Source organism: Balaenoptera physalus (genome assembly GCF_965194825.1).
Source record: "Balaenoptera physalus genome assembly, chromosome: 15".
In the NCBI taxonomy this organism is placed as follows: domain Eukaryota; kingdom Metazoa; phylum Chordata; class Mammalia; order Artiodactyla; family Balaenopteridae; genus Balaenoptera; species Balaenoptera physalus.
In genome coordinates this window covers 17,338,105-17,466,874 of record NC_138894.1, presented here as the reverse complement: position 1 = coordinate 17,466,874, position 128,770 = coordinate 17,338,105, and the positions used below count along the sequence as shown (strand labels likewise).

At 41.2% G+C, this 128,770-nt stretch overlaps 2 protein-coding genes across 3 annotated transcripts; one reads left to right on the top strand and one right to left on the bottom strand.

Annotated features, from left to right (window-relative positions):
- Window positions 1-27,523: 27,523 nt before the first annotated feature.
- Window positions 27,524-35,012, bottom strand: LOC309643297 (uncharacterized protein). Of its 2 annotated transcripts, none has more exons than XM_082425937.1 (2): window positions 34,595-35,012; window positions 27,524-33,225 (listed from the first exon to the last, which is right to left on the bottom strand). In XM_082425937.1, exons 1-2 carry the CDS (start codon window positions 34,955-34,957, stop codon window positions 33,211-33,213), a joined length of 378 nt encoding a protein of 125 aa, XP_082282063.1. In that variant the 5' UTR covers window positions 34,958-35,012; the 3' UTR covers window positions 27,524-33,210. The 2 variants fall into 2 exon arrangements, with proteins under 2 accessions (XP_082282063.1, XP_082282062.1); XM_082425936.1 differs by lacking the exon at window positions 27,524-33,225 and adding an exon at window positions 34,287-34,485.
- On the top strand, window positions 34,956-109,361 carry KCMF1 (potassium channel modulatory factor 1; the record flags this gene model as incomplete). Its single annotated transcript, XM_082426214.1, is given in 12 exon segments — window positions 34,956-35,020; window positions 35,068-36,004; window positions 36,180-36,459; window positions 36,462-36,506; window positions 36,509-36,541; window positions 36,544-36,558; window positions 79,985-80,152; window positions 83,977-84,116; window positions 97,223-97,326; window positions 100,227-100,405; window positions 103,065-103,347; window positions 107,252-109,361. Coding segments are annotated over 12 exon segments (2,511 nt in total). The 3' UTR covers window positions 107,514-109,361.
- Window positions 109,362-128,770: the final 19,409 nt, after the last annotated feature.

Here is a 128,770-nt window from a genome sequence, read left to right as displayed (position 1 = left end):
TGTATAGAAGAAATCCACTTTAAATATGAAGACACAGAGTAAAGGGATGGAGAAAAACATACATACAAAACCCAATCAAAAGAAAGCTAGAATAAGTTATATTAATTTGACCAAGCAGACTTCAGAACAAGGAAAATATCAGAGATAAAGTGGGCATTATGTAATGATAAAGAGGTCAATTCTCCAAGAGGATGTAACAAAACTTGATCTGTATGCACTGAACAGCAGAGTGTTAAAATACATGAGACAAAAACTGACGGAACTGCAATGAGAAATAGACAAATTCACTCTTTTAGTTAGAGACTTCAGCATCTGTCAGTAGTTGACAGAACCATCTGGCAGAAAATCATAAGGATATGGGACTTCCCTGGTGGTCCAGTGGTAAAGAATCCACCTTACAATGCAGGGGACACGGGTTCAATCCCTGGTCAGGGACCTAAGATCCCACATGCCGGGGGGCGGGGGGCAACTAAGCCTGCGTGCCACAACTACTGACCTCGTGCACCTCAACTAGAGAGAGAAAACCTGCACACCACAACTAGAGAGAAGCCCGTGCACCACAATGAAGAGCCCGTGCGGCAATGAAAGATCCCGCTTGCCTCAATGAAGATCCCGCATGCCACAACTAAGACCCTGAAGCAGCCAAAAATAAATTAAATAAATAAATAATAAATAAATAAATCTTTAAAAAAAAGAAAATCATAAGGATATATTTGACCTGAACAGCACCATCAATCAACTGGATCTAATTGACATTTATAGAATAGTTCATCCAACAATAGAACACACTTTCTTTTCAGACTCACATGAAACATTCACCAAGTTAGACCATAGCTGGACCATAAGACACTCCTCAATGGATTTAAAAGAATTTAAATTATACAAAGTATGCTTTCAAACCACAGTGGAATCAAACTAGAAATCAGTAACAGAAAAATTGCTGGAAAATCCCAAAATATTTGGAGATTAAACAGCACACTTCTAAATAACACAAGTCAAAGAAGAAGTCACAAGAGAAATTTTTAAGTATTTTGAACTAAATGAAAATGGAAATACAACTTATCAAAATTTGTGGGATGCAATGAAAGCAGTGCTTAAAGGGAAATTTATAGCATTGAATGCATATAATAGAAAAGGAGAAAGATCTAAGAATAAACAATCTAAGTTTCATATTATGAATCTAGAGAAAGAAGAGCAATATAAGCCTAAAGCAAAGAGAAGAAAAGAAATAATAAAAATTAGAGCAGAAATCAATGAAACTGAAAACAGGAAATCAGTAGAGAAAAATCAATGAGCCAAAAGCTGTTTCTTTGCAAAGACCAATAAATGGATAAACCTCTAGCCAGGCTAAGCAAGAAAAAAAAAGAGAAAAGACACAGATCACTAATAATAGAAATAAAAGAGGGGTCATCACTACTGATCCCAAAGACACTGTAAGGATAATAAAGGAATATAATGAACAACTCTATACCCACAAATTTGATAACCTAGATGAAAATGGACCAGTTCCTTGAAAGACACAAACTACCAAAATCCACACAAGGAGAAATAGATAATCCAAATAGGTTTACACCTATTAAAGAAACTGAATCAATAATTAATAATGTCCCCAAAAAGAAAGTACCAAACTGAGATAGTTTCATTGGTTAAGGCTTCCAAACATTTTTTGAAATAATATCAATTCTCTACAGTCTCTTCCAGAAAATAGAAGCAGAGAGGACACTTCTGATCTATGTTTTCTTAGACTTTGTATTTATCTATTTGTCATCCATTAGTCATAGGCAAAGTTATTTACATCTCCCCTTCAATCCAGAGCCCTTACCCTTTATCTAACTCTCACAAATAAAGACAATATTTCTCCTGCCCTAAATCAATCCAGGGTCAAGTACCAGACAACTAAGAACAGCCCTGATGTCCCAAAGCCCATCAGAAGTATTCAAACTAGCCAGTCTTAAGCTGTTTCCCTTACCTGCCTTGCCTTTTCCGTGGAAAACACAATAAAGGCTCTGCCCCAGACTTCCTTGTTCCCTCTGCCTCCTGACCAACCTTGGTGCTTCCTCACATGCCCCTGCCTGTAGTGGCATGCCCTCCTTCTCTTAGGAAATGTAAGTAATAAATTATTCTTTCAAAAGTGGTTGTCCTTGTGTCTGTCACCTTACTATACCTGATTAAAACAAATCCTGAGAACACATTTTAGAACAACTTCCTAACTCATTGAATGAGGCCAGCCTTACCCTATCACCAAAATCAGATAAAGATATTATAGGAAAGGACAACTACAGATCAATATCTCTCATGAACATAGATGCAATAATCCTCATCAAAACATTAGCAAATCCAATCAAACAATGCTTAAAAAGAATTATACACCATGACTAAGTGGGATTTATTCCAGGTATGCAAGGCTGATTCAACATTCAAAATCAATTAATGTAATCTAACATATCAACAAGATAAAGAAGAAAAATCTTATGATCATATTGATGGATGCAGAAAGTGCATTTGACAAAATCCAACAACGATTCATAATAAATGAACACCCAATCAGCAAACTAGGACTAGAGGGGAACTTCCTCAAGTTGATAAAGAATATCTACAAAAAACCTACAGCTAACATCATACATAATGGTGAAAAACTAGATGCTTTCCCCATAAAGTCAAAAACAAGGAAAAGATATCTGCTCTCATCAATCTTATTGAACATAACACTGGAGGTCCTAGCTTGTGCAATAAAATAAGAAAAAGAGGGGGAAGGGTATATGAATTGGGAAGGAAAAGATAAAACTATCTTTGCTTACAAATGAGGTGAATGTTTAGGTGCCCAAGGAATCAATAACAACAAAAAATTCCTGGAACTAATAAGCATTATAGTAAGGTTGCAGGATAGAAGGTAAATATACAAAATTCTATTACTTTCCTACATACTACCACAAACCATTGGAATTTGGAATTAAAAACACAATACTATTTACATTAGCACCCCCAAACGATAAATATTAATACTTAGGAATATGTCTAACAAAATATGTACAGGATCCATTTGAGGAAAACTATAAAACTCTAATTAAAGAAATCAAAGAAGATCTGAATAAATGGAGAGATACGTTCACAGATAACATTTAATATTGTTAAGGTGTCAATTCTTCCCAAATTGATCTGTAGATTCAAGGCAATCCTAATCGAAATCCTAGCAAGTTGTTTTGTGGATATCTACAAACTGATTCAGAAGTTTATATGGAAAGGCAAAAGACTCAGCATAGTCAACACAATACTAAGGAGGAGGAAGAAAGTCAGAGGACTGACACTATCCGACTTCGAGACTTACTGTAAAGCTTCAATTATCAAGGCAGTGTGTGGTACTGGCAAAAGAACAGACAAATAGATCAATGGAACAGAACTGAGAACCCAGAAATAGACCCTCACAAATATAGTCAACTGACAAAGGAGCAAAGCAGTTCAGTGGAGAAAAGACAGTCTTTTCAACAAATGGTACTAGAATTAATAGACATGCATATATATAAATAATAATAATCTAGACACAGACCTTACACCTTTCACAAAAATTAACTCAAAATGTATAATAGATCTAAAGGTAAAATGCAAAACTATAAAACTTCTAGAAGATAATGTAGGAGAAAACCTAGATGATCTTGGAAACAGTGATGACTTTCTAGATACAACACCAAAAGCACAACTCATGAAAGAAATAAAATGATAAGTTGGACTTCATTGATGTTAAAATATTCTGCTCTGTGAAAGGCACTGTCAAGAGAATGAAAGACAAGCCACAGACTAGAAGAATATATTTGTAAAACACATATCTAATAAAGGACTTGTATTCAAATATACCAAAAATCTTTGAAAATCAACAGTAAGAGAACAAACAACCCATTAGAAATTGGGCAAAAGATCTAAACATACCGCATCAAAGAAGGTATACAGATGGCAAATAAATATATGAAAAGATGTTGAACATCATGTGTTATTAGGGAACTTCAAATTTAAACAACACTGAGAGAGCACCCCACATGTATGAGAATGGCTAAAAAAAATTTTTTAATAAGAAATAAACCTGACAATATCAAATGCTGGTGAGGATATGGAGCAACAGGAACTCTCACTGATTGCTGGTAGGGATGCAAAATGGTACAGCCACATTGGAAAACAGTTTGGCAGTTTCTTATAAAACTAAACATAGTCTTACCAGGGAATTCAGCAATCACAGCCTTAGGTATTCACTCAGTTGAGTTGAAAACTTCTCTGTATGCAAAAAGCTGCACATAAATGTTTATGGCAGTTTTATTTATAATTGCCAAAAACTTGGAAGCAATCAATGGAATATTATTAAGTGATAAAAAGAAATGAGCTATCAAGTCATGGAGGAATCTGAAATGCATATTACTAAATGAAAGAAGCCAATCTGAAAAGGCTGTATGATTCCAACTATCTGACATTCTGGAAAAGGCAAAACTATTAGAGGTGGTAAAAAGATCAGTGGTTGCTGGGGGCTGGGAGGTAGGGGATAAGCACAAGAGTTTTTAGGGTGGTGAAACTATTCTATATGATGCTTTAAGGGTAGGTACAAGACATTATGTATTTATCAAAACCCATAGAACTATAGACACAAAGAGCAAATCTTAATGTAAACTAGAGACTTTAGCTAATAATAATGTATCAAAAATATTGGCTCTTTAATTGTAGCAAATGCATCACACTAATGCAAGATGTTAGTAACAGGAGAAACTGTGTAGGAAGTTGGTCTTGTGGGAACTCTCTTTACTATCTGCTCACTTTTTTCTGTAAATATAAAACTGTTCTAAAAATGATCTATTAATTTTATTTTTTTTAAATATTCATTTATTTATTTGGCTGCACCGGGTCTTAGTTGTGGCACGTGAGATCTTCATTGCCGCTGTTGCGGCATGCAGGATCTTTAGTTGCGGCATGTGAGCCCTTAGTTGTGGCATGCAGGATCTAGTTCCCTGACCAGGAATCAAACCCGGGCCCCCTGCATTGGGAGTGTGGAGTCTTAACCACTGGATCACCAGGGAAGACCCTAATTTAAAAAATATATGGAGCTTTATTGATAGATAGCATTGCAGTATAAGTGAACACAAATGTTTTTGCCGGTGATTTCCTGCTACCCCATGATCCTCCCTATCTGGGCAGCTAGAACAAGAGTCTCCCCCTTCCACTGGTTAATGGCAGGGCTGTTATAGAGGAATGAAGAAAAGAGTCTGAGTCTTGGCTTTAAGGTTTCAAAACTCCAAAGATGATTTAGAAGACTATTCTATCCATTAGGTAAGGTTTTCCTATGAAGGAGGAGGGAAAAAATGTGCTGGAGTGAGAGAGAAGAGCTGAAGGGGAAGCAGGAGTGTGAAAAAGGCCTGAGAATCTCCACATCTCCATCCAGATAGCTTTAACAAAACATCATAGACTGAGTGGCTTAAACAACAAACACTATTTCTCATGCTTCTAGAAGCTGGGAAGTCCAAAATCAAGGTGCTGGCAGATTCCATGTCTGATGAGGGCCCTCTTCCTGGATTGCAGATGGTAGTCTTCTCCTTATGTCCTCACATGGCCTTCTCTTGGTGTGTGCACAAGGTGAGGGAAAGATCTCATGTCTCCTTCTCTTTTATAAGGACACTAATCCCATCATGAGGGCCCCACCCTCATGACCTCATCAAACTCTAATTACCTCCCAACGACCCACCTCCAAATACCATCACATGGGAGTTAGGGATTCAACATGTGAATTTGAGGGGTACACAAGCATTCAGTCTATAGTAGTCCCCCAAGCTACAGGAGAGGCCAAGAAGAGGGAATAGTGAGAGGAACCCAGAAAGGCATGGGTGATGGTCCAGGGGCAAAGAGGCCTACCCTTCCCTTCCTGGGGAGGGGGGGCCTCTGGGGCTCCCTCGTGCCCACAATGACAGGAACACGGAGGGGGAAGAGGCCCAAGACAGCCTCGGGACCCTGACTTCCCAGGCTGGAGCCTGAGGAAGCACGGCCAAATTTCTCCCTCGCAGGAGCTGTGATAGAACCAGAACTGTGGGAACCCTCAGTCAGAAGAAGCAATGACACAGCAGTGACCTTGATGGACCAGAAGGACAGCGTCCACCACAGTGGGCACCAGCCTGACAGACAATAGCAAGGATGGACTCCGTGCTCACCCCAAATCCCCACCTGATGCCGTGATCCCCTCCACGTTCCTCAAAAATCAGACTAACAATTAATCAAGGAAACTCTGACTGAAAAAATAGAAGTTAGGTTGAGTTCTTTAAATACAGAAAATTACATGTCTTACGCAACTGAGTTTGTGGGTTAGGATTCACTCACACAAAGACTAGATAAACCTTCCTTGCTTCAGCCTCCAGGGTAAAGATGCTCTCTCTCATTTACTGCTCTTTTAGCACTCTTTTCTCATCAAAGGCATCCATCATAGCTTTCAAAGAATGCCTTAAAGAAGAAAAAAAATTTTTTTTCAAACACAGCATGCTTTCTCCCTTAAAACAGGGTATGTAGCAATACATTCAGAGGTGTATGTTAAACCAGCATCTGAAATGCCTTCCTGGGTAACACAATCTACCCAGGAGCAGCAGTTCTTCCAAATGACATTTCTGATATGCAAATAGAGTGGAGAAGAAAAATTAGTTAAATATCTTTGCTGCCTTTGGTAACAAGGATGATCTGAACAGATTGCTACCATACACAGAAGCTTCGCAGTGTGGACAGGTCTACCTACCCTCCATCCCACCCGATCCCATGCCCATTCCAAACCTCCCTTTCACACCTGGTACTTGAAATGTGACTTAATTATCTTTTCTTACCCTGTATACAGCCCTGATTGGATGATTATATAATAATTGTATATACTTACGTATCATTATATGTATAGATAATGATTATATATTATCTATATATATGTGTAATAATTATATTTACTGTCTTTTTTAGAGGATGGAAAGACAGAGAAACGTGAGATACAGGGCTAAACCCTTTAATGTAATGGAGAATGGTTAACTTTTATTGGGTGATTACTATGTACTAGGTTTTCCATTTATTAACCCTTTTAGTCTTCACAATCCTATGAGAGAGGTGCCATTATCATCCCAATTTTTTAAGTTAAGGACCATGAGGCACAGAAAGGTTGAGCAATGTGTTAAGCAAGGCCACACACACAGGAATCCAACACCAGAGGCCATGCTGGTAAGGACTGTGGTTTACTGCCTCCCATCATGTGGGTCTCATTTAATGACATTTACATACATTATTTACTCTTACTATAGTACTACGAGTTAGACGTCATCCCCAATTTTCTAATGAGAAAACTGTGACCCAGAAAGGTTAAGTGATTTTCCCCGCAAGACACCCAAATATTAAGTGGTAGAGGTGGAATTCCATTCTCAGAGAATTTTCCATCACACCAGTAGAATGCAAGGTCAGTGAGGGCAGAGAGTTTTCACTTTTGCTCATTGCTGTTTCCCCAGCACTGAGAACATTGACTAGCACATAGCAGGTACTCAATATATATGTGTTAAATAAATGAAGGCTTTCATTGCTATAAATGCGGAGATAAGCAACAATTATTGTCAGGAGATTAGAATCACGTATCCACGCAGACAGCCTTGGTTTCACTGTGCAAGATTCAGGGATCTCCCAGCTGTTTGCAACTCAGACTCTTCAATTTACGTATGAGGGGAAAGTTATATGATATACATCTACTCATCTAACCTTTGTCTTTTTCCAGAAAGGGTTTAAGGCAGTTTACAGGCTTATAACCGAAGAGAGATGAAAACTGAGGCAAAAATATGATGGAGACAAAGTAAAGCCAAGAATGGGGCTCAATAATTCGGAGCTTAAGGAACTCAGTGCTTGCTAGGTGGGCCTTATATTATGCTCTAGGCTTCCTAGCAGCCTGTGCGAAAGGAATATCTGATTAGTTACACAATCCACAATGTCTGTGAGATGAAGGCAAACTCCTGGATCCGAAGAAGTATAACTGTTCTTAGTCCTAAAATCAGAAAAACCTCTATATTGGAACTTCTCATGAAGGTGACTTGTGTGCGTTTTATTAGAAACTCAAAAAGTGAAACCAAAGGAGGAAGGTCCCAGGGTAAGAATTTAACTGAGCCTTTACATAATGTAACAGAGCTTATAGCTCAGTGCACTGGATTACATGCTAAGAAGCAAGTCCCTATGCATTGTCAGAGTGATATGCCATTGTGTGATAGACCTTACAGTTTTCTAGTTTACTTAGCTGAGGACACACCAGTAAGCCTGCATAGAAGGGATGTTCCTAGTAGAACTCCACTGGCCCCTCTCAGATCCATGGGGATGCACTGGTGACTATTCCCTTAGCTGCACTAGGACATGACCAACATTAATTCTCTTCAGTTGTTTAGTTACTCCAATCCTTCAGTTAAGTCTCTTCTAGACATATGGAATTACAAAGTGATCATGGTGGTGATGGTGGGGTTGGTGTTGGTGTTGGTTGTGATATTGGTAATAGTAATGGTGTTGGTGGGGGTAGTGCTGGTGATAATGATGGTGGTGATGCAGGTAATGGCAGGGGTGGTGGTTATGCTAGGGGTGATGGTGGGGATTATGGCGGTGGTGATGGTGGTTTGGAGAATACAGGGAATGGGCAGTAAAGCTAAAGCAAATGTAGCCTGCTGCCACATTTCTACAAAGTTGGAAGAAAACACACACCACTAAGGAGACTAATCCTAGGATTTCCGGGCACTGACCAGCAGCCACAGGAGAAGCACAAAGGTGACCTACCTCTTTTGCAAGGCAGTACCTTCTGGAAGGGCCAGGATTCTCCTCAGAAAATAGTTTTACATTCCTGTAAGTGCACAGGCAAAAGAGACCTCAAAGTTCTACTCTAAATGACCTGGCCAGGGACTTCCCTGCTGGTCCAGTGGTTAAGACTTCGCCTTCCAATGCAGGGGGTGCAGGTTCAATCCCTTGTCAGGGAGCTAAGATCCCACATGCCTCGCAGTCAAAAAACCAAAACATGAAACAGAAGCAATATTGTAACAAGTTCAATGAAGACTTTAAAAATGAAAAAAATTAAATGATAAATAAATGACCTGGCCAAAATGGTTTTCTTCAAAAATGTATAAAGGAAGCTGAAATCTGACACCTGACTTGGCCAAAATAAACACTCATTCAGTCACGCAGAGAACCATTGCCCAGCTTTGAGCAATGCTGCCTCCTAGTGCCCCTCTCTACCCATGAGGTGTTTGCAAAACTGCAAGATGGCATGGAAGGGTGGCTTGACTGTGTAGGTCAGGGGTCAGCAACCTTTTCCCATCAAGGGACAGACAGCAGATAGGCTCTGCAGGCCATATGATCTCTCTCGCAACTACTCACCTCTGCTGCTATAGGGCAAAAGCAGCCACAGACAATACGTAAAGAAACAAGTGTGGCTGTGTTCCCATAAAACGGTATTTACGAACGCTGATATTTAAATTACATATAATTTTCGCAAGTCCTGCAACATTATTCTTCCTTTGATGTTTTTCAACCATTTAAAAATGTAAAAACCATTCTAGCCTTGCAGGTCCTATAAAAACAGGTGACAGACTGGATTTGGCCAGCAAGCCATAGTATGCCAACCCCTGGCTTAGAATGTCAGTTTTTAAACCAGTCAAGAGCTGGGGAACTTCTACCAGAAATCACAGATTGAGTTTTAGATTCATTGAACTGTGGGACCTTCTTTCTGATGACAGTTCTGCCAGCTGGGACCCCTTCTATCTACTTCAGTGTGACAGAGCCATCTCTTCATCTGTGACAGAAAGCTGGTCTTTCTGTCCTCTGCAGCAGAGGCTGAGCTTCCATTCCAAAGCTGGCCCAGATCATTAGGAAGAATGTTATCAAGAAGGGAAAAGAGGGAGGGTAGAAAACAGTTCCCCGGCCACCCCACCCCCCCGGAGGCTCTAACTGCTTTGCTCCTATTGCTGCTGGCTATCCTGGTGGTGCTACTTTGTGGGCAGAGGAAGGAACCAAGTTCTAACTTCTGGGGGGGCAGACCTGGGGAAGGCACTGGTCTACAGGATAGGAATGGAAGCCACAAAAACGCCAGCCCCTAGCCTTGATTTTTCATTCTCTCTCTAACGCCTGTTATCATATTCTTAACAACTGTCATGTCAACGTATAACATTAAAGGGACTTCCCTGGTGGTCCAGTGGCTAAGACTCTGCACTCCCAATGCAGGGGACATGGGTTCAACCCCTGGTCAGGGAACTAGATCCCACATGCCGCAACTAAGAATTCGCATGCCGCAACTAAAAATCCCGCATGCCACCACTAAGACCTGGAGCAGCTAAATAAATAAATAAATACATATTTTTTTAAAAAACATATAACATTAAAAATATAACAAAAAGTCACCACCATTGGTGGGGAGCACCCTGGCTAGAGCCTTAGCTTTGCTTCTGTAGTTCCTGCCGCAGAGTCAAAGGCAGTAGAAATATCAATAAAAGCTTTAAATTGGGTGGTGGTTCCAAGTTCAAGGTCTAGAGTCAGATAGGCCTGCTAGTTACTAGCTCTGAGATCTCAGTCAACTTACTTGAAACTGCAGTCTGTACTCCACTGCCATGGCTACTGAGAATAGTCCCTACTTGTCCACCATCTTTGGGTCAGTCCTTCCAGATTTTTCTACTTGGGGGAAGCTCTGGATTGGCTGAGCCTGTCACATGGCAGCACCCCAGTTGCCGGGGGCAAAGCATCTGGCCACCTTTCAGCTTCTACCTTGCTTCCTATCAAAGTACGTACACTGGGAGATGCTCCCCAAATAGGAAGGAATACAACTAAAAATGACACTTCACTGAATTAATTACATTGTAGAATTATTGTAGAATAATATTTAAGGACATAGAAAAAATGCCATTTATTGGTAAGTCAAATTTTAAAAGATTACAAAGTGAATGTATACAGTATGATTTTATATACATGTATATATATATATATATATATATATATATATATATATGTTAATGGAAAAATTAAGACCAAAGAGTTAAAAGTGGGTACCTCCAGTAGGATGATAGGATTATGGGTGGCTTTTATTTTCTCATTTGTGGTTTTCTATCTATCCCAAATGTTTACAAAAGTAAATAGAATACCCACTAAGCTGGCTATAATCAAAAAAACAGATAATAACAAGTGTTGACAAGGATGTGTAATGGTGCAGTCACTTTAGAAAATAGTCTAGCAGTTCCTCAAAAGGTTAAATATAGAGTGACCATAATACCCAGCAATCCCACCCCCAGGTATATTCCCTAGGGAAAAAGAAATACATGTCCACATATAAACTCATACACAATGAATGGATAAACAAAATGTGGCATACACATACAATGGAATATTATTCAGCCTTAAAAAGGCATGAAATTCTGATACATGCTACAACATGAGCAAAGCTTGAAGACATTATGCTAAATAAAATGTCAGTCACCAAAGAATAAATATTGCATGATTCTACTTATATGAGGTACTAAGAATAGGCAAATTCACAGAGACAGAAAGTAGAATGATGGTTGCCAAGGGCTGGGGGGAGGGAAGAATGGGGAGTTATTGTTTAACGGGTAGAGTTTCAATTGGGGAAGATAAAAAAAGTTCTGGACATAGGTAGTGCTAGTGATTGTACAACAATGTGAAAGTACTTCATGCTCCCGAACTGTACACTTAGAAATTTTATGTTTATGTCTATTTTACCATAATTTTAAAAATAATTACCGAAAGTTTTAAAAAGAAGTGGAAATGAAACAAATATAGTTCTATAAATGTAAGCAAATTATTTTATACACTTAAAAAAGTATTCTACAATAATTTTATAATGGTTAATATGGTAACTTTTTTTTTTTTGGCCAGGCAGCTTATGGGATCTTAGTTCCCCAACGAGGGATTGAACCCGGGCCTTCAGCAGTGAAAGCACGGAGTCCAAACCACTGGACCACCAGGGAATTCCCTGGTAAATTTTATATTATTCATATTTTGCCACAATAAAAAAATGTGTACATGAATATTCACAGCAGTACTATTCACAATAGTCAAAAAGTAGAAACAGGGACTTCCCTGGTAATGCAGTAGTTACGAATCTGCCTGCTAATGCAGGGGACTTGGGTTCAATCCCTGGTCCGGGAAGATCCCACATGCCGCGGAGCAACTAAGCCCATGTGCCACAACTACTGAAGCCTGCGTGCTCTAGGGCCCACGTGCCACAACTACTAAGCCCACATGCTGCAACTACTGAAGCCCACGTGCCTAGAGCCTGTGCTCCGCAACAAGAGAAGCCACCGCAATGAGAAGCCCGCGCACCGCAACAAAGAGTAGCCCCTGCTCGCCGCAACTAGAGAAAGCCCACGCACAGCAACGAAGACCCCACTGCAGCCAAAAATAAATAAAATTATTTTTAAAAAAGTAGAAACAAACCAAATGTCCATCAACTAATGAATAGATAAAATGTAATATATCTGTACAATGAACTGTTATTTAGCAATAAAAAGGAACAGAGTACTGATACATGCTGAAACATTGGTGAACCTTGAAGACATTATGCTAAGTGAAAGGACGGACACAAAGGCTATATATGGCATAATTCCATTTATATGAAATGATAGACTACACAAGTCCATAGAAAATGAAAGCAGTGCCTGGGCCTGGGGAGTAAATGTGTAGTTGCTGCTGGCTGGGTTTCTTTTGGGGATGGTGAAAATGTTCTGATTGTAGTGGTGGTTGCACAACTCTGTGAATGTATTAAAAGCCACGAGTTGTACAATCTAAACGGGTAAATTGGAGCATATGTGAAGTCTGTCTCAACACAACTGTTACCAAAAGCAGTTAATGGGGGGAAAAGCAATCTATAAAGGCATAAGCAATTTTAAATTTGAAATGCTCGATGGTAGAGACACAGATTAAATAGTAAAAACAACCAAAACAAATGTTAAAACTATTCAAATCCAGGGCTGATCTCTCCTTGAGACGCCATATTCATCAAACAGTCTTTGGTTCCACAGGGCCTGGGGGTCTTGTCTGGTACAAGGTTGCTGTGGTCTGAATGTTTGTGTCCCCCCCAAAATTCATATGTTGAAATCCTAACTCCCAAGGTGATGGTATTAGCAGATGGGGGCGTTTGGGAGGTCATTGAGTTATGAGGGTGGCACCTTCATGAATGAGATTAGTGCCTTATAAAAGAAACCCCACAGAGCGCCCTAGTCCCTTCCTGCATGTCAGGACACTGCGAGAATACAGCCGTCTATGAACCAGGAAGCAGGCCCTCAATAGACACTGAATCTGCCGGCTCCGTGAACTTGTACTTCCCAGCCTCCAGAATGGTGAGAGAGAAGTTTCCGTGGTTTATAAGCTACCCAGTCTGTGGTAGTTTGTTCTAGCAGCCTGTAAGGACCAAGCCAAAGATGAAGTATCATGCAACCATCCTAAGGCAGTCCCAGACTAAAGGCTTCCTGCTGAGGGGTGCCTGAGAAAGCCGGCAGAAATACAGCTGCTTTCCTAGGGAAGAGGATGTGCTCAGGAGGCCTACGCTGGATTGGGACACTCGTAATGTTTCAAAGATGCATGAAATTTCATATCAAAGTCTCATGTGCCTCCACCCCTCAAAAAAAAAATCCCATGTACCTATATGGGCTGGACCAGGGTAGCACCTGCCATCCTGTGTAAGGCGTGGATCTCACGGCTTCTACAGCACCCCACTCCTACCTGACTCCCGGTAGGTACTCACACTTGCTTTACCTGCCTGGTCCCTAAGGTACACCCCAACCCCCTGCTTAAGGTGTCTAAGGGCAATGAGGGAGTCAGCTCTTTGGTTTGAGGGGGCAGGGGGATCACCCTGTGGCTGGTTTCTGCCTTTTAAAAACGTTCTGCAATTCTTGGCTAAATTTAAAATGTGAATCAGAAAAGAAAAGGCTTGGTGGCGAGAGAGGCAAGGGACAAAATCCCTCCCTGGGGGGAAAACAAGTCTAGATTTAGAAATTACCAGGAGCTGGGTTCCTTGAGCCACCTTGGCCTTGAACGTCCTACAAAAGGAGGACATCAGCGAGGATTTAAGAGGTACTTGAGACCCCGCCCTTGTGGTGGCCTTTACACTTTGGTTTCAGTTTTAAGCACGTGGCTTTAAAGGGGACTTCCCCCATCAGAGCAGGAAGCGTTGACAACGGGAACAGCCCCAGAGCAAGAAGCAAACTGAGCTGAATTCAAACAGCTACATCTGGTGAGCAATAAGCTTGAGATGCTGGATTGTCACACAGCTGCCAGCAGCTGAAACCAGCCAGCGGCCCGTCCGATCGGAGACTTGGGACCTGACACAGACCAAACCCTGAGGCTTGTGAAAGCACAGAGCCTTTCTTAGGAGGTGGAAAAGGAAATGAAAGCTAACATTAGGTTGAGCAGCTACTGGCAACACTGAAAGTTCAGGCCAAGTCCACGTGAAGAAAGATGCCCCAGGTGGCCTTTCTGCTGCAGGATAAAGGGATCATCTCTATGAACCTCAGCCAGGGACACCCTCCCAGAGACACAAATTGCCATTCCCCTCCCTGTCCTCAGGTAAGGAGAGTAAGGAGAGGGGTGCCTTTAAAAAAAAAAAATAGACAATACATTAAAATTGTAAATGGTGATCTTATTTGCAAAGCAGAAATGGAGACGTGGAGAACAAACGTAAGGATACCAAGGGAGAAGTGGGGGGTGGGATGAATTGGGAGATTGGGATTGACATATATACAATCTTGATACTATGTATAAAATAGATAACTAATGAGAACCTACTGTATAGCACAGGGAACTCTACTCAATGCTCTGTGGTGACCTAAATGGGAAGGAAATCCAAAAAAGAGGGGATATATGTATACGTATAGCTGATTCATTTTGCTGTATAGTAGAAACTAAAACAACATTGTAAAGCAACTATACTCCAATAAAAATTAATTTAAAAAAATTTTAATGGTGAGAAGTACGCACTGAAGTTTCCCTCTCATCGTCTCTTGGACACCCAGTTCCTCTCCCCAGAAGAACTGTAAGTTTCTTTTGTTTCTGTACAGAGCTAGTTTATACATATATGAGATATATATATATGTATAATTTTTATATATATATATAAAATTTTTTCTAAAAATGGCAGCATATTATAACACAGTTCAGACACTTGCTTTTCCACTTCTCAGTATATCGTGGAGAATGTTACAGATCAGCACATACAGAGCTTCCTCTTCGGTTTTACAGTTGCATAGGATTCCTTTGTGTGGCTGCACCATCTTTTTTATTAATGTTGAACATTAAGGTTATTTCCAGCCTTTGTTATTACCAACAGCGCTACAGTGAAAAACCTTGTACGTATGTAATTTCTTACATGTACAAGGAAAGGTACGCTCCTGAAAGAGAAAATGCTGGAAAATTTTTGCTCGTTATTGCCAAATATTTTCCTACATAAAATCCATGCCAAATACAGTGTGTGTGTGTGAAAGAAAAAAAAAAAAAAGTCATGGGATCTCTCTACTACATCTTACATATCAGTCTATAATTATCTCAAAATAAAAGGTTTAAACTGTTTAAATGAGGGAGAAATTCTGACATTCTCAGGTGAACAAAAACAGAGAATTCATCACTAGCAAACTTTCCCAACAAGAAATGCTAATTGGAGTCCTTCAGGCTAAATGAAAACACACTGGGTGGTAACTCAAATCCTCATGAAGAAGTAAAGGGCACTGGTAAAAGTAACTACAGAAATAAATATATATGACAGTGTAAAAAAAAAAAAAAAAAATCCATGCCAAGGGAGGGAGATGCAAGAGGGAAGAGATATGGGAACATATGTACATGTATAACTGATTCATTTTGTTATAAAGCATAAACTAACACACCATTGTAAAGCAATTATACTCCAATAAAGATGTTTTAAAAAAAAAAAAAAATCCATGCCAATTTACCCCCCCATTTGCAATTCAGGGCATGTGCTCCAGGCAGGAACTGAGATGATTCAGTCCCAGGGGGAAAGGGCTGCTCCTTCCTTCCAGAGCTCTTCCTTTCTACCCGTATTATTCGTAGTCATCAAATTCAGGATGATCATTTGGTCAGTCTCCCCAGCTCTGGCCTGTGAACCCCACAAGAGCTACAAATTGGGCCTTATCCACCTTTGTACCTCCAGTGTCTGGTCCAGAGCAGGTGATCAATAAATGTTTATTAGATGAGTGAACAAATTAATAAATTGGGCTCCTAGCTTCCCTCTAGGAAAAAGAATTGGAAACTGTAGAATAAGGACTAAGGCTGTAATAACCGTAAGAGATTTCTTAACTCTCTGCATCTTTCCTGTGTTTGGGGGTTTTGCCTTCTCATCTGTATTTCCCTAGAGAGATTAACAGTTAAATATCAAAACTCTTCTATTTGGCTGTTGCTGAGTCATATCCTTTATAAGAAACTGGTGAATACAAGTAAAGTGTTTCTCTGAGTTCTATGAGCCATTCTAACAAATTACTGAACCTGAAGAGGGGGTTGTAGAAACCCCCGATGTCAGGAGTACAGGTGGGAACCTGGGCCTTGCTATTGGCATCTGAAGAAGAGGCATGCTTGTGGGACTGAGCCCTTAACCTGTGGGATCTGACACTAACTCCAGGTAGGTCGTGTCAGAATTGAATTGAATTGCATCTGAAGTAGAGGCGTGCTTGTGGGACTGAGCCCTTAACCTGTGGGATCTGACACTAACTCCAGATAGGTTGTGCCAGAATTGAATTGAATTGCGTGTGAAGTAGAGGCATGCTTGTGGGACTGAGCCCTTAACCTGTGGGCTCTGACACTAACTCCTGGTCAGTAGTGTCAGAACTGAATTGAATTGTTGGACACCCAGATGGTGTCTGGAGAGTTGGAGAACTGGTTATTGTGAGGAAAACACCCACACATTGGATGTCAGAGTATTGTAAGTCAAAACAGTTCAGGCATCCCCAGCTCCCAAACCGGAAAACCTGGCATCATCTTAGATGCCACCCTCCCACTGCCCACCCTTACCACTAGCCCTGCCCAATACTTTGACAACTTATCCTGATTCAACCTCTCAAATATCTCTCATCTCCCCTCTTCACCTTTTATTCATCGGTTTACTCATTCAGTCCGATTACCTTTTCTGTGCCAAGTTTTATGCCAGGCATTGGAAACCAATGAGACCTGGCCCCTGCCTTAGGAAAATCACACTCTAGTCATGACTTAGAAAGAAAAATACAATCATAAAGCAATGGAATTCACGCAGAGACAGAGAAATGCCCAGAACCTCACGGAGCCCAGAGCAGGGTTCCCTAGCCCAGCTGGGAGAGGTGGGGGATGGGATGGAGATGTCAGTAAACGTTTCTTGGTGGGGTGATGCCTGCGTTTTAAAAGTTTAAAGACTGAAGGAGAACTGGCCATGCCAAGAGGAGGGAAGAGGACATAGTAAGTGGAGTAGGCAGCTTTGAGAATGGCCCAGAGGTAAGGGCAGCATGGACAAGAGATCGTTAACCGCTCTCCCCTCCCATTCTCCTCCACCAGAAAATCTCTCTAAAGCTCAAATTTTTTTTTTTAATAAATTTACTTATTTATTTATTTATATTTAATTTTTTTGGCTGTGTTGAGTCTTCGTTTCTGTGTGAGGGCTTTCTCCAGTTGCGGCGAGCGGGGGCCACTCTTCATCGCGGTGCGCGGGCCTCTCACTATCGCGGCCTCTCTTGTTGCGGAGCACAGGCTCCAGATGCACAGGCTCAGTAGTTGTGGCTCACGGGCTTAGTCGCTCGGCGGCATGTGGGATCTTCCCAGACCGGGGCTCGAACCCGTGTCCCCTGCATTGGCAGGCAGAGTCCCAACCACTGCACCACCAGGGAAGCCCTAAAGCTCACATTTGACTTCCTGTTTCCCCTGCTTGCTGCCCTCTGCTAGTTCCCCTTCCTGGTCTGTGGCTTCTCAGCCTCACCTCTGTTCATAAACTTCTTAAGGTGCCCTGGACAGTATTTCCCGTCTCTGGATCTGCATCTCTGCTCTTCTCTCTGCCTGGAATTTCCTGCCCTGCCTTGGTGGATTTGGCGAACTCCTATTCACACTTCAGAGTGACTCAGCTGTGACTCAGATGTGACCCTTGCACAAAGATCCCCTCCCACTCGCACTCACCTCTGTGGTGCACGTATTCCAGGGCCATGAACTTCACCTATTTACAAGTCTCCCTCCTGCTCCGTCTGTGCGGGTACAGACCTCCTCCACCCACTGGCACCAGGACTAGCCCGCAGCAGATCTTCAGCAAATGAGGAAATGAGGGCTACTGACCAGGTGAAAATGCAGCTGATGACCCGGAAAGCAGAAGCTGCTGGAACATTCCTGAGACCCTTTAGAGCTAGAAGGGACTTGATGTTGGGGGTTGGGGGGTGCTGACTAGAGAAGGCCTGAGCTGAGGCTTGATGCCTCTGTCTTCAGCTCTGCCTCAGACCCTGGCTCCAGACACAGCCTCAAGCCTCCCAACCAAGGCTCTGACCTGGCTTCTCAACCAACCTGCCTCCTCTTTGTCCCTGGATCCGTGTAGACTCCCATTTATAACCATGAGATGCCATGGCTTAGAGGCACTGTGTAATGGTGATTGTGTGGTTATTATGATCGCGAAGTTGTTCTATTTTATGTAGCATATAACTTTATGTACATCATGACTAAGACTAGTAAAATTCTTTGAATTAAAAAAATCCCAATTGAATTTTATTTAATTACAAAAGCAAAGCTCTCTCATTTTGAATGTGCACAACATTCAATAAAGTCAGGAAAAGAGCCCATCTGTCCCAACCTCCCACTTCCCCAATCCTAATCACTAGGTGTGACTACTGTTAACAGTTGGGTGTGTGTCCTTGAAGGTGTATGCAATTTTGCTCCCTCCCCCGAAAAAAATATACATGTATATATTTAAATGACTTGATGGACATCTTTGTCAAAACACCTAATTCTATTTGATTCTCTTTAATAGCCACATAGTAAGAATTCATCATATCAGAGGTGAGCAAACCGTGGCCTCCACACCAAAGATGGCCCAGCACCTAAATAAAGCTTTACTGGCACACAGCCAAGCCCATTCATTTACATATTGTCTGTGGCTGGTTTTGCGCTACAGTCACCGAGATGAACAGTTACATCAGAGACTCTATGGCCCACAAAGCCTAAAACTTTACTATCTGGTCCTTTACAGAAGAAGTGTGCCAGGAAATTCCCTGGCCGTCCAGTGGTTAGGGCTCCGCGCTTCCACCTCAGGGGGCACAGGTTTGATCCCTGGTCGGGGAACTAAGATCCCACAAGCCGCGAGGCTCGGCCAAAAAAAAAAAAGTGTACCAACCCCTGAAATATATGGCTGTCCCATGCTTTATTTAATCTGTCCTCTATTAATCACATTTACATTGTTTTCATTTGTTCACCATTACGAACAATTCCACCAGTGGGATCAGTGAGCGAGAACATGACGGAATGTGAACTCAATGTGTTCACACAGAAAGACTTCCTTTAGGGACTTCCCTGGCAGTCCAGTGGTTAGGACTCCACACTTCCACTGCAGGGGGCACAGGGTCGATCCCTGGTCAGGGAACTAAGATCACACAAGCCGTGAGACGCCCCCCCACCCCCACCAATAAAAAGAGATTTCCTTTAAAGGGGGTCTTCAAGTTAATAGACCGAGTGGCTCATGAGGGGTTTCTGGGGTTCTGAGCAATTGTTAAAGTAATTGAGATCTCGTTTTCATGAAAAAGAACCAGGACACCCACCAAAAAGCATCAAAGCACCCTCCAGGATCCAGGATTAGATGAAAATTCAGGGATGCAAGACAATGAAAAATAGATTCTAGCAACCAATGGCCTACTCTCTATAATGGCGGGACATAAAGGAGCCAAAAAAAAAAGAAGCAAAGAAAAGGAAAGGAAAGGAAGAGTTACCAACTGTATGCCAGGCACGTGTGCTGGACACTCTGTATACAGGCATGGTGTTCTAAATGTTCAATAACCATTACGGAATGGGCATCAACCAGTCAGAACAGACGCAGACCTTAAACAATTGGTATCGCTGAACCAGTGTGAGCCACTGAATATCATCCTGTCCGTATTCACTCTCAATTGAATCCCCACAGTATTATGCCACCTGACAGCCGAGAAAAGTAACTTTGAGGGAAAACGTCAACCTGCACAAAATGTCTCTTCCTTCAAGGAAGCCTCAGGGATTATCCCCTCCACTCTGACCACCAATGATAACTGAAGAAGCAATTATCAGAACTTGTGCACAGTCTCAGACTGTACTGGGGAATATGGGTATGTGTGTGTACAGTTAAAGTTATGCATAAGTATTTACCCAAAGAAGATATACTAATGGCCAATAAATGTTTGAAAAGATGCGCAGGATCATTAGTAGTTAGAGAAGTACAAATCAAAGCCACAGTGAGGTGCAGCTTCACACGCACTAGGATGGCTCTAGTAAAAAGATGTACAATGACAAGTGTTGGCAAGAATATGTGGACACTGGAACCCTTGTACATTGATGGTAGGAATATTAAATGGTACTCCACTGTGGAAAACAGTTTGGTAGTTCCCCAAAAAGATAAACATGGAATTACCTACCATAAATGACCTAGAAACTCTACTCCTAGGTAGATACTCAAGAGAAATAAAAACATGTTCACACAAAAACTTGTACACAAATGTTCATAGCAGCAGCATTGTTCACATAGCCAAAAGCTGGAAATAACACAAATATCTATCAACTGATGAATGGGTAAACAAAATGTGGTATATCCACATAATCGAATATTATTCAGCCACCAAAAGAAACGAAGTCCTGATAAATGCTACAACATGGGTAAGCCTTGAAAACACTGTGTTAAGTGAAAGAACAGAAACAAAAGGCCACCTACATGTTGTATGATTTCATTTCTATGAAATGTCCAGAATGGGCAAATCCAGGGACTGGAAGTAAATTACTTGTAGCCAGGGGCTGGGGGGAGGGGGATTGGGGAGTAACCACTAATAGACTCAGGGTGATGAAATATTCTAGAATTAGATAGTGGAGATGGTTGCACAACTCTGTGACTACACTAAAAACTGCTAGGTTCACCCTTTAAAAGGGTGAATTTCATGATACGTGAATAGAATTCTTTTAACAGTTACACATTGTTGTATCAATGAACTTCATCGCTGATTAGCCTTAATGGTTCGTGCCACAGATCTCCCTGTACAAGAGAGAACATTTTCTTCATTTGCGTAATTTTGGCACGTCCCACCTGAGCCCTCATTCCAGCTAATCCTGCTGGTTCCTTTTTGAAACCAAGCTCTGTGCTCAGCCCTGCTACTGAAGGGGCCTGATTCAGACTGTGTTTCTCCCCTAGGCCCTGTGAGCCCCATGCCACACTTCAGACCCAACCTGCTGGCTTTCTTCCTGCATACCGTGCCCTGCTTGGCCAGACTGCCACCCTGGTGGGGACAAAAGTTAGAGCCACTCCAGGATGGGAAATAGCCTCATTAAAGAAAGAGACAGAGAGAGAGATTGAGGGGGAAAGGGGAAGAGGGAGGGATGGAGGAAGGCAGGGAAGGAAGGTCCTAGGTCACTGGAAGCCAAATCTTGCTCTTGACTCATTTATTTATTTGATTTGCTGGATATTTTCTTTTTATTTTCTTTCTCTTTCCTTCCCCTCTTGAACCCATTTATCCATCCTTTCTATTGGGTTGGCCAAAAAGTTCGTTCAGGTTTTTCCATAACGTCTTACTTTGTTCTTACAGACCAGGCACAGGATCAGGTCCTGAGGAAGCTGCATGTCTTCTCTTTCAGGTTTGTTCTTCCCTTTGGTGAAGCGTCTCCTCCTTCTGGATTACTCCCAGCTGACATCCTGGCTGACTTTTGCCAGCGGCCACATGGCCTCGATGGTGGATGTCCTCGGTTCCGGGAGTCTGTCAGCAACGCCTCAGCAGCTTCTGACAACTTGAAGCGCATTCCTTGTATCTTCCTATTTCAAGGCCCATGTTCACTGGAGTCCAGTTTCCTGCCTAAGAGACACCCCTCTTGCCCACAGTCTATTTACAAGAAGCCAGGCGGTGCTAGACACTCTCCAAGTCACCAGCTCCTTACACTTCTCTAGGTCTTTAGGGGAAGGGCAATTAACAACCCTCAGTCTTCGTTCGGGTGGAGGGTCACTTGTAGCAAGGAAGAGGAGAGATGACTTCATAGGGAGATAGATAGGACTGGATGAAAGGATCTTTGGTCACAAGTTGAGAGCAAAGCCAAAGGAAGAGACGAAGAGGGAGTCCTTGTTCATGAAAGGTCAAGGTGAGTCCTACAAGCCAGATACGTGGAGCACAGTTTGAGGCAACATGGCAGGGTTGAGGGGGTGTCCAACTACCTTTACAACAGGTTTTTTTTTTTAGCCATGCCACGCAGCTGGCAGGATCTTAGTTCCCCCACCAGGGATTGAACCCGAGCCCTGGCAGTGAAAGCGCTGAGTCCTAACCACTGGACCTCCAGGGAACTCCCACAATAGGCTTATTATTTTTAACTGCTATATATGTCTTCCTCTTTGGGGGCCAAGCCTTGCCTAGTTTAATTACGTGGTAATAACAACAACAACAGCCGTAAGTAACACTTATATAGGCTCACTCTGGGCCAGACTCTACGCTTGGTGCTTTACATGGGTGAATAAACCTTATTGGGTGGGAGGAGCCACTGTTTGTGCTTCTAGACCAGGGATCCCTGAGCTCTCCCCACGAGAGTTCTGAAGAATTGGCCTCAGTGGGATGGTGGGCAGCCGTGGCACAGAGAGAGCACAGGGCACTGGGTTCAAAAAAATCAAATGAAAACTCAGAACCCTAGTAGAGGAGCACCTGGCACAGTGGCCAGCAACAGAGGAACAAGGTGAAGCTCAGTATCAGGAACCAGGCTGCAGACCAGGATTAGAAAAGAAATCAGAGTGGGAGGTGGGTTCCCAAAAGGGGACGATGTTCAGCACCCTATGGAGGGGCTCGTTCTACAACACCTAATCCCAATAAAGCATGATAAATTTAATCCGGGTCTACGTCAAGAGTTCTTAGGGGGCTTCCCTGGTGGTTTAGTGGTTAAGATTCCGTGCTTCCACTGCAGGGGGCTCGGGTTCGATCCCTGGTCAGGGAAGTTCTGCATGCCAAGAGGTGTGGCCAAAAAAAAAGAGTTCTTCGGGCTGCACATGGAGTAAGATTGGGGGCTAGAGGTCTGGGGGTGAGGCCCAGATCTGGACGTGGACCAGGGAAGAGGCCAGTATGGATTTCCAAACCTGGTTTTCCCATGAGTTCTGATAGGGCACTGTCTGGGAGAACAAGGGCAGGAGCCAGTGTTCTGCGTGGTGCTCAGAGTCAAAGATCCAGTCCACAGGGAGGACACGGAAGAGATCAAGACAGAAGAGTAGGACCCAAAAAAAGGCCAAACCCAGGGATGGGGATCATGGGCGGGGCAAGAAGTGATTTCAGAAACACGTAGGCTCGTTGGGCGTCTCTGAGCCAGAGACTCCTGGGGCCATATTATAAAGAAAAGGCATGGGAAACAGCAACACAGGAGCTCAGGAACAGCCCAGGGCTAACAGAGCTGAGTCTCTTTGCAATGTGCTCCCCGGAATGAAGGTGGGCCCATGGGCTGCATAACAGGATGCTGAGAAAGACGGTACAAAGTGTCAGTCTGAGGGGCTGGGCAGAAAATACCAAGTATCAGGAGGCAAGACAAAGACGTTCAGAATGGAGAGAGGAGACAGTCCTGGAGAAACTCCCCCTTGCCCCTTGGAGCAGGTCAAATGTGGTTTTATGCCCCCGGGAAGAGGGTACTGATGACAGCATACCACATGCTGGTTCAGACAGAGACTGGGTCCTCACTCCTTTCTTGTTCAACCCCACCACACAGACTTAGGAAGGACCGGCTCAAGAACTGGATTAGAGAAAGTAGCAGTGGGCCAGCCGTGAGGCAGCGTTTATTGAGTTCTTACTGTGGCCAACAACAGTGCTAAGCATGCCTCTTTAGTTACACTTCATCTACCCAGACTTTCCATTCTTTCTTCCTTAAACGAAGTTCTCCTTTTGATTATTAATCAACCACAACCTCTACAAGACCCTTTGTTTTAGGCAAAATGACAGCTTTCTGTTAATAAGGTAATTAGTCATTGTGTGCTTTATTACCAAAAGAAAAAGGTTAGGTTGGTTTTTTTCTGTTCTTGAGAGAAAAAACCCATCATAGTTGCTTGCCAAACACTCTAGGAGTGGGGCCCTTGTATACAAGTTATTCTTTGTTTAATATTTTTTGTAGTTTTCAGTCACTGAGATTTGGGAGTTGTTTGTTACTGCAGCGTAATTTACCTTATCCTGATTGATCTAAGTGTATAGAGGAAGGAAATCAGGACAGGCTTCACAGAGAAGCTTGGGAAGATGAGGCCAATTGGAGCAGCAGAGAACAGAGAAAGGGACACTCTAGAGGGTGATTGGGGGTGTGGCATCACAGAGCTGCACAAGCCACTGACAGGCTCTGAGTTCTGATGTGGCTGTCATGCAGGACACAGAGAGCAAAGGAAGTGGGGTGAGACGAGGCTGCAGGGAAACATCGGGGCCAGATCGTGACAGATCTTAAAAATATACTAAGGGAAAAAATATATATATATATATATACTAAGGAGTTGCAGAAAATGAGGAGCCAACAAAGGTTTTATTGAGTTAAACCCTAGTGGGGTACATATTTTAGGAAAACGACTAGCTGCAGAGTAGAGAGAAAACAGAGTAGGAGGAGGACCAGAGGCTAGAAGACCAGTTAGGAGGCAACTACAAGTTGAGAGTAAAGTGATGAAGGCCTAAATCAGAGATTGACAAAGTTTTCCTGTAAAGGGCTAGACTGGAAATATTTTAAGCTTTGACTACCATGCAGTCTCTGTGACCACTACTCAACTCCTCCATGATAGCACAAAAGCAGCCAGAGATAATATGTAACAAATACACATGGCCATGTTCCAATAAAACTTTATTTACAAAAGAAGGAGGTAAGGGCCAGATTTGGCCCATGGACTGCTGTTTGCCTAGCCTCGGCCTAAAGTAATAATAAGACAGCTACCATTTTTTGAGACCTACCATGTACCAGGCACTTTTCAGACATTGTTACGGATTCTCTCAACCTTGCAGGGAGGGATTATTGGCTCCATTTTACAGAGAAGGAAACTGAGGCTGAGAGCTGTTGGGTAACTTGCCCAGGGTCATATGGCTGGTATATGGCAAAGTCAGGATTCAAAGTCAGGTCTGACTCTAGAGCCCAGGCTCTTAGCCCATGCCACCCGGAGGCAGCCAAGAAGGAAGGGACGGGAGATATACAGGACTGTCAGTTCTTAGTGCCTGAGAGAATTCATTCGCTCACTCATTCATTCATTCATTCATTCACCCATTCTCCCTTCAACAGATATTTTGCTTTATGCTATTTGCGGAGTATTAGGGATTCGAAGATAAATGAGATGTGATTCCTGTCCTTGAGAAGCTCAGAGTCTAGCATTTAAACCTATAACTGGATGTGGGGATGAAGAAAGGGAAGTGTGATTTATTAATAAGATCAAGGAAGTAAAATAGTGAAGTCGCTTTCATCCCCACCTCCTTCTTTCCTCTAAGCACCCAGAGAGCCCTCCAGTTCTTTGGGATCAGAGACACCCAATATTTTTACCTTCTAGCAGGAACACGTAGGTGATTTACCATGAAACTATTGAAGTTTAAGCTTCAGGGTCCCTTGCTTCCTAAAACAGGCCCTTGTAAGGCCCTGTGTCTAATTTTGTATTTCTTTCTTAGGAATCACCCCTCAGAAATGTGTAGGCCTCAGGCTCCCAAATCTGGACCTGCCCTTGAGTGAATGTTTCACAGAGCCAGGTCTCTGAAACACTGTTTTTAGGAAATTACCAGAGGCTAAGGATCCTGCTCTGGGTTCTCAGGGTTTCTCTCAGGAAAACTAAGAACCTGGGCGTGCCCTCAAAGTCACAGGTGTGACCGATTCAAAGTCGTTCCCCTTATGTCCACTCTCCACTTAACATCAGCTGGTCCTGCTCCCTTTTCCTTTAAAATCAACCCTGGGCCCAGTGGTTTCTGCTGACTCAACTCCTTGGAATTTAAGACACCCAGGAATTCAAAAATCTTCCCATCAACCTCTCAGTGGGCCACTGGGGCAGCAAAGGACACAGGCAATCCTAATGGTGCTGGGGGTGGGCCTGAGGCTGGGCAGGAACTGAGAGCGCCTGAAGGTAGGCTGCTGGCCATCACAGGGCTTCCCAGGCCGAGGATGTCTCTCCAGCTCATCCATAGGCCCAGAGGAAATCAAACTCTGCAGAACTGGCTGTTTTACACTCATCCGAGTCACACATGACTCAAAACTAGAATGTTGTTTGCGTGAAAACAGGAGGCCTAACTGGCAAAATAATTGGCTCTGGCCATTGCTCAGAGTCCTGTGCCTTGCCAGGCAAATCCACAAAGCATCCCAAATTATGGGAGGTGCTCAATAAAGACTTGGATTAAAGAAAGTGCATTAGCTGTTCTTGGGAGATAAATCTGTTTCTCCTAAGATGAATTGGCCGTCCTTTGGACAGTTCCCTCTAAATGAACAGCACTGACCAATGGTTTCAGAGCATCTTTGTCCTTGGACAGTGTGAGAGACACACTATAGTTTCTAACCTTGTGGTCTCCCCTTTTATGGATTCCGTGCAAGCTTTTTGTTATGACTCGTTACCTGCCAAGCACTCACCTTATTAACTGTTACATTCCAGGGCTCTTTTCCAAAGCTTGTTTTAACTCCTTGGTGGGTGTTGGGGAGACAGGTGACATACTGAGAATCCCCACCGGCGGCGGCGACTGGCTCATCCATTTGGTGTGGATTCCACTCACTTCACTTTCAAAGGGCCTCGTGTTCTGACTTTCCTTACAGCCACCAGTCCTCCTTAAGTCCATTCTTCCCAGGATCTTTCTATGTGTGTTTGTCAGGGTTTTAGTTAGCATATGATTTTTTGGCATAGTTGAAGCAGGAAATGCTTTCATGAAGAATTCAGCGGCTTGTGGAGATAAACCATGATGTCAGAGGGACATCAGGACGCCTGGACTCATCTTGGACACACCATTCAGTTCACAAATTAGCACCCGAAGCCCTCTGTGGTAGCCAAGTGCAGGGCTGTACGCAAAGTTTGTAAATGAAGAGACACTCCCTCCCAAGGGCAGCAAGCTGGTAAAAGGGGATAGTTTGATTGCAATCATGGAGAATTGTAAAATGAACTGGGAGCACTTCGCGGAGTGATCCTCCAGCTTTGCATGACCGGGATCCCCCGTGGGTGTTCTTTCAAATGCAGATCCTTGGGCTCCACCCCTCAGAAACTCTGACCCAGTAAGTCCGAGGGGGCTGGGAAGGTTTTAACAAACAAGAGCTCCCCCCTCAACCCCCCAAGAAGGTGATGCTACTGGAAGTGGCCCCAGCACACTTGAAGGGGTCAGGAAATTGTTCACAAGGGCAGGGATCTACTCCTAACTTTTTTTTTTTTTTTTTTTTTTTGGTCTGCGCCGCAGCGTGCAATTTGCAGGATCTCAGTTCCCCAGCAGGAATTGAACCGGGGCGATGGCAGTGAAAGAAGTGAAAGCAGTGAAAGCGCCAAATCCAAACCACTAGACCACCAGGGAACGCCCTCTACTGCTGATTTTTAAAGGAGGAAGGAGTAGAAACTTACCAGGCACAGAGGCACAAAATGGCCTTACCTTCAACTTTGAGAAAATGAAGGCCAAGAGACACAGCTCTGCCTAAACCAACTTTATTTCTCCTGATGACTGTCAGCAGAGAAAAAGGAGTCCTATTGCCCAGTGAACGCTTACTTCACCTGGGCTCCTCTTGTCTCCTCCATCCTCCCCGCTGCCCTACTCAGGCACAGACACACAGACACACACACATGCCTTCCCCTAAGCCTCTAAACACACTGGAGTCTCCCGCATTCCTCAAATCATCAGAACCATCCCCTTCACTCTGGACCCCTCCACTTACCACCTTCTAGTTCCCATTTATTTCAATGAGAAGCTTCTTTAAACATAAAAGAAAGAAAAATAAGAAATAAAAGGGATACGAAACTAGTACTTGTTCATTACAGAAGATTTCAAAACTAAGGGGGAAAAGGCCCTTCACATCCACATCATGGGCTCTCAAGACACTCTTATCAGAATGGCAATTCAATTAATTCTGTCACCAGAATGTAAACGGCTTGAGGATGAGGACGTGATTTTCTTTTTCATACTTGTAAGCTCGGTGGACACAAAAGACTCCCAATAAACATGTATAAATTGAACAAATAATGTAAATCCTTCATATTATCCATTCAGTCTTTATTTTACGTATTTGCTTTATTAGAAAACAAAAATGGCATCATGCTGTTTATACATCATTTACAAAAGGATCAGTGTATGTTTGAAGTCTGATTTTCTTATTGAAAAGATACCACAAATATATTTCTAGCTGCTTTGAGTTTGGATAAATAATTTATTTAGGTTGCCTTCAGTCTTAAGTATTAAAAAGAACATTGTGATAAACGTCCTTGTATCTAAAATCTTTACATGTATCAATCATGCTTTAAAGAGACCAAGTGAGTTGAAGTGGGATTGCTATTTCAAAGCCTGGGCAAAATTCTATGGCTCTTTGAAATCCTGCCTTGGAATGGTTGTAACAATTCATATGAATTGTTATTAATAAAATAAACAAGATTTTAAAAAATCAGTGATGGGACCTTATATTAGATAAAGTAGTCAGGAAAGGCTCCTCTGAGGAGATGACTTTAGGTTAAGGCTGTTATAGGAAGAATCAGGTACAGACACTCCAGGGATAGGAAAGGAAACCACTCTGCAGCCAGAGCAACCCATCTAACACGGATTACATAGTAGGGGCAGAAGACAAGCTGAAGTTAAGTAGAGGCAGACCCTACCAGGACTTTAGACCTTGGTAGGAATTTGAGTGATAGTCTGTAAGAGATGGGGAGCATTGAAGGTGAACCATCTGAAGGGCTCTAAGCAGTGGATATATGATCCATTTGTGACTCTGAACTGTAGCTCTAGGAAGGAAACACATTAAATTATAACAGTGTTTACCTCTGGGTGGTAGGTTTATAAGTGATCTTTATTTTTTTTTCTTTATGTTTTTCTGTATTTGCCAAAATTTCTCCAATGAGTATGTATTACTTCTATAGTTTTAGAAATTTAGTCAAAAAAGGGAAAAAAGCTAACTAGAAGTGGTACAAAGGACAACAGAAGGGGTATGATTGGCGGTGAGGAGTCAAGAATGTACTGAGGCTCGAGGAGGGAGGGTAGCAGCCTGGAGTGGTTTGGTTGCCATGGCAATGGAAAGGGATGAACCTGACCAATGTTTAATGGGTAAAATCCACTGGTGACTGATTGGCCACGGGAGGTAAATGGGAAGGAAGTCTAGAGGACTGCTGGGTTTCATCTTGGGTAACTGACTAGGTTGATGATGACTTTGCTCAACCCAATAGAGGATGCAGGAAGAGCACAGACATGGGAGGGGAGGTAAGAGTGGTATCACAGGAAATGAGAGTGGCCTACAGCATCAAAAGCCAAGCAATCAGATGAATCAGGTTATAAAGCTGAGGAAGAGGAGTGACATTTTATGAAGCTTGACTACGAAGAGAAAGAAACAATAGGGTGGTAACCAGAGGAAGTGTAGGGCTGGGGTGTTTCTTGGCCAAGGGAAACAAACCAGCAGAGGCTGAGTGGTTGGAAGTATAGATAGTTGTTAAGGAGGTGACTGAAGAAGTATGATCCAAGATGGGGTGAAGTGGGCTTATAAGCAGAGGTGGGATTGAACTGGAAAAAGGACATCTTGGTTCTTCTGGGATAGCAGTGAGGGCATTAAGCAGCAGGATGCACATGTACAGATTCCTTTGGGGGTTAATAGTGGGAAGGGGAAGTTCTTACTTTGTGAACTATATTCCCTCTGTGAGTTACAAGGTGAGGTTATCTACTGGGGATGTGGATAGGTAAGTAGTTGAAGCCAAGTGGTGTAGGTCTGTAATAATCTGAGAAAGGAAGAGGGTGCTGATCGGGTAAGAACTGCTCAGTGGTACTGAGGTCCAGCTGAAGTTGGATCCACTAGATTTTGTAGCAGTTCCCCCCTGCCCAACGAATCCGTTTATTTCCATCATATTTTACATTGTGTTCTGCATGCCAAGAAAATATAGGTGGGGGGAAATCGTCATGCAATTGATTCTGGATTGGGAGTTTGCAGGGGTGGTGCAGCTTGAGAATGAGGGGTCTAAAGAGTTGAAGGTCATGAATGAGAATCGTTTTAGTTGACCATAGGGAACCCACTGGGTCAGGAAGAGAATAGGGTTAAAAGAAAAAGAAAAAAAGTTAAGTGGAAAGATCAAAGGATTGAGGTTCTGAAGAAGTAAAAGAATAGATTTAATGGCAGAGTAAGAAAACTGGAAAAGTAGGCAGTCACAATAAAACAGGAAGTCGTATATTAGAGCTCTGGGTGTGGTCAGTAGAGGGGAATGGGTGGTTGAAGTGCAGGTGCACATGGTTAGATTGTTAGAAACCAAGGCATTGCAAGGCTGTGCTTGAAAATACTCAGGGTGGCAGAATTTGAAACTAGGGAAGTTGGAGGCCTCCATGACTCTTCTTGCCTAGTGACAGTGAGGTCGGTGGAGAGCACAGAGCAGGGAAGTACCAGATAGCATGAGCCTTTCTGACCCTTTCCAGGGCTCTAGGGAGGTGGCAGAAAAGGGTGGTTAGCAGCAGGGCCTCTGAAACACACGGGGGCTCAAATCCTGGCTCTACCAGTGACTAGGTATGCGGCCAAGTCAATTAACTTCTCTGTGCCTCTCTTGCCTTATGAGTAAAATGAAGCTATAATAGCACCCACAAGAAAAGTGCTTATCACAAGGCCTGCTACCTGTAGCAGAGCACTACTTAAATGTCAACATCATTATGATTTCTTATTTGTGCAATGAAGGGGTTGTAACAGTCTCTAAGGCAGAGATTCTCAAACTTTTTGGTCTCAGGATCCCTTTATGCTCTTAAAAATTACTGAAAACTCCAAAGAACTTTTTTTAAAATGTGTATTATACCTATTGATTTTTTTAATACATTTATTTATTTTTTTGGCTGCATTGGGTCTTTGTTGCTGCACGTGGGCTTTCTCTAGTTGTGGCAAGTGGGGGCTACTCTTCGTTGTGGTGTGCGGGCTTCTCATTGCGGTGGCTTCTCTTGTGGAGCACAGGCTCTAGGCGTGCAGGCTTCAGTAACTGTGGCACGTGGGCTCAGTAGTTGTGGCTTGCAGGCTCTAGAGCGCAGGCTCAGTAGTTGTGGCGCACGGGCTTAGTTGCTCTGCAGCATGTGGGATCTTCCCAGACCAGGGATCGAACCCGTGTCTCCTGCATTGGCAGACGGATTCTTAACTACTGTGCCACCAGGGAAGTCCCCTATTGATTTTTAATTAAAATTAAAATCTTAACATAACCCATTTCCTAGAAAATCTTTTAACATAACCCATTTCCTAGAAACACAAATATTTTTAAGAAAAGTAATTTTTCAAAATAAAAAATATTTGGAAGTGTGACATTGTTTTACATCCTTGCACATAGTACCTCTAATGTTTGGCTTAACTGAAGACAGCTGGATTCTCTTAGCTGCTTCTGCCTTCTATCTATTGAGATGTGCTGTTTCAACTATATAAGAAAACCCAAGCCTCACTGACCCTCTGAAAGGGTCTTGAGGACCCTGGACAACACTTTAAGTTTTCTTCCAGCTTTAAACCACACTACTGGATCCCAGAGACAGAAAGGAATCATGTGATTGTCTGTCTTGGAGGAGTTTAGCTAAGAAACAAGATGAAAACTAATTAAAAATTATGCACAGCATAAGTGAGCACAGGGGAGGAACTTACTGGTGTGCCTGAGGGGCAAGGAAGGCTTAACAGAGTACAAGGAATTTGAATTTAGGCTTGAATTTCTTGTCCTCCCTTTAAGCAGAGGAAAGCACACGTGCAAAGGCCCAGAGGCAGGAATCAGTATAGTACAAGATAGCACAGGGCACACTGGCAGAGGCAGGAAAAGTCCTTATGCTGGAAAAGAATGTTGGGCCTTATATGAGAAGTTAAACTTCACCCTGTAGATCACAGGAGGCTGGGGTGACAAGAGCTTGCTTTTCTTTTTTAAAGTTAGGTTTAGTGAGGTACAATTTACACAGAAGTAAAATGTAATCTTTTAGGTTCACAGATCTATAAGTTGTGACAAAGGTATACGGTAAACACAACACAATCAAGACAGTATTCTCATCACCTCAGTAAGTTCTCTGTAGTCAATCCCCATGCCCCCACCCTCTCAGCTGCAGGTAAGTATTAATCTGATTCCTGTTCCTACAGTTTTTCTTTTTTTTTCTTTTTCTTCTTTTGGCCGCGCGAGCAGCTTGCGTGCTCTCAGTTCCCCAACCAGGGATTGAACCTGGGCCACAGCAGTGAAAGCCTGGAATCCTAACCACTAGGCCACCAGGGAACTCCCTAAGTTTTTACTTTATAATTATACACTCAGAAGAAGTTGCAGAGAGGGGCCATGTACGCTCCCCCCTGCCCCCCATGGTAATATGTTACAAAACTATAGAAAAATATCAAACCAGGAAACTGACATTAGTGCAATTAACTAGACTACAGACCTTATTCTGATTTCACCAATGTTTATGAGCATTAGCTTGTTTTAAGCTACATAATTGGGCCATCCTATGGATTTGGGTTGGCAAGGCAAGGACACAGAAGAACTCAAGGAAGAGCAGGCAAAGGAAAGGCCTGGAAGAAGCATTTCTGGAGAACAAAAATCTTTTTTTTTAACATTTATTTATTTATTTGGCTGCACTGGGTCTTAGTTGCGGCACGTGGGATCTTTTTGTTGCAGCGCAGGCTCAGTAGTTGCGACGCGCGGGCTTAGTTGACCTGCGGCATGTGGGATCTTAGTTCTCTGACGAGGGATCGAACCCGAGTCCTCTGCCTTGGAAGGCGGATTCTTAACCACTGGACCACGAGGGAAGTCCCAAGACCAAAAATCATTTGATGAACAATTTGGTGTGAGCGTTTACATTAATCCTTTTTTGGGAAATGCAGTCTCCTATACGCAGGACAGCAAGCAGGTTGTTTTAATTGAAGGGCCTGATCTCTAGTTGAATTGAGGAAATGTTTCATCTAGTCATGAAAACCCTGAATAAACATAATATTCCTGCTTACTCTTATTCAAATAGGAAAAAATACATTTTTTAAGTTAGCTTCTTCATTTTCTTACTTTTGCCTGATTGAAAACAATAACGTGACTGTCAAAGATCTGATATTCCCTTCAGGTTTAGACAGTCATCTGTATGCTCTCCGTAACAGGATTCGCTAACATTTCCCCAAACCAAAAGAAACTAACTCTTATTCCTTCCTGGAGTTCGGCAGTATTTGTCAGCTCTCTTATCTGCTCCAGCATTTTATCTGACTATATTATTGATAATGCCTTAACCTCTATAACTTATTATTTACAGACATCATTTACTCATCACAAGACTATGTGGTGTTGTCTTCACTTTTACAGCCCAAGAAATTGAGGGTCCTAAGAGTCTGGTACCGGGGATCACAGACACAATACTGTACAATGCTTAGAAAGACACTGGCACAGGACAAGCATTCAGTAGATATTAGTTAGCCTTGTTGGAAGCCCTATTTTCTCTATCCCACCAAGCCCCCTTACGGCCTAGACGATCCTCTTTCTTCAACAGCTGTGCTGGACTGAATTTAGGCAAAAGCTCCATACATGCACTGGAAGTATTTCTGGTGACAAAGTCCTCATTTAAACCCCAGTTTGTTTAAACCTTAGTTTGACTGGTAACTAGTTCATCATTAGTTACTACCAAATACAGCCCCTGGGTAGAGCTGAGTGACCTAATACTTAGCTCCTTGATTTTAAGATGAGCTTTTTAAAATACCTTTCAAATCGAGAAGTGTCTTGAAATCAGATTTAATGAAATATGGTAACAAACTGTGTTTTTACTGTGTCCCGTGCTGGATATTTTATATACACTTTAGCTCTTAATCCTCCAAATACCTGTTGTTATTATTATTGTTATTAGCATCATGTGTAATCGCACTCATTTTAAAGATGGGAAAGTCAAGGCACAAGGAGGCTAAGTCATTTGCTCCAGGTCACACAGCTAGTAATGGTGGAAAGGAAAAAGAGTAATCCCAAAGCAAGCAGTACTTTAGAATCCAATTTCAGTAGACTTAGCCTAGGCACACACTTCTAGTTTATGGAGAAAAAAAAATTCAAATATAAAAGGGTAAATGCCCAAGGTTACATAGAGGGTATCAGAACCAGAATCCACGGCAGATGTCTTGACTCCAAAGTGCGATCTCTTTCCACCAAACCACGCTACCAACCGACACGTGGTAAGGGGCTGTATAAATATTTGATGAACTAATTAAGGCCTGAAAACAAAGTTGACAAGGAAGAGAGTAAAAATGTAAAAGATAGATAAAAACAGAAAAGTAGTTCACGGACAGGAAAAAAAGGAAACACACACACATACAAACACACCCCAACAGTTTTCAGAGAAGAGTATTCAGGGTGAGCCAAGGTGCTGGAACAAACTTTGCGCGGGTGCTGCCGAACACCCGGGCTGGCGGGAGCGGAGTCTTCGAAGTAGGTGGTTCCCGAGGAGCCGGCCTTGGAGCACAGCAGCCAAGACCAGCCGCCTCCCGGCTGGCCTCTCGCGTCCACGCCCTCCCGACCGCGAGTCACCCTGCCGGGCAACACCGGACGACTCCCGGAGGCCAGCCGCCTTTCCCTTCGGGGCCGCTGGCTTAAAAAGAAATACAAACACATGTCCCCAGCCGGTGCGCAGCCTCCCGTCTGGTTCGGGGGCCGCAGGGCGCTGCCCGAGGTCGGCCCGGCAGCCATGCGCCCGAAAGGGGGAAGCCTTCCGGGGTCGCAGCTCGCTGCCGGGAAGCACCCGCCGTCGCGGTTGGCCCGGCCCAGCGGCGGGGCGCCTACGGCCCGGGCCCGGATAGGCCCCAGGCGGGGCTGGGGGCGGCCGAGCGCCCCTCGAGCCGCGCGGGCCGGTCATACCGGCGAGCGGCTGGCGCCGGCGGCCGGGCATTTCCTCTTCCTCCCTACGCGCTGCGCGGCGGCGGCGGCGAGGCCGGGCTCGGGCGCCCGACCGCGGCCTGCCGACGAGCGCGAGCAGACGCCGTGACCCGAGCCGCCGCCACACCGCCCCGCCGCCCCCGCCGCGCCCTCCAGCCGTGCGGCTCCGGGCTGCTGGGCCCGGCGCGGGCTGCGAGAGGCGGGGCCGACGTGCGGGCGGCGGAAGGAGGCGGAGGAGGAGGAAGAGGAGGAGGAGGCGGCGGCCGGGAGCCGGGGGAGAGGGGCGGGGGGTGGGCCTGGGGAGGGGAGGAGCGGGATTTGCGGAGCGCGGCGCCGCAGCCCGGAGCCGGCGGGCCCGAGAGTGACCGAGTCACGGCGGGCGCCGGCGGAGCCGCGGCGTCGGACCCGCCTCCTGGAGGAGCTCAGCCCCGGCCAGGCCCGGCCCCATTCCCGCCCCACGCCGCCTCCCCGCCGCAGCCGCCGCCGCCGCGGGAGCGCTCCGCTGCCCACCCCGCCCCCGCGGCCGAGCCCGGGAGTCGAGTGGGAGTCGGCAGGCCGGCGCGGGCAGCGCCGGGACCCCGCGGGGGACACTGCAGCCGGAGCCCGGGAGGGGCCGTGCCGCCACCGTCTGAACTAGGATGTCCCGACATGAAGGTGAGAGGAGCCCCCACCCCCACCGCCAGGGCCTTGGCCTACCCCGCCCGGGCCGGGCGCCGCGGAGGGCGGCCGGGAAGCGGCGGAGACTTGAGCCGATCCCGAGCCGGGCCCGAGCCTCCGGGACCGAGAGCGAGCGAGGGCGGAGAGCCGCGGCGCAGCCGCCGCCGCTGCCGCCGACACCGCCGCGGCCCTGAACTGGGCCTGGTGCCGGAGGCGGGGCGGCCGGGCAGGCCGGAGGGTTTGCACTGTCATGGGGCGGGGGAGGGGGAGGGGAGGCGGCGGGGCCCGTTACCGGCGGGAGCCGGGCCCTCGGGACTGATACCGGACGCCGCGGCCCGCCCGCCTGGCCCCGGAGCCGCGGGGCCCCGGCGCGGCCTAGCGCTCCCGCCGTCCCGGAAGGGCCCGGCGCGGCCGCCGAGCGGGGCCGCAGACGGCGGCAGGAGACCGAGGAGCCGGCCCGGGACCCAGCGGGCGCGTCCAGTCGCCGGGAGACGACAGCGAGTGCCCCTGCCTGCGGGCGACTGCGGGGCGGGCGGGAAGGCTCTGCGGCCGGGGAACGGGAAGCCCCCGCCGCCTGGAGCCCGCCCCGGCCTCGCGGCTAGGCCTCGGCGCGGCCCTGAGCTCGGGTAACCAAGTTCCCGGGGCGGATCCGTCCCGGCCGGGCGAGCAAACTCCCTGCTCGGTCACCCGGTCGGAGGGGGACTGGCTCCCGGCCGGCCGTGGGCCCCTCGCCCGGCGTGCATGTCTCCCTAAACCAGGTTTTGGTAAATGACCGTGGTGAGGTCTGTTAGTGGTCAGGGAGCGTTCTGGACTTTGTTTTGCGATTTAAAAACATGATGGGGGTACAGTTGCAAATCAGCAGACAGCTCTAGCCCGGCCCCGGGGCACAAAGAGAAAATTGTTTAGAGCCGAGGTATAGGCGTTGATCTGGTAAAAAATAAGTTAACTTCCATTTGCTGCCATATGGTTTAGAAAAGGGGGAGGGGGGTTGTGTTTTCTTTGTTTCACTACCACAGGTCTTTAAATAAAAAGTATTACGAGACTTGGCGAAAAGTTTATCCTGGTAAGGTTAATGCAAGATTGTAGAAGTGGCTTGAAGATATTGTGTACTCTGGATGTTAAAATACTGTATAGGTGATGTAGGAGTGGAGAAAGTTTAGTGAGTCACATTCGTGTGTGCATCACACTGTTAGAAGGGTATTCTTAGGGAAATACAGGCCTTAGAATTTAAAGATTGAAAAACTCAGATTGTTCAAAATTATATTCAGAGCATTACTAATTATAATGTAATTTGAGATCGACTCAAAGAAAATATTGTGTCCAAGCGTTCTGTATTTTAAAGTCAGAAAACTAATGGGAAATAGGCTATATTTTCTTCACTTAACTGTGTACCAGTGTTGGACATTTTGAAATAATAAGGTACATAGGCTCATAGAAATATTTAGAAGCTATGCCTATTTTCCCATTTTTTTCTACTTAATGGCAATACATTCCCTATCTTGTAATTTAAAAGAAGTTGTAATTAAAGTTATAATAAAATTTTAATTTGGGATATTAAAGTTTACCTTAGGCTGAAGTCGTGTGTACATTGACCACCTTCAAGACAAAACGAAAGTGAACAATGGCTGCAGGCTCTCTTACTCATAAGAACTAGGAGAGTTAAAGTTACAGAATCATAGCAATGGAAGAAGGGTGTTTGAGACCCATTCTCCTTGCTTTAAGAAAATATCCAGGTAGTTCCAGACTGAGTATTCTGATTGAATGGTGTCCTGGGAAGATTCCTTTACCCTCAGTAATCTTTTAGAGTAATTAAAATCCCACAGCGTGAACATTCTTGAATGTAACACAAATTCTGTAATTTAAGCCCAGTTTTCCATGTTTGGTCCTGTGGCAAGGCATGTGGTCATGAAACTTACATTTACCTTTTAGTTACTTGAATCTCATTGAACTCCTCAGCACATGAATAGCACACCTTTTCTGGTAACTTACATAATGCCAGAGGTTTCTGAAAAAGGAGCATTCCTATAATATATCAGTTGAAGACTTATAGTACAATATTTGACAAGTGATTACTTTTTAAGGGTCTGGTTTATGGCCTAAGGCAGGAATGGCAATCTCATTAAGAATCACATTTAATTCATTAGATATATGTTTTGTGGAATTTTAGTTTAGGCTGCCAGTTGCTTTCATCAGTAGAAATTTAGCCTATCAACAAATGTAGAGTTTGACACCCTCGGTATTATAGTTTGTTTCTTACCCTTTCTTCTTTGGGCCAAGTAATCCCATTTCTTTAGTGGTATGATTTTTGAGCTCTTTTAATCATCTGTCCACCTCCAAATTCTCTGTAGTTGTTGTTTTCCTTTCAGTAGTATGACCCAGGACTGGGTGTAGTAGTCTGCGAAAAGATCTGAACTGAGCTGCCTGTACTGTTGTGCTTGCATTGTGCTTCCTTTTCAGTGCTTTCTGTAAGCATGTAATTTGTTACTTTGTCTTTGGGCCCATCCTAATGAGTTGCACTATTTTATATGTAACATGTAACTTTGGACAACACAGCCCCAGGATGGACATCTGTCAAGCTTAGAGTCTGTACTTGGTGAAGCAGTGGACTACCTCTGAGAAATGAGATGCAACTAGAAGCACAGAAAAATGTCCTAGCCCAGGGGCCAGCATGCTTTTTTCTGTAAAGGACCAGGTAGTAAGTATCATAGTCTTGGCAAGCTATAAGGTCTCTGTCTGCTCTGCCGTTGTAGTATAAAAGCAGACAGCATGTAATGAATGAGCACAACCATGTTCCAGTGAAAACTTTCTTTATGGAACTGCTGTTGAATTTCATTTTAATTTTCATGTGTCATGACATATGATTCTTTGTTTTACCATTTAAAACTGTAAAAACTGTTCTTAGCGTGCAGGCTGTTCAAACACAGGAGGTGGCCGAATTTGGCCCATTTTGGCCTGTGGGCTATAATTTGCCTACTTTTACTCTAGAGTAGAGCTTTAGAGAGTTGATAGAACTGGAATTGTTGGGAGTCCGGAAAGGGCCCGCTCTGCTTGGTGTTCTGTTGTTTCCTTTGGGGAATGGGGAGCAAGTCCATGGACTGAACCAGTTCTGTACCTGTTGCCAGCAGTACCGTGTTGACTGGGATAGAAGTCATTGTTCCTGAGGCATGGGAAACAGACTCCCCACCCACCTTCCCAGACGCTGTCTGAGTGGAGATGATGGTACTCTACATTGTCTCCTGCTTGCCCAGCGTGACTTTTCCAACCAGAATTCCAGGGCCTTTTAATTCTCTTTGTAACGTTCTTGTCACGTTAACAAACACTTTACAACATCAGTTCCTAGTCACTTTATGTTCAACATACCAACACCATCTAGTTCCATGTTATACACAGTGAAACCAATCATTTTCTATTTCATTTGTAAGAGTATGTTTTTTTAATGTTTCACTACATACTTTCCTTTTAAATACATTTAAAGTATAACTGTGCTATGCAGAGCTTAAAAACTATATAATAGCTTTGCAGATGTTTTTAAAAACACGTCAAATTACTCAGTGCTTATTAGCTAAAATGAAATTATGAGTGTTCTTGCATGAGTTGGAGCCTAATTGATTACCTGGGGTTAGGAATACATTTATTACCTTAAATCATTCAACCTTTTTTCATTCGCTACTATGTGTAAGGCCCTGGGTTAGTTACGAAGAATGTGGGGATGAATGAACAAGACACAGCTTCTCACCTTAAGTTTGGTGGGGAAGGTGCATGTGTGCACAGCTTCTACCGCCCAGTAGACATACCATAAGGAAGGGATAAACAAATTGATGACAAAATAATTACCAACTTTTTTCTTACTAATTTTGCCCAATTTCAGAGAGGGAATCTATTGTGATTTCTAACTCCTTTTTCTTGAGTGCCTCCTTAGCTTTTTTGTGGGCTACTCTCGATTTTGGATAAAATTGTTCGAGATTTCAAATAGAGTTCCTGTCTCTACCTGATTTATATTTCCCCTAGTTTTTTTAAGATTTTCATATGTAAAAATGATAGTGAATAAATGGACAAGTGATGATACTGTGTTATTCTCAGAAGGATCTGATACTGTTTATTTTCAAAATGTAATATACAAGAGTAAGTAGGCCATTACTCTAGTTTTTGAAAGTTGTACCATTTTTTTTGAAATTGTAGAACTCTTTTGTTAGTAGATTTCTCTTCTCTGAAAGTGCTGTCTGATGCTAAAAATGCACATGCAGACAATCCCGTAGTGAATTGCAATAATTTTGTTTTCAGGATTTGGGGACTGGAAAGCCAGGATTGGCAATTAGCATGTGATTTTAATGTGGTGACTTTTGCCTTCCTGTGGCAAAGTAGATTCACTCCCACTGAAAAGATCTTTGCCATCATGTCGGACAACTTATTTTACTTAAATGATCTGTTAAAAGATTATGACGTTCTTACTTGACTTTAAATTTCAATAAATCATGAATTACATTTACCTTGACTTTCAGTAAAGGATAGAACATAAATATTTTAATTTCTGGGGTCTTTGATTTCATGATTTTGTATAAAGTTGATTTTGAAGCCCATTTTCCCCATATATTGACATTTGTGTTAAAGTTAAAATATGACGAAATATAACTTTCCTCTCTTATTTTAAATTAGAAATTTAATTTGGAAGAAATTCCTTTTAGTCTTAGAATTTTAAGAATTTATTAGCAGCAATCTTGCTTAAAGATTGAAAACTTTTTCACAGTGGAAAATTAGGAAGCTTCTGATGTGAAACTACCAAACAAATTCCTTCATATTACGCTTGCAACATCTCAAAAAAGAAATCCATGCCCTTATGAGTCATAACTTAATTTTCAAAAATCAGCTTTATAACATCTACCATATATATTTGCTGAGGTTTGGGTGGTTTTTTTAGACTGGGGGTTCCAAAAGTTGTTTTTAGTGAAGATTAAGGTATCGTTGGGTTATCCTAAAAATAGTGTGTTTTTAATTTCTTTATAAATATTGCTGTGTGGCTACATTCATGAATATGGAAACATTTCCTACCCATCATACTCATAAAATTTAAAAGGAGTGCTGTTCATAATTAAAATCTTTGTTAATAAAAGTTTAATTTCATGTTAATTTTAGTATTGTGCTAGGAGCCATGATGTTGTTCATTTCCTTAAAATGATATGGTATACTTTTTTAGTCACTTAAGCTATTCACTATAATTGAGGAAAGAGTCTGTAAGAGGTATACAGATCAGAGCATTTTTTAAATGTGGTAATTTTTATATATTATCTGTGTCCTGATTCATGTTGGAGATATTGGATAAGGCAGACAGCTTCCTGAGGGAACAAATTACCTACGTTCCATGGGAAGGAAGTGAGTATTTTGGGTGAAAAGAGAGGACGTTTTGGGGATGGTAAGGACACGAGGCCAGGAGGGTGATGGCAGAGGAAAGTTAGGGTGGGCCTGAAGCTTGGAAATTATCTGTAGTCACAGGGAGTCAGAAACACAAAACTAACTCTTGTGCCGATGAAATGTCTTAAGAGCTGCATACCAGGAGGTAAAAACTCACTGTCCTGTGAAACTAGCAAGAGCTGAATTGCCTGATTAGGCACCTTCCAGGGTGCCATCCCTGCTACCTTTCTCACTGCCCTCCCACATGTTTGTTAATCCGTGTTTTTAGCTGTGTCTTTCTGAATAGTGACAAGCAGAGTGTGAGTCTATCCAGTTCCTGTACATGGTCTGTGTATCTTTTCAGGGCCGCAGTACCAGCCAGCAGTCCAGCAGACTTTGCCAGTAGCCACAAGGGGTATCAGGGAGAAAGTATGGATGGATCCTTGCAAATCCATCACTGCTGTGAGAAAAAACCAGCTGAAATCACAGGAGTGGGTCGGTCAGTCAAGTCACCTTCAGCTTGGAGGGACAGACAATAAGTGGGTGAAGCCTCTTGACGTCATGACTAATTAGGTTTGCACATTATGTTCTGCTGAAGTGTGTGTCTGTGTGTTCCTTCTCTTGGTAGTACTCAGTGCCACTGTCATGAACTTCAAATTTTTCTACAGTCAGAGGATCTTCATTCAGAGCGCCACTTTAGAGTGCTAACTTGATGAGTTGACCATTCGAACAGTGACAGGTATATTCAACTATAATGTTTGGTTTTGACTTTTGTTTCTTTTGTTCCTTAAGACTCTGTCACCCTCCCCACCCACCCAGCAAAGTTAAGTTCCTCCAGTGGCACTCCTGCCTCATTCTCCAGGCATTTTTTTATGCTGCGATTGTTTACTTGTCTGCCTGCCCCACAAACTACCTGAGGGGTAGGTATAGTGTTACACTTACCTTTGTACCCTACCACCTAGCATAGTGTCTGGCCTTTGGAGGCCCAGTGAACATTTGCCGGTGATTGTTAGAGATGTTAATACTTGTCTAAAAAATGGTGAGACTGGACACTGCATTCCTGTTTTTATCTGGGGGAACTGGTTAAGAAGGAGAGAGATTGTAGGAAGGAGAACTTGGAACTTCCATAAAAGTAAGAGGGGATGAATAAACTATGTACATAGAATGAAAATAACTTAGGGTAGCTGACTCCTGTGGGAATGGCCTGGGACTGGACTCTGAGGTGCTGTTTTGTTCTCCTTCTGGCTCTGGTTTCAGATTAACTGGCTGTGGGTTCTGCATATTAATTGCACTTTGTATGAGTTTTCTGGTTCATTCAGTCATTCGTTCAGCAAATATTTATGGACTAGCTACTCAAGTACCACTCGAAGTCATCTCCAGAGCTTGCCACAAGTTGTTGACCCTTGCTGCAGGATGATGATATTCAGCGGGTTAGAACACATGTTTGGGCATTAAATGCTGTTGCATAGGTTGTGGCTGTTTTCCAGTGTGCTCCAATTAGTCCTTGAAGCTTATATTTTATGACAGGATACTTAAGCCATGTAAGTGTTTTAATGTTTTGGCAATATTTGCTCCCCCCTCCGTTTTTTTTTTTTTTTTTTAAGCTTATTTTCATTCAAGCTTCACAATCACTTCTAATGCTGTCCAGCAGTACATTTCTTTAACAATATTATCCTTAGACTGCAAGACTCAACACACATCTGCATATAGAAGTATCTTTTTGATATTGAATACTTAGAAAAGAGCTCAAGAGATTAAGCTTTTTGTATTCAGTATAGTTTTTTTGTGAAGTCCATATGGTTATATAGCAACTGTTGGGGTGAGTAACTAGACCCTACTTCCTTCTGTTATTCTTCCTCAGCCAGCATTCTCCTTTGGTGTCCTCTGTGATTGTAGAGGTTTGGCAGTGCAAGCAAATGAGAAACTTTCTAAATCAGGAGTTAAAAACATTGAAGTAAAATGGGCGGGGATTATATAAAGGAGCTGTTACAGATGTGTCCCTTCTCTGCAAGAATGAAGTACATGCTGGGAGCTGGGGGGTGGTTAGGTGTTGGGAACCAGGTAGTTTTCATAATCAGAGATCTTATGTTCATCCTTATTAACACTACTAGGGATTCTGACACAGTTAATTGCAATTTGAAATGAATGTAACCTGTTCACGTGTTTGTATAGCTATAGATATGGATATACATAGTAGTCACAGAGGTAGAACCAATCTTCCTGTCCTTGGGAAAAATGGTGATTAGAACCTCAGGTTACAGTGGATGAGCACCTGGCCCGTGGTGATCCTGTATTAGGCCAGGATCAAGGAGCTTCACTCCATGTCAGACATACTGCATATCTTCATGCTCATTCATTGCTCCATATCATTTTCTGCAAGCTTCTTAGAAATCACCCAAATGGAAGAGGAGATAGCAAATCTACTTGCAGAATTGGGGTGCATGATCACACTGTCCAACAGAAATCTAATTGCAAGTCACATGTAATTTTAAATTCTCTGATAGCTACAGTAACAAAACTAAGGAAGTGAAATTAATTTTAATAATTTAATGCTTTTAACCCAATATATACAAAATAGCATTTCAACATGCAATCAATATACAAATTGTTTATGAGATAGTTTTACATTCTTTAGTCTTTACAATGCTATAAAAATCTAGGGTATATTTCACACTTGACACTTTTCAATTCAATTGCTAAATTTTCATAAAGAATACTTGGTCTTAGCTGAGACATACTTTAGACTCATACATCGGGGGTCTGCTGATTCATCTTTTGATCATGTACTGTCTCTTTTTGTAAGTACATGTTGATGCAGTATTGCCATCTACTTAATGGTCAGTTCATTAGCATTCTAGATTTCTGTTCCTAGAATTTCTCTCCTATGAAGCTAGGTTTTACCTTACTTTTTCACCTTAAAATTATTTTTAACCTACTTTAACTGCATATAACCATCACAATAGAAACCTAGTTTATAAACAGCTACAAATGTATATAAATTCTAATCCCTTTGTGGGCTGTTCAGATTGATGAGGTATAAAGTAATGGCTTCGGGGTGATTTTAATGTGAGTTTGGGGGTTATTTTAAAGTCCCCTGCCTTAACAAATGTAGAATTTGCAAAAATTGTTACTAGTCCATTTCAAGTTCGATGACGGTGAATTTTACATTTGAAAAAAGTGACCCCTAGGCTTGGTAATTTATTGTAGATATATTTCATTGTATAGATTAGATCTCTAGTATCCATCTCCAAAAGTCTCTTTGCATCTAGCAATAGAAAGACAGGTGGTTATGATTGTTCTTTAAAGTAAATTTAAGGAAACTGACTATGGAGTTAATACTTAGCCCACTATCAAGGTTAGCCACCCACTGGTGACTTCTCTCTTTTACTCTTCTCTCTTTTATTTGGCTTATTGTTTTCCAGTTACAGCTAGATTTGCAAGTGAAAATAGAGTGTTTGGAAGACAGTCTGTTAAAAATTAAAGACCTAGTGTTTTTCTGTCTTCATTTTATTGGAGCAACATTTCCACTGAGCAGTCAGTTTTACGGTTCTTTTTTTTTTCCCTGCAGTCCCCCTCCAGCCAGATCACTGGAACGTAAGGAATCTGTGACTCTCTCTCTCTCTCTCTTTTTTTTTTTTTAATAGTATAAAAATGCTAGTACTGTCATTTTTGGGTACTCTCATCCAGTGGTTCTCAAAGTGTGGTTCAGGACCAGCAGTATCAGCATCACCTGGGAATTTGCTAGAAATGCAGATTCTTGGACTCTACCCTAGACCTACCAAATCAGAGTTTCTGGGGGTGGGGCCCAGCAGTCTGTGTTTTAACAGGCTCCTACCTGGACCCAGTTATAACCAAAGGCATTTTATTGCCTGAGGTTGTTATTGCTGGTGACAGGCACACAATGGTTGTGGGACCACTTTTCATGGTATGATCCTAACCAAATGGAAATGGAGCTCATGACCTTGGCATCATTCTTCTTGAATGTCATGCCATTGTCACCTGAGGAGGTGGAAGAGGAGCATAGCTCCCCGCTCCAGACTAGTTCTATTTGTTTGTTTACTCAACATATATTAATTGAATGTGTACTTGGGGCTAGGCACTATTCTGGCCACAAGGAAACCAGAGTGAACAAAACAGAGAAGCTTGCTGTCCCTCTGACGCTCGCACTCTGTTAGAAGGAATATACGGGGGGTGGATGGCCTGTGAGCCAAACTCGGCCACTGCCTGTTTTGGTAAATAAAGTTATATTGGAGCACAGCCACATTTCCTCTTTCCCATACTGTCTAAGCTGCTTTGTGCTACAGTGGCAGGGTTGAGTAGCTGTGACAGAGAAAGCTGAACATATTTATTCTCTGGCTCTTGGCAGAAAAGGTTTGTGGATCCCTGGGAAAGACCATGAAAGAATGAATAAGTAATAGAGTGTTAGGGGGTGACAAGTGTTATGAGAACCCATACAAGAGGTTAAGGGACTAGAGAACGGGGCCTACTTTAGATATGGTGGTCAGGAAGGGCCTTTCTGAAGACAGAACTCTAAAAGGAAAAATTTGAATTAAGGGAAGGATGTGTAAAGGAGGCTACAGCAAGCACAGAGACCTTGAGACTTGGAATGTTCTGGGAACAGCAGTGAGGCCACTGTGGATGGAGGACAGTGATCGAGGGGGAGAGGTAGGAAATGAAGCCGGCATAGCCAGGCCAGACCCTGCATAGCCTGTGTGGTGGGCTGTGGTGAGGACTGTTGAATTGTTAGTGCTTTGAGAAATACACTGTAGAAACCCTTCTTTAGAGAGATCTTTCTGGCAAAGGCTGGAAACTAAATACCTAATGAAGCACATTCCAGCATCTCTAAGAAACATTTCTTTTTGAACTTTCCCCTGTACTCTTCACTCTAGGGTGTCCACCAAGTAGAGGAATGGGAGGGAGTAGACTGCAGAGCTAAGAAAACGTGAGCGAGTTGGAGAGAGGTAGATGGGACAATACTGAGGAGACCAGGGTTTCTAGAACAGGAGACTCCCATGTGCACATAAGTCCTGACTTCCAGTTCAGTGCTAGGAATCTGATTTCTGTAAAAGGATACTAATATACCTCTTTGGCCTCTTCCCAAGGGTTGTTGTGGAGATGAAATGCCAGCGCATGTAAGAATGTTTTCCAAGTTAGATAAAGCGCTGCACAAATGTAAGGTGATGGTATTTTTATTATGGCAGATAAGATTAGAAAGGAAGATTGGAGCAAGGTAGATAGGGAAGGATTTTGATTGCCACACTAAGGTCAGTCTTTTCCTTTTTCCATACAGGTTATGGGATGGAAGGGGGGTGGGGGTAGTGCATCAAAAGTTTTAAGCAGAGAAAGGGCATGATAAAGAGTGGCATGTTTTAGGAAGAGTAGTGGGGTCCGTGTGCAGACTAGGTTGGTGCCTGGGGCAGGGACAAGTTAGAGACTCTGGCAGAATGAGCTTGAAGTTAAAAGGACCTGAATTGGTCAGTGACAGTAGGAGCAAAAAGAAAAAAATATGACTTGAGAGAAAGTCTTATTGCAAGAGAAGAAGGACTAAAGTATAATTTCAGGACAACCAGCCAGGGTGCTGGAAGGATAGCAGGTTCTTCTGGTAGTTAAGGAAGATAGGAAGGGACAGGTGGGGAAAAGATGGGGAAAAGAATAATTTTCAGCTTTTGACGTTCTGAATTTAAGGTGATGGTAGGCCATTAGGTAGAAATCAGGAGTTGAGAAATACTACACTGGGGCTCAGGAGAGAGAAATCTTGGTTAGAAAAAAGAATTTTATAGCCCCCTACATTGAAGTCTGGGGATTGGCTAGATTTCTAAGGAAGAAAGCATCTAGAGAAGGGAGGATCAGAGAGCAAAGGGAGAACCATGATTGTGATGTGACTTGGAAGCCACAGACCGTTCCTGACCACCCATCGTCTGCAATAGCACTTGTCGTGCAAGTATTGACTTACTCCTTTAGATATAGGCTGCTTTGAATAGGGGTGAGAGATAGAGTAGATGAGGAGGTGGGAAGGGGAGAAACTAATACTAACCAAACATCTGCTATAGTAATAGTAATATTTATTGAGTGCTTACTGTCTGAGGGGCACTGTGCTCAGCATTTCACAGGTACCAACTCATTTAGTTCTCACAGCTGTCCTGTGAGCTGTATATTTATTGTCCCAGTGTAATGGAGGAGGAAGTTGAAGCACAGAGTTCAGTACCTTGCCCAAAGTCACGCGGTCTGCGATGAAGCTGGAATTCAAACCCAGGTCTGGGTTCTCAACATTAAGCTGTACTCTGTACCAGGCACTTTATAGACTGGTTCCTACAGCAGGGATCACAATTAAAAGGCTTAGTAAAATTTCAAAACAACCCAGCAGATACGTTATCCTGCTTTACAAATTAGGGATTTGAGTCTAAGTAAGAGAGGTTAGCTTATTTGTCCCAAGTCACCCAGGTAGTAAGTGGTAAAGCCAGGACTTGAACTAAGTACTGTCAAAAACCAAAGCCCATGATCATTTTATTTCATTCAGAGGTCAGTAAACTTTCTGTACAGAGCTAGATAGCAAGTACGGCTTTGCAGGCCACATGGTCTCGACTGCAGCTACTCCACTCTGCTGCGGTGGTATGAAAGCAGCCATAAGACTAAACATAAACAGATGAGCATGGCTATGATCCAATAAATCTTTATTTGTGGATACTGAATTTGAATTTCATATAATTTTCAGGCATCACTGAATATTATTCTTTTTAAAATTTTCTTTTCTAAACATTTTTAAATGTAAAAACTGTTCTTAGCTCGTAGGTTGGACAAAACAGGTGGTGAGCCAGATTTGGCCCATGGGCAATGGTTTGCCGACTCCTACTTCAATCCATTCATTTAATAAATATACATGGAATACTTTCTCTATGCAGAGACATTGTGTTGGGCACTGGGGATGAAAAGCAGAGGGAGTTCCAGTTCCAGCCTTCTAAGATGAGACAGGTAATTATAATACAATGTAGTATGGACTGTAATAAATTTACACCTGCAAGGTATAGTGAAGGAATAGATATGGGAGGCTTCTCAGTTTTATGGATGAATTCATGAATGCATCCCAAAAGGAGTTATGTATTTGAGCTGTATCTGATGTTGGGGAGAGTATCCCATGGAAAGAGACATGGGCAGAAAGAATTTTGCTCTGAGGGGAGACCATAAGAAATTTAACATTATTGGAGAAGAAAGGGAGGGGCTGATGCCAGGAGATGAACCTTGTCAATAGGATAGGTTAATGGGAATGAGTTTTTAGGAAATTTTAAACCAGTATGACTTTTTTTTTTTTTTTTTTTTTTTTATTTATTTATGACTGTGTTGGGTCTTCGTTTCTGTGCGAGGGCTTTCTCTCGTTGCGGCAAGCGGGGGCCACTCTTCATCGCGGTGCGCGGGCCTCTCACTATCGCGGCCTCTCGTTGCGGAGAACAGGCTCCAGACGCGCAGGCTCAGTAATTGTGGCTCACGGGCCCAGTTGCTCCGCGGCATGTGGGATCTTCCCAGACCAGGGCTCGAACCCGTGTCCCCTGCATTAGCAGGCAGATTCTCAACCACTGCGCCACCAGGGAAGCCCAACCAGTATGACTTTTGTGTTCTAGAAAGAGATGCTCTGAAGGATGGATTTGCGGGGGGTGGGGCGGGGGGACGGACAGGCAGGTTACCACAAGATAAGATAATTGCTGTAGTGGGTGCAAATGAGAGACCTATCTGGTGAATGGTTAGGCGTGGGGATTTTGGAATAATGAAAAGTCTAGGAAAACTCGGGGTTTGGGCTTCATTAGTTGAGCAGTGCTATTCATCAAGATGCATATCTAGGACAAAGAAGCATGCTTTAAGGGTGAAGGTGGGAGGTAGGGAAAAGAGAAGTGACTTCCACTTTTAGCATGTTGGGTTTGAGGTACCTGTGGGACATCCGAGTAGAGATGTCCAGGGACAGTTGAACATGTGGGTCTGGAATTCAGGAGGAATAGGTCTGGGCTAAGATAAATCCATAGTGGTAGAGTTGATTGCTCAGTGATGGTGAGAACATATAGATTAAGAAGATCGGTAGACCAGTTATTAAGCCCTTGGGAACACTTAAGTTTGAGGAGCAGGAGACTGGCTGAAGGGAATAGCCTGGAGAGTAGGAGGACCAGGAGAGAGTATTGTCATTGAAACTTAGGAAGGTGATTTTCTGGAAGGAGGATGTGGTTAGTATTGCTGCAGAAAGGTCAAGAAGATAAGGAGTGAAGTGTTCTTTGGCTGGGACTGTTGGAGTGAGGAAGGTTGTGGAACTTACTGAGCACCTTCAAAGGCACAGGCTAGAGCCCAGATTGCAGTGTATTCAGTCCTGAATGAACATGAGAAACTGGGAACACTTCTTAAAGATTAAGCTGTGAAGGAAAGGAGAGATGTCTGTAGCTAAAAGGTAGATACTACAGACTGATACTAAAGACTGGGAAAAGTCATTCACTCAACAGATACTGTGCCAGGTACTGGTGTTGAAACTGGGGATAGAGCAATGAAAGATAAGAGGAAGTTCTCATTGTAGAGCTTATGTTTTAATGGGGAGGGTGGGTACAGAAAAGGAACATATAATTTAATTTTGGTTAGTGATAAATATTCTGAAGAAGATAAAGCAGACTGAGGGATTAAGGATTGAATATGATGGGAGGTGAATGAGTGGTCTGTGTGTTTTTTTTAAAAAGAGTGATCAAGAAAGCCTTTCAGACGAGGTGACCCATCTCAAGCAGAGACTTCAGGTATAAAAGCCCTGGAGTTAGAATAAAGTAGGTTATGCGAGGAACAGGGTGGCTGGAGCTGACTAGGTGAGGAGGAGGAGTAGAGAAGAGGAGGTGGGGATAGACTGGGTCCAGATTAGATGGGGCTTTATAGGTGATGGTGAGGCACTGGGGTTTAATCCTTTGAATGTAGACCTAACAAGGACACAGGCAAGCCAAGTGGGTGAGAGGAGGGCCATTTACTGAGATGTGGAGGGGAGGAGCATTTTTGGAGGCTGAAGTCAGGAGTTCTGTTTCAGACGTATTAGGTAGGCGATGTCTGTGAAATGTTCGAGTGGAGGTGCGCGATGGATAACCTGGGGTTGGTTGGATGAGTGTGAACAGGTACCCGCTCAGCAATGTCATCAGGGATCTTAAAGTCAGGACTTGGTGTGATTCTGCTGCCTTTCCTTCCAGTTTATTGTGGCTTGAGTCCCTGACCCTTTTAGTAGGTAAGTGTCTGTTTGGGGGGCCTATGAACCTGTTTTTTCCCCCAAAGTAGCAGGAGAGAGGAAGCATAGAGGTCACAAGCCCGGTGTGTCTCCTGTGCCAGTGTTGCAGTGATACAGGTCCAGGCCAGGAGAGCTCAGCGTGGAACTTAGGCCAGTTTGGCAGCTGGATAATGAATTAGTTTATTTTAATCCTTTTCTCTCCAATAAAATCAAGAGAAGATAGAATGATAGACCTTTTGGTCCAGAAGGAAATCAACCTTTTTTTTTTTTTCCAAATAAAATTGCAGTCTGGAAAGGCTGAGTCACACTACTTGAGATCACAGTGAGGACTAGAATTCAGATCCCATGACTCTTACTCCAGGCTCATTCTGTGCTATATATGCTGCTGGGATGAAGTTACCCAAAACTGTAGGCTCGGGGAGAGTTATTAGTTTATAGATACTCTGAGGCTAGATTTCTTCAGTGGACAGAATTTTCTGTTCACTCAAGTTTTTTTTTTTTTCTGAGATGCTGAATAGTAAATTTATCAGTGGGACTTTGGAGCCAGACCGCCAGGGTTCAAACCCCAGCCTGGTCACTTACTTTACAAACTGTGACCTTGGGTAAGTTGTTCACCTCTGTGTGTATCATTTCATGAGGTGGGCATAATGCTAGGGTGGTTATATTTGATGGTTATTATATATAAAATGTTTAGAATAGTGCCTGGCATATGGTAAGCACTCATTGTCTGAGCCATCGTCATCATTTTCATCTTGGACGTACAAAACAGTTGTCTGCCATACTTCTCAGTTCTGTGCCTGTAATTTGAGTGTTAACGTTATGCAAACTATATAAGAGAAGATACAGGAAGGTAGGGTAAGATAAGGTATATAAGGTAAGATATAGTCTCTGCCTTTGAGGAATTTGCATTATAATGGAGGGAGAGGTTTTAAAAGGCTTACCTATTTGTTATAGGACAGTGAAAGCCATGAATAGTCTCTTACTGTCCTGTCCTAACATTCTGTGAATCTGAGTGTTCAGATGAAGGCAAAGGGGACTAAGGAGAAAGAGGTTTGAGCAAGTTTTGTGGATAAGGGACTTGCCTGGATAGAGGTGAAGCAGACATTCCAGACCAATGGGGTGGGCAGAAATGAGTATGTAATAAGAAGGCCAAGGTAGGAAAACACAATTTGTGAGAATTTGTGAACAGTGAAAAGAACAGTTTTGCTAGGGAAAAGGCCCATGAAAGATAGTAGTGATTAGGATATATTGAGGATATATCAAAACCAAGCATACCAGACTTACCTCTTTTTTGATTGGGCTTCTAAATTGGTGTATCAAAGTATCACCATAGACAGTATCTTTCATTAAGGTGTGTAAAGACTGTCATTGTCCTTGTGGACAAGATATTAGCTATGTTAGATGATGATGTCAGAGGAGTGCATCACTGATTGAGTAGCTCAGAGTGTTGATCCGTAGGTTAGTGGCAACCTAGAGTAAAGAGAGGACTAAGGAGGTGATTCTGTACCTCTTTTTTTCTGTTCTAAGATTTTTTTTCTTTAATTGACTGAGATTAACACATTGGTAATATATTCCCCTGTTCTATTAACCAGGTTCATCACATCAGCATTTTGCCGTTTTTGTATCAATTTCCTACCCCCTTCCTTTTGGAGGGTTTGAACATTTTTAAAGCAAATCCGAGACCTGTGTATTATTTTACCCACAAATATTTCAGTATTTATCCCCAGTTGATAGGGATGCACTACACACACACACACGTGCGCACACACGTGCCACAGTATCATTATCACACCTCACAAAATTAACAATAATTCTTTAGTATTATATAATACCCAGTTCATCTTCAGTTTTCCCAGTAGTATCAGAAACATCTTTTTAAAGTTAGTTTGTTAAAATCAGGATCCAAAAAAGGTCCACGTAATTACGTTTGGTTGTTATGTCCTTTAAAATCTGTATAACAGCCCCCCACCCCTTAAAAATGCTATTTATTTTTTGAAGAAACCGAATCATTTCTTTGGTATTTCTAACATTCTGGTTTGCATTTTTATGATGTCATTTTATCATATTCTTTCATTCTCTATTTCTTTTAAGCGGTAATCAGTTCTAGAGGGTTGATTCAGATGTTTGTTTCATAGAATATTTTATAGGTGCTGAATATTTCATAATACTTATAATATCACTTTAAGAGGCCCATAATGACTGGTTGTCTTAGTGGATTCAAATGTCAGCTGTCCCTCCATTGGCAGTTACTAATGTAAGCTGCCTGGATCTGTTGTTTCATAGTGATTGCAAGATGTTGATTTTTCCATTTTTGTTTTTCCTATGTTTATTCATTGGAATTTTTCTATAAAGAACTCTGATTCATGTACTTTAAAGAAATCACTGTAATGCTCTCATAAAGGATAAATAAAATGAAATAGTGTCTTTCAGGATGTGAATGCTCAGGCATAATTAAATTAGAGGAAATAATGAAGAGGTTAGATACTTGTACCTATGTAAGACTCACTGTGAGTCAGATAGCTTCAAATGCAAATCCATACAGACATGTTGTGTTGGCAGTTCACCTTCAACAATGTTGCCATCAATGCTGTTTCTGTTGAACAACTCTTGGTGTCAAGTTTTAAACAATTTACCCAAGCAGTTGTATTACTGATGATTTCAGTGTGTGTTAAAATCTTACAAAAGATACTTAGTATCTATATGTAAAATTCAGTTAGCTTCCAAGTTCAAATAATTATAAACAGGTTTTTCTGTTTGGACCTTTGAAAGATATGTGAAAGGTAGAACAACAGTTCTTCACTGTGTCATATTGTCCATCACATTGCAGGTTTCTGGAATCCCTGGCACTGACCTCCCAAATGCCAAGATGACACCCAAATTTCAAAATGCCCTTTCGGAAGTAATACCACACTCTTTAAAAACCACTAGTCAAGTGCAAATATTATTAAGACAGGAAATCAAATAACCACTACAAATAAACATTTGAAAATAGGAGATAAAAACCACCTCTCGGGCTTCCCTGGTGGCGCAGTGGTTAAGAATCCGCCTGCCAATGCAGGGGACACGGGTTCGAGCCCTGGTCCGAGAAGATCCCACATGCCGCGGAGCAACTAAGCCCGTGCGCCACAACTACTGAGCCTGCGCTCTAGAGCCCGTGAGCCACAGCTACTGTGCCCACGTGCCACAACTACTGAAGCCTGTGTGCCTGTGCCTAGAGCCCGTGCTCCGCAACAAAAGAAGCCACCATAATAAGAAGCCCGCACACTGCAACAAAGAGTAGCCCCCGCTCACCGCAACTAGAGAAAGCCCGCGTGCAGCAGTGGAGACCCAACACAGCCAAAAATAAATAAATAAATTCAAAACAAAAAAACCCAAACCACCTCTTTTTTTGCTAATATCACTTTATGCCTAGAAAACGTGAAACTCTTTTAAAATTATTACAATTATTGAGATAATTTAGTAAGCGGATTGGTGTATATACCTAGAGGTGAGAATTGCTAGGTCATAGGGTAAGTGAGCAACTTAATTTTCATTTAAAAATTGTTCTTGCACTCACTTTTTTTCCGCCTCGTAGAATTGCTTGTTTCTTCCTGATTGTTACCAGTCTTAAGGATATTAAACCTTTTTTATATTATAGGACTTTTTTCTGAATCGTATTTGCCTTGTATATGTCTTGGCTCCCCCGAAGACTTTTCACTTTTATTATAGACTTACCTCTGCCTTTTCTGTATGCCTTCTGGGTTTCATCATGCCTAAAAAGGCTACTTTTTTGCCCTTTGCCATGCCCACAGTTTTTTTGTTTATTTATTTGTTTTTTAAGACAGAAAAGATAAAAAGAAATTGAGCAAGTGACTTGAAGGCATCCATACGGGGAGTAGGGAAGGTGAAAGCACCTGCTTTAGAGAGACAGGGAGGACCTGGAGATGGGAAGTAGATCCCAGAGAAGACTGAGAGCCCAGGAGGTGAGGGACGTTTGTGAAGCAGGCAGCGAGTGTGAGGGACCTTGTAGGACAGTTGTTGGCCACCGGTCTGTTCAGTAACTGGGGGACCACAAATTTATTTGACCTTGCCTTCTAGCAAGAAATACATTTTTACAACACCCAGAAAACACACACAATGGAAGCAAAAGTTTCATGAAACGGTCCCCTGTTTGCAGTGTACTCTGATAATTTTCAGTTCTGTTTTCAAGAAATTCTGATTAAGATCCACTAAATTAATGATTCTCAACCCTATCAGACCTAGTGCCTCATTTATTCTTATAACAAATATTTTAAGGCTGTTGATTATCCTGAAATAAAGTTAATAGGTAGGTCATCAGCTACCTTAGATGTTACAGTGAAGTAGTTGACCGCCTGTACCTACTTACAGTAAATACCTTCGGATTTAATGTAAAATAGATAGTGGGAAGCAGCCGCATAGCACAGGGAGATCAAGTCAGTGCTTTGTGACCACCTAGGGAGGTGGGATGGGGAGGGTGGGAGGGAGACGCAAGAGGGAGGAGATATGGGGATATATGTATATGTATAGCTGATTCACTTTGTTATAAAGCAGAAACTAACACACCATTGTAAAGCAATTATACTCCAATAAAGATGTTTAAAAAAAAAACACCTTTGTATTTAAAAGAAATAGGCTCAGAAGACATACCGTATAAAAATTATAGGAAAATGAAAGAGCTGAGATATATGTAGATACTAAAATAAAAACTGTTAGAATAAATAAAAATAATATATGAGAAAGAGGGATATTTTTTAAAATGGAAAATATGATAAGAGAGGGAAGTAATTTTACTTGATGTGAGGATAACATAAGAAATTAGACTGTCAACATGGAGAAGTAAAAGTAGTATCACGTACTCACCAGTGAGTTTGACCTTATTTATACCTGTGGTGTCAAAATAATTCCCTGTGAAATGACCTAGCATGAGACAAGGAAGTGATGAAGTCTCACAGAAAACCTGGAAGAATCCATCATTAGCAACCTGCTTTCGGACTCTAGTACTTAACTACCCTGCAGGGCATATCCTTTGATGGGCAGTGGGGTGTAGAGGATGGATTAGAAAAAGAAACAGTTAACAGCCCTGTGGTAAACTTGGAGAGACATTCTCAGAGTAAAAAAAGAAAGAGAAGCAGCCCCAAAATAAATAAGTTTAATATTTACTTTTCACAACATAGATTTCTAATATAGGATAACATATAGGAAGATCTTGATGTGAAATTTTTTTAATGTTAATGAAGTTTAGAAAGAACCCTCTGTTTCATAAATCCTTACTAACTTAATAATGTTTAGAAATAAATCTATTCAGAGATGTCTCTGTTACATACTGTTTGAAAGTTACGGCTATAAAAGCAGTCTGATAGAGGTATGCTGTACTGGAAACTCAGCTACTACAAACAGCTTGTCATCAGGTTTTCTGAAATGCTAAACAGTCTTAGTTCTAAATGAAGCAAAACAATCTTTTCTTAACTTATGGGATAGTGTCACACCTGGAAAATAAGTTTACTAAAGCGTCAAGAAATATTGTGTGTTTATGGGGAAGATGGAGTTTGGTAGTATGCTCAGACAATTTTAAAGTTTTTTGTTTGTTTTAATTTCCTACTTGAATGTCTGGTGGGAGATTTGGAAAATCTTGTTGGGATGCTGGGCAATTCTTTACTGCATTTCCAGACTCCTAGCATCTTTGGTACCTTTCCCCCAATAAATGCCAGTAGGACCCCAATCATTGTGATGACCAAAAAATAACCGCCATAAGCTCCCTGGGAATGGTACCTCCCAGTTGAAAGCTACTGTGATTAAACTGATTTTACTGGGTCATGAGCTACAGTTTGAAAAACACTTAGAGAAGCCTCTGGGTCCTCCTGAAAACTAGTAGAAGAATGACTTGCAACATTATTGCAAATATAAGATGGTTATTTCCCTAGTGTTGATGGGTCACTTCAGTTAGCTTTTGTTCTTTATATTCTGGCTTTCATACTCCTAGACAGATATTGATGGTCTTAATAAACTCATTTGACCTCCAATTTAGATGGTTTCATTGTCCCGTGAAACATGCAGAAATTCTTTGAAAGGCATGTGTCAGTTTGTCTAATCTCTAAACACAGCCCATGCATTGACAGAGCACTCACTACACTGAGTGTCATTCGTTGAACCATCTGCCTCCTTGTTTCTTGTTTTTTGGGGTTTTTTTTAATAAACTTTTTATTTTGTAGTAATTTTAGATTTACAGAAAAGTTGCAAAGGTGGTAAATAGACTTCCCATGTACCCCTCACCCAGTTTCCCCAAATGTTAACATGTTACCTTGACGCGTTTGTCATAACTAAGAAACCAACATTGGTGTATTGTTACTCACTAAACTGTAGACTTACTCAGATTTTTACCAGTTTTTCCCCTTATATCCCCTTCCTGTTGCAGGATCCAGTCCCAGATTCCATGTTGCACTTGGTGCCTCCTGGTTTGGACTTGAGTAGCTGCGCGGAGAGCGGCGCGCTCTCTCTCTGTACTAGGTCTGGGTGGAGCCGGCACGTTTTCTCCACACTGCCTGCTCTCTGCTCTTCTGCTCGTTTTGTCTCTTAGTAATTTCTCTTGACTGAGTTTCTAGATCTTTTGCCATTCTGTCAGTATGTTGTATTTGTTTCTCATTTTAAAACAAGACATCCAGAACTGAATGCAGTTCTTCACATATAGTTTGACAAGAGCAAAATGTTGTGGAAATAGTACAGTTGTGTATCCCACATGACTGTTAATGTAGCCTAAGCTTGTTTGTTTATTTCCTGGCTTTTTTAAGCAACTGCATCCCATACTGGGCTAATACTGAAGCTGAAGTTCTGCTTAGTTAATTCACCCAGAGTTTTTTTGTTTTGTTTGCTTGTTTGTTTTAATCACATGAATTGCTCTTTAATCCAACAGCAAGACGTTATGTGAACCCCTTTAAAAATTCATCTCATTTGTTTTGGCACACCCATTTGCCTCTTTGAATTTCCATCCTGTCCTCCAGTGTTTTAACTGTTTCTTTTATGCAAAGCTTATAAGTATGCTTTCTGTCATTTTTTAAGACACTAATAAAAATATCGTATAGAACAGGGTCAAATACAGGACCTTACCATGGCGCAAGATGGCAAGTGAAAAGAAGCTGTATAGCAAGTATGTAACTGTATGAGGAAGCTAAAAAATGTTGTTAGCATAGGCTGAAGGCCGTGATTCAGTCTTACTTATATGCTGACTGGGGTGGCACCTAAACTAGAACTCTTGCAGAATGAGAGCAAATGAATTTTTTGGAGGACTGGTAGGTGGAGGGTCAGTTTTACCTAAGAATGGAGCCAGCTGTTATTCATAAGATTGTCAGCTTATGCTTCATTTGACTGGATGTGCCTGAAACGTCTACTTGAAGGTTTCATGAGCCTTTCTTGAATTAGGCCTTTTTATGAATGGCATTGAAAATTTTGGAGGACTTTAGTCACACTTTTTTTTATTATCAAGGATTTTTTTTTTAAAAAAAATATTTATTTATTTATTTATGGCTGCGTTGGGTCTTTGTTGCTACGCGCGGGCTTTCTCTAGTTGCAGCGAGTGGGGGCTACTCTTCATTACGGTGCGCGGGCTTCTCATTGCGGTGGCTTCTCTTGTTGCGGAGCATGGGCTCTAGGCACGCAGGCTTCAGTAGTTGTGGCACATGGGCTTCAGTAGTTGTGGCTCACGAGCTTTAGAGCGTAGGCTCAGTAGTTGTGGCACACGGGCTTAGTTGCTCCGCGGCATGTGGGATCTTCCCGGCCCAGGGCTCGAACCTGTGTCGCCTGCATTGGCAGGCGGATTCTTAACCACTGCGCCACCAGGGAAGTCCCTCAAGGATGTATTTGAATGATACTTCCTTTTCAGTAGTGCCTGTTCATGTATCATTTCCCATTTTTCTTTTTTGTTTTTCCTGTTGGTCTTTTCTTAATCTTTAAGAGCCCATTGTTTGTTGTATTTGTTGCAAATATTTCTCTCCATCTGTTGTAATTGACTTATTTTGTGGCTCTTTTGTCAATATTAAAGTTTTATACTTACCTATTATCAAATTTACATTGTGCTTCCTTGCCTCCTTTATGGTTTCAGGTTCCCTGTATTGCTTAGAAATTTCTCACACACTAAGAGGTAAAATAAAGAGATCCTCTTGTAGTTTATTTTAAGAAACTATATAGCTTTAAAAAGTTTTTTTAAAAAACTTATAGCTTTTTTAAAAAATCTAAACATACTTGCCATTTTTAAGATATATGCCAACCAGTCAGTCCTTTTCGTTGAGAATGGAATTTTTATGCATGTGTGAGAAACGTGTCATGCATTCAGAAAGATGTCTACATTCAGTAAAAAGATAATAAAACAAAGGACTTTGTATCCATCTATATTAAAACATAGGCTATCTCCCAGACATGTCCATAACCACTATCTGGACCTTTGTCTTCATCATCCCCTTGCCTTTCTTTATAGTTGTACCCCTAGTAAATCTCTTCCTATCTAAGCAGCGTATCGTTTAGTTGTAAAGCACGGAGTGACAGGCTCAGAGCTCTCTGTGTGAGGAATGGGCAGTTTGCACCATTGAACACAAGCTTCTAGGAGAGGAGAAGCTGAACAAAGTCTGTCTTCAGCCTCCCTGGGAGTTTCCCAGAGACCTTTTGCAGAAGTCACTGGGTGAGGTCACGAGTGAACCTTGAAAGATCAGGGCCACCACAGAGCGGGGGATTTGACTGGGCCTTCGTGTGGACCAGGGTGGATCTCCAGCAGAGATGTGGTCAGAGGACAGCCGCTCACATCCCCTGCTCTCAGGAGCAGGTCAGAGCAGAACACCTGTGGGGTGAAGCTGAACCTCCCTCCTGGAATGGAGAACAGGAACTTACTTCATCAGCCAAGTCCAGATGAGCAGCTGAGCCTGGGCCAGACTGCCTGGGCATCATTCTGTCCTCAAGTCAAAAAGAAAAAGTATATGATTTTGTGTGTGTGTGTGTAGTTGATTCTTGTTGTTCTTGGTAGCTGTGTTCTGTAAAGTTGCCATGAACACTGAAGTAGCAAATACTCATACTCAACCAATGCTCCAGTGGAAATATAGGGCTAGGTTCCTTTGAGCCTCTGGTCACACTTTCATCAACAGATCAATACATAACCTTGTTTTCTGTGTGTTTCTGTTGAAAGACACCTTATTTAATATACAGTTGATTCATAAACATAGAAGTCATAGCTAACAGCACTATAATTCATGACTGGACAGAGTTTATCTAACATATTTTCTCAGCCTTGTGGTGCTTAGGAACGCTAGACAGCACTTCAGCACTACACTAGGGGCCACTTTAAACAGTGAGATCACGTACAAACAATACAGAAAGTTGAAAAACATGACAGTACATAGACCATGAAAAGGATGCTTGTTTACAGGATGAACTGAAACAAGAAGGCAGAGCGGCCACTTGTTTGAGCTCAGCTAGGAAGGTGCACATTGGTAACTCAGATGTGCGTGAGTGACTTTGAAAGCACTGCAGGTATGCTGTGTATGTATGTACGTGTATATACACACACACACACACATATACACATACATACACACACAAAACAGGGAAAGTTAATCCAGGATGTTAGACATCAGGATAGTAACTTGGGGTAGTTACTAGAAGGGGCATAAGGGAGACTTTTGTTCCGTTAACTTGATCTGGGTGTTAGTTACGCAGGATGTGTTCACTTGGTGAAAACCAAGCTGCGTATTTATGATTTGTGTACTTTTCTAAATGGTGTCCCACTTCAGTAAATAGTGTAAAACAAACAATACTGTGGCTTCAGGATCTGGGTGGTGACCACTCACTGTGTATGGCTCTTGAGCGTCGCTGCTCCAGTGTGGACAAGTTGTTCTCAGCTACTGCATGGCTGTCATTCTGGCGGTTCCCACTTCACCATCTTCCCGGTGATTTTAGTTGCTTCTCTCTTATTTTGGATCTCCTGTTTCCTAGATTCCATCTCCCCATTATTTCCTCTTCTCACTCTTCTGTAGTTTCTGGAGAAAGGGTGCACTGGGAATAATTTTGTAAGAACTTAACAAATCTGAAAATATTGTTAATACTACCCTCATCCATGAATGCTAACTTTCCAAAGTATATAATTTTAATTTGGAAGTTCTTTCCTTTAGAACTTTGATGACATTAGTGTATTACCTTTTGGAGTCCAGTGTTCCTGTTGAACATATCAAATTCTTGATCTTTGTGTGTGACCTCTATTTCCTTCTTCCCCTGTTCCCTCTCCTGGAAGGTAGTAAAATCTCCCTTAAGCCTGCTCTTTTGAAATGTGGTTAGTTGCTTTCCTTTTATCCATTTTGTTCAGTACTCTATGGGTCTTTTCAGTCTGGCAATTCATATCCTCTTTTCTGGGAAGTTTTCTTGAATTATTCTGTTGATTATTTTCCTCTCCTCCATTTTCTGACTTTCAGGGTTTTTTGTTTTAAGAACTCTTAGGATTTACTCTCTTAACAACTTTCATATATAACACACAGCAGTGTTAATTATCTTTGTCATGTTGTGCATTTCATCCCTAGTACTTATTTATCTTATAACTGGAAGTTTGTACCTTTTGACTGCCTTCATTCAGTTCCCCTTTCCCCCACCCCCTGCCTCTGGTAACCACAAATCTGATCTCTTTTTTCTATGAGTTTGTTTGTTTGTTTTTGAAGTATAATTGACCTACAATACTGTGTTAGTTCCTGTTACACAACATAGTGACTCAGTATTTCAGTACATTTCAAAATGATCACTACAGTAAGTCTAGGTACTATCTGTCACCATGCAAGGATATTACATAGGTATTCACTATATTCCCCACACTGTTTATTTCATACCTGTGACTTGTTTATTTTGCAACTGGAAGTTTGTACTTCTTGATCTCCCTCACCTATTTCTTTGCTTTCCCTATCCCCTCCCCTCTGGAAACCACCTATTTGTTCTCTGCGTCCATAGCTCTGTTTCTATTTTGTTATGTTTGTTCATTTGTTTTGTTTTTTAGATTCCACATATAGCTAAAATAATACAGTGTTTGTCTGACTTATTTCACTTAGCATAATACCCTCTAGGTCCATCCATTTGTCACACATGGCAAGATTTCGTTTTTTTATAGCTAGGTAATATTCCATTTTATACATATGTATGTATACACACACACACACACACACACACACACACACACACACACACACACACACACACACACACACACACACACATACACACACACACCCCCCACATCTTTATCTATTCATCCATTGATGAGCACTTAGGTTGCTTCCATATCCAGCCCATTGTAAATAATGCTATAGTGAACAACATAGGGGTATATATATCTTTCCTAATTAGTATTTTTATTTTGTTCAGATAAATACCCAGGAGTGGAATTGCTGAATTGTATAGTAGTTCTATTTTTAATTTTTTGAGGAGTCGCCATAATGTTTTCCATCTCCCTGATGATTAGTGATGATGGGTGTTTTCTTCATGTGCCTGTTGGCCATCTGTATATCTTCTTTGGGAAAATGTCTATTCAGGTTTTAATCAGGGGTTTTTGTTTTGTTTTTAATGTTGAGCTGTGTGAGGTTTTGGTATATTTTGGATATTAACCCTTTATCGGATATATTGTTTGCAGATATCTTCTCCCATTCACTTGGCAGCTTTTTCGCTTTATTGATAGTTTCCTTTGTTGTGCAAAAGCTTTTTAGTTTGGTGTAGTCCCATTTGTTTATTTTTGCATTTGTTTTGCCTGCTTCAGGAGACATATTCAAAGAAATGCTATTAAGACCAGTGTCAAAGAGCTTACTGCCTATGTTTATTTTAGAAGTTTTATAGCTTCAGGTCTTAACATTTGTTTTTTTTTTTTTTGGTTGCGCTGGGTCTTAGTTGTGGCAGGTGGGCTCCTTAGTTGCGACTCGCGGGCTTCTTAGTTGTGGCTCACCTGCTCCTTAGTTGTGGCATGTGTGCTCCTTAGTTGCAGCCAGTGGGCTCCTTAGTTGAGACATGTGTCCTCCTTAGTTGCAGCCGGTGGGCTCCTTAGTTGTGGCTCACCGGCTCCTTAGTTGTGGCATGTGAACTCTTAGTTGTGGCATGCATGTGAGATCTAGTTCCCTGACCAGGGCTAGAACCCGCATCCCCTGCATGGGGAGGCAGATTCTTAACCACTGCACCACAAGGGAAGTCCCGCATTTAAGTCTTTAATCCATTTTGAATTTATTTTTGTGTGTTGCTAGAGAGTAGTCAGTTTAATTCTTTTGCATGTAACTGTCCAATTTTCCCAACACCATTTATTGAAGAGGCTGTCTTTTCCCCATTGTATATTCTTGCCTTTGTCATAGATTAATTGCCCATATAAGTGTGGGTTCATTTCTGGGCTCCCTGTTCTGTTCCCTTGATCTATGTGTCTGTTTCTGTGCCAGTACCATACTGTTTTGATTACTTTGTAGTATAGTCTGAAGTCAGGGCGCATGATTCCTCTGGCCTTGTTCTTCTTCCTCAGATTGTTTTGGCTATGCAGGGTAGTTTGTGTTTCCGTACAAATTTTAGAGTTATTTGCTTTAGCTCTGTGGAAAACGCCAATTGTATTTTGATAGGGAATTCATTGAATCTGTAGATTGCCTTAGGTAATGTGGTCATTTTAACAATATTAACTCTTCCAATCCATCAACATAGCATAGTATACCTTTCCATCTGTTTGTGGTGTCTTGAATTTCTTCCATCCGTGTCTTACAGTTTTCTGAGTATAGGTCTTTAACCTCCTTAGTTAGGCTGATTCCTAGGTATTTTATTCTTTTTGATATGATTTTAAGTGGTATTGTTTTCTTAATTTCTCTTTCTGATAGTTGTTAGTGTATAGAATATGCCACAGATTTCTGTATATTAAGTTTGTGTCCTGCAACTTTACAAATTCATTGATAAGTTCTGGTAGTTTTTTGGTGGTGTCTTTGGGATTTTTTATGTATAGTATCATGTCATCTGCAAACACTGACAGTTTTACTTCTTCCTTCCCAATTTAGAATCCTTTTATTTCTTGTCTGATTGCTGTGGCTAGACTTCCAATGCTATATTGAATAAAAGTGGTGAGAGTGGGCATCCTTATCTTGTTCCTGATCTTAGAGGAAATGCTTTCAGCTTTTCACCATTGAGTATGATGCATATGTGGCCTTTATTATGTTGATGTTTGTTCCTTATATACCCACTTTGTTGAGAGTTTTTTTTTTTTTATCATAAATGGATGGTGAGTTTTGTCAAAAGCTTTTTCTGTACCTATTGAGATGATCATATGATTTTTATTTTTCAATTTGTTAATGTGTATCACATTGATTGATTTGTGGATATTGAACCATCCTTGCATCCCTGGGATAAGTCCCAGTTGATCATGGTGTATGATCCTTTTAATGTATTATTGAATTAGATTGCTAATGTTTTGTTGAGGATTTTTGTATCTGTGTTCATCAATGATATTGGTCTATAATTTCCTTTTTTTGTGTGATATCTTTGTCTGGTTTTGGCATCAGGGTGATGCTACGCTTGTAGAATGAGTTTGGAAGTGTTTCTTCCTCTGCAATTTTTTGAATAGTTTGAGAAGGATAGGTGTTAATGTTTGGTAGAATTCACCTATGAAGCTGTCTGGTCCTGGACTTCTGTTTGTTGAGAATTTTTTGGTTACTGATTCAATTTCATTACTGGTAATTGGTCTATTCGTATTTTCTATTTCTTCCTGATTCAGTCTTTGCAGATTATACATTTCTAGGAATTTGTCCATTTATTCTAGGTTGTCCATTTTATTGGTGTATAATTGTTTGTAGTAATCCCTTATGATCCTTTGTATTTCTGTGGTATCAGTTGTAACTTCTCCTTTTTCATTTGTGATTTTATTGATTTAGGTCCTTTCTCTTTTTTCCTTGATGAGTCTGGCTAAAGGTTTATCAATTTTGTTTATCTTTTCAAAAAAGTAGCTCTTAGTTTCATTGATCTCTTCTATTTTTAGTCTCTATTTCATTTATTTCTGCTCTCATCTTTATAATATCTTTCCTTCTACTAATTTTGGGTTTTGTTTGTTCTTCTTTTTCTAGTTCCTTTATGTGTAAGGTCACTTTCAGGATATTGAAACTTCTAGATTTGGGTTGCAGTTTTCTTCTCTTTAACGTTCTATATTCTCTCTTTCCCTCCTCCACCTTCTCCTTCTGGAAATAATTTAGGTAAGATTTAACTCAGACTCTTCTCTTTTCAGTAATACTTGCATATTATTCTGTTGTCAACAGTGCCTTGAGTTCCCTAGGTCAGAGGCCCTCTGTTTTACCCTCTTCAATGAATAAACTTCCCATTTCCACTTGGAGTAGAGTATGTTGGAAAGGCAACTTACAAATGTAACTGCTTCTGGAAGAGCTTTTACATCTTTCATCTTTAAATGATTTTCCACTCTAATCCAAGTTCCAGCAATACCTGATGCTGCCAGTCCTAGACATTTTGTTGAATCTGTACTGTAAATTGGGTGGTTTTTTTGCTTCCCCCTTTACCCATACGAGGATTCAGCTTTCTCCAACCTCCTAACTCAGTTACCACTCATCCATCTGCTTCCCAGCTTCCAAAATTTTGTTGCTATTATTTATTCGTGTTCTCCCTATTCTTATGAAATTGTCTTTTTAAAATTCCAATACTAAATTTTAAGATTTTCGGAAAAGAACAAAATTAGGTTTTACCTTATCTGTTCTAGACCTTATTGTCACAGAATTATGGTTCAGTCTCAAATGCCACTGTCCAGTGCACTGTTGTCCAACGCAATAGCCACTAGCCATGTGAGCCCTTGAAATGCAGCTGTGCAATTCAGTGTGGAACTGAATTTTTAATTTTGTTTTTGTTTGTTTGTTTTTGGCTGCGTTGTGCGGCTTGCAGGATCTTAGTTCCCCAACCAAGGATCGAATCCATGCCCCCTGCAGTGGAAGTGTGGAACCCTAACCACTGGACCACCAGGGAATTCCCTTTATTTTATTTTAATAAATTACATTTAAATAATCACATGCGGCTAGTGGCTGCCATACTGGACGGTGCAGGTCCAGTGCTGGTGAACTAGGAGTTGGAATGTAAATTCTAGTGAGCATATCTACTACATGGAAGTTTATTTCCTGTTTCCTTCTCCTTAATTTATTTATTTCTTCATTCATATCAGTGTGGACACATGGATTTCTGTGTTATTGAGTGGGCATTTTTTTTTTTTATTGATTTTGATGCTCAAATTATCCCAGATTTGGACAGTAGAAACCCCATTCAGGTTTCTTCTGTGTCCTTTTGACATGTACCCTCTTTCTGGATCATTCATTCTAGACCTTAGACATTACAGGCTCCTCACGTACCCACCCTGTCCTAACCTCTGGAATCATCCATTTCTCCAAGGAGCTTTGGTTCCTCTTGGTGGAGGATACTGGAAACCAAGATCTGGTTGCTTGGTGGGCTCATTGCTGCTGGACCAGCACTGCTTCTAGGCTCTGTAAGCTGACAAGGGATTTTTAAAGACTGATGGCTTTGGACAGTACAGATAAAGAGGTATTTCTGTCATTGCAAAAAGGGAAAAGATGGGGTTACTAGAATTTAGGAGTTCAGAGACACCTACTTCCCCAGGCCTATCTCTACACAGTTGGTGCTTGGCCTTTGAGTGGATTCAGCTGGTTGGTGATGAGAATGCCAGAAGAGGTTGGTGCTAGAACCCCTCTGCTGCTGGAGGGGTGCTTTCTCTCTCCCCCTTTAACCTCCCATTGGCAGAACGTAAACCAGAAGCCAGCTGCCAAGGGAGTATGAATAACTGAGTTTGCAAACCCTAGACCATTGTTTCTCAGCCTCAGCACCATTGACATTTTGGGCCAGGTGGCCGTCCTGTGCTTTGTAGGATGTTCAGTAACATCCCTGGCCTCTACCCACTTGATTCCAGTATCCACCCCACCCCCAAATGTTTCCATATATGGCCAAATATCCCCTGGGGAGGCAAAATGACCCAATTGAGGACCACCTCCTGGACCATCATTGCAGAAAAGAATATAGAAGGGTAGGCTTGGAGCTGAGAAACAGTAGTACTAAAGAGCACTCTACTTTACACAACCTTGAAGTGTGAAGGAAGGGAAGAGAAATTAACATTTACGTTCCTGTTACAGCCCTGCAATATAGAGAGATTAGTATATGCTTTTTTTTTTTTCTTTAGTTAATGAGGAAAACAAAGACCAGTTAAGTAATTTCTTCGCAGTCAGGCAGGATTCAAATCCTTGCTGATAAAGTTATTCATTTACATGCTCTTGAAGTTTGTGCTTGAATTTTTAGGTTGTAGTTATTGCCATAGTCTTTTTAAGTGGGGCAACTATTCTTCTGAGTGTTGCATTTTCAAGTCATTATGGGTATATTGTCAACCTGGGTGCATTTTCTGGATGGTGCCCTACTGGAGCCATGCTCAGAATAACGGCTAAAAATGTTCACAAATAGAGGGAAGAAGAAACATGAATAATATTTGTTAGGGAATTCCCTGGTGGTTCAGTGGTTAGGATGCTACACTCTCACTGCTGAGGGCCCGGGTTCAATCCCTGGTCAGGGCACTAAAATCCCGTAAGCTGTGTGATGTGGCCAAAAAAAAAATTATGTTAAAGCCAATGTTTTATTTTGTTGTTTAGTTTTGGATACTTATATTTGAGTACTACTTAACTTGATTTCCTAGAGATTTGCTTCAGACTATACAAGCACTGCCTATTTTTCTCATTTTGCCTTTATGCTTAGTCCTTTACTTCTTTCTATTCCATACTGTTGTGTATCACTCTCAGTGGTAGAAAGACATGTCCTCTCTCAAAGGAAATCTCCCAAAGATCAGCCTAATAGTTTACAGTACCTTGCACCTTGCATGACTCATGATCGCCTCAGACCTAACATCCAAAGTAGGCTAGTGTGCTTTCTAAGCCAGACATAAACTGCTTTTTCTCATCCAGTGCTAGAGCATTCTCTGTACTTTGAGTTATTCCTAGTCCTCTCCAGAGTTTTATATCTGTTGTAGGTCTCTCTGCTTTCAAATCAGTGAAGGAACTAGAGCAGACACAAACATAACGTAACAGTTGAAGGTAGGATTTTTGAAGACCTGTTAGATTTGAAATTGGTTTGCCTAGAAAAGAGGAAGGGGACTTCCCTGGTGGCGCAGTGGTTAAGAATTTGCCTGCCAATGCAGGGGACACGGGTTCAATCCCTGGTCCAGGAAGATCCCACATGCTGCAGAGCAACTAAGCCTTTACGCCACAAGTACAGAGCCTGTGCTCTAGAGCCACAACTACTGAAGCCTGCACACCCTAGAGCCCACATGCTGCAACTACTGAAACCCACACGCTCTAGGGCCCGCGTGCTGCAGCTGAGCCCGCGTGCCGCAACTACTGAAGCCCACGCGCCTAGAGCCCGTGCTCTGCAGCAAGAGAAGCCACCGCAATGAGAAGCCCGCGCATCGCAATGAAGAGTAGCCCCTGCTCACCGCAACTAGAGAAAGCCGCAACTAGAGCAAGCCCACGCACAACAATGAAGACCCAACACAGCCAGGAAAAAAAGAAAACAGGAAGAAGTGACTTGATTCTTTTTTTAATAAACTTATTTATTTATATTTGTTTATTTATTTTTGGCTGCACTGGGTCTTCATTGCTTCGCACAGGCTTTCTCTAGTTGTGGCGAGCGGGGGCTATTCTTCGTTGCGGTGCGTGGGCTTCTCATTGTGGTGGCTTCTCTTGCTGCGGAGCACGGGCTCTAGGCGCGTGGGCTTCAGTAGTTGCGGCACGCGGGCTCAGTAGTTGTGGCGCACAGGCTTAGTTGCTCCGTGGCATATGGGATCTTCGCAGACCAGTGATCGAACCTGTGTCCGCTACATTGGCAGGTGGATTCTTAACCACTGCGCCACCAGGGAAGTCCCAGAAGCGACTTGATTCTTGTCTTAAGCTATGTAGTGGCTTTCTGAGAGCGGATTTAGAGTAACTGCTTTATGTGGAGGAAACATGGAACAAAGGGACCTGAAGTTGTATTTCAGTGTTTTGAAGAGAAGGTACCTCGGGGACTGCTTGGTATGAAGCGTTGTGTCAGGGTGAGGCTAATTGTGGGGCTCTGTTGTACTCTCCCAACTAGAACAGGTCATCTTATATTGCTCTTATTTGTTGGATGTGTTCCCATAGTTCTCTGCCACTTACTCTTCATACTGTATTTTAATTCCTTGTTTACTTATCTTTATTCCCTATTAAACTTTAAACACTAAATGGGTCCTATAGGTGCTCAGAAACTTGTGTTCATTGAAGTAATGTTGTTACAGTAATTTAATACAAAATTATATCCTAATATCCATGCAGGACAAATCCTTTACACTATAATAGAAAGGGCTGTCATGTGCAGACTGTGAATTTATCACAAATAAATGTGCAGACATTTCTAGCTCAAATAACCATTAAATAGTATGTTTTCTGGTCCCTCCCTATTCATCTTGTGGTTTTCTTCCCCTTTCCCTAAAACAGTTGCAGAAAATCAGTTTTAAAGTGTTTAAACCATAGGCAGGATGTTCCGGGGTGGGGGGTGGCAAATCCCATTACGTATGTTTCACCCTTTAGTTGTTTATAATGACATTCTTCTCTCTCACAAATATATGTATTCTGTCTTTCCAGGAAAGGCAAGAAGTCCCCTACTGCTCTTTGTACTGTACTGGCCAAGTATGCAATGGGAAGGCATTCTAAACAGCAACTTCAGCCTGTTGTCAGTGCCCACTAGTACGCTGTCCACATTGTCTGTGCGGTGTCTAGCGTGCCCAGATTATACACTGTGCTTGGGAGAAGTCATTCTGTGAACGCTTAGCTTGAAACTCAGTGACTAGTTGATACTTCAGCAAGAATTAACAAGTACGGGATATAGAATCCATCTCTGGGGCCAAAAAACATTAGTTTTATTCTATAATTTCATTAGGTCAACTATTTTACCCATTTACACCTCAGTGTAAAACCAGCCATCCTGTCACCTTCCATGCTACTGTACAAGTTGAGATGGGATGGGGGAGTTTTGTCTGTGTTAGGTTTTTGTGGAGTTTTTTAACGAAACATTTTAAACATGTAGAAAGAAAGAAGACTTTGCAGATATGGACGAATTTCACTTTGTACCCTTTCTTGATTCCATTCTGTTTCCTTCCTTTTTCTCCCTACTTCCCAGAGGCCATCACTTCTTGGAGTTGGTGTGTATCCTTTCCGTCTACTTTTCAACATGCTTTCCACATATGTATGTGTCCATAAACTCTAATTATAGAGTATTGTGTATTTTAAAATTTACATAAATGCTTCCATGTGGTTTGTATCCTTTACCACTTGTTTTTGTGGGGACTTATACATGATAATAGCAATTTGTTGGAGTACGATGTTCTAGAATTTCATTATGTGATTATGTCATGTATAATAGGTTGTTGATTCCCATGTCTGAAGATGTGTGTATGCCAGATTACCTTATGTTTGAAAAGACCAAAAAAGAAAAATAAATTATATATTTGAGTCATATTGATATTCTGCTGTGATTTGAAAGAGTGAGGCCTGACATGTTTCTTGCTTACTGAAATTTTATTTTTTTTTTATTTTTTATTTTTTAAGGTTTTTTTTTTTTGTCTTTGTTTTGTTTTGTTTTGTTTTTGGCTGCGTTGGGTGTTCGTTGCTGCGCGCGGGCTTTCTCCAGTTGCAGTGAGCGGGGGCTGCTCTTTGTTACGGTGCACGGGCTTCATATTTCGGTGGCTTCTCTTGTTGCAGAGCACAGGCTTCAGTAGTTATGGTGCGTGGGCTCAGTAGTTGTGGCTCGCAGGCTCTAGAGTGCAGGCTCAGTAGTTGTGGCACATGGGGCTTGGTTCCTCCGTGGCATGTGGGATCTTTGCAGACCAGGGATCGAACCCGTGTCCCCTGCATTGGTAGGTGGATTCTTAACCACTGCGCCACCGGGGAAGTCCCTGAAATTTTAAATAAAGGAGATGGTAATGTTTTTAAACATTTACCAATATAGGACATGGATTTTCAAAAAGTTAAGAGAACACTACTCTAGAATAAAAACTTAACAAAATAGTGACTTTAGGTAGAGCTGTGTTTGATCAATTATCAACCTCTGGAAATAAATATATATATATTATATATATATATATAATATATATATATAAAAACACCTGCCTTGAAAGTAATTCCTCAATCTCAGGGTTTCATTTTAGAGAAGTTATGTGATAGGTAAAATTAAAGTCTCTCACAAAATAAAGAATTAAGGGAAGAATAATAAACATGACATTAATGTATATCTCTATGTCATAGTAAATAAAAAGTTCTAAAGACATCCATTTCTGAACCAAACAAAAAACAGATTAACTGTTGTCAGATGATCTGCTTTAGTAGGTAACCCTTCATCGTAATCACTGTCACTTCATGATTGTGTGCCTTTGGAGCACGCTACTTAGTGCTTGTGGACCTCAGTTTATTCATCTGTAAAAGAAGAACAACAGTTCAGTGACCAAGCCCTTCGCAGGTGCCTGAGGTATCAAGGTCAGTTAAACACTAATTGGTTAGTGGAGATGATCTGAGGGAGAGTCTCCTATGTCATTTTATACCAGTTTTAAAGGCTTTAATTTTTCAGACCGGCCCCAATAGGTTTGAAACGTAGTATATTTTTTACTAGTATTTTCCTTTATAAGTCTCTGCAAAATGCTCATGTAATCACTAGATATTTTTATAAAAATTACCACCTTCTTTAAGGGCGCTTGTCTTTTTGGGAGGGCTGGAGCTTTCTGCCCTTGCCCTGTTGGCCTGCCTGGAGGGTCTTTAAAACAGGGCAGTGTTTCTGATTAGTGTGCATTGTTTATAGCAACTAAATGGAGTTGCACACATATTTGAAAATATTGAGATTTTAGTTTTGGCTTTTACATATGAAATTGTTAACACAAATCTGTGGCTGATAAAAAACCTGCTTCCCAAGAACAAACCCTTCGTTTATACAGCTGGCAACCAAGCTCTTCTGGGCTGATGTTGCCGAATGGGGGCCGATGCCTAGAAGTATTCGGCACGGCATTTTTGCTGACTTAATTTTCCTTTCTCCTACGGGAAACAAGTACCTGTTGTTCAGTCCCTTCTTTTCCCCCCTGCTTTCATCATTCAGTCATTCTTACATCAAGAGGTCTATTATAGACACACATTAATCCTTGTTTCCCTTCTCTCTTTTGAGCTCTTATCTAAATACTCTAGGAGAATGTCCCTTTCTCTTTTCATCCACTTCATTCATTCAGCAGATACCCACTGAATTCCCACTTTGTCCCAGGCATTCCTTCCACACCTCTTCTTCCTTCGTTTTATGTGTGAGTCAGAAAATAGCTCTAATCATGGCTGAGTATAATAGTAGATTGAGTAATATAGAAGCTTCTCTATTTCCAGATGAGAGGTTCTGAAAGACTATTCCTAACTAAGCTTACTCATGAGCAAGTCCATTGTTACTAAGGTAGGTTTCTGTTTGCAGGCCAGGGATGCATTTCTACGAAATAAGAGCATAGAACAGTTCTTTAAAACCAAGCAAAACAGCCAGTTGTTCCAAAATGGACCAAATTTCACTACACTAAAAACTTTTAGAAATGAATTAAACTTCCCTCTTTGACAAAATGCATAAGGAACTCCTTAAATATAACGTCCAACCCCTGCCTTTCTGTCCACTTTGTTGGACAGACGTGAACTAGCTTTGAATCATCCATAACCATGAAAGAAGTTTTATCATGTTTTCCAACTACCTCATGACTTTGTTGTGAAGATTAATAAAGTTATTATTATTATTATTAAATAATAAATATAAATAATAAATATAATAAAGTAATTATTATTATAAGTAGTATTATTAATTACACAATAAATAATGATGGAAGTTGCTACTAATACCACTGGAGTATTAGCTCTGTGTAGCAAAGACCTTTACTCACTGCTGTATCTTGGCACAGAATATATAGTAGTGGAAGGATAGATGGATGCTCCTTATTGTTACATGTCACCAAACTTGTAGAATTCCACCTGAAAGCAATAAAGCAAAAGTTAGAAAGCTGAGTCCCAGTACAGAAAAGGTTGTTTTAAATGGCCGGGTAAATGTATCACAGGTTCAAGCAAGTCTGCTAAGTGTGAAAAACACACATACTACAAGATCTATTTACCAGGCTGTTCCATGTTTTCCCCTAAAGTTCCTCACCATCACCCTGCCCTCTTTCTTCTGAATCGTACCCTCCCCAGCTGTATACGCTCCTTCTCATTTCTCTTTTCTCTGCCCCTGGAATCTCTTTAACTATAGGTCTTTTTTTTTTAATTTTATTTATTTTTTAAATTTTTTTAAATTTTTCTATTTTTGGCTGCGTTGGGTCTTCATTGCTGCGCGCGGGCTTTCTCCAGTTGGGGCGAGCGGGGGCTACTCTTTGTTGTGGAGCACAGGCTCTAGGTGCGCAGGCTCAGCAGTTGTGGCTCAAGGGCTCTAGAGAGCGGGCTCAGTAGTTGTGGTGCACAGGGTTAGTTGCTCTGCGGCATGTGGGATCTTCCTGGACCAGGGATCGAACCCCTGTCCCCTGCATTGGCAGGCGGATTCTTAACCACTGCGCCACCAGGGAAGTCCTAAAGGTCTTTTCTTGAATGGTATCTTTGTATGGGTCTCTCTACCCAATTTTCTCTCCTTTTGAGTCTCTCCCTTTATCATATGGCATAGATTTTTTAAAAATAAACATGTATAGAGTTACATGTGTATTTAATTGAGTGGGGGGGGGATTCTGCTCCTAATTCTAAAAATAATTGAGTAGGGCTTTCTTTTTTCTTTAAGAAGAAACAAACTCCTAGAGTTACTTTACCTTTGCAAGGCATGATTGATTCTCTTTCTCCCAATGTTTCTTTAATAGAAGGGGGAAAAGCTTTCTACTCCTGATCTAGGCTCCTAGCTTGTGAAGCATTATAAAATTTGTCTTAGGTTCCAGCGATTTTGCTTCTAGAAATATCCCTTGACCATCTTCTTTAATTCTGGCTACTTCTGCTGTTCACTGAATTATAATAGTTCATTTCTTTAATTGCTTGTGTTCATCTGAGATTCTCTTCAAAAGGTTGCATGATTCTTCAACCATCTAAATGCAAAGAGCCTCTTTGGGAATTGCCCTTATCATTGACAAGTTATTTTAGTGTCAGAGTTCTCTGTGCAGATCTTAATATTAAAATTGTTCAATAGCATGTAACACACACACGCATTCTTTTTTTAAAAGTCACACTTATTTAGAGATGCATAGGGCCCGAAGAGAGAATTCACTGAAGTAAAAAGAGGGCCTTCTCTCCAAATTACATGGCATCTAGAAGTCAAAATAGATTGTCAGTGGCAAAGGCTGAATAATCCCAGGGCTTCAAGTTCATGTGGAGTCTCTTCCTGTTGTGTTCTTTTCACTGTGTATCTTGATAGGTAGCTTTCCCTTTGTCGACCTTCTCTTCCCACCACCTCTCTGTTCCCTACCTAAAAATTTATTCAAATCAAAAGAAAAAGCTGTATCAACCTTTGGGTTTTTCTTTTAAAAGATATATAAATGTATATATAATGTACACGTAATATATATATAAGTAAATAAACCTTTGTTTATTTTAGAAAATTAAGAAAGGAAAAAGACTTTACATATTATTTCAGTGGATTTTTAAACATCTGTTCCCACTAGAGGGCATTCTTTCCTTTGATTTTAGTTCATAGCTTTTATGTATTTATTTTACAGAACTGCTAAATATAAAGGTAAGTGTTGAGGGTATGAATGTGTTCAGATATACCTATTATAGATAGGGATTGTCAGATATACACCATTCTTTTTATGTAAGTTTCACACATGAGCATGTCAAAATTGAGGTTAAGCTGTATTTCCTAGCATTTTTGTTTGTCTTGTTAGGTGAACTTGATCAGATGGGGAATCACAAATATCCCACCATAACTTTAAGATGTAGCTTGTGTAGATGTAGATGTGGTACATATATACAATGGACTATTACTCAGCCATAAAGAAAGAATCAAATAATGCCATTTGCAGCAACATGGATAGACCTAGAGATAATCATACTAAGCGGAGTATGTCAGAAAGAGAAAGACAAATACCATATATCGCTTATATGTGGAATCTAAAATACGACACAAATGAACTTATCTACGAAACAGAAACAGACTCACAGGTACAGAGAACAGACTTGTGGTTGCCGAGGGGGTGGGAGGGGGAGGGATGGATCAGGAGTTTGGGGTTAGCAGATGCAAACTGTTATATATAGGATGGGTAAACAACAAGGTCCTACTTGTATAGCAACAAGGTCCTACAGTACAGCACTATGTTCAATATCCTGTGATAAACCATAATGGAAAAGAATATGAAAAAGACTATATACATGTATAATAATCACTTTTCTGTACAGCAGAAATTAACACAACCTTGTAAATCAACTATACTTCAATAAAATTTAAAAAAAAAGAAAGATGTAGCTTGTGCTAGTTGCCATGTTACAAAGTAGTGATTGTCTGAATTTGTTTATGACAATATGGCTAAAGCTAGATTATTCAAGGATGAGTTGCATATTTTATTATTTGGTTAACTCAGTTTTTGCAGGGTGTATATAGTATAGAGTAACTGAAACCTAACATTTTTTAAATCCAGGAGATCTCAGTGCTAACACTTCAGCCTTGCCTCTTCAAGGTGATATTTTATTTGACAATATTTGAATTCTTGTTTCTATTATAAATGATACTTTTCTATAGGAACTTTTTTTTAACATCTTTATTGGCATATAATTGCTTTACAATGTTGTGTTTCTGCTGTATAACAAAGTGAATCAGCTATATGTATACGTATATCCCCACACCCCCTCCCTCTTGCATAGGAACTTTAGTTCTTAGCATCTTAAATATATCGTATCGTTATCTCACCAGAAGCAACTTCCTTCTTCCTATCAAGGAATTGATCATTTTACATAAGCCACGTATATGTTCTGTTTCAGATTTTCCTGAGTCTCCTGGTACCAGGTAGAACACTGTTATTAACCAAGCGACTGTGCATTGAAGAGCTGGCTTGTTTTCCCTGATAGGAAAAGCACCTGTAGTAGACACAAAGGGAGCAAATTTTGTTAGTCTGTGTTATAGAGTGAATTCTGACAGGTATACTTGGAAGAGGGTCTGTTTTGAGTGAGAAATCTGGGGTTCTTTTCAAAGCTAAATGAGATTTAGTAATTTCAAGTTGGGGCAGAGGGAGACTGGTTGCTGTGGAGAAACTGTGGCAAAGCCTATTCATGCTTCTGTGCTTTTATTCAGAGACTTCGAGCTACTGTCGAGAGGTGGTATGGAATCTTCTCTAAAGTGAGATATTGACTAAAGCTTATGATGACAGATTAGAAGTATTAAATTGGCAGAGCTGTTACAATGAGAAGGAGTAGCAGGTTGTATGGAAAATTATATGTGATAAAATATTTTTACTTCCCTGACTTCTTATTCATAGTACACTCATCACCAAAACAAATCCTCTCTAGCATACTTGCTGCTATAGATTATTATATAGTTACTCTTACTTATGTTGTAAGAAACCCTGCTGAGAACTTACCTAATATAATGTTTAATGGTCAGACTGAAATATATATTTGTGTTTGAAATAATGACCGTGAATCACAAAAGTTGTTAAATGTCTTTTTTTGGGGGGGAGGGGCACACGACTTGCGGGATCTTAGTTCCCCAACCAGGGATTGAACCCGCGCCCACAGCAGTGAAAGCACCGAGTCCTAACCACTGGATCGCCAGGGAATTCCCCAAAAACATACATTTTAGAAATGATTCCATCAAAAATAGTTAATAATTTTTTAAAAGAACCCCAGTTTCTTAAAGGGCTCACAGTTACTGAACTCCAGCTGGATTGTAGGTGAAGCCTGACACCACTCGACATCCTCACCCCTTAGGAGAGCATTTAGATTTAGATAGCTTCGAATTTTATCAGCCGAGTAGAACAGGCAAGGGACAGGCGTCATCAGCATGTCCCTGCTGAAACTGATGCAGTGTTTGGGAGTATCACCACCCCCAGTCGCCTTACGCTTTGCTCATTTATACTTGTCGGTGGGCATCCCCACCACAGAAAGAAAAGTGGGGCCCGCAGAGTAATGGTGGATGGGACATGCCAAAAAGTGAGTGTTCAAAACTGAGCTTGCCTTTCAGGCACCTCTTTAGCTCAGTTCACACTACATTTTGTTTGACAAAGTTATTGTACCCTATTACATTAAACTTTCGTTTGTGAATCTGAATAGATACTTAGCCCTTTTCAATACCTTCAGTGTTGTGCTTAAAGCATTGTCATGCTTGGAAGCTATTTTGAATAGGCAAATTTTGAAGTTTTCCATCTTTTTGCCCACCATCTTTTCAGTGAAGCTTTCTTTGTCCACACTGTTTATCCTTTTTTGCTTTATTTTTCTCCATGGCACCTATCTTGTAACTTGCTTTATAACTTAGTTTGGTTATATGCCTGTCTTCACCCACTATTTTAGGCTATCATTCATTCTTTTTTAATTCATTCTATAATGGATGGTTGATGGCCCTTTGGGTTGTTAACAACCTTTTTTTTTCTTTCCAGTTGCAAAAACTGCTGTGAACATTCTTTTACATTCTTCTGGTGCTCCTGGGCAAAAGTTTCCCCAGGGAATAGATTTAAGAGTGAAATCGCAGTGACAGTAATTGTACATGTTTAACTTGACTAGAATATGAACAAAATTTGCGAAGTACTTGTGCAGATATATGTTCCCACTAGCAGCGTAGAAGAGTTTCTGTTGCTCCTTGTCTTCTGTAGCGCTTGATATCAACAGACTTCTAAGTTTTTGCCAGATTGGTAGATGTAAAATGATAGCTCATGATGGTTTTATTTGCACTTTTTTGATGACTAATGAGATGAGAGTCTTTTCATATATTTATTGGTCATTTGTGTTTGTTGTTCTTTGTAGTGCCCATTGAGGTCTTTGCCCATTTTTCTGTTGGATGTTGGTCATTTTCTTACTGATACGTGAGAGTTCCTTAATGTATTCTGTATACCTTACTTTTGTCTGTCACGTATGGTGTATTTATCACCAGTTTCTGGACCTTGTCTCTTCTATCACTCCAGGGTATTAAAAAGTGAAGGAAAAGTCTTAATTTTAATGTGGTTGAATATATCTTTTTATGGTTTGGGCCGTGTGTGTGTGTGTGTGTGTTTAAGAAATTGTTTCCTACTCTGAGCTCATAAAAATATTCCCTACATTGTCTTCAGAGATTTTTTCACTTTCCTTTCACATTTGTCTTTAAACCGTTTGGAATTGGTTCTTGTATGTAGGATCTGTGGAAGAGATCCAATTTTATTTTCCCCATATATGGGATCACCTGTCCTAGTACCGTTTGTTGTCTACTCCCTTCTTTCCCCACTGATCTCTAGTGACCTTACTGTCATGAAACAGATTTCAACATGTGTGCATCTGTTTGGGGGCTTTCTATTCTGTTCCTTTGGTCAGTTTGTCTGTCTCTATGCCAATGCCATTCTATCTTAATCACTGTAGCTTTATAATAGCCCTTGCTATATTAAGCAAATCCCTCCATCTTGTTATTCTTCAGGAATATATATCTTGGCTATTCTTGACCTTTGCAAATTGTGTAAAAATTTGAGTCAGCTTATCATGTTCCACAAAAAATTCTTTTGTGATTTTTTTATTAGAATTGTATTGAATCCACAGATCAATTTGGGGAGAATGATATTTTATTATGTTGAACCTTCTAGTCAGTGAACCTGGTATTTTTATTTTTTAAAGCTCTTTGTCTTTGAACACATTTTTACTAATTTACTTCATAAAGGGCTGCATATCTTTGGTTGGCTTTTTTTTTAATTTATTTATTTTTATTATTTTTGGTTGCGTTGGGTCTTAGTTGCAGCGTGCGGGATCTTCGTTGCAGCATGCGGGATCTTCGTTGCAGCGTGTGGGCTTCTCTCCAGTTGCGGCACGCAGGCTTAGTTTCCCCATGGCATGTGAGATCTTAGTTCCCTGACCAGGGATTGAACCTGTGTCCCCTGCATTGGTAGGTGGATTCTTAACCACTGGACCACCAGGGAAGTCCTCTTTGGTTAGCTTTATTCATAGGCATTTTTCAGAAATGCTACTACAAATGACATAATTTTTTTATTGTGGTAAAATATGCACAACATATCATTTTAACCCTTTTTGCATGTACAATTCAGTGGCATTAGTACATTCACATTGTTGTGCAACTATCACCACTTTCCATCTCCAGAATTTTTTTATCATCCCAAACTGAAACCCATTAAACAATACTCCCCATTCCCCCTTCCACCCAGCCTCTGGTAACCACTGTTCTGCTTTGGTTTGGTTTTTTTTTTGGGGGGGGGGGTTGTTTTTGTTTTTGTTTTTTTCTGTGAATTTGACTAATCTGAGTACCTCATATAAGTGGAATCATAAATGGCATTTAAAAAATATATCAGTATTTGTCTTTTTTGAGTGAAGAAATCAGTGTTTTATTAAATTGGTTTTGTATTTAGCCACCTTGCTTAAAATATTAATTCCAATAATTTAGCTGGGGTTTTCTACATAAACAAGCATATCACGTGTGAATAAAAGGCTTTTCTACTATTAAACCCACCCATTGAGTTTTAGATTTTAATTAATTTTTGTATACCTAGATAGTTCATTTTCAAATCTGTTGGTTGCCTCTTCAAGCTCTTCTTTATTTCTTTTAAACTGTTAAGTGTTATTTGATATTCGATTCTGTTATAAACTGTTTGCCATTCTGATTCTGCTGTTTCTGCTACTTTCTGATGGTGTTTTGTTTTTTGTTGGTATTTTGTGTATGAACTGTCATTCCTTCAAATTTTATTTCTGCCAGATGCCTGGTGGCAGTACTAATTTAGGACCACTTTAAATTAAATTCTTGACCTGAGAACCATTTGGAAGTCTGAATTTGGGCTCTCCACTTATAAGAAGTCTGGACTGGTTTGTAGTTATAACTTTTCAGGGTTTTGTTGTTGTTGTTTTGTGCCTGGGGAGAGGGGGATTTCACGGGCAAGTGTTGTAATCCCCTAGGGAGGGTTTCTAGCTCACCCATATACTGAGGGTATATTAGGGTCTCAGCTTTATGAGGAATTGCCTGTTCAGACACTCCGCCATGGCAGACCTTAGTCTTTGCTTCCTGTGTCTGTCCTGCAATGCTGTGAAAATTAAAGCTCAGATTTTTCCAAATAGATGCCCACTTCTTGAGTGATTTCATTTAACCATTCATCTTTCACTTGGGTTTTACCCTCTTGCTAGTTCATCAAGGCATAAGTTTTTCTGCATTTTTTGAAACATTTTAAGTTATTTCCATTAGGAATGTAAATCAGGGGAACAAGTCCACCATGTAGTTGGAAATTCCTATATCATTTTACTGTGTTGTTTTTAGTCATTTTGGAAAGGAAATCTGGGGTTAAATGTGCATCTTTTTATTTATGAAAATGAAATGGACAGTGGCCTTTTACGGCTGCTAATTAATGATATTTCTTTTTTTTATAGGTGTCAGCTGTGATGCATGTTTAAAAGGAAATTTTCGAGGTCGCAGATACAAGTGTTTAATTTGCTACGATTACGATCTTTGTGCGTCTTGTTATGAAAGTGGCGCAACAACGACAAGGCATACAACTGACCACCCAATGCAGTGCATATTAACAAGGGTAGATTTTGGTACGTATTTAATTAAAACTGTCATGAATTATCATTTAGAACTTTGTGTGTATGTGTATGAAGAAGTAAAGGCAAAATGTTCTAAAACTGTCCCCAGTAGCATACATGAGGCTCCAAATTCATTAAAAATAACATGAGTCTTACTTTTATATTCTAAGTAATTTTTTCTCTGATAGCTTATTTATGAAAGCCATTCAGAAATAAATACAACCAGCAAGGTATGAAACGGAAGAATGCCTCAGTAAAGAAGGAATAGAGTTTAAACTGACCGTTCTTGCTAACAATACACAAGTCTTCTTGCTCTAGTTATCAGGAAGCAGATTATTTCTACAGGTGATTAGAAGGCACTGTCAATTCATAAGAAAAGCTTTAAATGTTTCATGCTGTAATTTCTTACTAGTCAACACTTGTTATTATCTGTCTGATTATAGCCGTCCTTGTGGGTGTGAAGTGGTGGTATCGCACGTGGTTTTGATTTGCATTTCTCTGATGGCCAGTGATGTTGACCATCTTTTCTAGTGTTGATTAGCCATTTGTGGATCTGCTTTGGAGAAATGTCTATTCAGATCCTTTGCCCATTTTTTAATTGGGTAATGTGTCCTTTATTATTGACTTTTAAGAGTCCGTTGTGTATTCTGTACACAAGTTCCTTACAGATAAATGACTTGCAGAAATTTTCTCCTATTCTGTGGGTTGTCTTTTCACTTTCTTGATGGTATGTTTTGAAGCACATAAGTTTTAATTTTGATGGTGTCTAGTTTATCTGTTTCTTTCCTTTGTTGTGCTTTTAGTGTCATATCTAGGAAACCATTGCCTAATCCAAGATCATAAAGACTTAAAACTATGTTTTCGTCAAAGGGTTTTATAATTTTAGTATTTACATTTAGATCTTTGATCCATTTTGAGTTAATTTTTGTGTGTGGAATGAGGTAGAGTTCCAACTTTATTCTTTGGCATGTGAATATCCAGTTGTCCCAGCGTCATTTGTTGAAAAGACTATTTTCTACCCAATGAATTGTCTTGGCATTACTGTTGCAACTCAGTTGACCAGAGGGAAAGGGGAAGTTGGGGTGTGCTGGTCAAAGGGTGCAAAGTTTTGTTATGCAAGATGAATAAGTTCCAGAGATCGCATGGTGACCATAGTTAACGATATTGTATTGTATACTGGAAATTTTCAAAGAGGATAGATCTTAAATTAAATCTTCTCAGCGCACACACACACACACACACACACACACACACACACAAAACGGTAACTATGTAGAGGTAATAGAGATGTTAATTAGCTTGACTGTGGTGATCTTTTCACAGTGTATACATATATGAAAACATTTATACCATAAATATATACAATTTTTATATGTCAAAGATATATCAGTAAAGCTGTTAAAAAAGAAAAATCAATTGACCATAAATGTCAGTTTTAATTTCTGGACTCTCAGTCTGTTCCGTTGATTTATATGCCTATATACCAGTACCACAGTGTCTCAATTATGTAGTAAGCTTTGAAATCAGAAAGCGTGCATCTTCCAGCTTTGTTCTCTTTGAAAGTTGTTTTGGGTATTCTAGATCCCTTGAATTTCATGTGAATTTTAGGATCAACTTGTCAAATTTCTGCAAAGGAGCCAACTGGGATTTTGATAGGAATTATTTTGTATCTGTAGATCAGTTTGGAGAGCAATGTTATTAAGTCTGCCAACCCACGAATGCGGGATGTCTTTCTGTTTATTTAGGCTATCTTTCTGTTTATTTAAGTCATCTTTCATTTCTTTCAGCAAAATTTTGTAGCTATCAGAGGATAAGTTTCACACTTCTTTCATTAAATGTATTCCTAAATGTTTTATTCTTTTTGCTCTTGTAAATGGAATTTTTTTTAATTTTTATTTTGGATTGTCCATTGCAAATTACAGAAAAACAATAGGTTTTTGTATATAGATCTTGTATCCTGTAATGCTGCTGAACTTGCTTATGAGTTCTGATAGTTTTTTAGTGGATTCGTTAGGATTTTCTATATACAGCAGGGGTCCCCACAGCTACTGGAACCGGGCCTCACAGCAGGAGGTGAGCGGCGGGCGAGCAAGCGAAGCTTCATCTGTATTTACAGCCGCTCCCCATTGCTCACATTACTACCTGTCAGATCAGCGGCGGCATTAGGTTCTCATAGGAGCGGGAACCCTACTGTGAACTGCGCATGCGAGGGATCTAGGTGGCGCTCTCCTTATGAGAATCTAATGCCTGGTGATCTGAGGTGGAGCTGAGGCAGTGATGCTAGCGCTGGGGAGTGGCTACAAATACCAATTATCATTAGCAGAGAGGTCTGACTGCACAGAGACCATAATAAATCAGTTGCTTGCAGACTCACATCAAAACCCTATCAGTGAGTGGCAAGTGAAACAAGCTCAGGGCTCCCACTGATTCTGCATTATGATGAGTTGTATAATTATTTCATTATATATTACAATGTAATAATAATAGAAATAAAGTGCATAATAAATGTAATGTGCTTGAATCATCCCAAAGCCATCCCCCCCCCGCCCCCATCCATGGAAACCAGTCCCTGGTGCCAAAAAAGTTGGGGATTGCTGATATACAGGGTCATGTCATCTGCTAATAGAGATAGTTTTACTTCTTCCTTTCCATCTCGATGCCTTTCGTTTCATTTTCTTGCCTAATTACTCTGGTTAGATCCTCCAGTAAAATATTGAATAGAAATGGCAAGAGTGGACATTCTTGTCTTGTTCCTGGTCTTAGAGGGGAGGCATCCGGTCTTCCACCAGTAAGTATGATGTTAGCTCTGGGTTTTTTGTAGATGCCCTTTATCAGGTAAGAAAGTTCTCTTCTTTTTTTTTTTATGTTTATCTCCACCTACCCCAAATTCACTTGGCAAGTCTTATGCATATAATAAATGGTCAATATATATGTAATGGGTAAATATTTTTAAGATAGTCCTAATTTCCCTAAAAATGAATGTGCACGAATCTATCATGTAGTAAACACTTTCTTTCATTTTCTCTTCTCACAAAAACGATCATATCTTCTTAAAGTAGGTATTTGTTTCATGTTAAATAATGAGATCTTTGTAATGAAGTGACGTAACAAACTAAGTGTACTTTAAATTGCATTTCCTTTTGTGCTACTAATGGAGAAAAATAGACTTATTCCTTGACATGTGTTAATCAGGCAAACAAATTATTCCCACGGACTCTCACTAATTGGTCAGTTCTTCAGTAACCAAGTTGGGCAGAGTATGTTGTGGTAGTTCCCCATTCAAGTTAGCATTTATAAGAACTGAATGCTTAGGGTCCTTCCTGCTATATGAATGGTATGTTCTGTAGATAAATAGCTGCATCTAGGAGTTGGCATATTGATCATTGTCATCTGTCCTTTCCCTCTGAGCACTTGTGTTCTCGTTTATGATATATCCTGCTGATTCTTTGTATTGACTTTGGTGTTGCCACAGTATATACAGAGATAAAGAAAAAAATAAATTACAATAAAATTAGAACCAGATGTGAAATTAGAGATGTTTCAAAATTAAATGAAGGGATATAAAGCTGTTTGCTTGCTTTTCTCTTAAGGCTGTAGCAGCAAGTAGAGAAGGAATTTGGGAAGAGTGACATAGAGTCCTTGGGAGAATAAGGATGTTACAGAGGTAAACAGAGAGGTACCTAAGCACTCCTTGACAAAGTGAGGCTGTTGGTGGAGATTTTAGGCACCCTTTTTTTTTTTTTTTTTACATTATCGTACCACATGATTACATTTTTATATATTTTTTTAAAACGAGTAATAATTATTTCTCAATGCAGTTCCACTCTGTTTTTCAGATCTGTACTATGGTGGGGAAGCCTTCTCTGTAGAGCAGCCACAGTCTTTTACTTGTCCCTATTGTGGAAAAATGGGCTATACGGAGACATCTCTTCAAGAACATGTTACTTCTGAACATGCAGAAACATCAACAGAAGTGGTAAGTGAAGCCAGCCTGTGTCTAAATGATATGGTAAAGTATATTATTTCTAACATAAATAAAGCCATGTCACTATCATCTACCTCCTGCTAAGTGTACTGATACTGTTTGTGTGGTAACTGTTAAATTACCTTTAAACAGCAAATTTTACACATCCTAGGAGGGAGGCTGCACGTGTACGAGATGATGCCCCCTATTTGTCCACACTAGCCTTTCTTGCCGTGTTGCTAAAAGCACAACGTGGAATCTTATACAAATTCAGGAGCCTTCAGTAAACACGTGGTGAAAAGGTTTAAAGCACCCCGACCTGCAACACATCTCTTTTCATAGTATTCTAGCTGCCTGATTGATTTCTCTTTTATAAGGAAACCTTCACAAGGAAATTTTAAAATCTCTGGTCATATACTAAGTAGAAATCCATTGTCACATCTCATTGTAGCATATTACTGACCTTCCTGGGTTTTCATCAGATCATATCTCTTGCTTCATAGGTCAGAGCTTTGAGGTCCCTAGAAGTTCCTCCTCCCCTGATCTTTGCCAGTGGCCAGGGACCCAGAATAATACACAAAGAAAATCTTGGCTTGAAAGCTTTTTGGATATTTTACTTGACACCTGAGTCAGCATATATCCAACTTCAAGAAATGATGAGTGCACCCCAAAGAGTCCCCTTCCCCCCGTTTACCATTGGTAACAGTAGATAAAGTGAACCATGAGAGCTGGAACTGTGGGTGTAGAACTCGGAGAGTTTGGGCACAAGCATTTGCACATTGCTTCAACTCATAAGCCCCTGAATGTACTCAAAACAAATTAACTGAAACTCAGGAGAAGTAAAGTAATAGTGTATCCAAGGACGCTCAGCTAGTAAGGGGCAGAGTCAGGTGTTTGAACTCAGCCAGAGTCCCTCTGGGTTGTAGAGTCCCTACTTAACCACTGTCCTATTCTGTCTCCACTACAGCCCTGCTGTTACAGCTGTGAGAGTACAGGTTCACTGTTATCTCCACTTACACTGCTAGTTGATGTTAAAGTTGTTATAAGATTTATAGTTCAAACAGTTGGTAAATTTACATTATGTAGTTCTCAAATCAAATTTTACCATCTAACAACTCAAAAATGCTCTCATCTTGCACCTTGGGGAACCTCAGAACACTATTGTCACATTTTACTTGGGTTCTTAATTTGTTCTTTTTATTCTACAAAGGTGATTTTGCTTCCTTTGGGAACAGTCCCAGATAACAGTGTGAAGAATGCTGACTTGATTGCATCTCTGTCCTGGTTGTTGTGGGAAAGTTGGAATAATTTCTCTTTGATTTAAATTCTGTTAAGTTTGAGAATTTATTTACCTAGATATAATAAGGAGGGGTTTCCCTGTTGTAAACCTGGCATTCTTAAAATCAGTATTATATTAGCCAGTAGGCCCTAGTGTAGTAGTTCCATCACCCCATTGGGACAGGACAATGTGTCGGTTTTCCACATCTAAAATTGGGGAATCCAGTGGAAATTCAAGTCCCCTCCATGAATGAAAAGCTAATTATTCATTTTTAAAAATGAGAGTCAACTACCAGCAGCCTTGCCTTTATTTTTTTCCAGAAAGTAAATACAATTTATTTATACTCCTTTGTACCTGATACACAGTTTGAAAATTAAATACCATCTACAAATAGTTTTATGGTCTGTCTCTCATAAGTTGTGTTCAGTTATATGCCTTCGTTTAGTTCCCCAACTTTTGGAACATAGCTCAAGGCAGCAGCCATACCATTTTTTCATATTAGTATTTGTGGAATATTTTAAGGATTTCTCCCTCCTCGTGGGCTCTTAGTCTCCACGAGCACTGCATCTACCTCGCTTCCCACTCATAGCACACCCAGACATTTCAAAGTGAAAAACAGCAAGCAGGCAAGAATCTTTGCTACTGAGGTGCTTGATTCTTAATCATGTAGGTCGTGTCCTAGATGCGGGGCTGACATCAGCGGGTGTACCACGTGTGCAATACTGACCAGTGTCCATGCTCAGTGATTGCTGCCTATGCCTTGCCAGGTGTTAAGTATTTTGAATGCCTCTAGGTATATATGTGAAACACATTATCAGCTCTGATGTGTTACAGTTATACGTAAATGTCCACGTGATATTATTATGTGTGCCCTCTCTACACCCTCCCCCCTGTGTTTTGCCAAGTCATGGTAATTAAAACATTTTTGAATTCTGGAGTTCAGGAGTGACTCATGTCATTTTGGAAGGTAGGGAATTAGATTCACATAATAACTGTATCTCTGTTTCTATTCCTGTTTATATTTTTCTTTCTAAATGCTCAATTTGCTATCCTTCTTTGCCCCTGCATTTCCTGCATATCTCCTCTGTACCACCAGCTTGTACCTTCCTCTAGGACTTAAGGGTCTCACTCCTCTAACCAGCATCCCTTTGGAACATTTAGGAGCGAGAGGATATATCCCTGCAGGTATTACTGTCACCACTAGTAAGCACTTACCGATACCTGACATAGCTAGTAGGAAAGTGTACGGAAGGTTAATTTTTAAAATAACTTTGTAGTCTTTGTCTATATTTTTGTCTCCTTTTTCAACTTGGGATTCTAAGGCCCCAACCTAAGATTTGCCTCCTTTCTTAAGATTAATTTAAGATTGCTCAAGAGGCTTTTGATTTTGAGGATATGGAGGATCCTTCAAAACTAGATATTATTAAAAACAACATCTGACGTAGAATACATAGTGAAGATGATTAAAAACTTTACAAGCAGATTGGGTATAGTCTCAGGGATCTTTTTATAAACACCAAATCTGATAAGCAGTGTGATTTTGAAGTTACGCGCAAGTTCTTAAAAACCCTCATAGTTACGAAATCTGGTAGATGGGGACAACTAACTAGTTTTTGGTTGCGGGAAGAATTAAGAGGGGAAGTAGCACAGTATGTAATTATCAAAATCCATCAACCTGGTGGTAGAAGTGAGCGCTAGAGGTCAAATGGGATTGCAAACATGAAGGATTTGTTGAGGAAGTGGTAGGAATGTGGAAGAAACACGGTGGGAAAGCTTTGAACATAAAAGCATTAAGCATGACTCCTGAAATTTTTCTTAAATCTTACATTTGAGCTGACTTGCACTGCAGCTAATTAGAAAGCCTTCAGGGATTTTTGTTGTTTTTAAATGAAATGTAACTTTGCCTCTAATTAATGATATGTAATTAATCTTTCAGTTCCTTGTTTAATAAATCTCTTGCAATTTATATTAAGAACATTATGCTTTAAAGAGTAAAAGCACTTTTGTTCACCAACATTTTCTTCTCAGTTCTAGAAATCTGTGTTGTAGTATATTATTCCGTTCATAATTGCATCAGTTCTCTAGCATTCCCTGCTGGAAGCTTTTTGCTTTCTATTTTTTATTTGGTTTACTCTTTGGTTTCTTTACTCTCCAAAAAGGGGAGGTTAGGGCAATCTCCAGCTTTTAGGTTTTCATACATGTAAGTGATACAGTCCCTCCCTTTTTTTTTTTTAATTGTGTTAGTTTGTTAATTTTTATTTTCCTAAGGATACATCTGTATAAATTTCTGAACTTGGCACAAGGTTATTCATAATATCATCTTATTATATTGTCGATGTCTACACTATCTGACTCTTTCTCATTTCTTTTTTGTTTTTTTAATTTTTTTTACCTTTTTTCTTTTTTTTAATTAATTTTTATTGGAGTGTAGTTGCTTTACAGTGTTGTGTTAGTTTCTACTGTACAGCAAAGTGAATCAGCCATACATAAACATATATCCCCATCCCTCCCTTTTTAATGAAGACCTAGATGTGTTTGTAACAAATTGAGTTTAATTTTGAAATAGCATGGTTGTATTGTGTTCTATTTATACTGATTTGATAAGAAGTAAAAACCAAGAAGAAAGAATGATTTTAGAAATTTTTCACAATCTGACTTTATACGATTTTATTCTTATGGAGAAACATGGTGACATAAAAGGACTTTTACATTTTTTTTTAATGAGTCAGAATAATCTGTTTTAGCTGATTATTTAATATTTAGACAGTTGTTTGAGTGTCAATTAAAAGGAGCTATAGAACACAGAATAGAAATTATCATCATTGTGGCATTTTGTGTATAAACAGATGCATTTGATACCTAAATTAAACAAGCAGGAAAATATAAGATCAAATATACTGCAAACCAAAATAATGTGACAGATATGGTTTATACATGAGGGCTATGAAAGGTTACATATTTTTAAATTGTGTATAGGACTTTTAAATTTTGACCATCAAAACAGTATCTGTATTTCATTGAAAGACCATTTTAATATGTAGATATATAGAGCTAACTTCCCAACACAGGTATTTCCTTATCAGGAACAATAGTAGTGGAGTGAATCACAATTTTTACAAATCTTCTAATCTAATCTTGTACATTTTCTTAAATATTATAATTACCTATTTACTCTTATAATCAGGTAATCAAGAAAAGTAAGCATTTAAAAGCCAAATACACATTTTTTTTAAAAAATAGGCTTGGATTGACTGTTACTACTTGCATTCTTCTTCTTCAAAGAATGCAGTTGGATGCTGTCTGCTTTTCTGTGAACTAACAATGGTATTTTATTTAATAATAGTGGAGGAATACATAAAACTACCGTTGCTACAGGCAACCATATAGCTACTGCTCAACTGCATTTAGCTAGAGAGATTATAGCAGACCAGGATTTGGTACTTTTACCATTTGTGCTTTTCATTACTTTTGACTCAGAACACTTTCTTTTTTATAAATCACTTTTTTACTATCTTTAGTATTTGGCTATCTTTGCACATTTTTAATAATAGTTATTTTGAGCATATTGTTTAAAATCAGATAGTAATACTTTTGATTTTAAGGGTGATACGGCCATTGGTTTCCCAGTAGATTTTTGAGTTGATAGCACAGAAGGAAATGATAGGAGACACGTTGGGGATTCCAGATTGTTCTAGGATAATTCAATTTATGTGTGTGTCATGATATTTTAAAAGATATTTCTATAAGAGATCAGTTCCTTAAGGTGATATGAAAACCAGGAGGGGAATCATTTAAAATATTATGAAAATGAGGTAGTAAAAGCTTTTCCAAGAAGGTGTCGTGCCTGGTATTTCAGAGTATATTGTTATCCTGGGTAGGGTTTTCATTGCTCTGTGCTTCCCTCTGTGTTGAAGTGAACTCCTGTAGGGAAAGGTGAGTAGGCAGTTTTCAGAATGGGAAGAACACCCAATATGAAGAGGAGCGCTGGGTAAGAGAGCAGCAGGTGTAGAGACATTCATTTTGAGTTCTTTTTTCATTTGGCCACTGGTTTGGTGTCTTCTTTGTCCTGTGAAATACTGGCTTGTCTAGTTCAGTATCTGGACAGCTAATTTCAAGTCAATGCATAGAAGTGGGGCCTCTTCTTGCAGGGCTTGCAGAAAGATTTGTAGGGAGGGGGGTATAAATTAAAGATGGGACCTCTCTGGCAACTACTGGAAAATTATAAGGTAGCTCAGAAGTCCTTTAAACACTTTTCAGCCTTGTCTCTTCTCCTGGTACCCCTTTTTTCCCCATCGTGCCCCTCAGGTTAAAAAAAGAAAAACTGGTTAAGAAAATTATTTGAAGACGCCAGTCTCGGTCTTCATAGCTGAGGTTATTTTCTTCTAGGAAATCCTACCAAACTCAGCCTCACTTGACAAACTTGTAATGCTCTTGAGAAGAGGAGCTTACAAAGCTTCTGTCATTGCCAGACACTAAACTCATTATAAACAACATAAACCCACTAACTTACGTAGAGTCATTTCTGACTTTTCACTAAAACTGTTGCTGGCTTTGAGCTCTGCCTCCCTGTGCTTGTCCCCCTGCAGCTCGCAGGTGCTTACTGACGCACTGTGCAACAAGAGGTGCCCGTTTCCTTGTCTTTCTCTAGGTCTACCGGGGAAATATATAGCTTACCCCAGGATAGGTGGAAACAGTAAAGCTCACATTGGGGTTTTTCTTCTAAGTACTCATGGATGTGAGTGCTCATATTCAGAGTGAACTGTGAACAGGATAAAGAAATGCGAGCGCCCTGACCCCTTTGGAGTTATTTTTCATTGTGGCTAAATTATGTTTTTTCAAGTGTTATGAATTCCCAGGACATCAGTATACACATGTAATTTAAATCTATGTCCAAGAAACATGTTTAAAACCAAAACTTTAATTATTTAGTACTTTTAAATCATATATAAAAATGTAAGGAAAACTGAAATTTTTGTATTTAACAAAAACTCCCTAACATTCTAAATGCTGCTCTTTGGAAGCAGGTGACAGTTCCAACCTAAGCATTAAAATGGGGAGAATGGAACTGAGGAGAAAAATAAATTCAATATGAAGTGGCTTATACTTAATTATAAGTTAATTTGAGTGTTCCACTGCAACAGCAGAAAATTAGATTATAATCGAGTTGAACGTTGTGATCACTCGGGTCTTGAAAGAACCTATATCTGTATTGACAAAACGGATGGCTAAGGTGCATGTAGCTACAATTTAGATGGTTCTAGAGAAGGCCCAAAATGAGTTTGTTGACCATGTAGCATAGATTTTCCACTAGTGCTTTTTGTATGTCCTCAAAGCAAAACTTCACTCTTGTCTTATTTTCATTATATCTGCAGATTTTATAAGATAAACTACTTTTAATTACGCGAGAGATCCAAAAACCTGGAGTTATCAGTTAGCCTTAGCAGTTGTTAATTCAGTAGAATGTCAACTCTCTTTTTAGTGTGAGGATTAAAATATAATGCATGTGAGGGGTTTTGTATGTCATGGCTTTAAATTATAATAGCTCCTTTGGGTCACCACTTTTCAGTAAAAGAAACTTTGTTAAAAACACCCCCATTGAATTGCAGGTGATCAGAAAATCTGCCTTACAGAACAAGCCCATGGTATTTCTAGAGCTGAATTTAAGAGTTCCTCAAAAGGAGAGACACAAATTGTGCCCCAGACATGAATTGTACCTAAGTATTTACTCAGTAAATACTTAATGAATTAGTTAATCCATAGTAACAAAATTATACAGTATGGCAAATTTAACCAGTCAGAACTTTAACTTTACCAGCTTACCTGGACTTCACAGCATAAGTCCTTTAACTTACAGAAATTAGGACACAGTTGTAAAGAGCCGCACAAGAGAAGGTATGCTTATCGCACTTCCAGAAGTTGCCCTTATCTTAAACGACACTCACAAGGCTTTACTTAAATGTTTTTATTTGAATTTACTACATAGTCTACATAAATATCGTTAAAAAGGAAGACCCCAACTTTAAAAAGAGGCTATTTTTGTAAATGTCCTTTGGACACCTGGTTTGGAACTCAGAGCACAGTAAGCACATAGGTTGGCAGAACACATCATGTAGTGAACTTTGATCTCAAAGCTAGCTTGGGAAAACCTAGGTAACCTTATACTAGAAAATTAGTATAGTATTAAACAACACAGGAAAATTATTTGTCTTGAAATTATGTTCTTTCTTGTGTTATTATTGGGGAAAAACAGCACATTCACATAAGGGTGAAGAAATAAGCAGAGCTTTTCTGAAGACAGTAGAGCTATGGCAGTGGGCAGGTTCTTCACTGCATTTTAATTTTGCTTCAGAACTTATAACTCCTCAGATACAAGGCTGTTACTTTTAATCTTTTCAACCATGATTAACTTCATAACTTGACTCACAGCTGTAATAAAGGAATGAGGAATGGAAAAGGGGGAAGGAGTTTTGAAGTAATGACCGGACAAAAAGCAGCGAAACAGAGGAGGATGGGGGCTGCAGAAGGGCTAGTGTGAGAGAGAAAGTGTGGGTGCCTGAGCGGAAATTAACTGAGTTGTTAGCTGCGATGGAGGAAATGGGTCAGGGTGGGGCACAACATTTACTTTGCCCTCAGACGGATGATGTCAGAAGAAAGGCTGTTCTGGGTCATGCCTGGGTCAGTTATTAAGGTCAGCTTAGGGAAACATTTGCTGGTCTTTCTCAAGACTTCATGTATTCCTAACTTCTCAATGTGTCTCTCCAACTATTAACCAAGAGCGTTACATCTAATATGTGAAGTGTGAAGTAGTGCTTTCCGAAGTCATCAGATTCTTGGAGTAAAGCACGATGGCTGTCAGCATAATAAATTTAAAACATGGCCTCTACCCACACAGACTTTATAGCATGTCTAAAAACCAAACTAGCTCTTCTGACACAATTGGAGAAAAATGCAAAAAGGAGTCAGGGCTTTGTGACTTGAGGTAGGCCTTGAAAAGATGGGTGTTACTTCAAAAAGTGGACAGAATGGAAGGAATGGTATTACTCAAGGGAAGAGACATGAACCAAGATGCAGTGTTAGAAAGAACACAGGAGGTGGAGAGGATGGTAAGGCATTGATTGTTGTGTGAAGTAGTGGGAAATAAAACTGAATCAGCCAAATGAGGCCAGATAGTAGAGAACCTGTAAAACCAGAATATTTGTCCACTTGGTTTGGTGGACAGTAAAGAGAAGTGTTTGCCCCTGTACAGAGGAGTGACATTTTCTCCATCGTCGTGACACCTAGGCTCTCATTTGGGAAGGGAAGGATGGTAGGGTTTGAGTGATTCTGTGGTTCTTTTGAAACAAGATGAACTTAATCATAATGATTATGTGGATGAACATGGATCAAAAAAGGGTAGAAATTACAAAGAAGCTTTTGCTGCCTGTTATAAGACCATGATCATCAGAGAAATGATGCCTCAGACATTTGGTATCACCAGAAAGTAACAATAGAAGATGATGTAAGGAAATCACAGCTTTTGAACATGTATTCTCAAAAGGAAAATGTTTCTCATGGGTATAAAATTAGATCAAAGAAATAAATGAGTTTATCAAGCTTGTGATCCAGAAACCTAGTCAAGAAATGCCGATTGCCAAGGCAGTTACTTCACTTAAGGTGTTTGCTGTTGAGAAGAAGCATGGTGTCCCAGAATCTGAGTTCAAGGGCAGTTTCAAGTGGTCTAAGAAGATGTTGCCTCGAAGTGGATCATCCTCATGGTGAAGAACCTCCCTAGCTCCCCAGCAGCTGCTGAATGAACTTGGTGAAAGACCAGTCTCTCCATAATGCTGCAGTCTAGCGTCAGTGAAGGCCAGGTTATGTGCTGGATCAGATAGGCAGCTTTTTAAATGCGTTTTTCTGTAGCAGTGAACAAAATGGGCAAGAAGTGTATTATGAAGCCTATCCAAAAAAAGGAGGGAGAGAGAGAGAGGAAAAGAACTCACCACATCATAGGAACTTAAATCCTCCTCTCTTGTTTTAAAGCACTGTACAGTAGCCAGACAGAATGCCACCTGGTGAGGGTTTTCAGGTTCAAGAAAGAAGCTGGGGGAAATCCGAACTTGCTTTAGACTGGTTGATAATTGTATGGGGCGCTTGCTTTTAGATGGCTCACTGGCCATCATGCACTGGGAACATGTGGAAAAATGGAAACTCCATTATGTTTTTGGCATGGGGTCTCACCTCAGTACATGGGGAACGGCTTCCAGAGGTGCTGCAGGTAAAAAGCAGGACTGATGGTGACGCTCAGTGGCAGGATGACGCAGAAGGGGAAGACTCAAGCAATAGCAAAGATTGCTAAGACTGAGAATAGCAAGGACATTTGTGAATAAGCATGTGGGGGAGGGGTAGCTAATGACAACATTTGGTGTTTCATACAACAGGGTATTATTTTTCAGTACCTTTGTATATTCAAGCAATTTTTACCAAATTTTCTAATTATAAAGTAACTGGGAACCTTGTCAAAATACAGAGTCTCAAACCTAGAATCACTTTCTAGGCAGGAGTCTAGGAAACTATTTTTTTATATATATATTTTTTATCTTTTATTTTTTTATACAGCAGGTTCTTATTAGTTATCCGTTTTATACATATTAGTGTATACATGTCAATCCCAATCTCCCAGTTCATCCCACCACCACCACCACCACCGCCCCCGCTTTCCCTCCTTGGTGTCCATACATTTGTAGGAAACTATATTTTTAACAAGTGCTCCAGATGAATTATATCCTTAGCACGTTTAGGAAGCACTGACTTAAGCCAATTCAGTAAGCCTTAACGTTGACAAATTGTTGTAATTTTTAAAATTTTTTATTTTATTGAAATATAGTTGATTTACAGTGTTGTGTTGTCATAATTTTAAGCTAATGTGTTAGCTTAAAATTAATGGAATTTTCTTGTTCAGGTGATAGATATTTCTATATCATGTGGCAGTAGAAGTATGATAAATATTAATGTTGACAGGTTCATAATTTTAGGGTTAATAGCTTATCCTTTGTGTGGAATTTGCCTGTCCTGTAAAAGGTATTAGGTATCATCTCGTGGAAGTAAAGACACACTCAGAGCTAAGCTGCATTTGTGCTCCTGGGTGCAGGATGGCGTCTGTCTCTATTCCCACCTCTTCTCTGTTTCTCCTGCCCCACTTTGCTCTTCTTTTTCTCCCTTCCTCTTGTTCCCTCCGTTATCTCTCAGAAAGTACAACCTTGATTTACCAAAGTTTTTATCCTAAAACATGAGTTAGCTTGCTAAGTATAAAATGTAAAAACTTGTAAGGTGACCGGGCCTCCAGTTCCATCAGCACTTAGATTTCCCTTCCAGGTCTTCATCTGAATTAGCTTCATGTGGCCCCAAGTGTCACAGCATCTTCCACTTGGTTCTCATCTAGCCTCTTGAGTTTTCTGTGCCAGCTGCCAAACTAGGTGCTCCTCCTACCCCAGTAATTCCTTATCCTTGGTAACTCTTTATCCCTAGTTACTAGAGAAGTGTGTTTGCTTTTGTGTTATTTCTCTCTAAGTGAAGCAGTCTGAATACCTTCATCCTGCCTTATCCCTACAGTGAAATATAAAAGATTTTGAGTTACAGAACTGAAATTAATACACAATATTGAAGGATCTTGATTTTCCTTCTATTTTACATCCCTAACTCAAAGGTGCTTTTCTAGTTTGTAGGAGATTATCAGTCTTATTAGGACATTCTTAGTATGTTTGGTATCTGTACTTTCCCATTCTGTCTTCCTTCCAGGAATGCATGTTCTCAAGGAGACTTGCCTCATCTAAGTTCATTGACATGCCTCCTCACAGTACTGCAACTTCTGTAGCTGTCTTTGTGCAGTTCAAGTTATAAATAGATTTTATCCAAAGGCCAATCCAAAAGGAAATATCTTAGAAGGAAAATGCCTTTTCCTTTTGGTGGTTATTTTCTCTTTGGATAAAAATCTCATACATGCAACTGGAGGTTGTTTCTGCTTCTCCAAACATTGTCGGTCTTTTTGCTTTTAGCAAATCTGGTCACAGTTCCCATACAAGAAAGAAATCACACTGTCCTGCATTTCTCAAAGAGTTTACAATCTAGCTAGACAAGACAGAAACATGTGAAAAGTAAAATAAGTATATCAGACTCTACCCCACAGTGTCACAGCACAGGAGTGGTACAGACAGTAAAACCCAAATTCCTGGTAAGGAGAGAGTTGATAATCTGTAAACTTGTAAACAGATCCAATTGCTTTTCTCTCTGGCACCAAAAAAAGAAAAAAAAAACACGTTTCTGGCATCTCCTGAAGAAACACAGGCATAGCTATCTAATTCTTCCTCTCATTTGCCTCACAAGTATATCCCATCGTGACCTCCCTAACTCTTTTGCACACTGTCTTGCTTAAATGTTATTTTTCCTGAGCAACTTTAGGTTTTCTTGAGGATATTTCTCAGAGTCCTGAGGCAGATAATCAGGACAGCTGACTGTTTGCACATGAAGAGGAACTGGGATCACATCAGAGTCTGGGAACTTCTGCTTTCTAGTCATTCGAGATAGGGATTTGTGTTTGCTTAGGCTCTAGGAATCAGAGTGGTTTGTTTTCCCCTCCGTATCCCAGTGTTGTCCTTCCAGGTCTCGCCTTTTCCCTGCCGCCTCATCTCCAGTGCCGCTCTCCTCTCCCACTCTGCTGTGAGCTGGCAGTAAGGTCAACCAGATGCCCAGTTTTGCTCCAGGTGAAAGAATTCAGGCACAGGACACAGGTATTGGCAAGATGGATCCTGCCCTCAGTTCTCCTGTCCCAGGAGGGGCGCAAGCTGAAGCCTTTCGTTGTCCAGGCCCTGCGGCTTCCTTTGGTTGTGCTCCTTGGCATCAGACCTTTCTTCTTGGTTCTGTTCTTTAAGGTTGAAGTTCTTCATACTTCAAGGCTTGGCTACCACTCTTAGGCCATCATCTGTCCAGTTGGATTTCTGGAAGAGTAAGGGGCTTTCCCCTGAAAGCTGTGCATTCTTCCTGTCCTTCCCTCTCCTGCCTCCTATTTCACCACTTCTGTTGAAACTGCTGTTTCAGAAACCACATTCCCAACCTGTCAAGCCTCCTCTGCCTGTGGACACGTTATTTCATTTCTTCTTTCTCCTTCTATCCCTTGCCCTCAGGCCCACAGCAAAGTTGTCTTCTACTCCTTGACCGTGCTCTGATCCCAAGCTTTTGTCCTACCTCCCATCCTTCTGGGAAATAAAGTTCTAAAAATGGTCTCCCATACCCACTCGCCACCTTGGAAGTCCCATTCATGAATCGATAGAGCATATTTGCATATTATCGGTAGTCATTGTCTCTGTCTTACCATACCACATTCAAAGTATTTAAGTTCGTGCAGTTGTGTTTTTAGTAAGAGCTTTGCTGTCTTGTTTGGCTGTTGGCCCTCAAGTCTAGCTTACTTTAGGGAAGCTTATGTCTCAGCCTTTACCAATCAAGACAGGACTTAGTCATGAATGTGCACTAAATAGCACACTAAAAAACTATTTTTATGGAAACTGTGTTACTAGACCATGCAGATGAATCGGCCAGGCTGTTGGAAGTCGTTGCCAGAGCTCAGGTTCGACCTGTGTGTTTAGAATTGTCTGTCTGAGCCTGACAGACGTCTGCTTCGGTGGAGTCACAGCACTGATGCCTGCGGTTCGTGTTCAGCCTCCGCAGCTGTTCACTAGTTCAGGATCTGCTTTGTTTTTGCCTGGTTAAAACCTGGTCAAGGTAAAATGTACAGTAAAGTATTCATCCGGAAAGATGTCTGATCAGTGTTCATCTATAAGTAAACCTGCTTTCTTTACTTTCATTTCAGATTTGTCCGATCTGTGCGGCATTGCCTGGAGGCGATCCTAATCATGTCACGGATGACTTTGCAGCTCATCTTACACTTGAACACAGAGCCCCTAGAGATTTAATATCCTTTCGAGAGGCAACAAGGGGAAAAGTTGTTTGTAACATTTATCATTTCGATGATTTTTAAGGACAACATCCCCAAAGAGGAAAACTAACCTCCAGACTATCTTAGTTGATTTAACCTTTTCCTAAGAGTTACTCAGTGTTGAGGTGCAGTTTCTTATTTCTCTTTTTCTGTGCTATAACTGTTACATTAATCATGCTCGGTAAGTGAAAGTTCCCTTGCCCGTCATCTTTAGTTCGTTAACCATCAGATTTTTGTTAAGACAATTTGACCAGGTTATAAGTCTTCAGGAGGGTGTTTTCATACAAAAGAGGAAAATGCTAATCCAAATTAAAATCTAGTTCGTTAACTATATGGAGGGTGGATTTGCTTGCCACCCCTGATCTCTGTCGCCTCACCCTGTTACAGGCTGGATGGTGAGCAGGTGTGCGTCGTGGGGCTTCCTTCCCTTTCGGAGTTTCCTTCTCCAGAGAGAGCCATTTCCTGCCCAGTCTCTGAGTAGGATAGCATAAGGTCAGGTCCAGCTCTAAATTCCTTTCCCACTTTCATTTCTGCTTCCCCTCCCAAACCAATCTCATGACAGTTCCTGGCAGTATTCCCTAATAACCTCCAAGAGATTACTGGCCCCCCAGAGTAAATTAATTTTGTAGACTCGGTGCTTCTGGTTTCAAGTTCTGAATTGTTTTTCTGAAACTATCACCTATTAACGTAGGGTTCTGTTCTCCTGTAAAGGTTTTAGTGTTCATTGCAGTTTGAAGCAATTCAGGAGCTAATCACAATCTTTCTCCCTGCCAGACTTCATTCTGATTCCTTTGCTTGCCTTCTGGCAATCATAATTCAAGCTTAGACTTATTTGAGGAAGAAACTGGTGTGGTGGTTTTCTTGTCCTACAGCTCCCATCCCTTGCTCACAATTCCTGATTTTCTAATTAGAAATATGGCCCTTTAGAGTTAGGGGAAGATAAGTGGAAACTAATGGGAAGATAAAGATATGAACCCATCCTGAGAAGTTAGAACATCAGCCTGGACTGAGCCAGTCTTTGACAAGTACTGAAAGAACAGAGGAACCCACTCTTCCTCTCTCCTAAATGCAGGGGACACTAAAAGCAAAACGAAGAAAGCAGTGCTTGTTTTTGTTTTTGTTTTTGTTTTTTCCAAGAGAATATGAAAATCCAAATAGGCCAAGAATACTTTAGCCTTAGAGTCACTTCTCATTTTGTATAAAAGAATCCTATAACAATACCCAGAGTTATGCTTGATCCATGCGTCACTCCATCTTCATGGAGAAGCTAGGCAAATAACTTTTTCAGCAACTTCAAGGGCCTCTAGTGAAATTAGTATCCATTCAGTAGAATGTCCCATGTCATCTACATGCATTTTTGTAAGATTTTTATGAGTCTTTCATTACCAAGAAAAGATTAGCTTATGCAAAATATAAGAATAAAAGAAGTCATGTGTTGCATTTTAGATTACTAACAAGTATTATCATTAAGTTCTAGAAAGCAAAATGTTGGCATAGCAGTTTTCCTGGAAATATAACTGATTTTTCAGGTACTTCAAGTGCTACTGTGTGGTAATTTTGTTTGACATGAGGGAGTGACTTGTTTCTAAGCCTCTTAAGCACCCAAACTTTTTTTTTTTTTTTAAACTACTTTGATGGAACTCTTCCTAAAGTGCACTTTTTACACTTTTTAAAAACAAAGTGTGATGATCACAGCATCACTTTCTGCAGAACCCAAGCCATTGTCATGAATACCACCATGAAACGGTGTGCATTACGGTGGCGCCTGAGGGCTTCCTGGAGCCACCCAACCTGTCCCCACATGACTCCTGAACCATCAGCTGACAAAACTGGGAAGTCAACACAAAAATTAATCTGCATTATATAGCTGTCTGTTGGCTGCTTTGTTTCTTTTGTTGTTGTTGTTGTTAATTTTTGTTAGAGTATGGTTGATTTACAGTGTTGTGTTAGTTTCTGCTGGACAGCAAAGTGAATCAGTTACACATATACATATATCCCCTCTTTTTTAGATTCTTTTCCCATATGTTGGCTGGTTTGAAAGAAGATCTCCCCTGCTACAATACCTAGCTCACCCAGTCTCCTTGCACACTCACACTCACCTGTGTGGAGGAAATACAGCGTTGTCTTCATGAGTTTTGGCAGCTCTTTGCTCCTCAGGACCTTCTTCAGTGTAACTCACACGCAGGTGTATAAGGTGGTCGAGGCTGCTGGAACTTTGACTTCTTGATAAATGTGCTGTTACTCTCTCTGTGTCCACTTGTACAAGAAATTCAAATCTGGTTTTCTGCTTAGCAGCAGCATTGGAAGAAAAAAAAAAACTTGCCAGATTAAAACTAATAGCCAGAAGGAGTCTTTTACTCCTGAATTTAAATTATTTATACTGTTCGTTTCTCATTACAGATGGTCATTGAGATTTGATTAGCCTGTATATTAGCACAGTTCTCACCAGACATAAAAAATTGCTGGTTATTATTTGTGGTTACTTCGGTATGAACATATATGGAATTCAGTACTGAGTTGAGGGTAAGAGAATGTCTCACCCTGGGTGTCTGACCAGGCAATGCCTCTCACCTCGTTTGGCAGTGTTAGGAAGGAACTTCTTCCCACCTGGAGAAACTTTTTTTTCTCTTTGAAAACACACACACATACATAATATACACACACAGTATACACATACTCACATTTTGCTTTATATTTGGGTGTCTTTTTTTAGAGTTAATAGCCCTCATAGATATAGTTGTACCATTTGTATTCTAAATGAAATGTGCTATTTTAAAATGCTTATAATTTGGGAAATCTGCATGTCTATCTTGCAAGGACTTGAGTGATTTTTTTTTTCTTTCTATGAAATACTTGAGTTTTTTCCTTAACTTTGGAGTTATGATGAATCGAGTGGTGTTCGACATGTACGTAGAATGTTTCACCCTGGCCGGGGATTGGGAGGTCCTCGTGCACGTAGATCAAACATGCACTTTACTAGCAGTTCTACTGGTGGACTTTCTTCTTCTCAGAGTTCATATTCTCCAAGCAATAGGGAAGCCATGGATCCTATAGCTGGTAAGTTAGTTTCACGTTAATAAAGGAAATGGCTGGGGATGGTGGGGCTCCCTTTAAAAATTTTTGGTAGGATTTGTATTCTTAGTCTCTTATCACACGCCACATGTTCCTTGACAAAATTCCTCTAAATTTTATAAGTATAAAATATGTTTAAAGTAGACCACATAAAGTAGTTCATATTATTTTGGCATTTCTTTAAGTACTTAGAGGTATAAGAGAATAAGGAACAGTCAATGTTCTATTTATGGCCTCCAGTGAAACCCAAGAAAATCATAGAAGATTTCAGAGTTGAAAGACCTGCAGAATTCCATGGTTCAGCCTCCACAAGCTCACAGATAAGAAAGCTAATTGACAGGACTAAAGAATTAAGCTCTTCTCATGGAAGAAAGTCAAGTAGGAGTGTCTTGTCCTTGCCTTGATTTGAGAACTATATTACTGTGGAACATTCGTGTTTTAATAGCTTGGGAAAATCTTACTTTAAAAACCATTTGGGGCTTCCCTGGTGGCGCAGGGGGACACAGGTTTGAGCCCTGGTCCAGGAAGATCCCACGTGCCACGGAGCAACTAAGCCCGTGCGCCACAACTACTGACCCGCGAGCCACAACTACTGAAGCCTGCGTGCCTAGAGCCCATGCTCCACAACAAGAGAAGCCACCGCAATGAGAAGCCCACGCACCGCAGTGAAGAGTAGCCCCAGCTTGATGCAACTAGAGAAAGCCCGCGCACAGCAACGAACACCCAGTGCAGCCAAAAATAATAAATAGATAGATAGATAGTTAGAAAAAAAATTATTAAAAAAACAACAACAACATTTGAACATGTAGTTCATAGCCAAGTCACTGGTCTCATGCACAGCCAACCTGGGAAGCCAGCAGCAAAGCACAAGGTTTGACAGTCAAAATGTCAGAAGTCACTGTAGCCTGAGACCCTGAAAGATTCAGTAAGCACTGGCAGGCAGTAAGAGTCCAGGGAGCCTGTACAGGTCCGAAATGTGTACATACAGCGGAACGCGTACCTGAAATGCTACTGCGTATAAATCTGCCATCGAAAGTAGCAACAGTGTTACTCATAAAATCTTCCTTAAAATGTGAGATATTCAGTGTAAAATCTTTTTTTTTTTAACTTTTTTAAAAAATAGATTTATTTTATTTATTTATTTTTGGCTGCGTTGGGTCTTTGTTGCTGTGCACGGGCTTTCTCTAGTTGCGGCGAGCAGGGGCTACTCTTCGTTGAGGTGCTTCTCACCTCAAGGCTTCCCCTTGCAGTGGCTTCTCTTGTTGTCGAGCACAGGCTCTAGGTGCGCAGGCTTCAGTAGTTGTGTCACGTTGGCTTCAGTAGTTGTGGCTCGTGGGCTCTAGAGCACAGGCTCAGTAGTTGTGGTGAACGGGCTTAGTTGCTCCGCGGCATGTGGGATCTTCCCGGACCAGGGCTCGAACCCGTGTCCCCGGCATTGGCAGGCGGATTCTTAACCACTGCGCCACCAGGGAAACCAGTGTAAAATTTTAATTCCAAACGTGCTTTGGGCATTTGGATGTGGAGTAAACCCCAAAAAACTGAGTTTTGGGAATTTTAAAAAATACTTCTTCATCCAAAAGGAATATTTACCTGCTGTCTTTGGTAACAGGCTCTAAAAGTTAATGTGATTGCTGGGGGCAAAATTCAAAATTGAGACACTTTCTCCATTCAGTTTTTTTCTGTCAGTGAAAATTAGTTTATGTTAGTGATGGACTATATGAAAGAATGGTGTTAAGAGCCCCTGGGATAAAACAACAGTGAGCAGTAAGGCAGAAATGTGCCCTGGAAATGAATTTTAATGGTGAAGAGCTTTGCCAGCCTAGGAATGTTGAAAGGGCAATCATCAAATCCATGTAAGCCAGGTAGACCCTCCACATGGGAGAAGGCAACTACTGCACCTCACTTAGATGAGAAGGCAGGGACAGAGAGCCACCTGGCTCCTGATGAGCACAGCCTTGTTCAAACAAGAGAGTCTAAATAGGCTGTACAGTCGGGAGCTAATCAGCTTCACTGGGCATCACCGGTGGTCCTCACTGCAGTGGTGCTCTGGGGCTCTCAAACAGCAGTACCAGAAGGTTCCAGAGAAAGAAGGCAGAGGCAAGTGTACAACCGTCACAGTTAGAAATGATGCAGGTCTCTTGGATTTAATGCTGAGGGTCATTCAATCATTAAATAAATGTTTGAGTGCCTGCTATGTGTCAGGTGCTGTTCTAAGAACCAGGAATATTGTAAACAGTGGACTTGATCCCTGCTTTCATGGAGCTCATGTTGAGAGGGTTTATGTTATGACTGGACCAGTAGATGAGCCACCTTAGCCTACTAAAATACTAAGAGAAAGTATAACTAAATCAGCCCATTATGCAAACAACTTAAAAAACAATTTGCTATGTTTTGCTTAAAAATAATTGTATGTGAGCTAATATTCATATGTATTTGCATTGCTCATACACAACACATACACAACACCTTTTGCCTCTAGGAGGCATCCTAAAAGGTATTAAGCTCCAAGCTGAAACTGTATGTTGCCACAGGTTACCTTCCTGTTGACGGTCATTTTTAATGTTCCTCTGGTAAAAGAATGATCTATAGCGTTTTGTTTTCCTCATATTGAAGTAGACATTAATGTCTTCATTTCCATTGGCAGAGCTTTTATCCCAGTTGTCAGGAGTGAGACGTTCTGCAGGAGGACAGCTTAATTCCTCTGGCCCTTCCGCTTCTCAGTTACAACAACTGCAGATGCAGCTGCAGCTAGAACGGCAGCACGCCCAGGCAGCACGGCAACAACTGGAGACTGCACGCAACGCAACCCGGCGTACTAACACAAGCAGTGTCACCACTACAATCACACAATCCACAGCAACAACCAACACAGCTAACACAGAAAGCAGTCAGCAAACTCTCCAGAATTCCCAGTTTCTTTTAACAAGGTAGTTCATTTATTAATGTAACTTTGAGAAGTAGTATTTTATTAGCACCGCGCAGCCTGAGATGACCTTTTCTCTTTTGTGCTTATATGTGTTCTTAAAGACTCGGCCTTTGATCAAACCATTAAAACTCACAGATCTCTAATCAAAACTGTATATTCAGTATTTCCTTAAAAATATGAAAAATAATAGTTTATTTTAGATAAACTAGGAATGCTGATGGTCTTGTTCTAACAGTGTGTCATCATCTGATATGAATTTCTTTTCCCATATTGCCCATAAAATGTAAACATCGTATCATTACATATATGGGACATACTAGGTACATTTATTGTCATAATTAACATTGCTGTCTTTTTATTGCCAGTTTCAGTCTGCTGTGAAATATCCAAAAGTACAAGAGAAGATTTTATAATGTGGTGGTTTTCTCCTGAGAATTTCTAAAGAAATGGAATTTAAATTTGTATGGTTAGCGAACACAAAATAACTACTTTAAAAAAATGGTTCACCACAGTGTAAAAAATACTTAGTATACACAGTAAATGGCTCTGCTGGATGGAGTAGAATTCTTATTTGCTTCTGAAAACTACCATTAGCAACCAAATATGTTCCTCTGCTGAGACCTCATAGGCATTTTATGTGACTTTTAAAAATAAAAGAATTTTAGAAAGAGCAGTAATGAGTAGACGTAGGCTCAACAGATAATGAACCTGGACTAATTTGGACTTTTAATGGAATAGAGAGGAATATAAAGTTAAAAACTGTGAAACGAAGAAGAAAATTAGTGTAATATATCAGTTATCTCCAAAAAGTAATGTGTGTGACAACTAGATGTTAGAAGAAAACACTATTTCTATGTATATTTCTTTTATCTCATGCTTTTAAACATCTCTGTTAGTACAGTGGCACATGTGTATAGTTGTAAATAACATATTGTTGATGCAGAATAAAAAATGTTTGCAGATCTCTGCAAATAGGACCCCTGTCAAGAGCCCCAGCTTTTACTAGTTTGGACCTTAGGCAAGTCACTTCACTTCTCCAAACCTCAGTTTTATAATATTCCATGAGTTTTGCCGCATTAGAATGAGAATTGTTTTGAGGATGAAATGGAGTACAGGTATGTGTATGGTCTGGCTCAGTATCTGGCATATAATAAAAGCCCAATTAATGGTACTTATTATCATTTGGTATGGTTCTAAGGAGGAAGTTTCAAGTGGGAAATTTACCTTTGGATTATCTCTGCAAAGTGAGTAACTGTGCCTGATTGATTATTACCAGAAAATGTGGCTTCAACGTAAAGAAAGCACAGAGCCACAGATCTAGGTACCTACCTCAGAAAGGAGCCCTACCAGTGTGTGTGTCTGCTGAGGGTTCGCTGGCCTGGGGGTGGAATGAATGTCTTGCCCCACTGCCCCTTGGAAAACACATCTTCCCACCTTTGCTCCACTCTGGTTTTGTTTTTGTTTTTTGAGCTCCAGACTCAGTGAGCTTGACCTGGGACTTTTCTCTATGTAGTTATTCTATACCAGACAGCCAGCAACCAGGGCACAGTATGGGTGGCCTCTGAGTGCTTTCCTTGGATTCTGGTTGTAGCTTCTGGAAGACCCCCTTTCTGTCATCTGATACTGTATGTTGCATAGTACCTTGCAATTTGTAGACCACTTTCTACATCTTTCATTGTGTCATTAGATCCTGACTCATATGGTTTACCTAAGGCAATATTTCCCCAAAAATATTCCCTGGAACTTTATATATTCTAAGAAATATAAATAGTTATTTATGTTCAAGTTTTTTTTCCTGATGAATAAGTTTGGGCAAAACTAAGTAACAAATAGTTTATTTACTCTTGGGGGTCTCAGAACTTCAAATACATTAACGTGTGTACTGAGAATCTTCAAGGCTAGGAGAGGGTCTGCAATGTTTCCAAGGGGAAATCCTTGTCCCTGGCCACACAGCTGTCATGTGATATGCGTAGGGCTCCAGCCTCGTCTTTGGTCTCTTTGACCAGGGGCAATTCCTGTTCCTGTTGCCTTGGAACTGATGGTGGGACACAGTTTCTTTGGGATCCAAAAATGGTTGACCTTTTAGAAAGCAATTGTGAAAGTGTCTATGTCAGATTCCAGTCTCTTGGTAACGGATCCAACTAGTTTTGCTAACTCCAGTTTGAAGCTCCTTACAAGCTTTGCAGTTACTTCTAGATCCCAAATGAAGTTGGGCCATCAAGACATCTAGTCCTAGTACCGATTTTATCTACCGCCCTCAGGAATGAAACATTTTCTCAGTTATTTCCTAAAAATCAAAACAGTAATACTAGAATTACATGCTTTCCAAAGGTTTGGGGGCCTCAGCCTGTATGTTTCTAGTTTGCCTGCTTGCTATGTAGGTAGTCTTCTATGCATCCTTTCTCTTTCTAATAGGTTTGACTTTAGTTTGTTTTTCTTTTTAAGGCCTTTTCCAAAACTAAGGATGTGGAATGTGTTTCATTTCTTAGCACTTTCAAAGTTTTTGACTGATAATACATAGCCTATTGCTCCATCTCCTGTTTCATTAGATACTCTCTTATATTCTTAATTTGGTTTTAATCATAAATGTCATCAGTCATTTCCTTTCAGTGTGGATTTAATGGCTTTTATGTAGTTAACCTTCCAGATGTTCTTTCAGTTCTTAAATTTAGATCTTTTGTTTTCTAAGCCATGGATCTAATCATTGAGTGGTTTTGAAATTTGATGGCTGTGAGATTTTTGAGCAAGTCACTTAACCTCTTCAGCTTCTTCTGCCTACAAGTTGATAATAATGAGACCTAACTCGTAGGAGTTAAAAGAGATAATCCATACAAAAAGCACTTAAAACAGAGCCCATGGTGAGTGCCCAGTATGCCTCCTCCATTGCTACTTTGGGATGCCCCCATGCCTTCCAGCATAGGTGGGACAGCAGAGAACAGGTGCGGGGTGTAGACGAGCATGGGCTCCAAGTGCACCTGGCTTCTCCGGGAGGAGCACCTGTCACGCATGCCCACTGAACCTCCTTTCATTGTCACCATCTTCTCCCTGTTTGTTACTTTTCCTGACCCCAGTGCTCCAACCAGTTTCCCTTTCTTTCTTTGCCACTAAAAATGTAGAGAAATAAAATTAGCACTGAAACTAAGCAGAATTTTGCATAAGTCGCTTAACAGGTTAGTAATAAAAATTCAGCTCTTAACATCCGTCCAGTCTCTGTGCAAACGAACCAGGTTTCCCAACATGACACAGGCCTCATAAGTGCCTGTTATCAGATGAGCATACTGGGCCGTTCAACCTTGGGTCAGACCTGTTACACAGTCCTTGGTAGAAGTGTAGGTGCGCACATGCTCGTGCGTGCGTGTGTGTGTTTGCCCTCTCAGTCTTCTGGACATATCTTCATTTCAGGAAAGAATTAGATGGAAATAATAGAGAAAAGCCAAGAGAACTTTTAGGATTTTTTTCGGTTGACTATTCTAATCACTACAGATTTTGTTTTTGTGACCAATGTTGCTACTTTTCCTCTTTTTACTCCCCACTGGTAAAATTTTGGTTAGGGAAATCACTACTTCCCCAAGTATCTAATCTGTTAGAAATTTTGTTTTCCTTAGGAAATTTTTCACCACAGTTTTCTCTAAAGGGAGTATGAGAAGTGTAAATGTATTTTTTCCTCATTGAATCTAATTAAAGCATAGACTTGCACCTCGGGGTAACAGTATTGCTACAAGTGTGGGGAATTCATCTCAACATAATTAAGGAGGTAAATTAGAGCAAGATGTTCCATTAATATGTCTCAGATTCTGAGTTTTGCCGCCTGTGAAGCTTGCCCAGAGTAGGACATTGTAGAAATTGACCCCGACATTGTTCACTGACTTTTTACCAATAAGATCTTTTCTCTTTAATTTACGCAGGTTGAACGATCCTAAAATGTCTGAAACAGAGCGCCAGGCCATGGAAAGCGAGCGCGCAGACCGCAGCCTGTTTGTCCAAGAGCTCCTTCTATCCACTTTAGTTCGTGAAGAGAGCTCGTCCTCAGACGAGGATGAACGGGGGGAGATGGCAGATTTTGGTGCTATGGGCTGTGTAGATATTATGCCTTTAGATGTTGCTTTAGAAAACCTAAATTTAAAAGAGAGTAATAAAGGAAATGAGCCTCCACCACCTCCTCTTTGATGACATCCCAATTCGCAGACAATGTCCTCTGTGCTGTATTTGCCAATGAAAGTGGACAACAGCTATCCTGGGTTTGTTTGGTGATTGTAATTTCAGGTCTGTCACTCTTGTTACATTGTGTACATTCAAAAGGAAGAGAGAAAATATATATGATAATCATTTCCACTTAACTAATTTTTACTTCTAGCAGGTAAATGTAGGTAGCAGTGCAGGGGTGGTCTCTGCTTCCTGTACCTTGACATGCAAAAGGCTCTCCTAATACTCCACATTCAAACTGAAGAGGAAAATTGAAATCTCTAATGAAGCTGCTGTGTGTATTTATGAATATTAATGAATAAAAACTGCTTGGATGGTTTACCTTAACTACTGCATGAGGTTTTTTGCAGCGTGCATGAGTTTTAGTGACCTTGTTATTTAAAAAACTTAAATACAAGGAGTAAAACTTAAACAAAAATAAAAGCCCAAAGCTTTCCCAAACATTATTCAATGGTTACGCAGCAAAAGAGTTACTTGACAAAGTAGCTTTTGAATAATGTCTGCCTGAATCACCTTTCTTTGTGTGCCTCTACGCACAAGCCAGCTCTGCAGTGGAACCTGGGGTCGTAGCCGGTGTCGCGCTCCGCCCTGTGTGACTGTCCTGTCGCCTTGTTAGTCATCTTACCGTGTGGAGCTCAGCCTGTCTAACTCGTCCATAGAAGACACACCAGTACAGCTACTGTGGGAATCTGCTGCAGGCGTCTGTGTGCCCTGAAAACAAATCCTGTTCTACTTGTTTAAAGTTTTTACTTTTTGTGGTTGTTTAAAATTTTTTTCAATTGTTAAATATGTTTTATTCAGGTGTAGATGAATTTCATTTATTCACTGTTCAACAAAGTTAACCTGAATTATGTTGTCTTTGTTTTTGAAAATCTCACATTCTCAATCATACTTTGCGTTATTTATGTATTTGCTTCATAGTTTGCTGAGACAGATCAGTATCAGGGGAGCTTTGAGGATTTGCCTTCCCAGACTTTGTCAATATATTACAACCAAATTCTTTATGCTAACTTTAGCACCTTTTATTTATTGGGTTTTTTTCAGCATAAAAAGTAAAGCCTTTTAATTGAATCATGCCACCTATATGCCTATATTATTAATCCTATGTGTAAAAAAAAAAAAAATGTACAGCTCTTTTGGGTTTGTTTTGGGGTTTGGAGGGGCCGGGATATTTTTTATTTTCTGTTTCAGTTTTTGTGCATAGACTTTTCACAATAGCTCCAAGGCAGGGACAGTGGGTTTGGGGTTGGGGGGCAGTTTTTGGAATGTAAATTTAGGACTTTTAAAAAAGGTGCGCACAGCTTCTGATAAATTTATAACTAGACTTAACCTAATCATGTCTTGTTCCAGTGCTCTCTCTCCTCTGAGCCCTTTCCTCCGTCTCCCCTCTTCCGCTGTAGTCCTTTCCTTCCCCGTCTGTGTTTCTCTGTTTCTTCAACACAAGCATACAGACTCAAGCACCCTCCGGTGTTCTCCCGAGAACTGTGAAGTCCATGCTCATCCAGATGTAACCAAAACAGAGGTCACCCCACATTTCTAAAAAACTGTTGCTTCTCCTTCTCTGAAACTGCAAACTCCCAACAATTTCCAAGTATCCTAGCTTTGTTTTCTTTAGTTTCTGTGATGGAAAATGTTTTAAAGGAAAATTTTACACCAGGCTTCTGGTTGTGCTAGAAGTCCAGTCAAGTAGGATTTTTTTTTTTTCAATTGGTTGTTGAGACGTTTCAAAAACCAGTTTTCAAGCTGTGGTCTTTTCACACACATCTTCTGCACATACGTCACACATTTCAATAAAGCATTTTCAAGACTGTTGACCACTTGGATTTCTTTGGTGTTGGTGAATTAGCCTAACCATTATTCAGAGATTGTATATCTCTAATCCAGTGTTTTGGTTTGTTTGTGGTTTTTTTGTTTGTTTGTTTCATGCTAGACTTGAAGGTCCTGATTTTGTGTGAATGCATTACTTTGGATGTGAGAAATAGAAATTGCCAATTATGTGCTCTCCCTTTACTGCACAAATTCTGGGAAAATGTAAGATCCTTCCTTTTTTAACATGGTTTGAGGGGACAGCTGTAAGTCCAGTCAAGGGCAGTTTAATTTAGATGATCAATTTGACACTTCAGAAGACCTAAAGGTTTATAAGATTCCATCTCAGAATACTGTATATTAATTATTTTTTACCAGATATTTTACAAATACCTCACCTCATCCTGTATGTAATCAATAATAATGTATTAGGGTAGAAAGACACAGATTATCAATATAAAAAATGTATTTAAGCCCTTCAAATTCTTGTGTCCTTTTTCTTTAGTTTCTGAATTAACATCATATTATTGGGATTATTGAATAAAAATAATTGCAAAGACTGTGATGTAGAGGAGAGAAAATCACTATACCATTGTTTATTTTGGCTACAGCTTCACATTTCTAAGGACCAGACCCTGAGTTTTGAGAGGTTTTTGTTTTGTTGAGTTTTGAGTGTCTAGGGTGTAAGTTTGTAAGTGTTCTGCAGTGCTTGTCTTTACTTACTGTGTGGAAATAATTTTAATCTGCTCAAGGTGTTCTGGAAGAAGTTTAACGTCATGACTCACAGAAAAACCACCCCCCACCCCACCCAAAAAAAAAAAAAGCTAGTGAAGAGGAAGACCTACAGGGAATGTTTGAAACTGTGTTTGTTTCTATTTCTGTATAATTTATGGACTAGAATATGCTGTGTTTTAAGAATCCCAAAGTATCAGTAATTCCTGCTAAACTGTAACTGTAGGGGTTTGTGGGCTTCCCACTCCTGGATAGTTAATCATGGAGAACAATGGAATTTTGGAATTTGAAATAGTAGAACCTACCGCATGACTTTCTCAGATTGTTTTTCATTCATTTAGTTTTCTAAAATACTTCTGCTCTTTTGAACAAATAGAAATGCCTGTGCTTTTATGGCCATTGTCGTAAGATACAATTTCTATGATTGGCTACAGTGAAATACTTGGATTTGTGTTTAGATTGTATTGGTCTTTTGTTTGTTTTCTTTTTTAACCCACAGAGTTGGAGCCTAGGTTTGTTAGGCAGTAGATTATTTCATTTATAATTAGACTCGGGCAATAGAAGAGAAGGTCCCTCTCCCTATGACCCACAAAGAAATGTAGTTTAGGATAGCGGATTATGTCATTAGAATTAACAGAAGCAACACAAAAATCCATCCATCCCATTCAATTTGAATTTCGGTAACGTACAAAGAGAGTTTATAATACTAAGCCAGTTGTATTTTTTCTGGTCTGTGGGCCACAGTTAAAAACAAAAAACAGGTAAGGAGTTGAAAGAGTTCTCTTGACGGCCCCTCACCGCAGGTATTCCATTTGCCTTGTGTATTTCACTCCATGGCTCTTGGGAGCATCACAGACTTCAATAACTCATAGCTCTGTTTAAGGCCACGTAAGGAAAGGTGGTCAAGAGGAAAGATAGTGGAAGGAGGTGGTCGGTGAAAAGGGCTCTTCTGAATGAGGTCCCTGGCACTGAAAGTGTCTGGTAAAAAATAGGAAAGTCTACTGTAACTGGAGTCTGATGGTTAGCACAGCCCTGTGAAACAGCAGTGTGTAAAAAACTATCCAAGTGGGTGCTAAAAGCTCTTTAACAAATGTATCAGTTTTGTAGCAAAAAGCCCCACATCAATGTTCATATATGCGAAGTCTGCTGTTTCTCCCTTATTTGCAGGCACAATTTTGGAGGCACATGCAAAATTGATTTCATGTGCAGTAATAAGTAAAATGCTATGTATGAAATTTTCCCAGAATTATATGCTGAAGTTGTGATGTCTGGCATAAAGGTCCTGCTTTTCCATGCTTATTTTATTTTATTTATTTGGGGGGGGCATGCTGCACAGCTTATGGGATCTTAGTTCCCCAAACAGGGACTGAACCTGAGCCCTGGCAGTGAAAGTGCCAAGTCCTAACCACTGGACCGCCAGGGAATTTGCAGACTTTCTGGTCATTTGTGACAATGTTGTGAAATTCTGTGGCTTTAAACATGGCCTTAATCTGAATAAATTCATCACAGTATTACAAAGCCAAATTTAGGTTACTTTGTTTTTCAGAATAGTGTAAAAATATAATTCCTGTGCCGTCGGCTTCAACTATGCTTAAGAAATGCTGTGTCTTTGTTTCTGATTAGTACTCTTGGTTCTTCTAGTTTTCAACCCATCTCTGTCAAATAATTGTTCTGTAAATAAATATATGAGCTTGGGAAGTTCCTTATTTAAGGAACCCTGCAGCAAGGCTTGCTAACTTGGTTAGCAGATTCAAGTATGAAAGATTATTCCTCTCTCAGAGAGGCTGGTCCAGAACCTACGATCCACATGACATTTTAGTCAGTTGCTATCGGGTGGGTAGTGCCTTGGCTAGCCTCCTCAAAGTACAAACCATGATGCTCCCCTCAAGTTCTCAGGTTTTATAAAGTCAGTGGAACTTTACAGCAACTAGTAAAAGAGATGGTTCAATTAAAAAGAAGCCCTTCAGTATGACTTTGTGTCCCTGATAGCTGTCCTTGGTATGCAGGTTGTGCACAGATGTTGATGTGCACATGTGACCTGAAACCCTGCGGGCCACACGTGCGCGTACTCTCCTGAGGTTGCTCTCCTCAGACCTAGACCGATGAGTTTTAGAGTCTGAGGTCTTCACTAATACTTTAGGAACCACCAAGAACCTAGTCTGTACTTTGTTTCCTTTGTAGACAGCGGGTGTGGCCTGTGGTTTGTCGGCTCCTCTGTCTCCATAAACCGCCATCACCCCTGATCTCTCATTCACATATACTTTTTGAGCTCTCAGTAGGTACAGAGCTTTAGTCCAAGCCTAAGCATTGCTTACAGCTTGTGGTTTTCACAGACATTCCCCCCGTAAGAGAATTCATCAGAAGTGACTCCTAGAAGAGCCTTTCACCCTCACCCTATTGGGAGTGTTTTCAAAGGTCACCAAGCCTGTTGCATTTGGTAGATAGGGTGACCAGTCTGATCTGGTGAGTGAGCTACTTCTTTACATCTTGCTGTCAGACTGGAGTGCACATGTTTAGAATCCCGCCTTACACATAAAACATCAATCCGAATTTGATCCTTTAGCAAAGCCGGCACAAAAACCGTTGGGACATCCTATTCTGTAAGCTGCATGAAGTCCCAGTTCTCTCCTTTTAGATCTTCTGACCACACCCTGTATAAAAGGTTTAAACACTTGAGGTAGAAGCAACAATATTCTTAAGGTAAGATTTTGTAACACTCCTAAATGAGCAGGTGCGCCAGGCCAACTAGGAAGCAGGCCTCAGCCACGGTCTCTACCGGCTGAAGATTTCATGGATTCTTACATCCTGCATAAGCTACTCTGCCCAGTCTGGAATGCCTTTAATTCTGTCTGTGAGAGCCTCTCGTGATGACAAGACACTAGTTTCACCAATAAAAAACCCATTTTTGGATACGCAGCATCCTAATTAAAATCTGCTGCATTGCAAAAGAGCTTGTCACTGGAGTGCAAGCAGATTGGATGACAGCCACCTTGTTCACTGACCAGTCTGATTTAAAGCTTACCTTGAAAAATATCCCACTGACTGTACAGCAGTGTTTTTAAGTGAATTACATTGTCACAGGCGCCCAGACTAATTTACACTGACTCCTTACATGGATTATCTTTTATAACATCATCACTTAGCCACCCAGTTTATCTGTGTGGTCTGATTTGAATATATTTTGGGGTACATATATAAACAAACTTTGTGTTACACACATCACTTTCCATTTCATTCATGTGGAGCGTCAGTGGCTGTGTTGATTACATCTTTAAGTAATGCTCAACAGACACTGTGGTACCAGTGTCTTAGCTGTTCTACAGGGAATTTTCTGTAGTTTTAAATGCCCCATGAATATCTTCTTCCTCTTGTCCCTCTCTGCTTCCTCCATTTCCTCTGTCGTCCATCTGTGTGTGTGTTTCGTTAGTGCTCCTAGTGACATGTAGAAGTTTTAGCTCCGTTTGCCTACAGAATTTTCAGGACCCACCCAGGTTACCCTAAGACCCATTGCTGATGGCACTTGGGATGAACACGAAGGCTGCTGAGCCGGAGAGGTGAAGGTGTGGCCCCTGCTCAGTCCAGACAAGGACTTTGGAATACTTACCCTACTCACAGCCTCACAGGACAAGCAAGACTACAGAGAGGGAATTGGGAAGGAGCCCCCAGAACTTCGTCAGCACAACATGAGTCCTACCCACCCAGGACCTGAGAAGGGACAAAGCTTGATCCTCATCAATTTTTTTTTTCCCTCTTCAGAGTCCCTGTTAGCTTTTTGCTTGTTGCTGGTTTTTCCCTTTTTGAACAGCCAAATGCCTCCAATGAACAAAAGTGGGTTAAAAGTGATTGGTGAAAATCATAAAATTTTTGGCATCTCCCTGAACAAGAGCCTTTCACTTTAGCCTAGGGCTCTAAGGGTTGAGACTAATGAGCCTGGGGTAGTCTCTGGGAGGGAAGATGGAGTGTATCTTTTAAAAGCAATTTTAGTATATTTCAACAAGTCTTTCAATTCTTTGTAGTGTTTTTTTCCCCCAAGTTCTCACCATTCTTTGGTTACAGAGCACCAAACAGGTCCATCTGATTAACCCAAAACCCACCATGTAGACTTTCAGGTGCTTGTCCAGTGGCCCTGGTGCCAGACATTTTTATCACACTGCCCTATGTCAAATTGCCTTCCAGGCAGCCAAGGATTGGCTAAGATTTCTTAAAGAATGCAACAGAGATTGCTTTTCACAATTTATTATGCTGCTATAAGTTAGATATTGTTATGGGGCATTTCACCTAGAATTTAGGGCAGTATTTGATGAAGAATTTGGAAAATGCTCAGCTTTTACATGTTTATAAATTCTGTAACTGCCATAACAGAAGGTAGTCAGGAGAAAGAATGGAATAAGATTGGTGAGGAGAAGTGTTGGAAAGATTACAATGAATGGTAAGAATGGATATGAATGTTGAGCATTAGAAATTAGGGTTCAGCTTATCACCTGAAGGTTCCCTCGCCCACCTTAAAAGTATCCAGATATGCCTAGACTAGTAGACAAGTCCTCAGGTCCCGGGCAATCGTTGGCCAAGAGTCTGAAATTTGCAGGATTCCCTGGATTACTGATTCGCTCACCCCAAGGGAGGGGGAGGGAAGATGATGGTGTTCCTCGATCAAAGGTTAGAATTTGAAATTCACAGCACAGATTAAAAGATGGCGTGCTTTCGAATCAAGAGCGGCACATGGGGTTTGAAATCAAGTTGAGTTAAAGGTGAAATTTTGGGAAAACCTGGAGAATGGATCTCTGGGATTAAAGTTCAGGGTTTTGAACAGCCATGTTTGAACAGCCAGGTTTTGAACACCATCTCCACGGCTGCCCGGGCCCAGATCACCACCATCTCCCGCCAGGACCATCGCCGTGGTCTCCTGACCAGCATCCCTGTCTCCTCGGGATCTGTCCTCAACGCAGCAGCTGGGCCATCTTGTTAGAACCCAAGGAAGATGCGGTCACCACATGCCTCAAGTCCTTCCAGTGACTCTCTTCTCTCTCAGGGTGAAGGCCAGAGTTCTCATCTTGGCCCCAGGGCCCTGCAGGATGCAATTCTTGTTACTTTTCTGTGCTCACCCCCTGCTACTCTCTTTATTCCCTCACCCCAGCCTCGCTGGCCGCCTCACTGTCCTCAGGCTCACCGCAGCTTTGGGACTGTTGCCTTCATGCTTCCCTTTTCTTGGAAGGTCCACATTCCCTCACCTCCTCCTCCTTGTTAGTGAGGCCTTCCCTGACCTTTCAGTTAAAAACCGCGATCCCACCCACCCAGACTTCTCCAGTCCCCTTCCCTGTTTCAGTGTTTCCCCACACTCCTATCACCATCTGACTCCCCCTCACGCACACATACATACACACACACATATTCATATAAACACATATACATAAACACATACACATGCAAACATACACACATACACACATTCATACACAAGACACATATTCATATAAACACATACATATACATAAACACACATACACACACATATTCATATAAACACATACACACAAACACACACATTCATACACACATACATACACGTACATAAACATATACACATGCATACACACATACATATACACATACACACATACACATATGCACATACATAAACATACACACACATGAATTCCAACTTTCTATTATTCACCACTATTTTCCTATGTCTACAACAATGTTTCTGGCACATAGTAGGTGCTCCATAAATATCTATGGATGAAAGGATGACTATTGTGGGCCAGGTTCTGTTAAGAGTGGTTTTTTGTTGTTTTTTTTTTAAATAAATTTATTTATTTATTTATTTATATTTCTGTTTGGCTACGTTGGGTCTTCATTGCTGCACACGGGCTTCCTCTAGTTGTGGCGAGTGGGGGCTAGTCTTCCTTGCGGTGTGCGGGTTTCTCATTGCGGTGGCTTTTCTTGTTGCAGAGCACGGGCTCTAGGCACACGGGCTTCAGTAGTTGTGGCACGCAGGCTCAGTAGTTGTGGCTCACGGGCTCTAGAGCGCAGGCTCCGTAGTTGTGGCGCACAGGCTTAGTTGCTCCGTGGCATGTGGGATCTTCCCGGACCAGGGCTTGAACCCATGTGCCCTGCATTGGCAGGCGGATTCTTAACCACTGTGCCACCAGGGAAGTCCCAAGAGTGGCTTTTATGATTTTAAAAGTACACACCAATATAAAATACTCAGCTGCTGTGGGAAAGACCTTGGCAGTTCCCAAAAGAATTAAGCATAGAGTTACCATATGACCCAACAATTCCACTCCTAGGTATATACCCAAGAGAATTAAAAACATTTGTTCATATATACACTACCAAATGTAAAATAGATAGCTAGTGGGAAGCAGCAGCATAGCACAGGGAGATCAGCTCGGTGCTTTGTGACCACCTAGAGGGGTGGGATGGGGAGGGTGGGTGGGAGGTGCAGGAGGGAGGAGATATGAGGATGTATGTGTGTGTACAGCTGATGCACTTTGTTTTAGAGCAGAGACTAGCACACCATTGTAAAGCAATTATACTCCAATAAAGATGTTAAAAAATAAAAATAAAAAATAAAAGTAAGACTCAAAAATAAATAAATACAGCTGTAATTAACATATTTTTTGAAAAAAGATGTGACACATATATACAATGGAATATTACTCAGCCATAAAAAGAAACAAAATTGAGTTATTTGCACACATTTTAAATCAACTATGCTCCAATAAAAATTTTTTTCAAAAACCTGATAAAAATAAAGCAGTAACATGTAGACAATAAAAAAAATTGTGCCAATAAATTTCAAGTTTAAAAATCAATTTTTAAAATGAGTTGGCATTATAATTATTTCAATAAAAAATCTGATATTGAGTGTAAAAAATGTAAATGTTAAAATGTTTTCTTAAAGCATATTTGCCATTTTCTAATAGACTATAACTTTACTTCTCTAAGCCTTATTATATTATCACATTAGTTCTTAGTTCTATAAAAAATTTAAATGTTATAACCTTTCTTACTTAAAGCCAGAACCAAAAATAAAATTATTTTTAGAAAATCACAGAAAGTTTTATTGCCCAAAGATACTTTTGAGAAAGTTAAATGCAGTTCAAAGCAAGAATCTATAAATAAAATTACATCCTCTCTTGGCTAAAGTGGTCACAACTGTAGACATAATATAGTTTTAACTTTTTGCATTCAATAGACATTATCCATTAATCCCAATGAAATATATTTTCCCTCTGGGTTTTAGTAGTTCCAAGCAGAATCTTTAAGAAAACAGTATTTAATCTGCTATTTTGTGGTCTTATACTGTTTCAGCAGAGTTGGGCTTGAGGTCAATTGATATGGCAGTTATCAGAGGAACTAATTTTCTACTATCAGAAAAAAATATTTATCTATTCTTATCCAGATTGTATCATGATGTTCTCTTCAACCAGTATCTATACTCTGGCTCCCAGTACATCCTATAGAACCATAGCTAAATCTGGGCTTCTGAACTCTTAACATTTTTAAGAACTAATTATGAGTAAGGGAAAAAATAAACTACATATCTGTGTATTAAAAAAAAAATTTGTTCACACAAAACTTCATACATGAGGGCTTCCCTGGTGGCACAGTGGTTAAGAATCTGCCTGCCAATGCAGGGGACACGGGTTCGAGCCCTGGTCTGGGAAGATCCCACATGCCACGGAGCAACTAAGCCCGTGAGCCACAACTACTGAGCCTGTGCTCTAGAGCCCGCGAGCCACAACTACTGAGCCCACGTGCCACAACTACTGAAGCCCGCACTCCTAGAGACCGTGCTCTGCAAGAAGAGAAGCCACTGCAATGAGAAGCCCACGCACCGCAACGAAGAGTAGCCCCCGCTCGCCGCAGCTAGAGAAAGCCCGCACGCAGCAACGAAGACCCAACACGGCCAAAAATAAATTAATTAATTAATTAAAAAAAAATTTTTTTAACAGAAAGAAAATCAAATAAAACTTTAATAACATGTATACATGGAAGGGGCCCAGGAAAACTGAGTAACTCGCCAAAATGGCCCCGAAACCCCGCCTTAAATACCATCTTCTGCTAAAGACAAGAGAGGAGGTGGGGGTGTGATTCGTTCTTCTCTGACCTCCTCAAAATTTCTGCCTTAATCTTTATCACAACAAATTCAGAGTCAACTCAGAAAAGTCTCTCTGGGGACAGTTAGACAGTCATCCTTGGGAAAATTTGGGGTAGGACACTTAAAGCCACTTAATAACTTAGAAACACTGGCCTAGGAATACACATACATGTCTTTCTCCAAATTAGAAATTAAACTGGTAGCTTTCATGCTATATTTGAATATTGCCTCCAAAATTGCCCCTGCAGTTTCCAAAGGCTGGAGGTCATCACCCATTAGGAACATTGAGGTCATGGCATGTCACCTAGGCCTTCAGTTGCCACCCTGACCTTCCAGCTGCCTCTTCTGTCCTCGAGATGGACAAGCTTGGCTAATTCCTGTGAAGTAGAGGCAGCAGATCCTGAAAAGTTTCGCTTGTTTGTGGTCGAAGGGATCACTTCAGCAGTGACGGGAGGGATGGAGGTGGTGGCAGGGTTCCCATTCTTGATCTTTGAGGCTGGTGATCAGCCATCATGAACGGGCTCCATGTTGACAAAGAGGCAGGGAGGCCCGGGAAGTGCCAGATCGGGGAATGAAGCTCAGCGTCGGGTGAGGTTGGGATTTCACAGTTCCCTTCCTCCAAGCCTGACTCTCCTGCTCTGAGACCCGGACACTGATAGCTTCCTCCCAGACCAGCTGTGTCAATGAGCAGATGTCACGTCTGTGAAATCACCTGGCAGTCTCACACCAAGAAGACTCCAACAACGGGTCCAGGGAGGAGAGGTTGGGGGCCAATCCATACTTCCATGACCCCAGCCATGGAGAAGTCTGTCCTTCCAGCTTTAAGAGCAGGAGGGCACTGCCTGGTGAGAGACTTCTGAACAGACCGTCTCAAAATCAGGGATCTGGGCCAAGCTGCCCATCATCTCAGCAACTTTTAACCTTCTATTCAACTGTGGTCGGAGTCAAGCCAGCAAGAACCAAGCTGAGCGTTTTTCAAGGAGCCTTGAAAAGGGGGTGGCCTTGTATTGACTATGGATTCTGAACATTTGCAGGTGACTTGGACCTCACGCGTTGCAGCAGAGGTGCCTCCCTATTTAGAGAGAAAGGAACTGAGCTTGCCGGCACCGTAGCTAATGTTTATTGGGCCCTTAGTCTGATCCAGGAATTTAGTTGTAGTATTTCATCCTTTCATGTAATTCACTATCATTACCCCATTTTAGAAAGGACCTAACCGAGACCCGGAAGTGTTAAGTAACCTGCCCGGGGTCACGCTGGCGGGCGGGGGTGTGCCTCCCAGCAGGGTGAGGTTGGAGGGTCTCCATGGCAGGGACAGAATCTGGAAAGCCTGCCGGCGTTCAAGAACAAACAAGGATGAAGTTCAGGATGTGGCCACCTGGGGGCAGTGCATCAACACCAAATGGAAAGGCAACCCCCTGCCCAACCCTCTTGGAGGCCTCCAAGGGGTCCCTTTTAACACTTACAGGTTTCCAGAGCAGTAGTGGGAATTGGGTAAAAGTGTAGTGTTTCCTCCTCTGCAAGGACTCACTCAACAATGGGCCAGGTAAGACTACAAAGCAATAAAGAACAGGTGGCAGCGCTTACCTACTTGAAGCCAGGGGCTTGCAATTATCACAGCAAGCAGCAATGTTGACGTGGCAGCGGACAATGGGTCGGAGCAGAAGGGAGTTATGGAGATGGTGATAGAAACATCTTGGCATAACCACAGGCAAAATAGTTGCTTAGCCAGCAAGAGAGCTATTCAAATTGAACCATCAAAAGAAATCAATGATGGGACTTCTCTGGAGGTCCTGCGGTTGAGGCTCCGCGCTTCCACTGCTCCGATCCCTAGTCAGGGAACAAAGATCCCGCATGCGCTGTGGTGTGGCCAAAAAGTAAAAATAAAAAAGAAATCAAGGACGATGATGATGATGATGATGATGATGATGAAGCCACACCCCCTTACCTATTTCTACACTGAGCCAGTTTTCCAGCCCAGAATCCATTGACTAAAGAAGAGGCTGGCAGGAATTCCCTGGTGGTCCAGTGGTTAGGACTCGGTGCTTTCACTGCCGTGGCCCGGGTTCAATCCCTGGTGGGGGAACTAAGACCCTGAAAGCCGCTCAGCACGGCCAAAAAATAAAAGCAAAAAATAAATAAATAAATAAATAAGAGGCTGGAACTCCAGGAGGAAGGACCCGGTGACACATGGCAACTGAACATGGTAATGATTCCTTCTGGCCTTCTCCCAAATGGGACCTAAGGCTATTAACTTGGGTAATTGAGCCTCAGGAAATATGTAAACATTTGGAGGTTATTTGCCCACAGACTCCCAGTTGACTTTGATAACCTGAGACCCAAAGAGTAATCATGGCCCCTTGTTAGGACAGGAGCATGTAAGGCAAGGGAGTAAATGGCATTAAATGGAGTTCTACCCAATGTCCAGTTTGCAGTAGGTCCACTGAGGTTTGTACTACCCTGTGGTCATTTCCCTTGTCCCTGGTGTGTGTTAGAAATAGACATACTTGATACTTGGCTTAATCCCTAGAGTTCTTTTAATTATAGTGATTTGAATGGGTATATAATGGTATCTCAATGTGGTTTTCTTTTTTGTTTTGGGGGTTTTTTGTTGTTGTTGTTGTTGTTTGGGGGTTGTTTTGGCTGCATCAGGTCTTAGTTGCAGCACGCGGGACCTTCGTTGTGGCGCACGGGGCTCTTCGTTGCGGCACGCGGGCTTCTCTCTAGTTGAGGCACACAAGCTCAGTAGTTGTGGTGCACGGGGTTAGTTGCCCCGAGGCATGTGGGATCTTAGTTCCCTGACCAGGGATCGAACCCGTGACCCCTGAACTGCAAGGCGGATTCTTTACCACTGGACCACCAGGTAAGTCCCTCAATGTGGTTTTAATTTACTCTTCTAAACTGACTAATGATATTCAGCGTCTTTCATTTGCGTATTAGACATTCATATATCTTCTTGGGTGAAATGTCTGTTTTGCCCATTTGGCTTGTTTTTCTTCTTACTGAGTTCAGTTCCTTATATATTCTAGAAACAAGTCCTTACCACATATATGCTGTGTAAATAATTTCTCCCTGTCTGTGGTTTATCTTTTCGTTTTCTTAATAGTGTCTTTCACAGAGTGAAGGTTTTTATTTTGATGATGTATCATTTTTATTGATTTTTAAATTCACATAACATAAAATTAACCATTTTAATTGTTTTCCACAGCAGCTGCACCATTTTACATTTGCAGCAACAATGCACAGGGTTCTAATTTCTCCACATTCTCACCAACACTTGTTATTTTCCATTAAAAAAATAGCCATCCTAATTAATGTGAAGTGGTATCTCAGTGTGGGTTTGGTTTACATTTCCCTAATGACTAGTACTATTGAGCATCTTTTCATGTGCTTACTGGCCATCTGTGTATCTTTTTGGAGAGATGTCTAGTTAAGCCCTTTGCCCACTTTTAAACTGGGTTGATTTTTTTATTGTTGAGTTGTAGGAGTTCTTTATATCTTTTGGATATTAATCCCCTATCAAGTGTATGATTTACAAATATTTTCCCTCATTCTGTGGGTTGCCTTGATAGTATCCTTTGATACACAAAAGTTTTTAATGTTATCTCTATAATCCATTTGACTTAATTTAAAAAAATAAGGCATGAAGTTAAATGAAGTTCATTTTTTTGACATATGGATGTAGAATTATTTCAATATCATCTGTTGGAAATATTATCCTTCCTCCGTTGAACAAATGTCAAAAATCAAGTCTCCATTTTTCTGTGGACCAATATCTGGATTCTCTATCCTATTTCATTGATCTCTGTATCTAAATGTTCACCAATAGCATATTGTCTGGGTTACTTTAACTTTAAAATGGGTACTATAATTCCTTCCATTTCATTCCTCTTTTTCAAGATTGTGCTAGCTATTTTTTGCCTTTATTTATTAACTTTAGAATATCTTGTCTAGGTCTATAAAAAAATTCTGCTGGGATTTTTTTGTTGGATTGAGTTTAATGAATTTAGGGAGAATTATTATCTTTATTATGTTAAGTCTACCAATTCATGAACATGATATGCCTCTCTGTTTATTTAGGTCTTTGATGACTTTCATTAGAGTGTTGTAGTTTTCAGCATACGAATCCTGTACATATATTAGTTTATACCTAAGTATTTTTTTAATTTTTTTTTAATTTTTTTAATTTTTTTTTTATTTTATGTTTTTAGTAATAAATGTACTAATTTATAATACTAGTATTTAGTATTATAAATGATTTTTTTTTTAACTTGGGTTTCCACTTGTACATTTGCTAGCATATAGAAATATGGCTTCTTTTTGTGTGTTGGCCTTGTATCCTGTGACCTTGCTAAATTCACTTATTAGCTCAAGGATTTTCTTTTCTTTAATTTTTATTTATTTATTTATTTTTGGCTGCGTTGGGTTTTCGTTGCTGCACGCAGGCTTTCTCTAGTTGTGTCTAGCAGGGGCTATTCTTCGTTGTGGTGTGTGGGCTTCTCATTGCAGTGGCTTCTCTTGTTTCAGAGCACGGGCTCTAGGCATGCGAACTTCAGTAGTTGTGGCACGTGGTCTCAGTAGTTGTGGCTCGCGGGCTCTAGAGCACAGGCTCGGTAGTTGTGGCACACTGGCTTAGTTGCTCCGCAGCATGTGGGATCTTCCCGGACCAGGGCTCGAACCCATGTCCCCTGTGTTGGCAGGCAGATTCTTAACCACTGTGCCACCAGGAAAGTCCCAGTTCAAGGATTTTCTTTTCTGGACACCTTGGGATTTTCTATATAGACAATCATGTCATCTGACAATAGAAACAGTTTTATTTCTTCTTTTCCAATCTCTGTGTCTTTTCTTTTTAAAGCTGTTTTTACTCATAAAACTTCTGACACCAAATGTGTGAGTTTTTCCCATATCAACAATCAGCTCTGACACCAACTGGGTGTCCTACAATTCAAATCAATTCTGACACTAACTACCCGAAGTTAGCACAGACCCCACAGGTTAAGGGCTCAGTCCCACAAGATTGTCCTTCTCCCCCATCCCAGCCACAGATGCCAGTCACAAGTCCCAGCGTGCCACCTGTACTTCTGACAAACCAGCTATCAATCGGGGGTTTCCATGACCCCCTTATCAGGTTCAGATTTTGCTAGAATGGCTCACAGGACTCAGGAAGACACTTCACTTATTATTATCAATTTATTATAAAGGATACAACTCAGGAACAGCCAAATGGAAGAGACGCATAGGGCAAGGAATGGTGGAAGGGTCTTAGAGCTTCCCTGCCTTCTCCGGGTGTACCACCTTCCCACCTCGATGTTCTCATCAACCTGGAAGCTCTCTGAATGCCATCATTTTGGGGTTTTATGGCAATTTTGTGATGTAGGCACGATTGATTGAAACATTGGCTATGGTGATTAACTCAATCTCCAGCCCCTTTTTCTTCCCCAGATACACTGGGGAGATGGGGCTGAAAGTTCCAACCCCCAATCATGCCTTTGACTTTCTGTGACCAGTGATCCACGCACCCCCAACAAAGCCATCTAGGGGCTGTTGAGAGTTGCCTTATGAGAACAAAAGATGTTGCTGTCTCTCCTACCAGGAAATTCCCTGGAAGCTGGGAACTCTGTGTCAGGAACCAGGGACAAAGACCAAATATATATTTCTTACTGTAACCTTTGTAGCCTGACTTCCACCTTGTGGGTGCCGTCTGGCTCTCTGACTCATAAGGAAAGGCAGCTGCCATATTGTGAGCTGCCCTGTGGAGAGGTCCCTGCGGCAAAGAACTACGGTAGGCCTCTAGCCAACAGCCAGTGGAAACCTGAGACCTTCAGGACAATAGCCTGGAAACAGCTATTTGAGAGAGTTTGGAAGCAAATCGTTCAGCCAGAGCCAAATATTGAGTGAATCCTCAAGTTCATCTCCATCTCCATAGCAGCAGGGTGGGGCTGAGAGAGGATGATGACAGAGCTTAGCCCTCAGGAGGGAACCACAGGCTTCACTGGCAGGGAGGGGTGGTCTTCACACCCAGCAAGGTAGGGAGGCTGGCGGAGGCTGGGACTTGGTCCTAGACCATGTCCCCTGGTGAGGGGTCAGCACACTGGGTGGGCTAAAGGCCTGGCATGGTGTTGTTGGAGGACCAAGCAGTTGCAGTCAAGGTTCGGGATGACAGTCCCAAGGTGGCCCCCGAGGGACACGGAGGGGATTCAGTGACCCTGGGAAGTCAGATGGGAGGGCAGCTAGGGGAGGATGGCCTGTCCACAGACCCTGATGGTCTGTAGGGTGGCGCTCACCGGCAAAGGATAGAGGTGGCCAAAGGCACACAGGACCTGTGGGACCCAAGGTTTGGGCTGTGGCCTGAGCCAATAGCTTGGAGTAGTAACCGGAACTAGCACCAATTCTGACACCTGGACCCTGGGGAGATGGGGCCCCAAGTGGGTCGGGAGAGACAGGAGCAGGGGCTGAGATGGGAGTCATTGGACCCTATGACTCGCCTGCCTTTCACTGGCAGCTGAGCTGAATTTTAAATTTGTATTTAACAAATATGGACATACTGTGCATCAGTAAGAACTTTTAAGTGTTTTTGTTTGTTTGTTTGTTTTTGCTGTGCTGCGCAGCTTGTGGGATCTTAGTTCCCTGACCAGGGATTGAACCCAGGTCCTCAGCAGTGAAAGCGTGGAGTCCTAACCACTGGACTGCCAGGGAATTCCCAGGACTTTATACACATTAACTCAATTAATGGCCCCTCTGCAACCCCCCTGATGGTTCAGGGCCCCTGAACAATCAGATCGTTTTCTTCACCACAACCCTCTGAGGAAGGAATGATTATTAATTTCCGCTTCATACATGAGAATTCTAAAGCACAAAGAGATAAAGTATTTTGCCCAAATTCACCCAGGAAAAGGATTCAAATACTGTCAGTCAGCCTCCAGAGTCCTTGCTCTTGATCACCAGGAGAGAAAATAATGATCTTCCTAATTGGAGGTGTCTATTGTTCTTCCTGAGTCTGAAAGTAACAAAAGAGAAGAGACATAAAAATATTTGAACAACGTAAAGGGTATAAACAGAAAAGGAAAATTAGCCCATGTTTGGACATAGTCATGTCTACAGCTAGTTTTTAACACTATGTATCATAACCAGATCTTTGGAGATGAAATGAGCAAATCAAAACGATGACAGCCAGGCTCAGTATGGCGCAAGACTGAGAAATTGGGGAAGGAGAGGATTTGGATGGGGAGGAAGAAGAGTTGGGAGTGGTACAGAGTAGCTTGTGGGGTCTCTAGGATGGAAGGCAGTGAAGGGCATATGCCAGGGGGTCTGAGGAGACCCACAGGCTCCAGGATGGGGAAGCTTTGGCACTTACGAATATTCCAGGCCAGCTGCTGGACACAGGTGGGTCTTGAGCTGGCAGGATGCAGAGGACATCCAGCCCAGGAGGACTGACCCCTCTCTCTCCATTCTCCCAGTCCATTGATGGGTCTGGGGTTGGCAGGGGAGAGCGAGGTCTCCTGGGTCCCCCATCCAGCTTCCCTTAACAAGCCCCATAGGAGCTCCAGCTGTCAATCACCCCAGCTCCCAGCCCAACCTTCATCTTAGGGATGCCAGGCATAGCAGCAGCAGGTCTGACCAGGAGGGTGGTGACTAAAGATTGGCAACCTTGCAGAGGGGCCAGTGACTCCCCCCAGTCCAGGGGATGAGGATACTGGGCTCCAAGCACAGTCAGGGTCCCTGAACAATCAGATTGTTTTCTTTTCGTGACATTTCTAAGAAGGCCTAGACTGCTTTCCTCTTCAGGATTCCTGCTGAATGTAAAGCTTGCGGACCTAGGACAGATCAGGTGGTGCTCTCACAAAATGAGCAAAGGGAACCTGGGAAGAGGCATGAAGCCGTCAGCTGAGTGGCTGGAGAAGAAGCAGAGCCGAGCAGGGTCTCCAGAGCCGCCTGGAGAGATGCATGGTCTGCTCGGTCTTTGCCCTTCTCGGGGAACCTGCTACTGCGGGGCCATGCGTTGAACCACGACATCCCGGTCCATAGTGGCTGGCTTCAGTGCTGTTGGTTTCAAGAAGAGTCAATGGGTCCAGCAGCCCACATTCAAGGAGACAGGATTACATGAGACATGAATACTCAGAGGCAGGGAATACTGAGGTCCCTCTTAGAAGCGGCCAACCACAGCCCACCTTCTGGCCCTCAAGGATTCAGGTCCCTATCACATGCAGAATACCTTCTCTCATTCCCAAGGTCCCCCAAAGTCTCCTCCCATCACAGCATCAGCTCAAAGTCCAGAATTTCATTATCTAAATCAGGTCCAGCTGTGGATGAAGCTGCTCAGGTGCAGTTCCAGCCCTTGAATACGGTTCCTCTCTGTGTGGATTTCTGAAACTGAAGAGATGAGTTATTTGAAACCCTCCCCCGCTCCCCCACCACGCAGTGGTGGGACAGACATGGGATAACTGCTGAAAACATTCCTGTTCAAAAATGAGAAAAGGAAATTTTTGGTCCACAAAAATTCTGAAATCCAACTAGCTAGAGCTTGCAAGTTTGTTGATTAGTTTTCAAGGCCTGGGAATAATTCTCTATGACTTTTGGCTGTTCTCTGTAGGCTCCTGTTTCTGCCTCTGAGCCCACCCTTCCTTTATCGTGATGGGTAGTGCATGTTTGCACCTGAATCGTTTACTCAGTCTGCTTCCTTTTAGCAAAACTTTGGAGGTCCTGCAGCCTTTTATCATTTTGTACATCCCTGTCTCTTTCAGCCCCAAGTCTTTCTGCTTACATAGTTTTCTTAAAAACTTTGTGGGTCTTCTTTGAATCTCATTGCGGTTCATTCCATTCAATAAAAATTATTCCCAGAGGTCTGTTTAAGATTAGTCCTTCTCTACCCTGGGCTCCTGCTCGGGGACAGTGCTCTTATATGTCCTACAGATTCTACTGTTTGATTAGAGAGTATCTGAGAGGGACACACTTAACCTCTTGAAATGGCTTTTTACGTGACTGAATAATACTCTGATTCTTTAAATCTTTCTGAGGTCTTAACAATAGGTTGCATAGTCATAACCTTGCCTTTATTGCCATGTTTTTCTGGGAGTGCTCAGAAGTCATTTCTCAACTTTAGCGTAGTTTGCCATCTAGAGGGACTGAGAACTTTCAAAACCATCAAGTCCTGGCTCTTTTTTTTTTTTGGCTTTTCTTTTCTTTTGGCCGCTCCATGAGGCATGCGGGGTCTTAGTTCCCTGACCAGAAATCAGGGATCAGGGATCAAACCCATGCAGTGGAAGCATAGAGTCTTAACCACTGGACCACCAGGGAAGCCCCTTCATTTTTTTAAATTGAAGTATAGTTGATTTACAATATTTTGTTAGTTTCAGGTATTCAGTTTTACATATATGTATATATTTTTTTCAGATTCTTTTCCATTACAGGTTATTACAGGATATTGACTGTAGTTCCCTGTGCTATACAGTAGGTCCTTGTTGTTTATCTATTTTACATACAGTAGTGTGTATCTGGCTCCTTTTTGTTTCAAGTCCTTCCTTTGATTTGTCCTTCTTCTCTTGGGTTCTACTAGAGCAGCAAGAAGAAACCAGGAGGCACCTTCTACATCTTGCTTGGACATCTCCTCAGCCAGATCACCAAGCTCATTAGGCACACGTTCTACCTTCCACATAATTGCAGATGACAGTATCACAAAGCTTTCTGCCATTATGTAACAACTACTCCCCTCTCTTTTTCTCTAGTTTCTAATAATATTTTCATTTCCTTTTGAACCTTCACTGGCAGCCTCCTCGAACTCCAGATTTCTATTAACAGTCTGTTCAAGGCAATTTAGGCTTTTTCTAATACGCTCCTCAAAATCTTTCCAGCCTTTGCTCACCACTAGTTTCCAAAGCCACCCACATACCTTTAGCTATTCGTTATGGCAGCCCTCCCTTTCCAGATACCAAAATCTGCATTAGTTATCTGTTGCTACATAACAAATCAGCCCAAAGCTTGGCGGCTTAAAACAACATTTATTACTGCATAGTTTTGGTGGGTCAGGAACCTAAGCATTGCTTAGCTGAGTTCCCTGGATCAGGGGCCATCACAGGGTCCAATCAAAATGTTAGTAGGGTAAAAAAAAAAAAAAAAAAAAAAAAAGTTAGTAGGGTTGTGGTCTCATCTGAAGGTTTGACTAAAGAAAGATCCCGTTCCAAGCTTACCCACATAGCTGTTGATGGGATTCAGTTCCTCAGAGCATCAGTTCATCTCTGGCTGTTGACTGACAGTCACCCTCAGTTCCAGGTCAAGTGGGCCTCTCCATAGGACAATTCAAGCTAGACAGAAATCACATTCTTTTATAGCCTAAGCTGGGAAGAGACATTCCATCACATTTGCCATGTCCTTTGTTAGAATCAAGTGACTGTGTCTAGTCCATGTTCAATGGGAGGTTATTATACAAAGATATAAATACCAGGAGGTGAGGATCACTGGGGGCTATTTCAGAAGCTGCCTACTAAATAAGCATTCTTAAAATTCTCTTCTTCCATGGATTTGTAAACTCCCCTTTGCAGCCTTCAGAGATGTTGGTGGACCTCAGCTGTCTGCTTTTCTCACA

Bases quoted from the DNA above. Each gene is read 5' to 3' on its own strand.
- LOC309643297 (XM_082425936.1), bottom strand. From the start codon at position 34,957: ATGGCTGCCGGGCCGACCTCGGGCAGCGCCCTGCGGCCCCCGAACCAG. The intron at 34,486-34,594 runs GTGTGTTTGTAT...CTTTGTTTTCAG, and splicing joins CTTCTCTGAAAACTGTTGGG to GCCTTAATTAGTTCATCAAA.